General features: G+C 41.6%; 9 protein-coding genes across 23 annotated transcripts in view; 3 read left to right on the top strand and 6 right to left on the bottom strand.

Annotated features, from left to right (window-relative positions):
- Nucleotides 1-1,804: 1,804 nt before the first annotated feature.
- Nucleotides 1,805-7,693, bottom strand: rbm39b (RNA binding motif protein 39b). Of its 2 annotated transcripts, none has more exons than XM_030118034.1 (15): nucleotides 7,511-7,693; nucleotides 6,967-7,024; nucleotides 5,437-5,486; nucleotides 5,143-5,328; nucleotides 4,893-4,946; nucleotides 4,637-4,754; nucleotides 4,400-4,552; nucleotides 4,047-4,184; nucleotides 3,898-3,963; nucleotides 3,613-3,817; nucleotides 3,131-3,217; nucleotides 2,955-3,051; nucleotides 2,694-2,799; nucleotides 2,518-2,596; nucleotides 1,805-2,431 (listed from the first exon to the last, which is right to left on the bottom strand). In XM_030118034.1, the coding sequence occupies exons 2-15, from the start codon at nucleotides 7,015-7,017 to the stop codon at nucleotides 2,331-2,333; spliced, it is 1,491 nt and encodes a 496-aa protein (XP_029973894.1). In that variant the 5' UTR covers nucleotides 7,018-7,024; nucleotides 7,511-7,693; the 3' UTR covers nucleotides 1,805-2,330. The 2 variants fall into 2 exon arrangements, with proteins under 2 accessions (XP_029973894.1, XP_029973895.1); XM_030118035.1 differs by having other exon boundaries at nucleotides 7,506-7,693.
- A 1,578-nt stretch (nucleotides 7,694-9,271) lies between these two features.
- rh50 (Rh50-like protein) lies at nucleotides 9,272-11,721 on the bottom strand. 2 transcript variants are annotated; one of them, XM_030118037.1, is made up of 2 exons: nucleotides 10,551-11,721; nucleotides 9,272-10,472 (listed from the first exon to the last, which is right to left on the bottom strand). In XM_030118037.1, the coding sequence occupies exons 1-2, from the start codon at nucleotides 10,885-10,887 to the stop codon at nucleotides 9,463-9,465; spliced, it is 1,347 nt and encodes a 448-aa protein (XP_029973897.1). In that variant the 5' UTR covers nucleotides 10,888-11,721; the 3' UTR covers nucleotides 9,272-9,462. The 2 variants fall into 2 exon arrangements, with proteins under 2 accessions (XP_029973897.1, XP_029973896.1); XM_030118036.1 differs by having other exon boundaries at nucleotides 9,272-11,721.
- Nucleotides 11,722-14,666: 2,945 nt separating this feature from the next.
- On the bottom strand, nucleotides 14,667-44,421 carry LOC115407620 (solute carrier family 12 member 5-like). Of its 2 annotated transcripts, XM_030118032.1 has the most exons (26): nucleotides 44,316-44,421; nucleotides 24,699-24,802; nucleotides 24,452-24,592; nucleotides 22,958-23,104; nucleotides 22,582-22,636; nucleotides 22,366-22,496; nucleotides 22,031-22,278; nucleotides 21,724-21,935; nucleotides 21,479-21,646; nucleotides 21,066-21,164; nucleotides 20,758-20,815; nucleotides 20,434-20,608; nucleotides 20,186-20,304; nucleotides 19,993-20,091; nucleotides 18,877-18,996; nucleotides 18,606-18,710; nucleotides 18,334-18,502; nucleotides 17,957-18,152; nucleotides 17,633-17,802; nucleotides 17,306-17,437; nucleotides 17,091-17,198; nucleotides 16,773-16,877; nucleotides 16,362-16,522; nucleotides 15,780-15,794; nucleotides 15,544-15,677; nucleotides 14,667-14,784 (listed from the first exon to the last, which is right to left on the bottom strand). In XM_030118032.1, the coding sequence occupies exons 1-26, from the start codon at nucleotides 44,368-44,370 to the stop codon at nucleotides 14,693-14,695; spliced, it is 3,318 nt and encodes a 1,105-aa protein (XP_029973892.1). In that variant the 5' UTR covers nucleotides 44,371-44,421; the 3' UTR covers nucleotides 14,667-14,692. The 2 variants fall into 2 exon arrangements, with proteins under 2 accessions (XP_029973892.1, XP_029973893.1); XM_030118033.1 differs by lacking the exons at nucleotides 22,958-23,104; nucleotides 24,452-24,592; nucleotides 24,699-24,802; nucleotides 44,316-44,421 and adding exons at nucleotides 34,537-34,539; nucleotides 40,771-40,775.
- A 19,631-nt stretch (nucleotides 44,422-64,052) lies between these two features.
- eif2d (eukaryotic translation initiation factor 2D) lies at nucleotides 64,053-74,571 on the bottom strand. Its single transcript, XM_030119750.1, has 15 exons — nucleotides 74,346-74,571; nucleotides 74,056-74,246; nucleotides 73,894-73,977; nucleotides 73,693-73,783; nucleotides 73,500-73,607; nucleotides 68,097-68,371; nucleotides 67,066-67,183; nucleotides 66,939-66,984; nucleotides 66,747-66,853; nucleotides 66,510-66,665; nucleotides 65,629-65,718; nucleotides 65,009-65,104; nucleotides 64,624-64,744; nucleotides 64,359-64,533; nucleotides 64,053-64,249 (listed from the first exon to the last, which is right to left on the bottom strand). Exons 1-15 carry the CDS (start codon nucleotides 74,399-74,401, stop codon nucleotides 64,179-64,181), a joined length of 1,785 nt encoding a protein of 594 aa, XP_029975610.1. The 5' UTR covers nucleotides 74,402-74,571; the 3' UTR covers nucleotides 64,053-64,178.
- Nucleotides 74,572-79,991: 5,420 nt separating this feature from the next.
- Nucleotides 79,992-88,798, top strand: mapkapk2b (MAPK activated protein kinase 2b). The gene is made up of 10 exons (XM_030119680.1): nucleotides 79,992-80,177; nucleotides 83,692-83,831; nucleotides 84,675-84,739; nucleotides 85,138-85,217; nucleotides 86,729-86,855; nucleotides 87,324-87,399; nucleotides 87,514-87,638; nucleotides 88,077-88,162; nucleotides 88,233-88,313; nucleotides 88,574-88,798. The coding sequence occupies exons 1-10, from the start codon at nucleotides 79,992-79,994 to the stop codon at nucleotides 88,712-88,714; spliced, it is 1,107 nt and encodes a 368-aa protein (XP_029975540.1). The 3' UTR covers nucleotides 88,715-88,798.
- Nucleotides 88,799-92,829: 4,031 nt separating this feature from the next.
- fmodb (fibromodulin b) lies at nucleotides 92,830-95,005 on the top strand. The gene is made up of 2 exons (XM_030119080.1): nucleotides 92,830-93,718; nucleotides 94,854-95,005. The coding sequence occupies exons 1-2, from the start codon at nucleotides 92,830-92,832 to the stop codon at nucleotides 95,003-95,005; spliced, it is 1,041 nt and encodes a 346-aa protein (XP_029974940.1).
- A 2,022-nt stretch (nucleotides 95,006-97,027) lies between these two features.
- On the bottom strand, nucleotides 97,028-103,510 carry csf1b (colony stimulating factor 1b (macrophage)). 2 transcript variants are annotated; one of them, XM_030118698.1, is made up of 9 exons: nucleotides 103,279-103,510; nucleotides 101,634-101,753; nucleotides 101,496-101,558; nucleotides 101,210-101,380; nucleotides 100,868-101,069; nucleotides 100,641-100,777; nucleotides 97,705-97,739; nucleotides 97,573-97,613; nucleotides 97,028-97,452 (listed from the first exon to the last, which is right to left on the bottom strand). In XM_030118698.1, exons 1-8 carry the CDS (start codon nucleotides 103,318-103,320, stop codon nucleotides 97,574-97,576), a joined length of 810 nt encoding a protein of 269 aa, XP_029974558.1. In that variant the 5' UTR covers nucleotides 103,321-103,510; the 3' UTR covers nucleotides 97,028-97,452; nucleotide 97,573. The 2 variants fall into 2 exon arrangements, with proteins under 2 accessions (XP_029974558.1, XP_029974559.1); XM_030118699.1 differs by having other exon boundaries at nucleotides 101,634-101,747; nucleotides 103,279-103,499.
- A 7,172-nt stretch (nucleotides 103,511-110,682) lies between these two features.
- On the bottom strand, nucleotides 110,683-114,448 carry ren (renin). The gene is made up of 9 exons (XM_030118697.1): nucleotides 114,372-114,448; nucleotides 113,828-113,975; nucleotides 113,313-113,436; nucleotides 112,705-112,823; nucleotides 112,419-112,615; nucleotides 111,878-112,000; nucleotides 111,646-111,787; nucleotides 111,457-111,555; nucleotides 110,683-110,912 (listed from the first exon to the last, which is right to left on the bottom strand). Exons 1-9 carry the CDS (start codon nucleotides 114,446-114,448, stop codon nucleotides 110,751-110,753), a joined length of 1,191 nt encoding a protein of 396 aa, XP_029974557.1. The 3' UTR covers nucleotides 110,683-110,750.
- A 19,365-nt stretch (nucleotides 114,449-133,813) lies between these two features.
- The window catches only part of LOC115407641 (membrane-associated guanylate kinase, WW and PDZ domain-containing protein 1-like), a 78,594-nt gene continuing 70,659 nt past the window's right edge, over nucleotides 133,814-141,748 (top strand). For all 11 annotated transcript variants that reach the window (XM_030118059.1, XM_030118062.1, XM_030118061.1 and 8 more), the window contains exon 1: nucleotides 133,814-134,139. In XM_030118059.1, coding sequence (XP_029973919.1) covers nucleotides 133,842-134,139 — 298 coding nt within the window. In that variant the 5' untranslated portion in view covers nucleotides 133,814-133,841. The remainder of the gene's footprint in view (nucleotides 134,140-141,748) is intronic.

A 141,748-nucleotide genomic window follows, 5' to 3' on the forward strand; every position in this document is an offset into this window, starting at 1 on the left:
TCTTATGTCTTTTGAGGACCTGAGGAGGAAGTATGATCTGTTCAGCAGAAACTTCTTCTGTTACTTACAGTTAAGATCCTTTAGTAAAACTACTCTTGGACATCAAATGACTCTCCCCACACTCAGTGAGCTGGAGAGACGACTTCATGAGGGAAGCACCTCGTCTTATTTCAAAAGTGTACTCTCTCCTGATGGAGGATACTACAAAACCAGGTCTCCACAAGTCAAGGGAGAGATGGGAGTCGGACTTGAATATGTCAATTAATCCAGAGCTCTGGTCTGACTTATGTCAAAAAAGTTTAACAACCACAATTAATTCCAGGTACAGGCTGACCAAATTATAACTTTCTCCATCAAACCTACATCACGCCAGAGAAGCTATTGAAGAGGGCTCCTTCCTGCACTGCAAATGGTCTTCCGCTAAACTTAATACATTCTGGCATGATTCATCAGACATTATAACAAGACTCCTGGGAGTACATCTCTCATCATGTCCTCAAATGTGCTTGTTAGGGCATTTAACAAATATTGAAGCTCATTTGAGAAGAACTCAAGAGAAGTTTCTGGATTTGGCCTTATGTGTTGCCAGGAAGTGCGTAGCCACTACATGGAAGTCTGATTCCATGTTTCCATGATTGATTGAATAATAAAGAAACACAATTATCTCCATACCTGGGGCCCCAGCGGGTGGGGTTTCTGCTGGGTGCCTGGGTGGGGCTCCTGCTGGAGGCATGTAGGAAGCTCGAGGGTGAGCGTAGAGCTCATACCCCGGGCGCACGTGGGACTTTCGGTGGTCACGTGCGTGGGACCCCAGTTGGGGTCACGTCACTCTCGATGAAGCCCACTCGGTGCAAACTGGTTCATCTTGGATGACTGCTGTAAATACATCGGTTCAGAACATGTTGCTTTCACGAATGTCCAATATACACCTGCCTCACACACACACACACACACACATCTGCTAAATCTAACAATATCAGAAAAATGAAATAGTAAAAGCCAGTAAAGTTGTTGTGGAGTGTTGCCAATTCAGAAAACGTTGGTGTAAAACACTTTGTTGTTTATTTCCAGTAATAATGTGAAATATTGACTTGAAAACAAAGGTTCTTACATTTCTCAGTGAGCGGTTGGTTCTCCTGAGGGTTTGTCATCCGTAAAACGCTCTGGAACACTTGAATTCAGTAAGAATTGGACGCCAAAAGCTCGCTCAGCAATTACAAGGGCAGTTTTCTAATGGTTGGATCATAAAGATCGACAGCAAGGGGCTGTATGTCTGCACTGGAGGTCGCAAAAATTTAAAATGAAACCCAGTTCAACCTGGCCTGCAGATTTGAATGGATCAAAGAGTTGCTATAGAAACGGAGTCGGACTCTGGTCACATGACTTGGAATCGAGTCAGACTTGGTTCATGATTCATGAATCGAGTCATGAATTTGATGATTCTCGAGTTGACTTGCAACTTGGACTTGAGTCGAGACTGTTTTCCCCCAAACACAGATTGAAAAAGAAAAGTATGTGAACGCGTGTGTATGCGATGTGCGCATGCATGCACGATACGATTAATGTACTGAAAGTCTGCATTGAGTGAACATTAAACCCCACCGCCCGCGGTCCTAGCTGGTTTAGCGCCCCGGGCTGGAGCAGCCCAAGGTGCTTTGCAGGGTGGGGAGGGTGGGGTGGCCGTGTAATCCTGGGAACCAGCTTCTCACATTGTTCCAGGTCAGGGCAGATCTGCACCACCCTTCAGCACTAATTTGATCATGAGAGAATATCTTTAGAAGAGATGAGCAACACACATCTGGTGTCCAATGCTGTAATTAAGACTTTAATCACATCTTTTAGATTGGACCCGGCCAAAACAATCTCCCCAAAATGGGAACAAAAGCAAAACTGCCAAATTTTCCAAGTTTATTGGGAGCCTTCATACAAAAATGAAATTATGGCTGTATAAAGTTACAAAGGATTATTGTTGACATTGATATATTTTTGGCATGTCGGGCCATTGTACCCAACACGTTTTGTAACTCTAAAACTGCTGATTTTTAAACAAGCAGATAGGACAGGAATATTTAAAAACATACAGACCAATAGATACCTGCAGATTACTTCTCAGTGGTAGTTCACAACACAAATATCACAAAGAATTGAAAAGTAACTAAAAAAAAAAAAAAAAAAGAAAAGAACAAAGAAAAACTAAATTTCAATGGTGAACGTGAACTTGAGGCCACTTTTATTACACACAGCCAGCTAATTTCAATGCGTCTGTTTCAATTACATTTCAATAAATGCAAACAAATGTTATGTACAGCGACGTCCTGGGGCGTCTCAGACTATCGACGAGCCGGCATTAGAAGCTGCTTCGCTGTCACCGAGTCGGGGAAGAGGTTGTGATAGGTTGGTAGGGGAACATAGGCAGCCGTGATGATTTTGCCTGAGAATGAAAGAAATGAACAATGAGTCAAATGTGAAATGTGAGCCAAGTCTCTGACTGACTGCAGAAGCTGGGCTTTCACGTACCTGCAAACCAGCGTCCATGAAGTGCGTTTACAGTTGCCATTGCAGCTGGTATTGAGGGACACTTCACATACACGTTTCCCTGCATCAGCAAGAGAAGACAGGTTAGACAAGAACTTCAACGAGATCCACTCGTTTTGTGCTGCGTGAGCAGGAAGTGCACGCAACACTCGACTTACCTGTGCAGAATTCTTGTCCACATAGATGTGAACGATTCCCCCGTGTTTGTTGCACTCTTCAATAACATCGTCTTGAATTTCAGCAGCCCAGCTGGGATCATTTTCTCTGGAATACAAGAGTCTAGTTAGTAAACTTCAGTTTCTCTCGGTCTCGATGTTTCTATAAAATCAACCCTTCAGCTGCTTTCACACAACATAAACTGAAACGGGAAGCTCATTGTGTAGTGGGACTGTGAATGGCTAGGAACTCGGTGGACTCACGCTTGCGGGTTGAACAGGTTGGACAGCTGAAGGCAGTGTGTGGCCAGCGGCTGTGACGGGAGGTTCAAAGCTTGGCTTGGAGCTGGAGTTGGGACAGCTGAAATAAAAGATGATGTGTTATTGTGAATCCTCTCAAGACTCAAATCTCAAAACACTCTCATCACTGTGCTCCTCACCAGCTGGAGCGGCGATGTTTCCGAAGGGTATGGAGCCGGTCATCTGCAGGGCCTGCTGAGCGGCGGGAGGGATCTTCAGGCCGGTGCCTGACGAGGACGACAGTGAAACAACAAAGCAGCAGGAAACTGAGTATCTAAGAGATATCTACACTTCTTTTCTCTCTATACTCCTACTGCGAGTGCACGCAGGCTTAGAGAGAATGAAGTTGGATTAACAATATCAATTATTCAGGGTGTAGCTGTGAAGTCTACATTGGATTGGATGTGCAACAAGTGCTCAGAATATCAAAACTTTTTTACATGAAGGCCTATGTGGAAGTCAGTTTTATCTTCCAAAACAAACAAATTAAGCTCAATTGTGCTTTAAAGTTACAAACCTACAGGCAGCAGAGTGTCCTGACAGCAATGCAACCCAGATGATTCAAGAAGAAACAGAGCTGTTTGTTTTGAGCTTCACAAGTTTAAATCTCCCAAAAACAAACCTTCTGCTAGTCGAGCCATGAGCTGCAGCCGTCCTGTAGTACCAAGGTCGATGCCGGTCCTCTCCAGTTCATCATTGTCCAGGAAGGAGCTGGCTGTGGACGAGTCGGAGCGCTCCGTCACGTGACCCACCTTCATGGGCCGCCCGGCCAGCTCGAAGCCGTTCAGCTGCTCCAGTGCCTTTTTAGCACATTCTGCATCTGCAAACTGCAAAGAAAAAGTTCACAGAACCAATCGAGCAAGGAAAGTAACGGCGTGGTCCTTTAGACAAAGAAAGCTTTGGGTACCGATATAAAGCCGTATCCTTTGGAGCGTCCAGTCTCACTGTCCATCATGAGCTGGATTCCTTCGATCTACGAAAACAAGAACACACATATCAACTCAAGTGCATCAACACTAATTCGAGTGTTATTAGTATATGAAGCGTGTTCCTGACCTTTCCAAAAGGCTCAAAGATCCCTCGAAGCATTTCCTCAGTGATGTTGAAGTGCAGTGAGCCCACATACAGTCGCATCGGTCCTGAGCTGCCCTTCTGGAGGTTATTGGCAGCCGCTGCAGCTCGGTTTTTCTCTGCCTGCGATTCAGAGACATCACATCAAAATCAACATCAGCCATAATGAAAAACAGCAACAATCAGGCATTCTTCTTGCTAGCTGGTGTTTCACAGTCAACTGCAGTCTTCCCCTGATGAGGCACAGCTGTTGTCTATTAATACGTTTGGTGGCACCAGCAGAAATGATCCAGTTACACTATATTTAGACAAAGTTATCAAAAAGTCAAGTCACTAACCTGAGAAGCCTGGACGATGATGGGCACTCCCAGCAGCCTCTGGCCAGTCAGACCAATAGCCAGCGGTACCGACGAAGCCTCCACAAACTCAATGTATGCGATGCCTTTCGATCTGCGGGAGTTTCTGTCTGAGATCATTCTCACATCTCTGACCTACAAGAGCACAACAATCACAACATCAGAGACAATTCCGCCGCGCACGTTGGCAGGATCATTCAGAAGAACTTGCAAACAGACTTTTCCAACTGCTGAGAAGAAATCCTCCAGATCGCGGGCTCGGATTCTTGCAGCGAGTTGCATACAGAAGACGGTGCGGGCATCCCGCTCCTCTGGCGTGAGATTGTCAATTGGTTGTCTGGAAGAAGGGGAAAAAAAAATAAATAAATAAAAAAAATCAGATGACAAAAAGTAAAAGTTGTAATAATACCGTATGTTCAGAGAAAAAGATCTAAACCACACACTTCAAAATCTGTAACATTGCTGTTCTGCTCACCTGATGGGACTTTTCTCTTTCTTGAAGGGGCTCCGACTTTTGGACCGTTTGCGACTATATAGAGAGAGAAAAAAAAGAAAGAAATGAGACTTGCAATAATCAGCTTTCAAATGCATAACGAACATGAGACCAGTGTGTTAGATCCTGTAAGACATTAAATATTTCCAAGGCTAGAAAATGGCTCCTTGTATGACCGATAGACGAGGCAGCGGTGCTACACAGATCAAGGTCAGTGTTACATAATACGTACACGGGGCTCTTGCGTGCTCTGTATCGTCCGGATCGGTCCTTGCTTCTGGAGCGGCTACGATGACGCTCTCTGCTGCGGCTTCGCTTTCTTTCTCGGCTCCTGCTCCTTTTTTTACCCTTCTTTCTATCCTTGCTTTTGCTTCTACTTCTTCTCTTCTTTGAGCCAGGGCTCCGGCTTCGCCTTTTCCTGAAAACACGTGATAACACTGCTAACGCTGTGCAAAGTAAAGATATTTGAAAACACTTCTTTACTCTTGTTTGTTGCTATGCTGAAGAGACAACACTCTTGACTTACTTCTTGCTGTGGTCATCGTGTCCATTTGCATGAGAGGACTTGTTCTCATCCTAAGCAAGGTTGATAGAAGAACATCATGAGGACGTAGATGAGACATTTCAAGTCGTCAAGGTAAAGGGGATAGGGAGGGACAAGAGAAAATGCAGAATATATTTAATTAATAATACATAACTTTCTATGATCATGTCTGGATAGTGTCCTTTCACCACCCCAATAGCTTCCCAACCCCCTCCTGAGTCTTTATTTCTTTACAAGGCTGCTCAGTACTTAATGCAACAAAGCAAATTAAAGGGAAAGCTGTCCAACACATTAGCTGAGTTCAGGAAGCTTTGAGAACAGGTCATCCATCTCCACCATCCCCCTCCTAATAGGTCGTACCCATGCCACTATTTGTGCCTAATCATGTGACCACGTATGGCCCACAGCCACTAAAAGAGATCCTGTGAGGTTGGTGTCAGTCCAGTGATCTTCACCCATTTTCGTTCTTGGACTGTAAGAGCTCGATGCCACCTCTGTCACACATCTTGCCCTGAAGCAAACAGGGATTCACACTTCTTAGTAATATTGACGCCCAAAAAAAAAAATAAATTAAAAAAAGTTAAATTCATCCAGGTATTAAACTACCATAATGCTTAGACTTCATCATTAAGTATAACTTTAAAAAAAACCTTTTGACTTAAGCAGGAATGATTAGCTTCTGAAAGCAATTCATTTTAAAAATACAGTTACACTATGTATGTAAGAATCTGTTTTACAATTATATAATAACATTTGTGGTGTTGTGTAGCATGCAAATAAAATCAAAATGCTGATTCACATTACAGTAGACTCAAGCAAAGAGGCAGTATTCATATTTACGAGAAAGAAATTTTTCACCTGCGTATCAAAGTATACGTTAACATTAGCAATTAAAAACTGGGGACAGTTAATAAATATAAAATAAGTACATGGTGACATTTTTTTTTTGGGGGGGGTTATCTGCAGGAACAAATTTTTATATAAAAAAATTAACTGGTACCATAGCAATGTTTACTTATTGAAAACATGCACTGCATGAGCACATATTGACAATTTCATCTACAAAATGGTCAAAACAAGGACAACATGCAGACTGTAAATCTGAATACTGCCTCCTTTGCTAGACAGATAAAGATGGGCTTATCAACCTGTGTCATTCACCTTGTTGCAACCGAATAGGGACTGGATGTTTCTAGAGGTTGAATCTCTTTTAGTCCTAAAGTGAACCACAGTACATCAGTATATGCGCAATAACTACCTTCCTTTTTTTCACAGTTCACAGTGGAATCAAAGATGAATTCATGGGAGTAGAGGTGAGATATCATTAGGGAAGTCTATAAAGAGAGATAGATGTGGATTTATTTATAATTCCGCACTGCGTTTTAATACTCAATCACACCACACAACATTCAAGTAAACTTTTGTCACAGTAGCAAATATAAAAAAGATCTAAATAAAGAGCAAATTATAACAGTGAAAGCAAGGCCTCATTTCTAAAACTCAACAACCCACCTTTCTGTAAGGGGCTTCCAGCATTGCCTCAACGTCAAAATCATCAGCCATTGTGATCCTGCGAAAACACAAACACTTGTATGAAGTTATTTTCACAAAAACAGATTCAAATGGAGAACGTGAAGTCGAAATTAGAAGTTGAATCTAAAATTAATCACGTTTTAGTGGGCTATAAATCACCAGTAGCAGGGATACACCTGCTGAAATCAAACCAAACACAACAAATTAAGTAAAACAGTGATTTCTGAGTTTATTTAGAACTAACTACAAACCGCGTTAGTTGCGACGGGAAGCTAACATGCTACAATCTCCGTCATGTCCGTTAGCACGTTACAAAGCCTGCCATCGAAACCTCAGAATCAACAAGTACGATTAACCTAAACACGATTAAACGGTCAAAAGTGAAGATGCGAGTGGTTTTAAAGCGTATTACTTCGGATAGTTTAGACAAGTCGGCATAATGTTTTCCGTGAAGAGAGCAACATGGCAGCTAGCTGCGTTTCCGCGGCAGCGAGCTAGCCCCGTTAGCAAACACTCACGTTACCGTCTCAAATGTTCAGCCAAAGTCAAAATCTCATCGAAAATATGCTGCCAAAAGGATTCGCCTCGACGCCTCTCTTTTCGTTGATGAGAAAAAAACCTCCAAGTTATGAAAGATGTATATTTTTTTAATGAGCGGGTCTGTGGCCTGCTAACAGAACGCTCGCCTGCTTCTTCGCCTTCTTCTTCTTCTGGGATTCCCGCAGGTTCAGCTTGTTTTCAGCAGCAGCGGAAACGCTCAGCGTGACGTGACTGCCCCTTAGAGGAGACTAGTGGTACTGCAAGTACTTCCGCCCTACAAACCATCTACTGTACAAAGCAGCGCTAAGCTTCCACAAGTGCAACCTGCAAGAAAACTGAAAATATACTTTAGGATGATGTTCCACAGCGATGTATGACTTTCAACATGCAGGTTATGTAGTTCAGGCTTCGTGTTCCTTCATGTCCCTAAGATAAGAATTGAAAGAAAATAACACTTGCATTGTTGTAGCAGCAAGTGGACGATAATAAAAGAGTAGACGAACCACAATAAAAACTATTAAAAACAACAATAGCATCAATGATATGAAAAGAGATAATAACCATGACAATATATTTTCGCATGATAATGTTAGCAGTGATTGGAAATTACTGCACAGAATGAATAAATTAAATATAAGTGTAGATTGCACAAAATGGAGTAGCGATGGACATTAAAAAGTGTAGTGTGTCAAATTGTCCGAGTTTGAGAGTATTTGGTGAGTGGTTTTAACTAGAACACTATTGTTGCAGCCTACAGCAGTTGCATGGTTGGGGTCTCTAGAATAAAACAAGAAAAGTCCAATCTTTTCTAGTAATGCCAAATACTTTTATTATTCAGTTACTTCTAACTTTTGATTCGAGCTCCACCTAGGTGCTGACAATCAGGTGCAAGTGTCAATGCTGAGAAGTATCAGGATAAATAAATCGTCAGTCCCATTCCAAGAGGATGACGCTGCCCCAGAACCGGATTTATCAGACTAAAAACCACCACAATCTGGGAGTCAACAACAAACCCATATACCACGAATGCATTCCTTCCAAATATGGCACATTTAAGCTTTTTTTTTTTTTTTTTGTAATGCCATCAGAAGTACAAATCTTAGATATTAAATTAATTATCATTTAGTTTATTGTATAGGAACAAAACACATGCAGCTAAACTCTTAATAACAACAACAACAACAATGATAATAATAATAATAATAATAATAATAATAATAATAATAATAATAATAATAATAATAATAATAATAATAATAATAACAATAATAATAATAATAATAATAATAATAATACTGTCGACTCTACACTGTATTGGTTTCTATTTTTTTATTGTAACCTTTTAGCAATGGCTTTACTCTGTATCCTATAAGATATTTTTTGTCCAAATTACTTGCTGGCTTGATATCGAGACTGTTAATTGACAGATTTTATTTCATTTTGACAACAAACACCAACAGGAATCCAGCTCAGCGCTGAGAGAATCAGCAAGGTCAAAATGAATTCCTGCTGCGGTCAGGTTACTTCAAAGTCCTGTGTCGCCATCTAGTGGACATGAAGAAGAAACTACAACAGGGAAACCTGCTTTTTGTACAGATTAGTCACGTATTATGATAAAGTCAGGCAGTAATTTGGTTGTACTGCATGATTTTTCCCCCCTCTGTGTTATTGATTGATATAATCACCACACGATTTAACCAGACTTTATTGCATGTTACTTGATGCAGAAAATACTTGACACAGAGTTCTTTCAGAGGACTCTTAAACACAGTTTCTGTTCATGCTTACAGGAAATATTCTTGTACTGATTTCTTTAAATCACACGTGGATCATTTCATTTCCAACAGATGTAAATACTGTCAGCGAGTTTGTTTCTCACAAAGACATTTATAAGCTCATTTACAGAAAGACATTATCTTCATTTATTTTTTCTTGCTAAGCAACAGAATCCTCAGTTGTAACGGTGTGTCTGACTCTGTGGGGTGAATCATAGTCTGGGGGAACCTCGAAAAACGGCTCATCATCAAAACAGAAATCATCTGATGGTGACGCAAAGAACGGCAGCTTCAAAACAAACCCTGTGAGAATTCCTCCCAGTGCAGAGAGTCCGATAGTGGAAAACACAGCTGCTACCTGGAAGAGAGCCTGCTCTCTGGCAGTCCTCCCCAAACCAGGCTGGATTCCAGGTATCAACCTCTGGAGCTCCTGCAGCTTTGGATCGCCCTCCACTGGTGCTCTGTGGGTAAAGATCTCATACAAACTGGGCCCGTAAACCTCCTCCGTGGCCATCAGTATAGCGCATATCCCCGCAGCACAGGATATAAGTCCTGTGAGACCATGTAAGTTATGTATCCCGCACTGATCCTGGATCCTGAGCCGCCGCGCCAAGAAAGGAGTCAAGTACTTGTATCCCAGCATGCAGGCCGTGCCGCCCATCATGCCCAGAGCGTAAGCAGCTGCGGGCGATATCATCATATCCACTGACGCCCCGACTGTCACCCCTCCAGCCAGGGTCACGTTCTGAACGTCGGCCATGGTGAACTTCCCTTTTTTGTTCATGAGTGCAGAGAGGGCAAATGCCGTGAGCGTGGAGGCGCTGAGGCCGAGGAAGGTGTGGAGGACGGCCCTGTGCTGGTCGTCTCCCTTCAGGGTCAACGATGAGTTGAAAGAAGGCCAGAAGACCCAGAGAAACAGGGTCCCCATCACAGACAGGATGTCAGACTGGTAACTGGAATTCTCTTTTGCGTGGCCTTCATTCAGACGAGGCCTGTACAGCATGAACGTAACTCCCAAACCAAAATAACAGGCGAAGATGTGGATGAGAATAGATCCCCCAGCGTCGTTGATCTTCAGATACTTCAGCACGGCCCATTCTGTCACTGCAAACACTGGCACCTCCAGCAGTGCCATGACCAGCAGCTGCAGTGGGCTGGTCTTCCCCAGCACTGCCCCAAAAGATATGAGCACCACGGCGCACGCAAACTCTGCATTGATGAGGTTTATCACTCCCAGATGGATCTTACCGTCATAGCTGAACTGGAAGTAGCCTTGGACTAGAATGGCCCACTGGATGGCAAAAGTAGCCGTAAGAAAGTTGAGAACTATTCCTCCGAAGCCATAAAGTCGAAAAAACGCCAGCAGGCACCCAAATCCGAGGAATATCATGACCTGTATGTCTGCGAAGTACGGGTAGTCCTTGTACATTGCGTTGTGCATGGGGTTAGTCTGGTTGGTCTGGAACCGTGCGTCGCCGTGTTCATCGTAGGTCACAAAGGCAAAATAAAGGGCGACGAAAGCCACCTGTGTAACAAAGAGGAACACAGGTAACCTCACTCGAAGGCTCCTGGACTGCGTCTTCATCCTGACCGTACCGTGGAGCAAATGACAGTCCCGTCTTTTACGGCCTGGATTATCTGTCTTCAGATAAGACGCGTCGAAAACTCAGACATGTTCTCTCTCAAACATTATCAAGTTCCGCTCCCAGAGAAGTTCTGCTACTGGGAGGACTTTGTTCCTCATAACAGGGCTCACAATAGTTTAATGAGTAGATCAAATGACTGACCAGCTACCAGCTGAACACCAGTGGTTCAGTTTTCCAGATGTTAGGCTCACCAGATACCTGTTACGTAAATGTCTACTGAGACAGGATTAACAAACAAATGTGTTCACTTTCAGAACTGATATACACCAAGCCTTTAACCATCATTAATGAAGTTACAGCATTACACCTGTGTTGGGAACATTAACCCTTTGTCTAATGCTAGTATATGTAGGAGTTATGCGAGAGTTATTATTAAGGGCTAAAAGTAAACGTATAATGGTGCACACAGTATTAGTATTGGCTTCAATGGCCATAAACTACTGTCTTCTACAGCAGACAAAACAAAGCATGTTGTCTATATAACTGTCTAATAGTGGCTTGTTGTTCTTGTTGTTCTAACAGTAAGAGCATTAAATCTCGAAAAACTTTACGAAAGAAGGTTGCAACACTTTCAGACTAGTTGTGTATTATCTGGCATAAGTGAGGTTCAACATATCATAAAACGATAACAGTTTCTACAAGGTTTTCAATGGGTAACCGCTGCTCACTGTCACTGACACCACTGGAAGTCGACACGCTGATGCAGGAGGTGTATGGCTCTCTGATCCTGAACCTTTCCAGAGACGGCCTGTCAGTCTCAGAGCTCCGCCGGAGCTTTCAGTAAACAGCAGTGGAGCTTCTGAGGCCAGCTGTGTGTTTTTAACCAGGAGGCACTGCTTGTCCCCGCCCTTATCACCACCGCCATATGTGAGAAAGCTACACACACACCTGATTATTATCTGACCGCGATGCAACAGCTGCGCGCCGCTCTTTCAGGATTGGTGAGATGCATTTAAAGTCTTACTGCTGTACTGTGTAGGCATGAAAGACAGAGGGATTTCTCTGTATCAGTCATTTGTCCCATCATGATGCAGAGGTTTGGAAGACAAGTTGTCGTCCGACGGTCTGTATGACTGTGTTTGCTGAGGAAATGCTGCTGAGAAGAGTTTGTTACCTCTACACAGACCTGTTACTTAATCAGCTGGATCCCAACAATGCCTCCAAAATTATGGAGCTAGTGATAGTTAGCACCTCAGGTAAGATTTCATATTAAGACTTCTTCAGCTGGTTTCCTCCAGTTGGTTTTGAAAACTTTTCTTTTTTCGAAGCAGAGAAAGAGGGTTGCTGCCGAATGCTGAAAATATTTTCTTCAGCGCTGAAGTTTAAGAATAAGGGTCTGGTCTTTGGTTAGGGCAGTAAAAACATATTGTAAAGATGGAATAATAGAGATTTTAATCATTTGAGATATGTCAGAAATACACTCATGTTGATGATGACATAACAGTGAAGAAAGAAATAACTCCCCAACAAACTGTAAATTACACGTCCTGTTAGAGGCCCTGATTGCAGTTTTGGACACCAAACTATTTACTTTCCTAATGCCGACCACTGTAAGTCCAAAATATTTCGGAGCTATGATTGCATGACGGTTCACCTCAATGAACCTGCCGAGCCTGAGAACAGCCTCACTGAACTGCTGAGGCTTTATTTTCTATTTCAGAACAATGAGTGCAAAGGTTGCACCAATCTGCCCGCTCTTATGTAACCTTACATTAACGCAACTAATTCAAAGCAGAGTTCAACCATAAAACTGAAAAAAAAAAATGCAGTAGCAACCTCTGGCAACAGATGACAAACAAAGTGTTGTAATAAAATGATTTTAATCTATTACATTTTGTGCAGACATATAAAATGGTTTAATTAAACCATTTCTTTTACATAATTGCATTTTCAAAACATTTTTAAAGACAACAGAAATAATTTATTTTAACTCTATAAAACCAGCTTTGACTCGCATTACATGTTTTCTCAAAGTTTAATATCACAGATTTATTTACAAGTGTCCCCTCCAGCTCACAACTCAACAGAAACTACACACTCCTCACTCAGACGCACACTCACACACCTGTCTGTAACAACAAATAACACACTAACTTGCCAACAACCGATAGTTTTCCTCCATTATATCTTTTTTTTGATGAAGAAACAGCACAAAACCTGCAACAAAACACAACTTTCATTTCCCTTTTACTGCCAAGAAATGTGGTCTTGTTCTTATTTATGTATTATTACACCGCTGTTATTACATTTTGAAATAATTTTTTTAATTGCATTTTTTTTTCAAAATGCTCCTCCAGTCATTTAATGTAATATTGTTGTCAAAATCTATTTCAAATTGAAAATTCATTTCAAATATCTGGCACATTACAAGCTTTGCTTATTGAAAGAGTCTGAAAAGCATGTGGTGGCCACATGCACACAAGCCCGGGCAGCTCTGTGGCTTCTCATTGACATCATGCCGTTCTGTACCTCCTCATCATTAACCGTAATGGCTAAGTCTTTAAAACTCCCTCTGACTCTTAACTCAGTGCAGCCTTAAGTCCTAAAACCACATCTTGATCATCCTTCATCACGTACAAGTCTGTGCAATTATTCACTATAAAAAAAAGGAATAAATTATATGAGGTGCATATTTATGTTTCAACTCAAAACCACCTGTGCACAATAAGTCAGAGGAAGATTATAACACTTTCAAATCTTAAGGATTGTAGGAAAATAAATTAGGGGATCTAAATGATCTTCAGCAGGAAGTGATTGGGAATTTAATACACAGCACCAAAACAACCAAGAATACTGCTCTCTCTCTCCATATATATACACACACACACACACACACACACACATACACACACACCTCTGAACAAACACCTCTATCCTAAACTAACGAAATAAATGCTTTATTATAAAACGACACATGCTCTGGGGTCAGAACTGGTTTATCAAACTGCTCCCAGAGTCAGCCGAGTTTGGTACATTTCTATGACAGTGGCTCTATATATAATTTAATGTATTTACAAAAGCAATTAAACCAGACGCATAATAGGAATTAAACATTCATTGTATGCACACACTGATAACTGAAAGCCTGCAAAATCCGATTTAATGCAGGACTGACGTTAGGGTGATAATACACTCTGAACTATTCACATTTGCAGCTAAGAATCTGTTTTACTATTTACTTGTTTTCTGATCAGATTACTAAGCCTGGCTCACTCGCTCTATGATGAGTTCCACTTGGAAAAGTTACCATTTTGTGGTGGGAAATTATCTCACATCTGTTATATCATGTTAGTAAAATCATTTTCTTAACAGTAGTAAATCTGAGAGTGACGACAACAACGGAAATCCTTTTTATGTAACACGGATGAGCCAGTGTTGAAAACATTGTCACATGCCATTAATACTTTTTTAATACAGTGGTGTAATGTCACACTATTATGATCCAATTAAAGTCTTCGTAATCCTTCAAGTGATAAAATGTGTCTGACTTTACAAGAGGAAAGTCTTAATCCGACATCTTAACTCATACAAGATAGAAACAGACAAAAAAAGAGTAAGAACTGACATGATGGATAAATATAGAAATAACACAGATACTAAAGAGTAGAAAAAAGTAAAACATTAACATTTTGATTTTCACGTACGACAAGAGGAAGGAAAACAAAAGGTTTAAAACAGACATATTCAATGTTTTCCAGATGACACTTGATCATGTGAGCGCCGGTAAAGGGTCAGAAAAGTTCTTCAGGAGTAGATGGTGATGACCTCCCGTCCGCCTCCACGCACCAGGAGGACTCGGTTCAGACCTTCAGTTAAAACCTCGAGGAACTCCATGTCTGAAGGACTCAGTGAAGGATCAGACTTCTGCCTTAAAGCAGCAGATGAGCACAAAGTGATGAGTGAAACTGGTGTGTGCATGTGTGTGTTCCCCTTATAAATGACTAGAATTGTAAAAATCCCCCCTAAGGATGATGTGTTATGATAAATGAAATATTATAGTGTTTTTTTTCCCCAAATCTGTCAGGTCACATCACATCAGGGCACCCATTTGAATCTGGAAGTGATTTTACAATGAAAGAACAGAAGGACGATCTAATCACATTTGGTTTACAGCTGTTGCTGTAAAGATTTAAAATTTAGAACAAATATATAAATAAATAAGGAATCTGACGCTTAGTGTTTGACAAAAGGCTTCCTCCTCGTCTGGAATTACCAAAAGCTATTTCTTCTCAAACTTATACGACGACACACATTGAGGGACTCAGCGATGGAGGTCAAAGGTTTTGCTCAGGGGCCCACAGTCGTGAATCCACAGCGGGAATCAAACCTGTGAACCAAGTTTGTTTCTCCAGCCTCTTGGCCACCACTGCCTCTCCACTAAAATGTGATTAAAGGCGAGAAATGTTTGACAGCTCATCTTGTGGTGCAATATTTCACTGGATATTGTACGAAAAATAAATATATAAGCTACACTTTGGGTCTCTTGTACTGCGGGGACACTGAGTTACCCTGTTCCCAAAAAGAAACCTCACAACCTCAAATGAACTTTTTAACACACAAAAAACACAAAGAGCAGTCTGCTAGATTCAGGATACAGTTTTCTTCGCCCACGCGGTTTTTCGGTGGTCCCGGCATGTTGAGCAGGACGAGTTTGGCCTCTTTAGATTTCTTGGTGATGACTTCGTTCAGCCGCATGGCCGTGTGCATGCGCCGCACGTCCGTCTGGTTCCTGAAGCAGAACGGCAGGAGGTCAACACGGGCCCGGATCACCGATCCGCCTTTCAGTGGGTCAAAAGACGCTCAGATCTCTCTACAGAATGCTCATACTTACAAATGCTCCCATTCCCTGCAGCATTTGCAAAAGGAAATGATAAGAGATGAGTTGCATAGAGAGGGAGCATGAAGGCTAAATCGTTAATAGTTGTCTGTGCTGAGAGTGGAATTAGGACTGTGTATTGACAAGTATAAGTTCAATATGGATCATGTCTGAAGCAGAATGACAACGTCAGCATTACAATGAACTATTTCAGCATTAGGATATTTTCAAAGCTGAAGCTGAACTATAAGATCAAGCAAAACAAATCAAGTCTGAACCACATTTTAATTGCAATTTAGAGGGAAAAAAAGTGTTTGCATCTATTAAAGCAGTAGAAAAGATAACCTCCATAAAGTTTTTCATAAAAAAACTTAAAAGTAAAATGCTTCTGAGAGAAGTGTTGCAGTGCAATAAAAAGTTAAATCAGACAAGTCCAGCTTTATTTCCATGTTTTGAATCAGTGATTCAAACAATTGTCATGTTTCAGGTGAAATTGTGGTGGTATTTTGTTGTGCTAGTGTGTCTCCGTGTGTGTGTGTGTGTGTGTGTGTGTGTGTGTGTGTGTGTGTGTGTGTGTGTGTGTGTGAGATGACTCACGGCTTCATGTTGAACAGATCTTTGCCGGGCTCTGTGGCTGCTGATGGAGGGCTCTTCCCCTTGTCTGCTCCCTTGCTGTCCTTCCAGGCGGTGGCGCCCCCTGCTGGGGGAACAGGCGACGTGGGGCTGGTGGGGGTGGAGGTGTTCTTACCCTGGGTGGGCTGTGTTGGGTGGGACACGGCACCAGAATGAAAGAGGGACATCGTGGAGCGATGACGAGGCGGAATGAAAAAAGACACACGTCAGGGAAGAAGATCCTGTAAAAAGTTACTAATTGCTGATAAATGGGGCCGAGTCAGCTGATCTTATGGGGAAACAGCATGAGACCATGGCATGAGACACACAGAGACGCTGAACAACAGCAACACAGTACAGCAGGAGGAACTGTGCGAAAAGGCACAGCTCCACTACCTCCTCCTCCGGTTTCTCTCCCTCCTCGGTGCTGTGCTGCGCTCTCGGTGCAGGCGGGTTTTTACGCCGGATGGACCCACGGGACGAGTCAGTAATGCTCTGGATCTGCGATAATAAAAAGGAAACATGCCATTCAATTTCTAATTTCCCTCTGGAGTTAATTTTCTCTTCTGTCAAACCGGTGAGGACGAGTCCAGACAGACATCTTATTATTCTCGGAGTGGATATTTAAAGAGCCTGAAGTGATAATGAAAAGTGATGCAGTCAAAATAAAACTTTATTTTTCATCTGCAGATAATGCAGATTTGTTCTGCATACCTCTCTCTCCATCTCATTCTTGGTCAGATGCATCTGTTTCAGGATCTGTGAGCGCTGCTCCATGATCAGGGTCTTCTCATAGGTGTAGGCTGAGATGTCGCTGTCCAGCTGTGAAGAACATCAGGTTAAAACAGCAGCTTACACACAGCGGGCAGATGTCATGTCACAGTTTCTACTTCTAATTCTCAGAATGATGTGCCAGGCAACTTTCTCACCATCTCCACCACTTCCACCTCAGCATCGATGCGCAGATGATAGAGGAAGGTGATGAGGTCTTTCTTCATCTGAATGCTGTTGTCGTCCATCTGGGCTACGGTGAAAATGCGCATCTTGCACTTCCTCCACACCTACAGCGCGAGACATTCACAGGTAACAAAGTCGGCATTCAACTGAGAAGATGTCCTTTTTTCTCATTTATTTACACTAAGCTAATGATTAAAAAATAATGATGCAAGTAAGAAAATCAAATAACCACATTTACAACCTTTGACGGATGAAATTGTTCCTTAAGTGTGTGAAGAAAAGTTTTTCCGGCTCCAGACCTTATGTTGGCGCAGCAGGAAGGGCAGCAGCATGAGCATGCCTCCATCATGAACGATCCACCACACGTCGATGTGGCCTTCGGTGAAGCGTTCCCCGTTGGACGGATAGCTGGAGATGTTCTTAGGAACCAGCAGAGCCAAGCTTGCTATGGTGGTCTCTCTCACCACCTCTGAAATGCGAAACAGCAGCATGCTGTGTTGATTTATTTCTTTTAAAGTTGGCGCCCTCAACGCCTAAATAAAAGCGATATGACATAAACATAAAGAGTACCAAACTAGTGTGTACCAACAAATATTCGCAATGTGCTTCTCTGGTAAACTTACCGATAAAATTCCTGAACTGCTGGTGGTACTCGGGCTGTTTCCAGTAACGGGGCCAGCTGACCATGACAGTGTTGTGCTTCAGACCTCCGAGCCCCCCCACCTGGATCAAGTGAGAGGTTCCATCCCTCAGGTTGGAGGAGATGACCACCTGGGAGAAACCCTTCACTTTTTCTGTCTCCATCAATTTACGCAAGGACTGCAAGAGACACAGAGGGAAGAAACAGATGGCTAAAAACTTTGGAAAAACTGTTGATAGACTGTGGGAAATAAGAGTTGCACAAACAGGTCAGGGTTGAGCAATATGAATCGTCTGTGTGAGTGTGTGTATGTTCCTCAATTTTAACAGTGGGCTTGGGAGTTATAAACTCTGGAAAAACCTGATCTGCCCTTTGAGCTTCCGTATAATTGTTGAGAAAGGTTCCTTGAACAGATGTGCCAACGATGGTCAGACCCTTTCCTGCTTTCAGCTGATTGGTTAGAGACAGCAGACGAGGCTGCTCCACGTTCTGCTCGGCGTCCACGCTCACCAGAACTAGAATCTGAGGCCTAATGATCAGAAAAAGATCAGAGAAATGTCACAGCGGGTGAGAAAAAACTCACAGCCAGCTTAAAACAACATTTGAAAATGCTTGAGATTGACTGAAGTGACCTCCAGTTCTTGGTATGCGGCGGGCCCTCCTCCAGCCTCATCAGAGCGAAGCGTGCAGCGCTGAGCGAGATCCCACGTATCCCATCACCCCACTCTTTCTCAGCTCTGTCTCACAAAACACGAGGAGGTTTGCACATGTCGTGTGTGTTGTCCTCAACGTGTGATTCAACAATCAAACAGCATGATGTGAAATGAAAACAACCTCGCTCCTTCGCCGGCGTCAGCGGCTCTGCCCAGATGTGACGCTGAAGCTAAAGTCACGATTCCTTACCCGCAGAACTCAATGTATTTATAGATGCAGGTGGCGATGCCCATGGCCACGATGGCGTAATACCAGGAACAGATGAACATGAGCGACAGGCACAGGCTCATACCCAGGAAAGACAGAGCCCTGAGGACCAGAGGACAGAATGTCTGCTTTACTGAGAGCAGCTTCGCCAGCTTCGCCGAGGGCAAAATTGCGGAAGCAGTTAAAGTTCTTAAAGGTGAAGCATTAACCTAATCCGAGAAGACACACAACTTCCAGGTTCCCATGATAATTTATGTGCAGGCAGCACAAAGCCAATATTGAAAGCAGATTTTTACTGACAGGCCCGGACTGTGTCAATTGCTGGCAAGGCCGAGTATTTCAGTATGTGCCAGTATGTGTCTTTTATATTCATAATGGTATTATTTACACATGTATTGGGTTTTTTTATGAATGACTTGCATGCAGTTGAGAAAGCAACAATATGGCCTCACAACAAGAAGCAAGTGGAGGGCTTTCTGTGGGGAGTTTGCACGTTCTCCCTCTCGGCCGTTTCCCAATTTTTCAGTCACATTCCAAAGTGTTACATTTGTAAACATTTGACTATTTTGGGCTGCGGCAGCTTGCAGTCCTTGCTGACAAAAAAAATCGCAGCCGCGGGGTTGAAATCGACATTCGATCAAAGTTCCAATTGTGAAACGCTTTCAGGTTGATTAGCAGCTTGAAACTGTTCCGGGAGGTGAATGTGAGAGGATTACTTTCTGAAAGTGCTGGGCCCAGTAATGGAAGACAGCTGGACGGACAAACGATCGGCTCTGCTTTTTGTTCAACAGTCCTTTGGTTCAATCGAGACAATTTTATTAATCCCTTATGAGAATTTTTGGCTCCCGCTTCCAGTTTATGGACACCATTCTTGCAAACAACTGTTGACAAGTGTGTTGCAAATGTTGGAGTGAATGGAAAGTGAAAAAACTGGAATTTTAAAGTGTTACAGGCTGAGGATACTTATCCATTACATGAAAGGAAATAAGCAATCAGTCAGCACACATATAGACAGAGATTTGAAAAAAAAAACAAAACAAAACAAAACAAAAAAAACTATTGACTAAGTATCGTCAGCACTTTTCAATGCAAACCCACCAGTGGTAGAACTTAAAACGTGGCCTCCAGTTTGGAGTCCTCAGCAAAGTCTGCAGCGCGCAGGCTAGGTTGACGAACATGTAGCACATCAAGAAGAACCTAAAGACAAAACGACATGGAAGGAGAAGCAGGTTTGATGTTGAGAGAAAAGCCATGCGGAGAATCTCCGTGATGTGATGCGCGGTCTCCTTACATGGAGAGGATGGGAGCCACTGCATCCAGAGAAGCGATGATGATGCCAATCTCACAAATGCTGGTGGTGAGCAGGAGCGCCCAGGTGGGCTCGCCATTGGCTTTCCCGTGCCCGAAAACCTGCAACAGTATGTTGTGTGTGAGGTTTTAGTCATGTGATAAAGATGTTTTGTTTCAGAATCTACAGTTCTATACGCGCTCTGTGCTGTAGGAAAGTTGCATCGGACAGTCACCAAACAGTGTACGCACTCGGAGGAAAGGGATGATGCCGTCTCTGGAGATGGCCTGGAGGAGGCGTGGAGCTCCCGTCAGACTCTGGAGTCCGGCTCCACAGGTGGAGAAGAAGGAGCCAAAGACGATGACCCATGGAGACGGCCACGCCAGGGTGCCAATCACCAGGTTTCCATTCACACCTTCACCAAATCTGTCGAGAAAAAAGTGAGGAAAGAACCATAAACTGAAATAGCACGACTCAAAGGCCTTCAGGACTAATAAACATCAGATTTTAAAGTTTTTACACAAACAAAGATACTTCAAATCTACAGGGATAAACACAACTCATATTCGCCTTACTTGTCTCTTAAGACGACTCCTTCGATACAAGCACCAAACAAGACCACACAGGACATGTCTGAGAGGAAAACTGTTAAAGAAAACATGATAGAGGGAATATGGAGAAGATACAAGTTATATGCACAAAAGACAGTCATGAAGACAACGGTAAAACGGGCTACTTCCCCAAGTAAGAGTCAACATCCATTTCAAAAAATAGGCCGAGTTACTCTGTCATCTGGAGACTGAAATCACTTTTTCACTTTTTAAAAAGTGGCAACATCCCTTTGAGTTTCCTCGTCCATCGGTTTCAGCTCCGTGAAGGATACACACGGTGGAGGTGGTGGTGATGGCCGCAATGGTGCCGATGGGGATTGACTTCTGAGCATCGCGCAGGTCTCCAGACCGGTTGGAGCCGGCCATGATTCCTGTGAGAGGAGAACATTTTGAAAATCTCTGTAATTTTTTAACTGGACTTCAAAGACCGTATATAAACCTCTCTCTGAATCCACTGGTGATATGACTTATTTATCTAGAGCTATCTAGCACTACTCCCAGCCAGTTTCCAGCAAATCACCGCAACTGTAATAATTACTTGGATTTAACTGGTTTCAGGTTTATACACGTTTACAATTTCACAAGTTTACATGGAACCTAGATGAAACAGTTTAGAGAAGCTTTACAATTTAAAGAAAACCAGCGTCTCAGGCGGATTGAGACCTCGTCTTCTTCTCAGTGGTACCTGTGACAGACGGGAAGTATATCCCCACCAGCAGGGTGAAGAAGCTGGTGATGTCGGCCAAAACGTAGCGATTGGAGCTGGTGGTGGGACTGTCTGGATCCGCATCAGATGCAAGTCCACGCTTCTCTAAGATCATCCCTTTTTCAAGGTAATTACCGAAAAGGTTTTCTGACAAAAACAGAAGGGAAAGATCACAACCAAAGAAATGCTCGAGCAGGAGAAACTGTTTTGAGTCGATTATTAACCTGCCAGGATCCCACTGGTGACTCCAGGGATTCCCTGTATCTCTGTGACGTTGTTGTTGTTGAAGTACTCATCACATGTGGCGTTGAGGGAGTCGGAATCGCAGAAGGATCTCCACAGTTTGGTGGTGACAGTGTCGTTGTCGATCTCAATGACCTTTGCACAGATGTCATATCCTTTTGAACTGAGCGTTCGATTTCCCAGGATACAGACACTGTTCAAAAAAAAAAACAAAAACAACAACAAACATGGTAGGGATTCGAGAAATTTGTCAGAGGTTTTCAAAAAGTCATCAACAGAGTGACTTACGGAAAGACGGGGGGGTCGATCGCAGTCTTGATGACGCCGGCGTAAACCGCCAGAATCGAGAGGATGACACAGGCGAGGAAGACCAGCGCCAGCTTGTTGACGTATTTGACCCCCACAAACACCACCAGCGACATGAAACTCAGCACAATGGTGCCGTACACCCGCATGTTGTTGAGCAAGGCAGCCTCCGCCTCCGCCCCCTCCAGGCCCTCGATTTTAAAGATGGCCGCCTGAGGAACTATATAAATCTGCGGAAGAGGACAGAGAGGGTGCAGCATTCTCAGACTGAAATAAAATCCACCCACAAGGAATAAATCACGTGTGACTCGACTCACCAGCAGAATTTCAATGCATCCGAGGATGTACATGGCTCCTGCAAACGTGGTGCCCAGGTAGAAGCAGATCCCAACCGCTCCACCAAACTCAGGCCCCAGAGAGCGAGAGATCATGTAATATGACCCCCCAGCTGGAGTCACAAACAACACAAAAGACTCAGTGCCCACTCTGCCTCGCACAAACACACTAATAGAAGCCTTCAGGTGTCCGCTGACCTGGGACGACTCCGTTCGTGGCGATGGCACTCATGGAGATGGCTGTGAGCATGGTCTGACAAAAGGAAGGAAACAGCAGGACTGTGAAAAGCGGTCGAATTAAACATGGCTGACAGAGAAGAACAAAGAGGCAGGGCACAGAGAAAAGCAGCCGCTGTTTGAAATCACTTCAGGGATGAGATTGTTTGATAAAAAGAAATCTATTTTTTAAAGGGCAGAAATAAGGATTTTTAATGAAATTTTCAAAAATGATCATAACATGTTGACTCTAAGTAAAAGCTACTAAAGGGAGGGATATGAGATGATAGATAGATAGATAGATAGATAGATAGATAGATAGATAGATAGATAGCAGGAACATCTGCAGTTTGCTCACAGTTGAACAGCACATGAAGACGATTATGAAGGAGCCGAAGACGCCTCCGATTCCGACCATCCACGTCATCCGCAGGAAAAGGATCACCCCAAAAATATTCTGGATACAGGGCAAGTAAACTCCCATCAGGGTGCCCAGCTGAGGTGCCTGTAAAACCCAAAACAAAAAACCAATTCCCACTAATTAATGGTTGATAAATCTATTTTAAAGAGCTGTGGGAAATAGATTCAGAATTTCATACTGAAAAAAACGAAAGACTAAAGTTTGTGACGCACTTCTGAATAAGAAGAACAGCTTGATATTTTTTTCTCCGTATGCCAGTTTGCTGCTTTAATTATTTCAACGAAAAAGAAAGTCAAACCTCATGTTTGACTCGCGGCAAAACATTTGTGCCGTTTGTCAAGTACATTTTCACACAATATACCAATGACCGATAGAAACCCATGAGCTTAGTTTTTTCTTTATTGTTGGCAGTCCCACGAATATCCATTTCTGTCACACTGCATATTGTTGTGAACACACTGGTACACCATCAACCTCTGTGGTTACAGCCTTTGGCAGAAAACAAAAGAAAGCTGTAATCAAAATTCCACAAACACACTGAAAAACAAAGGCGTATGACAAAGACATTGCCCTAGTTCTCATGTGAGTCAGGAAGGAGCCTGTGGTGAGACTCGGTACAAGTAAAATCTTAATATCCACATGTTCCTCAGGTTTTCGCTGCAATATGCATTTCAAACAGGCGTGCAAAGGTCTGAGTGTGTGCAAAAATGTAGCTACTTGCATAGTTAAATATAATGTATAATGTGAAATATAATGTGAAGATGCATTTGTTACATACAGCCTCGAGGAAAGAAGACATGTAGAAAATAAGGTCATTTTAATCAAAAAATGTGAATTCTGGAAATGTCTTTGAATGTTATTGTGGTAACAAACACGTGTATTATAATATATTTGACTAAGAGCAGATTGCAGATGCAAAGTTAGTTTAGAAACTTAAAGTTTCCTTAAAAGGAAACTTTTATAAATGAGATATCTGGTCAGATATCCAGAGAAATGTCCATCAGTAACAAAATCTAACGTCTTCAAGGTTTTTGGACCACTTACAACAGCTTGAACAATGAGCTCAGGATGTGAGACGTTAGAGCCCAGAGGCCAGTTTTGCTATATCACATTAAAATCTTAAAAATCTGCTCACAATTTGGACTCTTCCTCGGCTGGGCCTGCATTTGGGAAGATGTGGCTGAGCAAAAATTCATTAAACAGGGAGAGAAAAACTGTTTAGGCTGAGCTGTGATTCTCTACTGGTTTGAGAACCTGACAAATAGAACGAACCTGTTCCATGATAGGAGCAGTTCAGGATGTTTCACATCCGTGGTTATTTTTTGTCAATGAATTAGGCTTTCATTCAACAAACTTTAATAAAAGAAGAAATGCCATGTTAAAAGACCTCTCTGATAAAAAAATGATAGAAGAAATCTATTTTGATTCTACCTTGATGGGCTTTTTAGAAGGCCGTGGCCCTTCCTCATTGTTCTCAGCCTCTTCGTGCTCTTTGCTTCCAGTGGGCAGGTTGGAGTAGTTTGCCAGAGTGCTGAGCAGGGAGGAGACCATCGGACTAGTATCCATCTCCTCCTGCGGCACACACACAGAAACACATGGGTAAAACTAGTTACAGCAAACGCACTCCCAAACCCGCCAGATGGCTCTGGGTGGAGGATCATGGAGGATCTGTCCACACCTCGAACAGAGCCATGTTCTTGCCATCATACTGCTGGCTCTTCTCCACATCAGCTGCCGCACTGCTGTTGATGAAAGGACTGCTCTCTTTGGGGTTCCCATCACCTGGAACAGAGAAAAGAACAATCATCCCTCCATCTGCCCCTCTGTCCCTCCATCCATCCATCCATCCACCCATGACCGCTGAAAAGAAACCTCCATGAGAAATAGAAAGCCTGTTTCTGATGTGGTGATGCTCAACTGTATTCACATCACAACACTTTCATCTCAAGGCCCTTTTGCAGAAAACAACCCAACAGTTCCACGCGAGCAAGAAGAGGAGGCAGTGGATTGAAAAGAGATGGAGACTTTCTGGAGAAGCAGGTGGAGAAGTGGAGGATTTCTGCTGTTCTGGTTGGAGGTTAGAAGATCCAAAGAGAGAAAAGGAGAGGACAGAGATAGAGAGCAACAAACAACAAACTGAGGTCATTAATTCTAATTTTTCTGGATGGATGAGTTCGTTAACGTCTCACGCTATCTTTCATTTCAGAATCCTTGACTCCTCCTCATGTCTGATTGCTGTTCCCGATCCTGATGTGTTTCACCAGTGCCTGAGTGTGTGATCGTCAGCAGTATTTAACGGGCATCTGCTGCGCTTTCTGCCAGCTTTTCCAGCATTCTGTTCCAAGTCCCACATTCCTGACGCACCTTCCGTCCAACTGTGATTCCTGCCCGTCTCTTGAGTGAATATCTGATTCTGACGCACACCTGTACAACTCCCAGACACTCCCGCTGCTCTGACGCACATCTGCACCATGACGGCCCTCCTGATAGTGTGATCCACCTCTTCTTTTCCCTGTTCTTTTAATAAAGAGAAGTCATGTTGTAACACCTGTTTTTTCTGGCATTTTGAGTTCACCCCTATCTTGTGACTCTCTGTACTTTTTCCTCGTTTGCAATCTGTTTGATTCCTTTGTTCTTTGCTGTGTTCCTTGCATATTTTCTTGCCATTTTCCAAGTTTGCGTCAACACTCAGCTTCTCACCTGCTACGCACACAGAAATCCATAAAAACTGGAATTTAAGGTAGAGTTTCATTTAAATAATCCAAAAAATCTTTCTCTTTCCTCATCAGAATCAGGAAAATAACTATCCTGCATCGCAGAGTATTGCACACTCCCTGATAAAGTTGGTCCTCTGCTGCCTTCCTCTCTATGCAGAGCTTGAACTGCCGCGCACATTTGATAAAAGTGTTCAGCTCTCTTTTCACAGGTACTTTACGATGCAGCCTGAAATGTAAGTTCACTAAGGATGGACTGTATTTGCAGTCTGTCCCAGCAGTCTTAAACAAGCTTCGCATTTTACTACTGATCTTTCCTCAAAAATCAATCAAACTTTATTGTGCTGTAAAAATCAACATCTGGATCCAATCAGCTTTGCTTCATATACTTAACAAAGCCTTTTCTTTTTTTATCTGATGCACCACCTCAACATTCAGATAATTGCTCCTTTTCCACCACAGCACAAGTGTCAGTACTCCGTGGGATCAAAACCACTTCATTGCCAAACTCTAAATTCAATAATTGTGATTCTTTTCTTTACTTAATCAGTCATCATTTGATTTGCGCCTGAAATGTAAAAGAGGTACAGCCCCTGCAGCCGAGTCTCTGTTTGCTCAAGGCAACACAATCAAGTCACCTCTTCCAACTCCCCGAGCTGCGGCAGTATTATACACTAATCTTCAGAGCAGAGAGGAGAGTTAAATGCCAGCCAAACTGCTCTCACACAGCACATAATCTCCTGAACGGTGCACCGCTCTCCCAAAGACGCATCGCCCGTCAAACTGGATCAAAAAGCTGTTTAGTTTTACGTTGCTGCCGAGATTTTCTCCATGTCTCATCAGTGAAAGAGCACAGCACACCCGAAATACCTGGAGCTGATATGTCACCTCTCTATGGAGTTCTTTATTTTTTGTTCGTAAAATGAAAAATATCTTTGAAGTGAAGGCCAGCGCGAGTAGAGAAAGATGCATCTGTAGTAAAGCCGTGTTCTGGATTATGAAACACTTGCTGGGTAAACATACTGGTGTTCGGATGCAGACCTCTTGTCTCTTCACTCCTTGTTGCTGTGTAGAAAACGCTGAAGCCAGCCACCTGAGTATTTTGTAATCCACCATGATTATTAAATCTGCATTTAAAGCTCATTTCTGCTTCTGGCTTAGAATGAAATCAGCTTTTGAAATTTTGCAGTTTAAACCACGTTTTTCGCTCATGCACACGTGTGAGTGTGTGCGTGTGTGTGACATCTTTTGAGAGCTGAGGCTCGTACTCCATGTTCTGTCTTTCCTCATCTGCCTGACTGGTGAATTTGAACCTCCAGATGTGATGCCTTAACACTTGCCCAAAGCTTCATTTTAGCAGTAAACACATCAAACGCTCCGCATTCTGCTCTGTGTTCTGCCTCCTGACCCTCACTCTGAAAATATTTCCATGGTCCTCCTCACGCAATAAAGCTCCACGAGCTCCATCAGCAGATCAGCGGAGAGGACCTCTGTCTGGACCTATTACCTATGGGATTTGAAGTGTTGTACAAAAAAATAACCGTCAAATGATTCCCTCAAATAAAAGCTGTACACCGTCTACTTTTTTGATCTGTGAAATTCATGTTTCAACCCTGCGAAAGTCAATAATCATCCATTTGTGAAGCCGCACATAACAAACCTGGCCTGTGTACTTTGTTCACTGAGGATTAGAAAGCCACGTCACACTTTTCATCCTTCTCATCAATCAGCTGGTGACCCTGAAGCGTAACCACCCGGCGGGGGTCAGAGGTCCCAGGGCTCTCTCAAACTCATTTCCTGATCCATCACTTTGGCCTCATCGCAGAACTTATGAGCTCAGGGTTGTTATCCTCGACAATATGTTGTTTTTATCTGCATGATTGCACATTTTTCTTAACATTTATCATGTCGTATTATGTAAACATTTTCATTTGAAGGTCAGATCAAATGTCTTCTGCCTCTACAAAGATTAAAGATCAGTTTGTTAATAGGCAACTGAGGACGCAGGAAGCATTCACAAAGACTACTGAGGGTTTAAGAGTACACGAAACGAATCTGACAGAATAACTGTTGATTCTGTTTAGAATATTTTCTGGCAGAAGCACTTCAGAGGAGAGAACTGGCTTAAGTTCTAGGCTGTTGATGTTGACTGTGTGCTACGAGGAACATGTGATTTCTACAAAGAGGAAAACAACAGAATTACAGGATTGAAGTGTGAAAATAGTGAGTCATGCAGAATTTACTAAATAATGTGATGACTTTTGAAAACATTATAAATTAGTGTTCAAGCAGACAAACGTTTCTCAGAGAGATCTCTGTTCAAACTTCGGTAACACTTTACTTGAAGCCCCCCTGCATAACACATTATAAGTAGTTATAAACACTAATACATGATCACAATGCTTTATAACTCACTATACAGCACTATACAGCATAGGATTAGGGTTAGGGTTAGGGTTAGGTCCTGGCATTGTAATCATCTATGAATGTTTATAACTATAGCTACACGTGTTATAATGGCATTATAATGCTTTATGAATGTACTTATAATGTGTTATGCAGGGGGGCTTCAAGTAAAGTGTTACCTAAACTTCTACTATAAATCACTACTGGGCTTTAGAGGAAAATCAACAAGTTTTGACAGTCTGTTGGGGGCGAGAATGGCTTAATCGCTACGAGGTCAGGGGTCATTCTGCTCCACAGTTTCAGAACTCATGCTGTAAGCAAAACTAGGGTATGCTGTGGATGGGATGCTGCCCGTCACAGGGAAAACAGAGACGATGGGTTCACAACCAGAGAAAGCCTCACAGGCAGATGGAGGACAGACTGTACACAAAAGGCTGATGTTTGATCAACGGATAAATGGACAATCAACCTGTTGATGTTTGATCAAAACTGTGGAAAATCACTTTTGCCTTGAGGTTAGAGTGCGAGGGACCAGAAAGTCAGGCTTTGAGTCCTTCTGATGGCTGCAACAGGAAAATCATCTGTCAGTGATTTTAGAGAGGAGCAGCAGAGAGACAGCCTCCGAGTGTGTGTCTTTTAACCTTATTATGCAGTGCTGACAGTCACACAAAATGTTCTTGATGCGCAAATGAATCATATCAAGTAAAATTTGATTCATATTTAGCTTTTCATTTCAAGTCTTGATTATAGGAGGTGTTTCTACATGCATGTTAACAAACATCATGCCATGAAATAGCATGAATCTGAGTGTGAGTGTGTGTGTACTCTCATCTAAAGATAAGAGTCTGAGGGTTTGTGTGAAGTTTTCCTGCTCTCTCTCTGCATCCGTGGACCCTCCATTTTCCTCTCTCATTCAAAAACATGCATATGGAATTAACTGGCGACCCCAACACCTTAAACGTGAGTGAGCCTGAATGTCTGTGTTTTCTTGGCGATGGGTCAGTGACCTTCCCAGAGTGAATCCCGCCTTCAGTCACAGTCAGCTGGGCTTGAGGAAAGTCAATTCAGTAAGATGACAGAGAAGATGGACAGATGAAGCATGAGCTGTGTGTCAGTGTTACAAAAAAAAATCCCTGCTGTGCAAAGAGTTTTGACTGACATCTTTTAAACAATAAATGCTCCACCCATTTATTTATGGAAAAATGACTTGAGATATTTTGAGAATTTTTGAAAAGAAGCGTTGTCAGACCATTGGGGTTTGAAACAATTCAAACATTTTGAAAAACTCTATCAATGAAGCATTGGGGAGCAACATGAACTTGCGGAGACGGTGATTTGCTCAGTAGCATGTCAGTGAAATGGCACACTGAGATCAAACTGAAATAATGAAGCCCTAACGCTGTCAGTTAGTGTTGCAAACATGTAAAGCTGTGAGGGCTGAACTGAACATGCTCTCACACACTGAACTCTTGTTTTTCTCTGAAAAAGAAGAAAAAAAAAGTGCTTAATGCTGCAGTACATAATTCCTCTTATGCCTGAAGACACTGTACAGAGAGATTCACATTTGTGCAGACATAATATATCAAGATTAGAGATTTTACGAGGTTTTGCTGTCTGTCTGCAAAATAATCCTGCTCAGGTATGATACTGCCCATGTCGATCTTTAACAGTCTCTTCATAAATCCTTTGACCCAGAGGGGATGGAGCTGTGCTCCCTGTGAGGCCTCAGCAGAGCAAATCCTTCTGCTTGAAACTTCGGTCATGAAATTCAACTCTAAGATCCGTTCCCGCAGGAGGACTTCTTTTCGGCCGGACCATAAAGATGTGGTTGTAGCTGAAGCCGCGCCACTGACACAATTACCTCCATATCCAGCGGTTTCCGTAATAAACCTTCCTTTCTTAGCCAAAGGAAGTGATCTCTTACCGTTTGGAAGGAACTGCTCGCTCTAAAAAAACAAAGAGAATCAGACTGTGATATAGTACACTGTCAACATACAGTCATGCTGATGGGGAACATCGCTCACGTTCCCCTCGACGGGCTGAGTTCAGCAGGAGGTCATTTACTGTTCAAAACAAATCTCACATCTGGTGATCATCGCGCTTCTCAATACAATACAAGACAACAATAAGAATAGTCTAACTCCTGTGAGTCTTATCATGTGGTGAATGTCATTACAACGCAACGCAGGGAAGATTACAGACTGCAGTCACCTCACCAAGAGATCATGAAAAGAAAATTTGTTATTAGAGCAGGGAAGCTGATGCAGCGGCTGAGGGCTGTGAAGGACCTGCTGCTTCATCTGAAGAATTCTCTGAGCCCAAAGAGGAAGCCAGACACTAACAGGAGGAATCATTTGAAGTCGATTGTAAAAGTGAAGCTGTAAAACTATACTGTTGTCTATCTGTGGCGCTTTAAAATACTAAACCACTTGTAATCTGAGTAGTCTTTATAGTAAGACAAAAAAAAAAAAAAAAAATCAAAGCGGAGACCGTTTCTGTTTGATTACACAACGCAGAAGAATCATCGACTGAGAGATTACAGTAAAAACTGTCCTACATAGAATAACTCCTACAGCTTTAGGGGACAGGAGGCCTTCGTGGATGTGAGCAGATTTCATTGTCCTACCTGACCACTGAACGATGGAGCGGCAGTAATATTCGGTGTAATTCTGTTTGTTTGTGAAGCCCTGTGTGTGATCCTGGTTTATAAAGTCTGTCCTGTGAGTAACATTTATGTTTCTTTTTACTTTATTTGACTTTACTTCAGGTCATGTCAACGCTTCTGTTTGACCATGAGCATTGGATTAGCTGCATTGGATTTTTGCGTTACTGCGGCACCGAAAGAGTGTTTTTTGGCGCCGTGGCTCTGCAGTGCTGCCTGACGTGGTCCGGGATGGAAAACGGTCACAGAAATCCTGAAGTTAAATAAGCATGCTAAAAAAGCAAACAGGGCCTCAAACAGAAGAAGCCAGCAGGCTACAAACTGCTTAAGTGAAAACGGGTGGAGTTCATTTAGGGGACTCACACGTTCTCCATTAACTTCTGCTGTGGTCTTTGATGCTTTGGGACAAGGGGCAAACTGAAACGGTGCGTAATGCCACTTAATGTCGAGAAAACGGACTCCAAAAAAACTGCCACACCAGTTCCTTGGATCCTCTCCGCTGCCATGGAGCTCAGGTCGTCTGCCTCCGTGAGAGAGCAGCTCATTTTCCACGTCTCTCCAGTCAAACCTGTTTCAGAGGGTCAGTAACGGCCTGTTTCCAGACCCCCTCCACCGTCCCGCCTGCCCCGCCGGGCGGCTCTGAGTGTGTGGAGACGTGGCGGAGGACTGCAGTAGCTGGTGGACTGGGAGGGAAATGACCCTGAGGAATGCTCCACGGGACCACGCACCACATTCTGTGACCCTCGGCAGGTCTGACAGCTCCGTGAGGCCCAGGCACCCAGACCGACCAGGCCGCCCACTACAAAACACTTCAGCTTCCAGCGTTCTTTAAATTTCTCACTGCGATAACAACAGAAAATTCTGTTTTCTCATGTTTTCTTGTTCTCTTTTGACTCAGGGGATAGAGTGGTAGTGTCTAATCCGGAAGTCGCAGGTTGGATTTTCCATCTCTCCCCTGTCCACAGCGTCCTTGAGCAAGACTCTGAAGCCCAAGCTTCTCCCAGTGGATGGATTCAGTTATTTGACTGCAAAGCTGAGCTGCTTCACAGCAGCACTGCTGGAAAACTGCTCTATACTCAATGAGACGGCAAATCTGTGACAATCGAATGCAACACAAGTAATTCTTACCAATGAAGTAACTCCGCTAGAAGTAACAAGCAACCAGAACTCATTAATAACTGTCAACCGACAAATTTCTGTGTCAATATTTGACATCTACAGCCCCAAAAAAAGGGAAACTGGAGTCACAAACTGTCAACTCCTGTCCTCAAACAAACTGATCAAGATCCTAAATAGTTACGATGCCTCAAGATCTGTAAAGTCTCAGAGAACATTTTTGTTTCTGGGATATTAAAATGGAAAGTGTGATCGTCTTCTCTTCTTTGAAAAATCAAAAGTTGCGTGAAAGAGTGAACCTTAACCTGAATGTCCTCAGCGTAGCAGAGGGATTTAATCCCTCATCTCTATGATCTGGTACTGCCCGTACTGTGAAGAACACAAGATAACATGATAACATTAATTGTTTAACCATTCAGTGATCGCCTCCAGATTTGAAGGTTGAGTTTCCTAAAGTGTTTTGTTAGCAGCTTGTTCAACTTGTTGAGTTCACAGAACATGTAAATGTCCCACAGCTTCAAACAATCTTTCTTCCAAAGGACATTCGAGATATATCGATAAGAGGTGATTAGCTCAGAGCGACGCTCCTCACATGTTTTTATTGAGCCAAGCTGAGAACCGACCGCGGCGTGCAGATGAGAGACGATGTGCGGTGCAGATTTGTACCCTTGATGTGACATGGCTATTAAAAAAATGAACAGTTTATACCGGCTTTTAAAAGCTTAATGGGACGCAGGCTCAGGGGGATTATCCAGCAGCTGCTGGAGGCCGCAGAGCAAGGCAGAAATTAACTTCTGCATGTGAGGCTGACAGTAACGTCACAATTACATCAAAAACACACACACACACACACACGCGCGCACGCATGCACGCACCTGCGGTAAATGAGGAATTACAGCTAATTCCATGAAGTCATTTGTTTAATTTAAACCCGTCTCTTCGCTCTTTTCACACATGTTGTCTGAAGGTTTGGAAAGCTTCACACTACTCGGGAGGTGAAAAGAGGATTTTACATTAACGTCAAATCTTAACGACTGAGGACAATGAATGTGCATTAAGTTCAGCTGCATTTTGTCATTCTGATCCTTTTTCTCCATGTGGCAAATTTGATTTCATGTAGCATAAAATACAACTGCACATGTAAATAACTGTCTTTACTGTAGGATGATTTGACACAAAAAATCTAAATACGTTTTGCTCTCAGTTTTATGACCTTGCAGAAATATTTAAGCTACGAATACACAGAAAAAGAGAAACAGAAGAATCTGGTTAAAACGAAGCAGACCTGAAAGTCAGCAACATCAGTAAAGTGTCATTCTGTGAAGTTACATATCAAGACAATGCTCAGTGGTTGATGCAGAAAGACATGAATAATTGGAATTAACAAGGTTCTGGATGTCTGCCAATGACTGAGGAAAACTATATCTGTCAGATTTCTGCAACAAATGTCTTTTATTTAGCATGAAAGTCTGACCTTAAGCCGTTTATGGAAGAATAGAAAAATAGAAATACAAGACCAATATGTGCTCATAGAGATGAATGCAAAATAATTTGACAAAACCCATGCATGCTGAGAGGAGAACATGCAAACTCCACACAGGATTCGCTCCAACAGAACTGAAACACTGACATATAGCAGAGAGGTGGGAACGCAAACAGCCAAACCGCCGTGTGGTATAAACGTGAAAATATGTCAAACATTCAGGCATTTTTCAGAATCTTCTTATATAAGTCTGTAAAATAAGAGGGGCTGTTAAATACAGCGTATTCCCTCAGCACACTAGTACATCCAACACTTTACACTTTGCCAAAACTGCAACAAAGTAGAAAAAACATTGTATCAACACTCGCTAGCATCTGAAAATCATCCAGCAGAATTTTGGTTAGAGAGTTTAAGTGGTGAAAGAGATGTAGAGGAAGGGGAGAGGAGGTAATGGCGAAGGCCTCAGCTGACCTGCAGTCAGACTGGTTGTGTAAGTATGGTGGTGAAAGACATGAAGCGCTGCAGGTTTGTTTTACGATAACAAAGGGTTAAAAAAAAATGCTTTAAAAATTAGTCGGTTACGTGAGAGCATGCAGATTCCTTCAGATTAGGCCTGCGCGCTGTATGACTGCTTTCCGGTCTCACCTCGCTGTCATCAGCCTGTCAGCAGATGTTCTGATGACACAAAGAGGGGGAGACATGTTCGAGCATTTCCATGTGTTGAAAAGTACTCAGGCTGCTCTGAAATCAATTTACACCTCTGCTGCTCCCACACTTGCGAACGTGCTTCGATTACCGGTGAAAATCAGAGCTCAGCGTTTACCTCAGCGGCTACCGACAAGACCACCCTGCTCGCCATCTCGTCCAGCCGCTTCCAGCCTCACCAGCCGCCCGCCTGCACCGGACTGATACCTGGACCTGACCCTGGACTGCCTACGAACCTGGCTTCAGACCGCCTCGATTCTGCTGCCTCTGGGCCCGCCGCCTGGATACTCCGACTGCTGGATCTTAAATAGAACCAGCTCTAATAACTTCATCTCCGTCTGCCCGTGCTGTCTGCTCCTGAGCCTCCGAACTGCACCATAACATGAGTACAAAAGCAAAAATTAATTTTCCCTTGTTTAATGGCACTGACTGTCTTGTGAAAACGCTTCGTAACTATTGTAATACACCAGCTTAGCTTAAAGATATCGTTTCAACTGGCATATTGAAAAATAAGAAAACACACTTCGGCAAAAATGCCAACGTCAAAGAGACGACGAGGCAGAGTGCGATTTTGGATTCTAATGAGCGACATTGCCAATCACTTTTTAAAATTATTTTCAAAATTCAGACATTTAGATTGTTGATGTTCTGAAACAGAATCAGGAAGTGTTTATTCAATGATTAGAAAGACAACGCCATCGCTCAACATCATCTGTGACGTTTTAAACAACCTACAAGCCAGTTTGAAGACCGTAATGAGGAGAAATTATAGATACTGTTCAAATGTTAAAAGTCGTCTGAAAAATGAACACTACACAACACGTGAAACATTTCCTTTACTTTATGTCACCTCCAGATGCTTCTCTGTGAAACAATCTCCAAAACTAATGTAATTTGAGACGTCCCTTCGTCCTATTTTTTTAACTGAATAAAGAAAAAAAATCAAAGGTTAAACCACGAAATGCTTGACGACTCGTATCAGTCGAGAGATCTCTCTTAGAATCTTTTCTTTTAAAGCAGCACATTATGCTTGATGAGGGGTAGCGATCCTAATCACACACTTTCCCATCACCTCATTATCTCCCATTCTTCTCCCTTTCTGGTGCGGCTGTGCTCCTGCTGTGCAGCTTGTGGAGAAGGGAGAGACGGGGCATGTAATGGATAGGTGCACACAGGAGCGCAGAGCCATTAGAGGAAGCATGACAGCCAAAGAAAGGATCTGATCATTATCATCAGATAGATTTTCCAGGTTTAAAGGCCTCTGCAAAGTGCCATTAAAAATGGGATTGTTGCTCCAGTTTTAAAAAGAATTTTCAATGATGGGCCTGTTCCTCATCATCAGCTTACAAAAGTATATCTGCAGGTAAAAACTTTACTGCTTGAACTTTGGCTTCAGCATAAATAGAAATGCTCGAGGGGTCATAAATTCTAAAGTTTATCGTAGTTTACCTAAATTCTATTTGATAAACGATGATAAAGTTGAGGATTGTTGGGAATCATAAACCTATCTTCATGTTCTCAGTTGTCTGGGAATGATGCAGTCAAATGTCTTGGGCGTTCTTTGATCTCTTATCCAAAGCGTCTTCAGCTCATGTTGTTCCACTTAACTTCTTCCAAAACCTACGATCAAGTCCAGTTGACCTGATTCAACAAATTTAAGATGCACTCTTTAATAGTGAAGTTCTTCACAAACAAAATCTGTTCTGCAAATAGTGCCACCTGTGGCCACAAGGGGGAACTGCATGATGATGAGTCAAGTTAAAACGCAATGAAAAATCAATTCATGGAGAAATTCAGATTCAGATTCAGATTCAGAAAACTTTATTGATCCCAAAGGGCAATTTGTTTGCAGCACATCTCGAGTCGTTTCACATGTAAATACAACATGAGACAGTTCAGTTTAACCACAAGTGGAACTCAGGTTGAACAATATTAAAACAAGCAATACAATAACAATTTAGGAGCTGGAATTCAATAATTTGATTGCAGAAGGCACAAAAGAGTTTGAAAAACGGTTAGTTTTCCTAGCTGGAGCAAAATACCGGCGTCCAGAAGGCATCAAGATAAACTCTGGAGTCAGAGGATGAAGAGGCTGAGCCAAGATGCTGTGTGCTTTACTCAGCACCTGCTGCTCCCACAGAGAATGCAAGTCCCTCAGTTTAACACCTGTGATTTTAGAGCAGGTCTTGACAATGTTCTGCAGTTTGTTTTTGTCCCTCACAGACAAGGATTGAAACCAACAGATAAAAGAAAATGTGAGTAAACTCTCAATAAACGAGCAGTAAAAATTATTTAAAAGAGTTTTGTTCACATTAAAAGAGTTCAACCTTCTTAACAAGTAGGTACGCTGCTGCCCACGTTTGACAATGTGCTCAGTGTTCATGTCAAATCTTAATTTGTCATCCATCACCGTGCCCAGATATTTATAACTATTGACAATTTCCACGTTTTCTCCATGGATGACACTGACACTGTGGGAGGAAGTCCGTCTAAAATCAATGACCATATCCTTAGTTTTTAAAACATTTAAGTCAAGGTAATTTTCCTCGCACCACTTTACAAAATGGCCTAAAGCAGGACCATGATTTCCCTCCTTTCGTGACAGTAGAGAAACCAGAACTGTGTCGTCTGAAAATTTAATATTTTAATATTTAATATATTTAATAAAAAATTTAAAAATGACTTATGATATTCAAAGTATGATTCAACAGAGCAGAAACAATGGTGAGAGGCAGGAGCAGGAAAATGAATTAAATCAACCATAATGGTATTTTGCAAGTGATTTTTACATGTTCTTTTTTTGTACATTTCACATAGGTTTGAGCTAAATAATAATTTAATACCCAAATACCTAAAGTGATGGAGGAGCTCACAGTTTCTATAGAGTAACTTTACGGAGAATGAGGGGACTGGGAGCTGGGACTGGACCGCTGTGAGCTGAGCTGGGGAGGGCAAAAGTCGGATTAAACTGCGCTGTATTTCATAATCACCAATCTAAGATGACTTGGTGGGAGAGATGTTCAGATCAGTAGGAGGATTAGAGAAGAGCTCTATCACTGTTTCCTTCTCTCTGTTTTCTCCAGTTATTCTCCATACGAGTCGAGGTCAAAAATCAGCAGAGCACAGGAATTTATTTTGTGTGAATGGACTTGTAAATACGCTTAACTTCTGTTTTGAAGATGGTCAATAAAAAAACTTTTTTAAGCTGTGTGAATATTTCTTTGTAAAGTTGATATTTCTTAATTTCTAAAATCCGAAAATCAGGCATCTGATTTCACTGTTGACTTTTTTTAAAGGGATCTCAGTGTGAGACACGACACAAAAGTTGAATATTTTGCATCAGTCCAGAATACATAACAGTAGTTAGTATATTGATCACATTTGAAAATCCTTTTTTCGTCATCTTTCATCAAGTATGCAGGCAGTGTCTGAGCGAAAATACTGCAGTAGCTGTAAGTTACCCAAAATGGTTTAGGAGACAGCAGTAATGATGTGAAGGTGAACGTAAACATAAAGCATTTCATCTCTATTTCAGGTGTGGTGACACTGACAATAGGGAAACAAACTAAAAGTGTGTCAAATAGAGACTTCAGTCGGATCAGATTAATCGGCCACATCAGAATGAAACAGGAAGATGGAGTGTGGCTCTGAATAGGAACCGATCAGAGTCCATGTCAACAGCACTGGGATTGCTTTGAGTGTTGTCTGTTATGCAATGTCTGAAAAAAAAAAGGAGAGTAAATCGTAAAGCACAACTGGTCGACATAAACTCCTTATCGTCTCTTCCTGATCATGCATAAATTCAGAGTTGATAGCAATAAAATCATCCGATTTTTGTCTCCTGAGATCTGCACCTTATGCTGATCGATATATGTAAAAGTAACAGCCTTTTTACAAAGGGAAGGCAGCCTTACATGCAGCAGCATGTGTACAACGATGCTGCCATGTTATGACATCTATAGAAGGTCAGTGAGATTAATCCAGTAAAACGACAGAAGAGTCGAGGCGCTGCTTGTGTTCTTATTCTCAGATAAAACTGATCACAAATGTACATTAAAAGGATCAATCCAAATATTGGTGCAGACAAGATGTGAAGATTTATAATCCAGCTTCATCACTCTTAGCTTGTCACTTTTTCCAAATTATAGTTCAGCATCAGAAGATCAAGACTAAACAGCTGAACTGACTGTTCAGCGTTCAGACACCCGTCTCAGTCAGCGTTAATAAACTCTGTAGACAAATGCCCAGTGTGTGTTTTGTGTTTGGAAGCAGCTCATTTAAAGCTACATGCCAGTGGAAAACACATCAGTGAAATTACAAGGACGCAACACAAACACTAAAATCCCTTCTATGGCATTAAGAGAGACGAGCTTTACATAATGCAGCCTGCCCCTCAGCAGTGAGATAATGCCACATGTACATTTACGTGCATTATCTGTGATCCTTGTTACAAGAGAGGAAAGAAACATAAACTGGAAAGTTAACCAGTGAGATTAAAACAGGCTTCAGTCATATGGGCAACACTGTGAAATAAAACAAACAAACAAGCAAACAAAAATCATCCAACACGGTGGAAAATATGAGTGAGATACCTTGTGAGACGACATTCTTTAAGAAAAAGGTTGATGACTGTAAACATGCTAAACACTCAAGAACTTATCCCCTCTGATAAATTCCTCCTTATTACCATCATTATCACTGAATATTACGGTGTGTGGCCATTAGCCTTCATGTCACAGCATTCAGGAAACATCTGCATTCAGTGGAGTGACGATCGATCTGAAAACACCTGAGTGTGAAACTCTCCTGTCGTGGGCAGAGTGTGAATCTTGGCCACTCTCCTGCGGAGGAATTATAGCAACACTTCGCATTAACGTATGGGCAATCAGACAAATTGATTCGGAGTCAAACACCAGTGGATGAGCTAACAACATCTGGCAAGCAGATTAAGTCCTCCCATCGAGCCGCGGTTACGTTACCGAGGACAGAAGGTAGATGTGCAGCAGACAACATAGCATCGCAGTGAAACATCAGCACCGGACAGCTCACTAAATCCCCAAATGACAAAAATTAAAGCAGGACTAACGTGTCCGCACACTCGCAGGGCGCAACAGACGACAGCGGACATTTGTCATGAACAGAAAAAACAAGTAAAAAATGTATTCTTTGAATGGTTGCACTTTGATTTATTAATAACCACAAGTACTGAACCATGACTTGTTAAATATATAAATATCAATACAATTAATATAAAGATTTTTCTTTAATGAAGACACTTGCCTTGAATTTTGAACTTTCATCATTCATGAACAAATCTCTAGTCTTAAGAATCAACTTTAGTTGAAATTATCACACAAAAAAACAAACAAACCAAGTAAACAAAAAAGTTTGTCCCTTCACCAACGCCAACAGCCTTCAGACGGATGAACTGGTCTCTGTTTCTAATAACTGCTGATTTTAAAATACAGTTTTTCGATATATTAAACAGTCAAATGTGTCAAATCACATAAAAGGCAGCTTTGGAAAAGGCTCAATTAACAGACAGGTTCACGTGCCACTTATTAGTTAACTTACACCAGGCTTCAATTATACTTTTCATCGAACATTAATTAAAAGAAATAAATAATTATCTGAGACTTAAAGAACAAAAACATTTGCATACATGCTTGTTTGCCTTTATGGCTGTTCTCACACATGTGAAAAAAAAAAAAAGAAAAGTGGACCAGATGCCGCTGCCCGTCAATGTAAATGAACACCGCTGAGCCCAAAGGCCTCAACAGCACACGGTCCTCACTGGGAGCTTAATAAAACGATCAACTTCATACAAATATCTTTACAAGCCGTGGATGACGAGAGGCATGTGTGTCTGTGTAGAACTGTCACTTGGCTTTTGAACTTTTTCAGCATGTGCTGGGTCTCAGAAGGTTAATGAGCGAAGGAGACGGGCCGTGTAGTGTAAAGTGAATGGAAGCCTGACGGGCTCCAAGCTTCAGCCAGAAACAATCCGAGATACACTGCCTTCATGTCTGTCCAAAAAAAGAAAGCGGTTATTTGGAGTCAGTGATGCACCGAACAGCCACAGCAGGAGCAGGTTGGCCGAACAAACAGCAATTTCGATAAAACAGCACTGTGGGACGTGGTTTCTTCCACTAACTGTGACTGATCTAAGGAGGCTGTCTCTGCATCACACTGTCATCCAATAAGCAGGAGCTCTCTAAAATTTGTTGGACATTTGCTTGTGTGAATTGCATCTGGACATGTTTCCCTCTTGAATCATACCGGGTTTGATAAATAGCTGAAGATTTTCATGACACTAATTGTCACAAATTTTATTTGAGGTAGCGTACATTTGGTTGAATAAAGTAGATAAAACGACATTATTTTAGTAGTGAAAAATTGTCTCCATATATTTCTCAGCAAAATTAAATAAAAGCAGGAAGTCTGCCCATAAAATAACAGGACATTTCTCATGCCTGCTCTGGGCTTTTTGCAAAAGAGGAATGCAGCCAAAAGCACCATTCTTTCATGCAGAGTGCTTTTGCTTTAACTGCACATTGTCTGTGTGTGCATGCATGTGCACACACCTCTAACCAAGGTTTAATCTCAGTCTAAATACCCCTGAGAGGGCAATTCCTGACCATCTGCCCCCAGCGCTTATATGGACTGAGCAGAGATAGAAGGACACAAATGAAAAACTGCATGTGGAGCACATGCAAATGTTCAAACTGGAAACACAAATGAACATGATGCCACTATGAATGCAGTGAATTCTTTGTCGTTACTTCAACCCTTAGTTTTTTTTAGCTTTAGCTTTAGATTTTTTTTAAACAATCACAAACAGAAAAATTCCAGCATGTCTGCTTTTCTTTCTCAGTCCTTTAAATTAGTCCATTTACTTCTTGGAGCCATGTTCCCTGTTTGTGTTCTGTTTCCTCCAGTTCTGGTCAAATATGAGTTTTATATAAAGACCAGTCAGACTAATGATTTTTTTAAAATTCATTGTTTTTATTTATTCTTTATAAAATATTTTTCTCTGACTCAAATCAAGTTACTTTCTGTTCATATTCATGCATGAATGCACACACGTGCTTACATATATATGCGCATTCACCATGATCCCCATCTCCAGATGTCCTAACCCAACAACAACGCCTGACCTGCTCCACAGATTGACTGAGCACCAAGTTCTCAGAGACACACTGTAATATCCGGAGAAACCTGCCGAGAATAAAGGGAGGTGTTAAAATTGCAACGGGGGGCGTCGAGTGTCTGGATACTTCGGCCCCACATGTTGTCTACAAAATGCAAAGCAATAAATACATTGGAAAATTCAATGTCTGCTTCATTAGGCCTGCGTGTTCATCAAGTTTTCTTCATTCCAGATGGCGCCATTAAAGCAATTCTACGGTCGTCTCCTGCTTCACCTTTCGTGGAAGCCTTTCTTGTAACTTGTAATGAGAAAATATCAAAAGGCGGCTTTATTTTACACCGAGCTGATTTTGGCAGCGACTTTAAGGCAAAATGAAAGAAGTGAATTCCCTAAAGAATCGACAGTTTTCCCACAGATGTTGAGCGCAGTTAAAATGTGTTGGTGGTTCCTGTGCTGAGTGGCAGCTCTCAGCAGGGGGAAGACCAACACTCACAATATTTTCTTACTTCAGTGATCCCAGGTGAAGAACAAGAATGGTGAAAGAATATCTTTTTTTTTTTTTTATTGCTTGATTTACTGTAGGCCCCAATTGAACACACACAGTAAAGCAGTTGTTTAACCACAGTTCACACGTTCGCTGCAGACCACAGTCTTTTTTTTTTTTTGTGTCAGCACATTTCCAATAGCTGTAAATATTGGTGGTGGGAAAGATTTTGTGTTTGTGGGTTGTTTTGACGACATCTTGACTGATCTAACCCTGAAGTCTGCATCACAAGTGTGTAACATAGAGCAGGCTGAGACTATTCAAGTGGTAAATAAATCAAATCCACAAACTATTTACAAAGTGTAACTAGGAGGCTTTAACTTTGATAATAGAGATAAGTCTTTATATCGGACCAGCGACTGTCTCCTGTGGCGCAATCACACTTTACAGTTTAATTCTTCACATTACATTCAATACATTATGAAAATGTGTATTTTAATTGGTTTTTAACATACAATTTTTTTTAAATGAAAGTTTGTTTTCCCCAGGATTGCATAATAAATAATCTGATCAGGATTAAACTCAAACAGCCCATTTCTATTTGTTGGACTCACTTTTTCTACATGCCTAAGAAACCCTGCAACAGGCCAACCCAGCGCCACATCAACAGTCGATGACAATATGCGTCAGCATGATAGATGCTGATGTGATTTCATTCAGAAGCGGAGGGACTAAACCTTCACAGCACCACATGTGTAACAACACTCTGCTGTTTGAGCCCAGTGTGAGAAGATGTGAATTTGTCTAATCAAGTGCCTGAGTTGATCAACAGCGCTTTGAGAACGAAACAGGATCACTGCCAAGAGACTTTACACTCAATATAAAGTAACTGCCCTTGTAATCCAATTTACCGCAGTAATCCTTTCTAACAGCCAGCCTTGAGTGGAGGACCAGGTCAGCCATGTGGTTCTCACAATAAAACAGGGCGATCAAAGAGTTTCTCCTCTAAACCCACACTAGACTTCATTGCATAAGCCGACAGCAGATCCCATTCTGGCAGGTATGACAGCGCACGTTCACTCATGAAAAACAACTCAAACAGAGCAGATTCAGTCAAATTATTCTGCCGCTTGAAGTGACTGTGTTCAGTGAGGGCTGTTTGACTGTTGACTTTAATAAAACTCATGCACAACATTTCATTTTACTAGGAAAAATCTACTTGATTACAGCTGGAATTTGTCTTCTGTCATGCGCTGGTGAATTCACCTCAGGTACGTTGTGCACATAAACACCAAAAGAAAAAAATCACGCCGCACAAAGGCTGCAAACGACTGATGAGAAAAACAAATGGTGATGAATTTGATAGTACATAAACATGTTTGTTTGAAATTAAAAGAAATAATAATTCAACAAAATCAGTGGATCCAACCATCTGAAATCATCATTGAAAGAAGCAACGAAAACTGCCAGGCAAGGCCAGGCTGTCTGCATGTTGGGGTTTAATTTCAGGTTAATTGATGACCATGGAAGCATGAATGTGAGTTTATGCTCTCTGTCTGTCTGTTTTTGCCCTGTGACGTGCCGGAAACCTGTCCAGGCTGGACAGTCTTCACTCAGAGATTGACCTGACCTGGACAAGACAAGACTGGAGGAATGGATATATCAGAAACGACGTGTTTGTATACATATTGAGCCTGAATATCTCCGCAAAGACACAATTTCACCATTATTTAAGACTACAAATCCTCCTGTGACAGGCACAGCAGAGGCAGGAATGAAGACTCAAAGCCTGCAGGAAACCACTCCGTCAAACCTCTCGTTTAATTCGACAGCCTTCTTAAGTGCTAAATGATCCAACCAGTGAATCTTTCACCACAACAGCTATTTTTTTTAATGAGCGGTTGTAAATCAGTCGAGTGAGAACGTCTGAACTTGTTCAGCAGATGGAGATTCGCATCCGAGAAAGTGGAAGTTTGTGAAACTCAAGCGTGGCTGCGGCGGAGCAGATGGTTTCTCGACTGGAGCACATGCTCCGTGTTTCACTGTGGAAACACGCTGAACATCTTTTTTTCGTGTGTGTGTGTGTGTGTGTGTGTGTGTGTGTGTGTGTGTGTGTGTGTGTGTTGCTGTTACATGCAGTGTTGTGTTTGCTAGTTTTCTAATGACCGGTTCGGTAACAGGAGGAGCTAACACCTGCGAGAGGGGCTCGGTGTCTGCAGAAGGCCCATCGTGATTCCACAGCAGATACCGTTGTTCTTGCTCCCTTTTCTTTCTGAGAATGGTTCGTTTAAGAATCAATATATTAGATAAAACCCTGTCCTGTGTCCCTCTTTGCAGCTCATGAGGAAGCTGTAACGTTGACAAAAATAAATCAAATTAAAGTTTGTGTGTTGTTCCTGCTTTTTCTCAAAAGATTAAAAAAAAAGAAAAAAGAAAGAGAAGCAGGACTTTCCTCCCATCTCCACCTCCCTGAGCTGATATGATCTGTTCTCCGGATGTTCCTCATGTGCGAGCCCACTTTCAGACGCCATGCTCACGCTGCCTCAGCGATGCACCGAGGAGTTCTGTCACTCACCCTGACTGTTGGGTCCCCCCTCTCCCTCCTCGCAGTCCGTCATGTTGTTGAGCATCCCCGCTCCTCCTCGGGCTGAGTTCCACTCTTGATCCTGATGCTGAGGAGAAAAAAAAAAGAAAAAAGAAAAAAAAAGCTCCTGCTGGTCTGGAGTCAGATAGAAGATGTGCTCTTGTTTTCCCTCCTAACACTGGTTGCTTAGATTATATATATATAAAAAAAAAAAACAAGAGAAAGATAAATTTCGAAGTCTGGTTTACTTGTCTGCTGCCTCGGTCTCTCTTCAGCAGGAGGATGGAGAGACTGAAAGCGGCTGCAGGGGAGAGTTGATGCTGGCGCTCGGTGTCACTCACATGCACGCTCGCAGTCTCAGCGCGCCACTCGCCCCCCAGTCAGTTTAAGCCTGATGGCTATATTCATCATGTATTCAGAAGGTATTATCTCTCTCCTCCTCCCTCCCTCCTGCTCTCCCCTCACGCACGGTCATCATCATCCATCTCATCATGAGAGAGGGATGGATGGATGGATGGATGGATGGATGGAGAGGGATTGAGAGACACAGGGGATGCACGTCAGATGACAGAGTACAGCCTCCTGAGATTAAGCATCTCCTTTGATGTTCTTTTCAGATGGAAGACGAGATTCCATTTCATTACTGTGCATTCATCCTTCTTTTGTTATATTTCCCCCCATCCTGAATCTCGCTTTTATATTTTCCCGTGTGGCCGCGGCCCATTATCTGTGGGAGAGCTGCAGGCTGCTCTTGAATAACTCTCTGAACTTAAGATGCAAGCCTCTCACTGTCACCACACACACACACACACACGCAACAGACTTTTGGTCTGATGGAGTGTGTGGGACAGAATGGAGCCCCTGAGCTGTTTTTTTTGTTTTGTTTTGTTTTTTAACCATCCAAATTTTAAAAAGAAAAATAAGCTCTCAGCTGATACAACATTCTAAAAGACATTTAGTTTCCTCTTTACTTCATAGTTGGACAAAGAAATAAGTGCATGTGCACTGGGAGTTTGGGTTTAACTCTCAGGTTTATTCATTTCCTAACTTACATATCTTTACTGACTACAAATGCACTTTAAATGGTTTTCGAATACCGGACCCTGGAGGCCACTAAAAATACTTTGAGCTCCAGTAAAACACGTGGAAATGAAAGCAGCATCCAGGAGCAATGGAAAACAACTCTGACAAAAAAAAGAAGTGAGACATAAGAGACTGGATTGAGTTTGTTGATTAGACTGAAGGAGAAGAGGAAATGGCCAAAAATGAGGCAATTCAGAGAAAAAGATGAAGAAAACAGGAATCGGGAGCGAACTGCTGGTGACGTATGGATAAAACATTCTCATACGAGCAGTGAATCACATCCGATACCAAAGTTTAAAGAGCATCGCTAATCCGCACCAACTGCCGAGTGATAAAGATAAAATGGGCAAAAACACAACTGGCATTTAATAGATGAAAAGAGAGGGGAGGGTGCAAGCTTTTCCACCCCCCCTGCAGACCATTAACATTTGTTTGCTTGACATTATGTCACAGTGAACTGTCCCCGTCTCTGGTTAGATGGTCTTTGCGGTCCAGCAGATGTGCAGAGAGACGCAATCCTCACTGACAAAAATACCACCGCTGTTCGCTCAGGCCCCTCCCGTATATTAATACGTGCATTCGTTCACCTCCGTTGTGATTTTTACATCAAATGATCACAGAAAATGCACAGCAAACATTTTTTTTCCACACAAAAAGGCAGAACAGAAGCTTCTTTGACAATCCAAGTCAGTTCACTCACATCTCTTGAGAAGAATCCACTGATGTTTAAACGCCCAACGATGTGACATGACAGTGAAAGACGTTAATGTACATTAACCCTTTGAAGGACACTCTTTTAAATACTGAGAATTTTACCGTTCGATCCCAACGGTGTCTCAATAAGCATTTTTCAAGACATTCTCAGGACTCACACATTCCGGAACTCAAACACATTCACACACACTACGCTCCAGAACTCTTGCACATCCTGGGACAGACACACACTCTCCTCTCACAAACTCTAGAACAGAGACACTCACAGCGCAGCATTCTGGATCTCGCAGGCATTCTAATACTCATGCACATTCTTCAAATCCCATGTTTTGTAGAACTTTCACACATTCTTGAACTCGGTCTCTCATACATGCCAGAATTCTACAAGCAATGATCTGAGTTTTTATTGCTCCTATTTACTCCTACAACTCTCGTTAACTGATCAGTGTGAGTTCTGAAAAAAGCTAAAATAAATGCGGGAGTAATGATCACTTCCCCACTTTAAAGGTTAACTATGCCACACAACAGGTGCTGCTGTATTTAGGGAATTTGTGCAAAAGAATGTTGGGTTTTGAAGAAAGTGATTGAGTTTTTATTTATCTTGAAAACATTTTTTTTAGATTAACATTTTACACCTCATTGACTCATTCACAAAGACATTCACACACCAGTGGTGATGGAGGTGCTTCGCCTTGTCCTGTCTCGTCCAAGGACACTTTGACCTTTGACACAGAGAGAGACAAAGAGAGAGAGAGAGAGAGAGAGAGAGAGAGAGAGAGAGAGAGAGAGAGAGAGAGAGAGAGAGAGAGAGAGAGAGAGAGAGAATTAAACCACCTACAGTATGATCTCAGTTTTTGTTTTGTTCTTTTTCCTTCGTAGTTTTCACGTTTTCTTAGGTGTCATATTTTATATGGATTTCTTTATAGATACACTTCAAAGCATCACTGTAACGGTCTGATTTGGTCTGCGCTCCACTCTACATGTGCTGTCTTATAATGTACACATACGTGTGTGTGCATCATTTTCTTCTTTGCTTCATTAGGACAAGATGAGCTGTTATGTTCCACACTTGCACCCACCCAAAAGGAATTTGCCTGAGGCTACAATCTAGTGTATTGTACTGTATTGTGTTGTATGTTGTCACAAGTAACTTAACCGAGCAACACCTCTGAGAGTGTTTCTTGTAAATGCTCAATAAACTTGGCTTCTATTCCTCATGAACACCTTTATGGTCTCAGTGTTTTACAACTTCATTTACACTGGCTCACTCACTCACTCACACCAAATAAACCCGGTCTTCCATCTGATCTGCAGCACTGGTTTGTAGGTGAGCCCATGCTGGGCCATATGTCCCTCAGTGCAGGGTGCAGTCATTGATCATACTCAAAAGGAAATTAGTTTTTTTTCTTTAAGCTGTTTAAAGCTCCTCCACACACACTATGGAGTCTCGGTCTATGTCTTGGTTGTAATTGATGATTAGTATACAGAGTGTTTTAGGGGAATTTTTTTGAAAACCATCTGCTGTTACAGAGGTGATAGTTTTTTTTCATGGCCGCCTGTAAAATCCAGCTGAGGAGACGTGAGCGTGGGTTTGCCATCGGTACACTTTGTGACTGAATTCATTATGAAGTCCACTCTTATACCCCTTTCCCACTGAAACTAGCAGGTAGAAACATGGATCGACCCGCCAACAGTCGGCATTTGACTCCTTTGCCACTGCCTGCAGACCCGGGTCTAATCGCCTGCAGGCGAGCTGCATGGCTGCGTTTTCCTGCGCCGATGGTGTCCCAGGTTGATGACATCATCAGCGAGACGGAGCACAGCGAGGTAAACAGTGCAGCGGAGCTCAGTTCTCGTTACCTGTAGACGAATCTCCTCTTCCCCACGGATCAAGAGCAGCTCTCTGGTCTCGCCGTCTTGCCAATGCTGGGTCATCCCGACAAAGGAAATCTCACGCTGTGTCCAAAAACAACAACAATAAGCGCGCTAACGTAGGCACGCTACGTCGACATCCTCACGTAAATTACCGGGTCTGCCTTCAGATCTCTGAGGGTCCTGAGGGTACTGGTCCTGGTTCTCCTGCAGTAAATGTCCCTCAGCTGCTATGACCATCCCCTGCAGAGATTTGATGTAGTGCTGTTCCCGAACCAGGAAGTGATGTTCTGTGTCAGAACACTTTCCACAGCAGCAGAGCAGAAAGTCCTCAGGATGCGTGGAGACACCTGGAATTTCGTCAGCCGTCTCAGATGGTAGAGACGTTGCCGTAACGTGGGTATTCCAGGAAAAGTCCTCTGAGATGTGAACAACCAGGTACTAGCTGCTCACTATCTCCACCGCAGTACTGCTGATGTTGACAGAGATGACAGGGCCTCGCTCCCTGTTGACGCTCACAGCAAACTTCTTGGTCTTGCTGATGTTCAGCTGGAGGTGGTTTTCTAGGCTCCAGGACGCCAGGTTGTCCACCTCTTCTCTGTATGATGTCTCGTGGTTGTTGGGCATGAGACCAAGCACAACGGTATGATGGAGTGGAACCAAATTCTTCTTCTAATATTTTGACATGCTGACTGAAAAAGAAGCTATACACACACTTCAGTTAAGATCAAAAAAACGTGTCTACATTGGCTTACTATAAACATTTATTTGTTTTATTTACATCTGGTGAACTAATGTTTTTCATGGTTTTGTTAACTTTACATCATTGTTAAAGTTAACAACAAGAAAAATTATAATAAAATCATAAACACTGCATAGCTTTGCATTCCCAGACATATTAAACATGCATCGTAGACAACGTGTATCTCTTAGGTTTCTCCCATCCCCAAAGAAATCTTCATTTTTATGTTGATGTTTTTTTTTTGTTATTTTGTTTATTGTCAAATATTTTGTGTTATTTTAAGCATGTAAGCTGGGTGACATGTTATCTTATAAATGAATGGCAATGGTAAAAAGTGGATGCATATTGCCAGTATCCCACAATGAGCACTTCTGCCTGCAGTGCTGTGTTTTACCTCCACGGTCGATGACCTGCTGTACAAACTGACAGCCACACATATCATGGACGTGTGTGTCCCAACGCACCGCTGCCTGGCCCTGTCAGTGAGAGTGGGCTGTTGGCCGGGTTTTGATTGGCAGAAGGCCTGAGAGCCATCTTCATCTGGGCCAAGCGGCTTTAGCTATTAACCCGTGGGCACGTCCCTCCCTCCTCCTCTCCCTCCTCCTCCTCCTCCCTCTCTCGTTTCCCCCTCCCCTTTCTGTCCGTCTGCTGCTGCTTCACATGTGGGTTTGCGCTCTGATCACAGACCCATTCAAACTTTTTTTTTTTTTTGTATATGCAAAAACATAGGAGCACTTCCAATCTTTTACAAAAAAAACCCCCAAACAAACAGACGTGCACTTATAAATATCCACATGCACGTATTGAAGTGACTTTTCTGAGACCCTAATCTTGGAGATTAAGGCCACAGAGGGCTCGTCTGAAATCTACTTTTTCTTTTTCTTGATCAAACACAGTGCCTGCTCTGCTGCTCTTATTCTTTTGTCCTGCCTCCTCGATGTTTAAATCTTTTTGGAATTAGATTTTATCATTGCATCACAGATAGAAAACCTAACAAATGAAAATCACACCAATATTCACCCCTGCATGTTGCAAAGCTAACTGAATTAAAACTTTATTTTATCTCTTGAAACATTTTGTTTTCTTATCTTTGGTAAATAAATGTATTGAAGTTAATCAGTTTTTTTGGGGGGGAATGGTAGGGGTTTATGTCATAAAAGGTCAAAAAAATGTGAGCTGGAATTTCATCTAATACCAGCAGAAGAGATCAGGTTTGTCATTTGCTGCCGAAATGTTGTGAATTTGTCAGTGAGGATGTCAGCAGGATGAACTCCATAAGGTCAACCAAATGATCTGTGAAACTGCTCTCAAAACCATCTGTCATATTTTCATTTTCAAGAGACAGACAACCGTAAAAAAAAAGCAAAACAAAAACAAGCCATCCTCAAAAAACCAGTCCCTGTTGTGGATCATGACAACAGAATGAAAGTGTTTGGGGACTTTTGTGTTTTATTAAGCTATTCCAAAAGGTTTTATTTCTACCCTTAGCTTAACAAGAATGCAAACATGCAATTGGTGTTTTTTTTTCCTTTTGTGACTCAAATCAAGATCATATAATCCAAGCATGCAATGAATGAACAGACATCCTGACGCCCATTCAAAAGCAAAACGACCATCAGCAAATCACCTTTTCTCAGGTTGAGGTTTGTTTTTGTGTGTATTTTAAGTAATGTTTGTATTTTAAGTAATGTTATGAAATGTACTCATCGCTCCTTTAAATAAAGGAAGTTTTACTGATAACTTGCCACTTTTTAAAGCAATTTCTGTCTTCCTTGCAATATCATCCCTCTTGCGGGAGGTTTTGTCTTCACACTTCGCACATTGTTGTGTTTGTAGGATTACTGTGAAGCATGAGCTGAGCTGTCAGCACTGTGTGGGTATAAGCCTGATGATTCACTCCTATAATTCCGATGGAATGGTATCAGTATATTTAAATTTAATTTGTGGCACACACATGTTATCCTGGGCTGTTTGAATTGATCAGGAATGACAAAAAAAAATACATGCTGTCGACGCACAAACCCTCCCCACACAGGAGTGGGACATCCAAGGACATCTCACATCTGCTGAAAATAACTGAATCCTCGGGATCCTAAACAGGCTGCGCTGAGCAGACTTTTGTCTCGTTATTAATAGCAGACAGTGAAAAACAATGGTGAGCTGTCTGGCGTTACAGAAAGAGTGTGTGTGCATGTTCTCCCTGTGCAGCAGATGTGGGATTTCTCATGGTATCTTAGTCTCCTTCCAGAGTCCAGAAGCATGCAGACAGCATCATTTAAAACAAAGTCATTTCAAAGGAAAGAAATCACAAACAAAATTACATTCATAATTTGATTATCAGGAAAGTGGCATTTAAGAGACGCCATCACTTAAACACAAGTCTGTAAAAGTGACTTTTTACTAACCTTGTTTCCAGAGATGGGTTGTTCCAGGGTGGACCGTCACCTTTGGCTTTCTCACTTTTGAACATGTAGTAAGGATCGAAGGCATCAGATCAGCATCTCAAGAATGTTGCCGGCTCTCGGTCCAGATGCGTTTGAAAAGTTAGGAGGAAAAAATTGAAACCAATTCTACAATGGCCATTGGAAAGAACTTTTGGGGAAGTTTTTGTTTTCCCCCTTTCTTCATTTGATCCACAGAGAAACGGAAAAACGACTGTTGATGCATAAGGTGCAGTACTGGAGTGCACCAGAGAGGCTGCCAACGGGAAATCAGCCTGTTTATCTGAGCCTGAAGAAGAGTCACATGACTGTCCTCCTGCACACACTTGATCACAGAGCGTCACTGTGGCTTATGAGTCAGAGTTGTTTAAAACGCAGGAGCAGATTAATGATATTCAAAGTGTTTAGCTGTGACACTGCCCTGAATGATGGAGGTGACAGGTGAGTGGTACACACATTAAGGTGGAGGTAACTGTGCATGAGAACAAAAAAGACAGAATAACAATTAAGAAAAACTACAATCATTAACAGCTTGTAAACATTTCAGGCACAGATATTAAACATTTTTGAGCCAAGTGACGTAAAAAATTGTAAATTGGATAAAAAGTATAAATCATATCAATGTTTGTTACATTAAAGCTATAGTGCGTAACTTCGGTCGCCCTCTAGCGGAATTCTGCGTTATTACAACAATAAAGCCGGCGCTTCCATATGACGTACGCTCGGGTGTCCCCAGTGCCCCCCCTCCCCCCAATCTGCCACGGTGATTCGCATTTCCACAGCGCAAATCACAGTTGGAAACGGTTTTTATTCTGCGTGAATAAGGACAGCTGGTGAAAAAAAAGATGGATTCTTTCGAAGAGGTAATTATTGTTTTCTTTTTTTTGCCACAGAAATGTAAATAGTTTATTAAAACAGGAGACAAGGTGCCTGCTAATTTGTAACTGACAGGTTAGTGGATGAAAAGACCCAGTGGTAGTCAGCAGAAATCATTTGTTGTCCGTTGGTCTCCAGTAGCTGCTTCTTGATGAAAAACGAAGTGTTACACACAAAGTACAGTGTTTCCTACAGGAAAAGAGTTTGGCGGCGGGGTGGGGTGGGGGGTAGCGTGTGGTGTTGCTGCTAACGCTGCTGGCTGCTAACGCCGCTAATGCTGCTAATGCTGCCTGTGTTCGCCGTCTGAGAGGTTTTTTTTTTTTCCCCTCTCCGTTGTCCGGGTGCTGCACAACTTAGCGCGGGCGGGGCGCCCGGACTGAACCCTGAAGTCGCATGTGGCTTCCTCGGTCTGCCTGACACTGTGAGCTGAGCCTGTTGCTATGAGACCCTCCACGCGTCCTCCCCCTCCCTTCTTGTTGTGACGTAAAATGCGTAATTTCCTGCACGTCAGCGCGGGAATGTCGCCGGTCGACACGCAAAGCAATAATTATATATACTGAAAAATCCCGCGACATGTTAGAGGAGCCAATCGGCTTAATCTGCATTTTGTCATCTCCTCTCCTAGTGGCTTGGCTAAAACGGACGTTCATAGACATTTAAAAGTTACGCACTATAGCTTTAACAGTGTGTGCATTTTACTGCTGACCTTAAATGAGTTCAAACTGTGCTCAGTCCTGTATCTATTGGGGAATTTGGTCAACATTAATGCATCCTTTTATACGATTGTGTTTCCAGCATCACTGTCCCGTCACAACCATTTACCTCCTCACGTGAACTTTAAGTGAGCATTAAAGCTCCCATATTATGCTATTTTTTTCAGTCACGTCATATAGGTCTCAGAAGCCCAAAAACATAGTATTTAAGCTTGTTCGCACCAAATTCATCCTTTGTTTGGAGTTTCAGCGGTCTAAAAATAGTCGCTCTGACGAGTCCTCCTCAAAACAGGCTGTTTGAGGCTGCTTCCGGGTTTGCAAATGAACGCGTCTGTCCACGCCCACTCCCCCTCCCCCCTCCAGCAGAGGACGCCGGTTTTGCTAGCGGTACTACACGCTAATGTTGACTGTAATGCTGTATTTCCACCGGACGTGGTGAACGCGAATTCATTCGCGCGACAAACGAAATCGCGCTGTGCTAGACGCTCGAGTTTTATCCCTGCAAAAAAAAAACCTCGCCGCATGCTTGATAGGCTGTCTTGGTGCGAAATCGCTTGAAAAGTTCAGTTATTTCAAGGACAAGCGATTTTTTGCTGGAAATGCTCACCCCTCAAGATTGTCAACAATATCGTGTTGTCTTGGATGTGTGTGTAGTTTGTTCCTGTGTGTTACTGTTACAGTTACTACGCTGTTGCTAACGCTAGTTGACGCTAACGGCAGGGTGGGGGCGCAGTCAGGGGGAGGAGCTGAATCCGCTTATTTCAGGATAAGCGGCCCGAGCTTAAACTCGACCGTTTGAGAAGGCATTTTCACAAAATGTGGTGTAGCGAGACAAGGAGGAAACAGACAACGTTCAAATTTAAACGTCATAATGAGGCTACTGCAACACACACTACTATGGAACTCTTCACAAAGTGAAAAATGCATAATGTGGGACCTTTAAAGTGATCACACATCTTATGTACATGAGGGTGTCAGAATGTTTTATTAGAAGGCTTTAGGTTATTTTTTCAGATAATAATAGAAAACCAACATTTGTCAAGACAAGAATCGAAAGAGTTATGTAAACAATTGAAGGATTCCTACCTGAAAACAGCCATTGAGTGAATGCTTGTGTGTGTGTGTGTGTGTGTGTGTGTGTGTGTGTGTGTGTGTGTGTGTGTGTTTTCTCTAAGATTTGTGTAAAATGGATCAGCTTCCATCCCCTAAGGCAGAAACAGCTCCAGCTCCAGCAGTCACTTGACCTTCAGGATCTTTTACTCTTGAGGGTTTGAAGCTTCTGCAGAAGCTTGGATCTCGTTCCACTCTATATGAAAACTTTAATTTGATCTATATTAGATTTACCTGAACAAATAACAAATACTGATGTGATTATGAAGTCAGGTTTGCCTTATTTGATGTGATCTCTCCGGGATGTTGTTGGCTTGTAACCAGATGTTCGCCCCCTCAGACAACTCGCCACTGTGGGCTTCAGAGAAAGGCTCTGGCTGACTTGTGCCAAATCAGGCATGTCGACCCCAGAGGGGCGAAGCATAGATGTATTCTTTCCCGTGTCTGTAATGTTGAGACTTGGTTTTTGTCTTTTGAGTCATCTGATAACAGAGACAACCCGGAATTTACATTTCCTACATTTGTTTTAAGAAATGGCTCAACGGCGGTCTTTCTTTGCTGAGACGACCTCAGCCAGGTTAGTCCCATGTAGAACGTGTCCAACCAGAGCCGTTTTTAACAATTCAAATGGTTCGAGTGGCTAAACAAACAAACGAAAATGCAAAACGAAGCTTTTTTAATTGAAATGTCACGTCAATGAGGCACGAGAAGATAAAGTTTTTGCCCACATTTCACTGGCAGTTACAAACTTTGATCCAACACATTGTCCAAAAAACGCACATAAATCCAACTGAACTCAGCAGCTGCAGCACAGCGCAAGCGTTTCATATGCCTGTACAACAAAAAAATTATATTCCATAAGCTTACCTTCATCTTTCTTCCTCTGCAGGCCTAAGGCTGCATGTTTTCATGTTTTTGTGACTTTGTCTACAACAACTTAGATTAAGTTAGTTAATGACCTTCATTATTTTTTTTTTATTGTTATTGTTAGTATTATTTTTTACAAGAATTGCCTCAGTGAACTCAATAAAACCAGGTGTGGTAATGTAAAGATGTCACATTGAGGTTAAAAGTGCATTGTAAAAAAAAAAATATGTTGCACAGTTAATTTACAGGAAACGGAAAAGCCGCACTTAGTAAATGACAGCAGGGAGCCTTGGTATGAATGAGTAGGTGCAAAAAAATTCAAGCTGAACAAAAAAAGAAAGCTCTCCACTTTAAGGCAGGGCATTTAGACTCCGCTGTCTGGAAAAGAAGGAGAAAACGATGTACAGGTTTACAATTTAAGCCGAAGCTTATAACTGAATGTATCAGAAATAAATATTGTTTGCATGCGTCACTTTCAAAGCATGAATAGCCGCTATAATAGACGGCGGACGACAGATTTATTCTGCATTAAACTGGGCTAAGCAGCAGTCTGACGGCAAGGAGCAGCTGGTGGAAGACGCTTAACATTCAACATCTGGAACACATCAAGAAACCCAGAGTTCCAGATGGATGTAGTTATATTATACAGATGGTCGATAGAGGTACGGTATGATAACAGTGAATAATCTCAGATTTATCTACAAAGGTTTCTCTGGTCATCACCAAATGTTTTCACAAGAGCTTTAGTACTCAAATGCAAGAAATTGAAGATGACTTTGATGAGCACTTTTTATGTTGACTGGACATTTCATTATTTGAAAAGGATTGAGATGAAAAATTCAAATATTTTATGAGCCAACTTTTTTGATTATATACTTTCGATAAGTAAAGTCACTGAAAATACACGTTTTTAATGGGAACAAACCCCAAATAAACAGTTTTCAATATTCAAGTGAAATAATTTTTCCATCAAGAGAAAGTTAGGCTGACCGATCCCTGGTTATTACATACTTTTATAGATTCATATTTTCAGGAAGTCCTTCATCCTGCTGGAGTCCAGTTCTCGACATGAACGGTTTTTAAAAATAACTGATATTTTCTGATGTGTCATATTAATCCGTGTACAGCCCCTCAAAACATCCATTCAGATGCACAGTAGCGATTTATTTCTATTTAGCTTTTGATTATATTCTTATGTTAAATATATAAATTTTAAAAAAAGAAAGAAATGCTCTTCTATTATTTTCAAGCATTTACAGACTAACTTATCCCTTATTTGTCGCATATATATCTCAAACAGTCTTTCACCTGCCATGTCTCATCAACCTCAGTCCCAAAATATTCTGAATAGATCTGTCTGCATCAGGAATTTATTTTTCCTCTCACAAAAGTGGTTTAGCAGTTTTGGCCATGAAAAATGTCAAATGGTGTAATCCTTTTTTAGCAATGCAATCCTCTCAGAATGATGACGTGCCGCAGCTTGTCTGTGGGATCAGGAACATTTCAGAAGTTGCTGCTGCAAATATGGGACAGCTAAACAAGAAAGGAGGTATACAAATAGACGGTGGAGTTTTATATACTGAATGGAATGTAAATCAGTAAACCAGCTGAAGGCGGAACGAAACCACAGTATCCGTATCGACAGAGAGAGAGAGAGAGAACATGCAAACTGCACTCAGAAAGGCCTGAGCTTGGAAGTGAACCTCAGCCACTTTCTCTACGTCACTTCATCCAGCCTACAGGCCGAACCCTGGAGAGATCACAGAGGAGCACACACACACACACACACACACACACACACACACACACACACACACACACACACACACACACACACACACACACACACACACACACACACACACTCACACCCAGAGGCAATTCACACACCACTAAACTTAATCCTGAACCTGAGTCCAGCGTCTTGCTTTGAGGCCAGAGCTGCGACTATTAACCGAAAGCAAGCAGCAATTACCCTGACCGCCCCTCCTCCCCCCTCATGGTCATCGTTAGAGCGAGGCTTCATCCAAATGGCCTCCAGTGTTTCCCACACTAATGTTTTGGGCTCTAATCCAACACAGTATGTTCTCAAGAGGCAATTTAATTTAGACCTCCTGGGCCGGATTCCACCGCGCCGTTCAGGCTAAAATGGAAACCGGTAAAGTCCAGCAAAGCTCCGCTTTTCCAGCTCTGAGCTGTGGACGCACGACTCCTGCTGTGTTGGATGGAAACCAACAGATGGCGACACAGACTGTTCCAGTGTGTGTTCCAGCTCTCTGTTTAATTGTTGATCATTTAGACCTTTTTCTTTCACTTGAGTGGTTCATCATTACTCTTTCTGCTGGTCAACACTTGTTTTTGCCACTGTTGATACTGCACGTTCACTCGCTGCTTTTCTGTTGCCTGTGGTTTTTCTCTGGGGCATCTGCTTCCGATTGTTTCGTCTCATTTCAGGGCACTGGAATCTGCATTTGCATACTCATTTGGGAGAGCAATGAAAAAAAAATTCTGAGAAATCGGTTAGTGTTCTCTTTCATGTCAGGAGAGACAGAAGAAGAAGAGATGCCAGGAGAGCATACTTTTGGAGGGGGGCTCAAGAGTTTAATGAGAACATAGTTTCTGAATAACGTGCATTTTTTCATGAATTCAAAACTTTCAGTGGATTATTAGACTCCACTCCCCCAAATAAAACAACAAAAAACACCCACGCACATTAAACCAGACTAGTGCTTTTTCCAGCTACGTCCAGTTCATTTTTTGTTTTCTCCTTCCCCCCCCATGTAAATCATATCAGCAGTGATGTCTGACGTCAAATAGAAAATACACCCATTATGCAATGCGCAGCTCAGTTATCTAAACTGGAAGTGCTGCAAACTGTTGAAATGAATACTGACAACAGAAAACACAGTGTGGCTCATTTGTGTTTCCTTGTGTTAGTTCGGGCCACTGTGGTAACATATCAGGCCTAATCTACCCCGACAACACGAGAACACAACCATCGACATGTTTTCACAGGTCAACAAGCGCCAGACGCAGACATCAGAGATCTTTAAAACCTAATGACCGGCTTACATTCTTACGTAACCTCTGCACCTCGGAGTGATCGCAGCCGTGTGTTTGCTGTGCCGTGGTGTTGACTTCAGTAAACGCAGATATCGCCGCAGTGGGTGGCTGCCGGGAGTTGTCGGCACCCCTGCGGAAAAGAGTGATTTAAGTAGAGCCAGATCACTGTGGGCAACCAGGGGAGACAACAGTACCTGTGAATTATTAGATGACCCTCTACACAGCCAAAGACGTGAAACGCTCTCCAGATGAGCCTCTGCTCGCCCTGCAGACTGGAGGCTCATGGGACGGCGCTCTCCACCCACTCCGAAGCAGCAGCCAGTCGTCTCAAGGTGTTTTTCTCGCTTTCTGCTTTTAATTCGATTAGATGAACGTGCGGGTCCGATGCGTAATGCTCTCATGTTTTGCTTTTCTTTTTTTTTTTTTTTTCTATAAAGTTTTGCAATAAATAAATCAGAAAAGGGAAACGGGAAGAAAAGTTCAAACAGTCCTGTTGGATTCAGACCCAGGCTGGACATAAACAGTGAGCGTGTGAATGTGATAGATCATGTAAAATGCAGTCAGACTATAAAAATCTGCTGTTTAAAGGAAACTGCATCCAAAATTTACTCTGCTGGTGAGTGAAATGGTTAAGCAGAGTGTTGAGAAAAGTTGAACAGCAGCGGGAAGAGCAGCTCTTCAGAGACGATTTCTGTCAGAATGCGGTTGACCTACTTGCCACCCAGAGCGAACGTCTCTGTCTGCTTCCAGTCCGGGCCTTTCTGTGCATTTCCAGTGTCTTCTGATATGTTCATCACTTCCACTGAAACAATTTCACAGACTCAAACAGAAAGTAATTGCTGGTCCACCCCAGAGGTTGCAACTTTTATTACCTATTGAGCTTTTTATGAAATAACATTAGTTTCAGACCACAAAGGCTCCTGAACCTTCAAAATGAGGAGCTGCGTAGTTTTATTAGAAATAGGAAAACGGCACTCAATGTGCAACCGCACAATTTAAAAAGGCTGCTTTGGGTTACTTTTTGCTTTAGTTTTGATTTTAGTTGATTTTTTCTTTTTTTTTTTTATTCTTGAAGCCATTGTTGTTATTTTAACAGTCTTAGACATCGTAGATTCCCCCGCCTTCGCAATTCTGACTTGGCTGCATCTTGTTGGAGAAATTAATTTTAGTTTAGTTTTTTCTTCTGCTGCCAGAAGCTCAAGTGACTCAGTTATTTTGGTTGAACTGGACTTATTCTGCAGTTTATTGTTTTGAATCTCGACTTGGGTATAAATCCCCGTGCAGTCCGCCGCTTGACGCACCCTTCAGTGATGAGACCAGCTTCTTTACATCTAACGCGCTTTTAAGGAAAAAGAAAACAGTCTGACGTTTCACATTATTTAGTGATGATGAAGAAATGAATAATTACTGAACACTGGTTGGGAAAGAAAAGTATTTTTACTTTCATTGCCTCTGTAGATTTGTGTCAGTCCAGATCTGATAAGTGATAAAATAAAATTAAAGAAACAAAAACAAAACCTATTCAACCTCATCTTGAGAGATGAATATATCGTTATTACCGCAGTGTTTCCCCAGATTGTTTGAGAGCCGCGTAATGAAAAGCATTTGCTCCGAGGCCTTCATATTTGCTCCCAGAAGGATTTTGGAAAGATAAATATTGTTTGTACTGAGACAATCTAATCTGCATTGTTGATACGGAGTACAGTGAACTTTGTGAAATACCCCAGGTATCGATTGAAAACAGGCAAATGGAATTTATCTGAGTGGCAACAAAAATAATGAACTGTTGTCGATTTTTTTTTTTTTTTTTTTTTTTTGTCGATTGCCGAGTGAACTCTGTGGCTTCGGCTCAAAAACCCAACAACTTTTAGGAGATCCTAAATATTTCAACTTTACGTCCAAATGCAATGATTTTCAGATAATCACACGGAATTCTGAATTTCATTCCAACACTTTTATTGTTTGTACTTCAATTGAAAAGGGGTGAGTATATCTTCCTCATTGAGCAGAGACGAAGCTCCAGCTAATCCAGTGGAGACTGAGCCAGACTTCGTCACTTTGTTGGCTCTAATGGTTTAACGTGTTGAGAAGGAGAGACGGAGACTCTGTGGTCTGCTCGGCAGCCTGGGAGAGTTATGCAGGCGAGTGTCGAAGTTTTCAAACTTCACAAACTGAGTGCAGATTCCATCTGGAAGGAGCCACAGCAGGTTTTCACGTGGCGAAGTCTTCCGCTGGTAACTCAGTCGGCATGTCCGTCCTGTTTTCTTGTCGTGGATGATATGCCTGTTTAATCACAGTTAAATCAGAAAAGTACCAGATCACCATTTGATCATCTTACTGCTCTTCTGTTGTCAAGAAAACTGGTTTATAGATCCTGGACTGGACTCTGGAGGGACACTGGATGATTTTACTCTTTGGGATTTACTGCTTTTGCAACACCAGCAAGTTTTAAGTAGGTTTTTTTTTTTTATCTAAATTTGATGACTGGCGAGGCTGCGCTGCCTTTTATGTAATTAGGACTTCCTAAAGTGACTTAGAAAAGCTTTCTCAAGAAATCCGTAAATGGATTTGATAACTAACTTCATTGAAGAGATTAAGCGGATGTATGCAGACTTGTGATAAACGACTTAAAGGCTTCTTTCATGTTTGGATTCAGGTCAAAGCATTGTGCTCATGGACGTGGATGAACACTGCAGGGACTTGTAGCGATGGAGACTTATATTTCAACTAACTTGGTGACATTTTTGATTAACTCCAAAAAAAAAAAAAAAACTGTTTGAGATGGATGTTGGCTGATTTTTGAAAAAGAAACCTGAGAGTTTAATAAAAATCTGCTGCACTAGAAGTCTAGTTGTTTCCACTTGGCTCACGTCTGTACGAATTAAGTTGTATGAAAATTCATTCAATGCCTCTAAAGCTGGTGGTTTTTAAGAGGAAAAGTGAGGGGAACACCAAAGACGGGAGGATTCAGTCAGACTCACACTCAGCGTCTCCTTCAACACCCATGAGGCTGAAAAACATCTTAATGGAATTTATCCCACATGCGCTCTGCTTTTACATCACAGTTAATAAGTTTACTGAACAAGCTCATCTTTCTTTGGATGAATTATTTCAGTTTCCTGCTGTAACCATGTTTCATTTCAGTCCTTGGATGACACAGACGCTTCCGTCGTAAATGAAGATGTTGAGAAGAAATAAGCTGGATGTTTCCCGCTTCCTCCTGTGATCGCACCATAGTGAACCTTTCTGAAGAAACACAGGACGTAGCGCCACAGGAGGTCTTCTCCCCGCACCATCGCCGTTCTGACCACCTGAAGGAGGAGCTGCTCGGCCTCCGAAGGCCATGTCTGTCACCAGCAGCCCGGTCTTGGTATTGTTTGTGGTTCTTTATGGAGCCACGGGGCCGTAACGTGCGGTCGTGTTGCTGATGGAAAGTTAGAATACCATACACATGTAGAAAATTGAAACAAGGCTCCACATAGCAAGATGTACAGTATGGACTCTAACAAGATAATTTGATTTTCTTTGTCAGTGGGATTTGTCCACATTAAAAAAAAAAAAAAGAATAAATAAATAAAAGATGATTGAGTTTTCTCATGGCAGCTATCCTGACACACATTTCCACCATTTGATATAAGCCAGTAAAAGTCAGAAACAATTTCCTGCGTTCATTTTCTGGACTCAGAGGAGATAAAGAAGAAGGCGTGACAGGACACCCAGCGTGAGAGCCGTGAGTCAACCCCAGAAAGAAGCGTTCAATACAAGCCGACAGCATTCAAGTGTGCTTCAGCGCTAACAAGTGAAGCCACAACTATAAGTTTATTTGTATCTTTTGACTTTCATTTAAAATCAGCCATGCATTAATTATTTTGGCAATCCAACAACAAAAGGAGCCGATCATTTTCTCAGAAGCTTCCACATGAGATTCCATTTTCAACATTTTTCAAAAACCCAAAACTGTTTAAATTGCTTCTACTGCAACTATAATCGGCATATTAAAAACCACAAACATTCATAGTAGATGCTGCACTATTGTTTGTACAAAATGTGAACATTATTCTTCAAACCAAAACATTTTCATGGGTTTTATTCAAAGGTCACCAGATCTTTGTTCGTCTCGTCACAAGAACAGGAAAACTGGGAATTTCTTTGGTTTGTGCCGACAGCCTGTCCTCTGCCATGCGAGCTCTTTTTTTGTCCTTTTTTTTTAATGATCTGCTAAATTACCAAGAAGTCACAGATGTCTTTGTAACTAACATTAGTTCCATATGTACAAAAATGTCACAATTTTAATTCAGATACATCAATTTGCTGCGTGCAGCTGTACAGTCGTTACTGCGGTGAAGAGAGCCTCTTTGTTGAGCATTACGAGAAAAAAAATATCGGGCGTAAATTTAACTTCCACCAAAATAGCACAGACAGAACAAACACTCAGAGATGGATCGCTGGATCTGTGACCGAAACATAACCGAGGCTTCATAACCGTATGCAGCCTCAGTCAAAAACAAGAACTCAAAAACAAACTGTGAATTCTGTGAAGGGCTTTTACGTCTATTTTCCACAGAAGCAACGTTCGATTGTCGCTGATGTGGTTTGGTCGCATCATCAAACACCAGTGTTTTAAGAATCCATTCACCAAAAAAAAATGCTCACATCAGCTGCTGTTTTTGACACTATTATTAGATTTTTGTCTCTTTGCCTGCAGCGGTTTACACAAATAAAGAAAAAAAAAAAACTATTAACACATGCTGGATTTTCAATACTGCTACATCTCAGTGACCAACTTCCGTTTAACTGACTCACGAAGCCATAACTTTGAAAATGCCAGACCAAAACACTCTAGAATGCAGGCAGCATAACAAACTGGAAGCTGTAATTATCAACCGCAAAACCAACAGCGGCCTTAATTTAGAAATACGCGTTGACGTTTGGATAACAACATGTTCTCCTCGCCTCTTATTTACTGTCTCTCCGCCGTTTTTAAAGTCTACTAATGGCAGGACTGCACAGCTTACCGATTAATGTCGTGTCAACAAGTATTCATGCTGTCTGCATATAAAGACACACACGCTCACATCGGTGTTTGATCTGCGTGTGCAAAAAACTCAGAGGGGTTTGTTCACCATGCTCTCTTTGCCATCAGAAACCAATTACGTGTCAGTGAAAACCTACTGGCCTGGTCCACTGGGAGGGGTTTAGAGACGCAAACCACTCTCTGGTCTACATGTTGGTTTTACTGTGAGGGGGGGGGGGGGCAGATCTGGCCTCCGATCATTTTACCAACCGACCGCACCGGAAAACATCAGATAAATGTCCTTTAAAACTCACTTGGAGAATTCAAAATGTTTTGGAGTCCAGTCCAGCTCAGAAAATATTATAACTGGCTTTATGTTGAGACTGTAGTAATTTTCAGTTGTTTGGTTTTTGTGAAAACGTCAACATGTTCATCGTGTGTGCTCTGCATTGAATGTTTAAATTTCAGAGTTATTTCTGGCTCTGTTTTACCGGCTCGGCTCACTCTGAGCCGTCGGTGGCCCCGGTACTAAAATGTGTTCGACACGTCTGAACGAGTCAGTTTTTATTATCCGATGAGCCTTTAGCAAAAAGTGTCACTCGGAGACGAGCGTCAGAGGCTTAGACTTTAAATGAAAACTTCAAGGAACCGATAATCTTTTAATTGTCAAAAACACAATACCTGCAAATAAGATCTTTAGTACATCTGAAATTTAATAAAATTAATACTGCAATTATTTACTAATTGTGTAACAAAATATTTGAACCAATATCATAATGCAATTCTGCTAAGTTATATTATTGATATATTAAAACTACTTAATTGAATACCTGGAACCAGTAAATCAATTCAACGAGTAAGACTGATTTTATTGGAAATACAAGGTTTCCATGCAGGTTGTTCATTAAAAGTGACATAGAGGATATCAAAGTCATAATAATTTACTGATGATATGAGCAATATGAGCATTATTTTATTACATTTTGGCTTTATGACATGTGAAACTGCGATCATGATCACATTATTGGCCTTAGTCACATCACTGATACAATGTGAAATGTATTAGGATTTCATCTAATTATGTTTTGACTAAAATGTGCAGTTGTAAAGTTTTTTTCTTTAAAAACAGGCATTAGTTTTCCTTCATATCTACTTCTGCTTTCATATGCCACAAATCGCACCCTGCTGAAGTATTTTTCCCAGAAGTATCTTTGGAGAAATCAAAGCACAACAAAACACTTATAGTTTCATTCATCAACCTCCAGAAGAGGACTTTATTTTTATGAATGAGCTGTTGTTTGCACACAGCAAAATAGCTTTATTGACAGAAAACAGCTGGAACAGCAGGATGACGATCGACTACTTCTTCTTGCCGCTTTTCGGAGCTTTGTCCAGTCCTTGGATGTACTTGCGAGGAATTTGATAATGATCTGAAATTCCAAAAAAAGAGAGGAAAAAAAAAACCAAACCCTACTGAGTTAATAAGTCCAGATACCACAATGATGATATTGATCTTTTGAAAAGGAATGAGTTCCATACCCAGCAGCAGGCTGCCGACTTGATGAATCTGGTTTCCTTGGATCTGGACGGAGACTCGGTCTCTGGATCCAGGAACAGGCTGCAAGACGGAGCTGGCCTGAACTCGGTGCTGCAGAGTTGCAGCCACGGCTGCTGGATCCACACCGTACGCCTCCAGGTTCTTCACAAGAGTCACCTGTTCGGACAAACAATGGATCTTATCAGCACTGAAAGCGCACGCCGATTTACAGCTGGCCATTTGTGGAACGTAAGCAGAAGTCGTCACCTTCTTGTTGGATCCTCTGGAGGCTACGGAGATGTCAATCGGCTCGATGTGTCCTTTCTTGATCACAGGGGCTTGTCCAGGGTACACAACCTGATAGCACTCCTGCATTCTTCCCAAAGTCCTGTTCACAAAAAGCAACAGCCCAGTTTACTGTTTATTCCTCAATAATGGCTACAGAAGAGAGGACTTGAGGTGTTTCTAGGACTGTATTGAAAACAAAACCTAAAAGTGGGTGTGTTCACATGAGAAACTAGAACTTTGATGATGTCCAGGGATTTTTGTTTTCCCCCATTAGCAGCACAATGAATTCATGTAGGATATAAAGTAGACTCTTCTGAACCGGCCTCTTATTTCTTGACCCAGAAAATAAATTAAAAAACTTTACCTGGTAAAAAGATCGTCCCACTTGAGAGACTCGACCTCCTGGTACTCGGATTTCTCCAGCAGACAGTCACATAGAGTGGGATTTATTGTCACATAACTGTTGAGGGGGGAAGGAGGACTGGAGTCAGATGGAGGAACTAAACAGGAAACATGCTGCCTTGTTAAGCTCTGCCAACTCCGCCACAGATCTCATTGAATTTCTCTCTTGCTGCACATCAAAAGATGCACAAATCATGCCATGCGCTAATAAGACATGAGATGTCTATTCAGCTTCAGAGTCACATTTAAACATTTTAGCTGATTTTAATCGCATTACATGGACTAAGGTCAGTTCTCTGAGGCTCCCTTTCACCACGGAGTCCGGTTTAAAAATAAAAGAAGGTAGCTCTCCACTTGTTCTTGGTCTGTCAGATCAGCTGACAAGAAAACATAATTTGATTGAGAAATTCCAACGCGATAATACATTTTTCAGCTATTCTCAAAAACACGCAAAGGAACAAAATCCAACCCTTATCAGATTCTGTTGACACAAACGGCACAGATGATTCGTTGTCTGCCTGCTGCTTCCAGGAAACATGTAGCTTTGCATTAGCACCCTCAACAGTTTGAGGGGATCCTTACTTCTTGTTATTTTCGGCCACCAGCTCATTTTTCTTCACGTATTCCGTGATGATGCTCCTCACTTCGGCCGGGTGCATCGTTGCTCCTTTCCTGCGCGGGCGCCAAAGCACACATCAGCAGCGCACAGCAGGCAGACGTGCAAATACGAGAGATTTATGAAGACAAACAGCCTTCAGCTCGGGATATTTTCACTATAGGAGGGAACGATTTTGATTCATGACTTTGCACCGTTTGAACATCACATGTGTCATGAATTGTGGATTTCTAAAATCACATCCCCCCTCCCCGCCTTCAAAGACGTCTGTTTGAGGAAGGACTGGAAGCATTATCCTGACCTGAATGATTCCCACCGCAAAGTGTTTTTTTTTTTAAACGTGTCACAACAGTGAAAGAAGAGTTTCCGTTTCAAAATTAAAAGCGCCGGCGCGCCGCGGCGCCTGACTGAAATCCTACCGTGACGTTTTCAGACTCCTGTTATTAATAACATTACCATGGTGTCAGGAACACCTGCGCTCGTCTTATGAAAACAAGTCAAAATACCAGCGGGGGGGAGAAAGGTTTGGAACAATAAAGATGTCTGTATTATTTAAGTGTCAGAGAAGAGACTTTAAGATCACTGGAGGAAGAAACAGATCAGTTGGTGGAAGTGATTGCTCGGTCGGAGGAATATTTTTTTCCCCATCCCTGCGCTAAAAGGTCAGAGGTGAAGGTCAGCCCTGCTGGAACGACTGAGGGATCAGAGTCAGAGTCTCTTCTGAGTCAACAGGAGATTCAGCTCTCATTCATGAGCTCCTGCAGGCTGGAGTATGCAAATGTGAGGCTGCATGGCGGGGCAGGGTTTAAGAAAACACACACACACACACACACACACACACACACACCTCTTGTTTGCATCAAGGAAGAGAGGCTCCAGCCGAGCAGACACCGAGTACAGGGTTGTGATCTCTGGAGGATGGTAGGGAACGTCCCCCCTCCCTCCATCCTGCACAGGAGAGGCTTCAACATCCTTCTCCTCGGGAGGGCTGAAGGAACGCAGCCTGCAACAGCAGAGTTCAAAAAGCCTGTTTGTTTCAATCCCATCCAACAATGTCATCATGTCGACGCAGGGCTTGACTTACTCTGGGTTTTTCCAGTCCACCTCCACAATGCTCTCCACCCCTTTGGAGAGTTCCTTAACTCGCACGAGGCTGTACTGCTGCTGCATGGTCTGCAGGAACTTGGAGAGCTGTTGGATGGGAAACATGCATGCCCGTGGTTTTACGTTTCTATTTACATGGGCAAAACATTTACATTCTGCACAACCGCTGTACCTTCTTATAACTGGACTTCTTAAGATCAATTTGTTTCCCACTTGGGCTGAAACATAAAGAACTTTTCCGTTTAGTACAAACAGTTTGTTCTCATGACGCTCCAAGAAGAAGAAGAACTGCACATTACCAGCAGGAGAACATGTGGTTGCGGAGAAATGTGCTAGTCAGCAGAGGGAGCTCCGACTTCTTCACCTTGCTCTTCAGAGCATGCAGGAAGCATTGCAGTAGCAGGGCGTCCATTGTCTCTGTAAAATTAAGAGTATGACCCCAACCAAGTCATTTATCGTCTCTGAACGCGAGCCGATTTCCAAAATAACTCTCCATGACGCAACCGTACCGTCAGGAAAATTATCTAACAAGTTTACGAGCCTGTGCTGCAATCATCTCAGAGATTGGCTCAGTGGACTGTGAGTCAGAGAGAATTTGGCTTTTGAAAATGAATCTTATTTAAAGCAGATACAGTACAAGTCTGCTGGAAGTATACTGTAACACCAAGTTTAAAATGTTTCAAGTGTTTTCTGAACAACTGAAAATACAGAGCATCTGGAAAGTATTCACAGATGATCACTCCGACTACATTTCGTTATGTTACAGTCATTCTCCTAAATGGATTAAATTCTCAATTCCACTACAGAATGCTGCATGACAGCATGAAAAAGATTTTTTTTCTCAATAAAAACCACACACAAGTATTCCCAGCCTTTGCTCAAAACTTTGACGTACCTTTGGCATCAATTACAGCCTCATGTCTTTCTGCATACAATGCGACCAATCTTTGGGAAATTTTCCAAATTCCTCTTTACAGAAATCTGTCAAGCTCCTTCAGGTTGGATGAAAAGCGGCCATTTTCAGCCATTTGATGGTGCCACCACCATGCTTCACTGCAGGGGGGCAGTGCGTCGTTTCCTGGCATTCATACCTGCTCCAGGAAGAGTCCTGCTGGCTCAGAATTTCTCTCTGCAGCTGGACTACTGACGGGTCGGCCCACAACATCCCACATTACCCCAGCTCTTAGTTTCTTTTTAAAATTGGCAAACGTTTCAAAATATTGTCATTTTGAGGTATTGTGTGTTGAAACATGAGGCTGTAACATAAAGTGTGGGAAAAGTGAAGCTGCAGAGGAACACGGATGAAGGGGGATGGGAAAGTGTTTCCTACCCTGTGGTGTTCTCTGGTCCTCCTGGTTCTCCTCTTTCTCGCTGCCCTCTTCACCTTTCTCCTCGTCTTGCTCTGCGATACTGAGCTCCTCAACAGCACCACAGGCTGGATCTGAGGCCGGATCACTGGGACACCACTGATCCTCCGAGGACTTCTCAACCATCTCTTCTTCCTTCTCCTCGGTTTCCTCGGGGAACTCACATTCCTCCTCATTCATCTCTTCTTCACAGTCTTCATCCGGCACAGACGGAGGACTCGACTTGTCTCCAAATGCCCTAAAATGGGAGTAAAATAGGATATTCTGGGACTTTTGATTGAATTTCCATAAAAACTTCAATATAGAATGACAACATTTTCAGAATATGGCAAAAAAAAAAACTTCGTTACATCTTTATCGATCTGGAAAACATAAAACAATCACCGAAATCTCACTTTTTCTCATTTCATCATTCATTCACTTCTTTCACATTTAGTCAACATGAAGTGAGAACTATCAAGTTTTTTCATTTTATATCTGGATAATTTTCAGCTCCTTGTCATGAATTGCAACATTTCATCAGATCAGTTAAAAGCGGTATATGAAAATATTTCTGACAATTTTTTCAACAGTTGTGAAGGTTCTGTTCCGCTCCAGTGTGATGTGATGTGTCACATGGAGACGCTCATCCTGCGGTGAAAAGCTCAGGTTGCTGAGTGGCCCTCAGCGTACGAGGGTCTGGGCTCCTTCGTCTTCCCCTTGATTATCTGTGGCATGCAGGTTCGGTGTGTGGAGCAGTCACTCCAAACGCACCAATATATTCACCGAAGCGAGGTTCTTCCGGTGTAAAGTCATACTGGAACATACAATCTGCATCTGCATAAAACTTGTTAACAGGCAGAAAGAGGAAGTGGCTTGAATTCCAAAAGTTCCTCCAACAGGCCAATAACATGCCTTTTCGCCTATGTGGTGACGGAGCGATGAGGTATCTGTGTGTAACCAGCTCTCACTCGCTGAAGAGGGATTTTCCCCTGTGCTGCATCTTTCACAGTCAGACCTTCAGTAAGGTTTTAAAACTGAGCCTCATTTTGTCCAACATGGCTCAACATATGCTACCAGTCAAGAGTTTAGATTCACGTTCTCATTCCATGTTTTTTTATTCTTCTTCTTTATTTTCTTGACTGTTTACATTGTAGATTCACACTGAAGGCATTAAAACTATGAACGAACACATGGAAATTTAAAGAGTAAACAAAAAGGCATAACCCAAAACATGTTTCATATGTCAGATTCCTGATCCAAGCCCTTTGCCTTCTCTCACTGAGCTCCATTGGGTTCATGTGTGGAATCTCCTGTCCTCTTCATGGGTTTGGAACTGTCAGTTAGGTTGGTACACAGCTGACAGGCCTGTTTTACAACTGTTTGAATTCATTTTGTGGCAAGAACCAAGCAGTTAAGTTAAGAAAAACAATAGTCCATCATTATTTCTTAGAACTGAAGGTCAGTCAGTCCAGAAAATGGCAAAAACTTCGACTGTGACCCCAAGAGCAGTCGCAAAAAACCATCCAGTGTTAGGATTTAACTGGCTCACACGAGGACAGTAACAGTAAAAGCCACCTCTGGTGCTGAGGACAATTTTTTTTTGAGCCAAGAAACACATGGAATTGATATTAGCCTAATGGAGATCTGTGTTTTGGTCCGACGAGTCCAAATTTTAGATTCTTGGTTTCACCCACTTTGTGTGATGCAGAAAAGTTGAATGGGTGATTTCTCCATGCATGGTTCCCGCTGTGAAGCATGATGGCGTGGAGGTACTTTGCTGGTGATAATATCGGGTACTTATTCAATACTGGACGCACACTGAACCGGCATGTCGACCACAGCATCCTGCAGTGACATGCCATCCCATCCGGCTGCCAGATGGCCCGGCCTCCGCAGTCACCTGACCTAAGCCAAGGCACGATGGATTGCAGGGTGAAGGCAAAAAGGCCAACAGGTGCTCAACACCTCTGGGAACTCCCACAAGAATGCTGGAAAACCATTTGAGGCGACTCCCTCATCAGAAAATGACAAAAAATGCACCAAGCAGCAATCAGAGCAAAGAGCAGCTATTTTCAAGAATCTAAAATACAAAACACGTTTAGAATTATTTTATACTTTTTTTGCTTACTAAAAATTCCATGTGTGTTCATTTGTAGTTTTGATGCCTTCAGTGACAATCTGCAATATTAACAGTCATGATAATAAAAAAAATATTGAATGAAAAGGTGAGTTAAAACTTTTGACTAGTGGTGCATGAGATGCCTAAAGGTGGCCTGAAGGTTGGAGAAGTGAACTCGGCATCGGAAGTTCCCAGGTGCTGACAGGTCACCTTCGCTGGTTCCTGAGGACGACCCTTGACCTCTCAGCTTGTGGGTGGAAGGCCACTGCTCCTAGTATGTGTAGCTCGGGTCATATACGGGTTGAATAAGATGTTTTAAATACAGAGAAATAAATTCCTCATGAGGAGAGATAATATTTCTTCTAATTTTCTGGACTGTCCACCTCCTCCCTCCTCTCAGCAGAGCTCTGATTCTTCTCATGCTGCCTGTGGTCCCAGAGTGACACTGGAAACCACGCAGACACCTCTCTGAGTGGTGATGGTGAAGCTTTAACCTTAGTCTCCTCTGTGAGAAGACTCCAAAGTTTTAAAAATGAGCTTTACTTGGCAACCTTCTCCAGGCTGCAACCATCATTCCTGTTGACTTAGTCCTTTTCCTTCACACACACTGTCCTTCCATTCAACTTTTTGAACATTCTATTATATTTATATAGCATGAATACAGATTTACTCAGAGTTGACATGGCGTTTTCCAAATAGTTTATTTAATTTGAATAGCTGTAGGCTATTATTAAAATTATAATTCTAATGGGACAGTTAGAAACATTGTGATTCACTTTCCATTGACACAAACTGATTTTTGGTGTTTTGCAAGGATCAGTTGAAAGCACTGAACCAAAGTAAAGAATACAAGCTAGATCAATAATATAATTAAGCACATCACTAAAATGGGTATTAAAATGAACACAAACAGGGGCTCAAACAAAGAAAATAATAAACAGAGTTAAAACAATAAAATGAGAAAGTAAAAGGTGAGAAAAATGAAGATTGAAAACTAAAAAAGTACTCTGAGTGAGTTGGATAAATAGATTAATATTTCAGAGTAGAGAGTCATTAATAAATTAAATCCACTGGTTAAAAATGTGGGTGTTGAATGAGCGTTTAAAGTAGGGGACATTCTGCACGGCCCTCCACAGATGTGGGTTCATAGTCTCACTGTGGGATTTGTTCTAATTCCAGGGATGGTTAGCTAGAAAACCTATATGATAAAAACAAGCTTTATTAAGAAAGATCATTAAGAAATTAATAAAATAATCCATCCATCCATTCATTTTCTACCGCTTATCCGGGGCCGGGTCGCGGGGGCAGCAGTCTCAGCAGAGATGCCCAGACTTCCCCGTCCCCAGACACTTCCTCCAGCTCTTCTGGGGGGATCCCAAGGCGTTCCCAGGCCAGCCGCGAGACATAGTCTCTCCAGCGTGTCCTGGGTCTTCCCCAGGGTCTCCTCCCGGTGGGACATGTCCGGAACACTTCCCCAAGGAGGCGTCCAGGAGGCATCCTAATCAGATGCCCGAGCCACCTCAGCTGGCTCCTCTCGATGTGGAGGAGAAGCAGCTCTACTCTGAGCTCCTCCCTGGTGACTGAGCTCCTCCCCCTGTCTCTAAGGGAGCGCCCAGCCACCCTACAAAGGAAGCTCATTTCAGCCGCTTGTATCTGGGATCTTGTCCTTTCGGTCATGACCCAAAGCTCATGACCATAGATGAGGGTGGGAACGTAGATTGACCGGTAAATCGAGAGCTTCGTCTTTCGTCTCAGCTCCTTCTTCACCACGACGGACCGATACAACGACTGCATCACTGCAGCCGCTGCACCGATCCGCCTGTCAATCTCACGCTCCGTCCGTCCCCCACTCGTGAACAAGACCCCAAGATACTTACACTCCTCCACTTGAGCCAGAGTCTCTCTACCGACCTGGAGGGGGCAAGCCGCCTAGCAAAATAATAATAATAATAAAAAAATATATATATATTTTGAAAATTTCTGAAGCCAAATAGGTGGAGTGCAAGTTTTTGTTTTTTTCATTTATTTTTAGAAAATAAACTATAGCCATGGAAGCACCAATTCAAATGCAGGTGGCCTTGAGTTGTCTGTACACATACTTAAAGGTATAATACAACATTTTCTCGAAAAGACGAAGCCCCACGTCTGTTACTCACTTTTTGAACAACGCGCATGCGCCAGACCATCCGCCCGGCTCTCCTGCTTCTCCCAGAAAACGCGGAAGTGTACGAGCGTGATCTCCTCTTCTCCGGCGTGCACGGCTCTGTACAGTTTCTGCGATCCGCCTCGCTCATAAATAAAGCTTTTTTTTTCCGAAACAGCTACAGTTTCATTATGTCAGACTCGCCATCGGTAAGTACGAGCTCAGAAGCTCACCGGCTACATAAACACTCTGAATGCGCATGCGCAAAAGGGAGAAGCTGATTGGGCGCAAGCACGGAGAACCGCCTTACGAAAGCAGCTCGTCAGAATGATTGACAAACAGACCCACCAATTATTTAGGTGATCCACCCGGAAATCAAAATGTTGTATTACACATTTAAGCTTGTAAATGTGTATGGTCTGACTGCAATGTTGCCGTGGAGTTACAGACCCAAACACATTGACTTTTCAGAGTGACAAAGCACCGTGAATGCCATGAAACAAGTCTTTAAGTGACTTCTTCTCCCAAGACATCATCAGTAACACATACCAAGAACCTTCTTCCCACAGCAGCAACAAATAAACTACATCTGAATGCAGGAGTGTTACTTTCTTGAGACTTCTGTTTAAGGACGGCGGTGGTTCAGTGGGGAGAGCAGTCATCTCACAATCGGGAGATTATTAGTTCGATTCCTGTCTCCCCCTGTCTGAATGTCGAAATGTCCTTGGGCAAGAACTGAACACTGAACCCCAAATTGCATGGCAGCTGCCTCCACTGGTGTGTGAATGGGTGATATGAATGAATGTGATAATGCAGTGTAAAGTGCTTTGGGCTCTGTCAATGCAGTGTAAAAAGCGCTATGTAAGTGTAGTCCACTTACCATGTAGTCCATTCTGTTTACACTGTCGTGTACGTCAGAGACTGGGGGTTTATGAAATATCAGCACTATTCTTCTTTCAGACTGACTTTCATTTTAACTTCAAAACCATTTCAAGGTTTTATTAATTCTGTGCAGAATCAACTCAAGCCCCGTGTGCTATAACAAAAATATGTGTGTATATTTGAATAAACATTTTCAATAAACAAAAAACCAACTAATTAAGCAAAAGGTGATCTGCTCACCAAAGATGATCCATGTATGTGTGGAGAACAGAGACTCCCCTCCCTTTCATTCCCAGACTGTACATCTCCTCACTGGATACTGCTGCTGTTCCAACAGCAACAGGTGCCCTGCCAATTCAAGAAAAATCTATTACATTTTTTAAATATAAAGATAGAAAAAAATATATCTTAAAGACATTTTAAAACAACACACCTGTTGTTCACTACCGTGACCGCACAGCAAGCCCCCTTTTTCACATCTGGTAGACCACCTGGAGGAACCACCACACCTGGCAGCATGAGATCTTTGAAAAAAACAAAACATTTTTTTTCCATCATTCGCAGAACTTATATCTTTAATCTTTATGCAGCACTTTTCAGACTGTAACTCAGTATTTTATCAATATCCACATACCTGCTCCGCCAATTAACTTCTGGAGTACAGGTGACCACGTCCTGAAGGTTGGCAGCAGATCTGGGTACCGCCAAAGCAAATAGACTGGAAAAGACAGGATCTGATAAATTGTCAGATTTATTTCTCAGTCGTTTCACTGCAGATTGAAATCTGGATTATTACCAGTGGGATAAAGGCGTTTCTCCACCTCAAAGAAGAGTGGATTTTTGTGGAGCACATACAAGGTGACAGCATCTCCTTTGTGTGCATATATCTTCACAACATTTAATTCCTCTTTGTTGGGAATCAGCTCAGACAGCTCATCAGCAGACAGAGTAGGAAAGGCTGCCGTTATATCCGCTTTGAGCTTTCTCCTGGAGGAAAGGACAAAATCACAGCTGGCGTGACTTTCTAATCTGATTTTCAACACGACTGAATAGAATAAACCGAAGACGTATAAAAGTCTGACTCACCTGTCTGATCCCTTAATAACGGTGTTGGATTTGACACGAAAGGATTTGGCAAACATTTCTTCAATAAATCAACGAAAAACAGTTTAAATATGAGAGCAGCTCCAGTCTGGAGGTCGGTGTTATAAACTACAACTCGTCTGCATGTCTAAATCCACCCGCTTGGACATAAAAAAGCTCCTTTAGTTGAACACTGTTTATACACAGAAACCAGCTGATCTACCTTAGACGATGTGGTCCGGCTAATATTGCCGTCCGATGTGAAACTGACGCGAAGCACTGCACGTCACAATAGTTCCGCAGTTTAAAGAGTTCGCTGCTTAGAGTTCGAACAGTGTTCACTTTTTGTGTCGAAAAAAATTGCTATGAAAACGTGTCATGTTTTAATAATTATTTTGTTAGATTACTTTTATTGTGATTTTATTTGCATTGTGATGACATCAGTCAAATGCCATTATATAGAGCACGCGAGAAAAACAATCTTTTAGCATTTTATTGTTTTACCTACGAGTTGTTTATTATTTTTATTTTATTTTTTTTTTGCTGAATTGTACTGTGGATTGGACTAAAAACAAGACAAGGCAAATGTATTCAGATACAAGGCAATTTGCAGTGCTTTACAAAGAAATAAAGGAAATTCATTAAACCGATGTGATTAAGAATGTTAGTCTGAACTCAGTGATTAAGTTTACAAAGTAAATTAAAAAAAAGTTGATTGGGAAAAGCATAAAAAAGGAGAAAAGATAAAGGTAAACATCTATTTTTTAATGACAGCCTGAGCAAAACTTTGTATTTTAAGGCCTTATTTAAAAAAAAGTGAGTGTGTCAGCAGGAAGTTTGTTCCACAGAAAGGAGCACAGCAACTTAAGATTGCTTTGCGTTGCTTGCTTCTGACTGGGAAACACAGTCAACTTCCTCTTGAGGACTTCAGGAGTCTGGATGTTTCATATTGCACAGGTAAATCTGAGATGTATTTCAGCATGAGACCATTTAAAGCTTTATAGAAAAGTAAGATTTTTAAGTTAAACCTTTGACACACAGGCAGCCAGTGCAGACATTTTACTGAGAGTTGTAAACACACTGTTATGACAATCCATCCTAATGAAAACAAATGTCAAGAACTAGGTTCTCTGAGTTAAAAAGGTCAGTTACTCTACTGTTTACAGTTTTTCTGCAGATATCAGAAGCAGAACTGTGTGTTATGGGAGTAATTTGGCTCCTGTGCTGCATTTGCATGACTGTGCAAGAGAGGACAAATGACTTGCTGCACCAGGACAGCACAGATTACTGCAAACTTAACTACAAGAGACTGAGTGTTGTTCAGGCCACTTTCCCCATTTACTTTATATTTCCAGTAACTCCTAAAATACTACTATTGCTAATACTACTACTACTGATTGGGCTTTTTTTACAAGGTTGAAGTTGACATCAACATGAGCTTCAGGTGTGCCGAAGCAGAAATGGAGAGTTCCAGCACTTTTGGGATTCAGTTTGACACCCCTACAATGAAAGATCTGACTTTAAGTTCAAAATAAACAAATGAAAATATAAAAAACAAACAAACAAACACACACACACAAAAACTGGCATATATGATAAGTCTTTGGACAAAAGAAACACATTTCCACAAGACTTGCTTGAGTGTGGTTTGTGTATTTGTATGTAAAAATACCACACATTGCTTTTATGTCTAATGTTCTATATTTGTACCATCATCAAGTAGTTTTAGATGACCTTGAGGAACTTGATATTGTTTATAGATTAAAGGCGTCTGCTGGTGAGATTGGGTGTATCGTCATTGATTGGATGTATTCAGATATATATTCAATAAAAGTGAACATAAGCGTATTATTCCCTGGACAGAGATACAGACGATCACACACACCTATTCGCAATTCGGAGTGATCGCATTCCCTCAAGCACAGGTTTAGTTTTTTAAATTAGTCCCAGCTGGATTCGAACCAGGGATTTTTTTTCACTGTAAATAGTAGATGGATTTCATATGTATAGCATGTTTTACTGCTTCATCAGTCTCAACACACATTTATGTGATTACTACAGTTGCTTTCACCCATGAGACCACACACCTTTCACACTCACAAACTGGCGGTTGTGTTTTTCATAAATTACCTGTATGCCAAAGGTCATCTAACCCTTAAACATTTTTCCATTGCGGCACTTTTTCCTGTGTCTTCAAAGATATTGTAGAGTTTGCACATGCTTTTAATAGTGGAACATACAACAGGAGGATTTGGATAAAATAAATAAGCAAGGAACATGATGGAAAATTGTCTTTTGGGCCAATAGATGGTACTCACATGAGGTTTTGGCTTTATCTTGAGAGTGGCGTAGGAGCTGTGTCTCAGATATGGGAAGGATATAAATCTCAGGACACATTATGGTGTACCTTTGAATTGGGGGTGTTTTGACCTTTTGTCTCTAAACACCCTCATCAAAGGTGGTCAGGAACAAGGTGATCAAGCCTGAACTTGTGTCCCATGATCATTCATGAGAATTGCCTGGTTGTTTAAAGGGATACTTCAACATTTTGGCAAATTGACCCATTTAGCGCAATTCCTTAGTCATTTCGAACAGCATACTTACTTTTTTTGTGAGGGCGAGCTGTTGTTTATTCAGAGGTGAGTCGGGAAAGGTTTTCGGGACGGACACAATGGAAGTGAATGGTATTTTTGCTTCCCCTTGTCAAACTCATCAAATACACAATCCAACAACCCCCAAACACTTTGGTGGACACGTTATAATCCGCACATTCACTACGCTGTGGAACACCAACAAAAAATATTTTAGCGTTACGACACTGAAGCAGAAACTGAGAACTACTTTTTCTTTTGAAATCACTACGCCCAGACGCCATGTTTAGTAAGTAGTTCCGTCTTAGCAATCTTCGCATAAACAACTCAATCTCGTAATTTTGCATTAATATTTCACAGCATGTCATGTGACAAGTGAGCATGTCATGTTGTTGATCTTTAAGCCCAGCCAGGATCCTTTTATTTGGTCCATATCCATTGGCTGCTTCTTTCGGTCGCTTCAGAGACTGACCTGATTGACTAATTGACAATATCGGTGGAGGACTTCTGGAGACGGAAGCACATCATAGCTCTGATGATGAAGCTGATGTTGTGTACCTCTATCTCCCAGAGGTCCCTCCAGCCAAGCCTTCTACTCTCCAGGCTTTCCTACCTTGCCCATTGTCCCTGCTTGGCAAGAGAGACAGCCTCTGCACTTTTTTCAGCCTCCTCCTGATGGCACACCTACACCTCCTTATGCTAGATTGGTTTACATACTGCAAGGCCACCTCCTCGTCCCAGCTGGACATGCCCCGCAATGTTATTGTGCCTCAGGGTTGTTGTTGGTGTGAGGCTCGCAGTTGAGAGTAGCGTGGTGCTCAGTTGAGCACATCTGAGGTGTAACCAGGCCAGGAAGTGAAGGAAGTGTAGTACGCTCAATTTGAGCAAATATCAAGAGAAACAAAGCTGTATGATACTACAGTATACCAAATATAATGGACATATGCTAGATATATGGAAAATATATGAAATATCAATGTGAAATAATTGTACATTGTACAAGTTTTTTTTTTGTTTGTTTGTTTGTTTGTTTGTTTTTTAATTCAAATCTCATCCATGGGTTGTTGTCCAGGGTTGCAGTTTTGTGGATGAGTTGTCCCACAATCAACAATATGTCAGCCATGGTACTCAGTGGCATTGGAGATGAAACAGAACCCTTCAAGGTTGACACAGGAGTCAAACAGGGCAGTGTTAATGGTGATGAAATCCTCCACTGCGTCAGCTGCGCTCGTGGGGTTTTCTCCACGAAAAAGAGTCTTGGAAAACCACGACCTCAGAACAAAGACCAAAATCCTGCTCTATAAGACAGTGGTGGTCCCCACTCTCCTCTGTGGAGCAGAAGCCTGGACTACATACAGTAGGCACCTAAGAGAACTGAAGCCGTACCATCAGAAATGCCTCTGGAAAATTCTCAGGATTGACTTGGAGGATCGACGCACCAGCATCCTGGAGGAGGCTGACATTTCCACCATCACTGTCACCATTGCCCAAAACCAGCTCAGATGGAATGGCCATGTGGTTCAAATATCTGACTCTCACCTCCCAAAACAAGTCCTTTATTCCCAGCTTGTTAAAGGGAAATGGGCCCCTGAGGTCAAAAGAAGAGGTTTAGGGATAACATCAAGACAAACAAAGGAAGTGCCGCATGGACCTAAAATCCTGGGGAGACATACCAACAGAGAGGGTAGCCTGGAAAAACCTTGTCCGTGAGGGTGCTGCACTGTACAATGACGACCTCCGCCATGCTGTGGGTGTGTATGTGTGTGTGTGTGTGTGTGTGTGTGTGTGTGTGTGTGTGTGTGTGTGTGTGTGTGTAATGTCCAGTCAGTTTAGGCCTACAGTGAGAGGGATCTGAGTTCCTTAAGGTGTCAAAACAGATTACACACTGTTCCTATTGTTGATTTCCCTGCTGCATGCAGCACAGCAAAAGGTGAGATCCAGACTACTTTCTACATTATTAAATGGAAACGACTGGGGAAAAATATGTATCAATGCAGAAACATCTAACAAAGCATATGCAATTGTTGAAATCTGTTTTTGCTTACCTGAAAACGTGTGGGGTTTTTTTTTAATTGGTTAATGTTTGTGGAACTAATGGCAACACTGCACCAACTACTGCAGTCTGGATGTCAAAACCTACTGGATTTCCATTGCTGACCACAAAGCATGATGGAAAGCACCAGGATGCAAAGGCATACCAAAGTCCGAGTGCCTGAAATGTGGTGTCCATCTTTTGTTTCACATCAAAGCAACAGCAAAATCAGTCAAACAGACTTTATCACACCCCCGAAAAAAGTCAAACGAAAAGCAGATGTAAGTGCACTTTGTTGCTTTGTGATTGTGTGTGTTGTGTATATTCAGCCCTGGAAGGGTGTTTTATTGCCCAAACCACTTCACCACCCAACAACCCCCAAGAGAATGACAACCCCATAATGGCATGCCCCAAGACCTCCACCAATCTGCCCCAGTTGAGGGACGAGAAGGGGAATTCAGCTCTGCCATGTGAACAGGGGTCCTGTAGCACATTCAGCGCTCCTATTTCCCACCGTCGTTGCAGTATGCTTCTCCTGCGAGCTCCAAGAAATCGCATTACAAACACTTACAGATCAAGATACTGTACACACGACTCCACGTCTATGCATCAGTCATTTCAATGAGTTTCTTCACTGCTTTCCTTGACTATCTGCCGTCTTCTTCCACACTGAAAATCACCTGATAAGATTGAAGTGTTGGGGATGTGTGGTTAGTGGCCTCAATGTCTCCCACCCCCACCCCTGGGAAAGATGCCACTCAGAAGTTCTAACAGATAATCCCAGTTAAGTGATTATATCTAATCTAAGGCGATATTGACTGCCCGGTGTGGACAAGCAAAGCAATTAGATTTCCTGGCGGCCGGACTGGTACAGCTGCAAGTCATTTAGACCTGAGCTGCTGCTGCTGCTGCTGCTGCTGCATGTGCCGGGCTGTTGCTGTTTACTGCCGAGCGGTGGCCCAACATCCCACCAGCACAACATGAGACAGAATCTGCTAGAGCGGACACTTGCTGCAGACGGTCAGCATGTCTCTGAACTCTGCTCGTTTCCAGCAGCTGTTCGACAAACCTGTGACCAACAGGGCGCTTCAGACCAAACTGAATGCCATTACTGACGATTACACTCTAACTAATAAGGCGCTTGGCATGGGAATCAATGGCGAAGTGTTGGAAATTTGCCACAGAGAGAGTGGAGAAAAATGTGCACTGAAGGTAAACCGGTTGATTCGGATTCATCTGAAACCTATTTGTGTTGTTTTAATAATAGCTTTTAAAAAGAGTTACGGTCACAGCACACTATTTATATACTTGCATTTTAAAGCTACTAATACTACTACCGATGTTATATTTAGTCTTACTATATTAGGTTCCTTTTTTTAATAATCGATTGCGTCGTCTTTGTGTTTTAGTGGAGTCACTCATTACATAAAGTTTTTGTTCAGTCATCCATTCAAAAATCATGTGCTTACAACCTGCTCTTTACACCAATACGAAGTATATCTGTGTTTATATGATCTAATTGTGTTTTTGTTTTTATCAAGAAGCAGCATGCTGGCTGAACATGTAAAATATTATGCATAAATCAATATACAGTATGATAACCAGCACACAAATCTTGATTTACATTTCATTTCCACCTCTCCCACCGCAGTGACTTATCTGAATTTACGTGATTATAAGAAGATATTCTTAGCACCAGCATGAGTGTGCTGTAAACAGAATGAGAGCTTGACTAACAACTTTCACGCTTTGACTCTTATCTGTTTATTTGTTTTTTTTTTCTCACACGTTGAGCAGAAATCCCAGACAGTGTGATCAATTGAAAACAGTATCAGAAAGTCTGGTTCTCATGCACTGTGTCCCCTCTTTGTCCCCCGCGACAGCATGCGTATCCTTCGATGTCTGAGTTTTGCCTGCAGGGGAGGGATAAGTGACCGTGTTGCATTCCTCACAGATCAGTTAGTCACTCGTACGACATGGTCGGGCCGGTGCGTTGGGATGACAGGCTGTCTTTAGAGTTGGAGTTGAGAGCGGACAAAGTTCAGGAAGTGGGGGTCACTGTTGTTATCACAAGTGAGTTATAGAATTTCTGTTACAATCCTGTAATTATGTGGCTTTAGGGCTTGACAGACATCTTTGTCAGGGTCTCATTTCTGCTCCAGAGGTTTTTCATTATCTGTTGGTCAGTGGCCTTTAGTTTAGCATGTTCAGGTTGTTGTTGTGAAAGACGAACACTGATTTTTTTTTTTTTTCCGGAGCAAATCCTGCTAGCCAAGTGAGAGGGGAACATGCCTAAGTCTAAAAGTAGCCCCATGCGAGAAGCCAGAGATGTCTGACTGATTAGCAAGTCTAGAAGGGTGCAGCTGACACGTCAAGCCCTGAAAGGTGATTCAAGCAAGTGGAAAAAAACTGAATTTTTCCAGGCAAGAAGGAATTCTGGCCTGGATTAACATTCAGCAAATATATCTTGTTGAAAGGGACATTTTAAAATTATTGTTGACGTAGAATATATAGAATATAGAAGCTTTGATTAGCAAATTTCCAACAGTCTCAAAGTCTGTTGCCTCACTTGTAGAGTTTTCGCAACGTGATGAAAAGCATAATATGGAAGTTTTTATTTTTCTCATAACATGACCTGCACCAGAAAAATCAAGTGTGGAAGCACTGTTTGAAGTATACGTTCTCTGGATTGACAAACCCAGACATTTGCAGTCCGTGATATGCAATAACCTATGAAGCTGCCTATCAACATGGTAATTGAACCCAAGGTTTTCGGGTCTTGATCAGTGTCCATTCACGTAGAAGGAGTGGTCGCTGCATAACTGTACAGCATCTTGTCAGTAAAGTGTTTTCTGTCATCACAAAGGACTGCGTTCTTGGAATACTCTTTAGTATGAAGTCAACAGTGTGTGACTATGATGCTAAAATCCAAGCTCTCTAAACATTGCTTGTCTGCTCCACTTTTATAATTTTCCATACTGTCTGTCACACAATCGTGCTTCTTTAGTACTAACCTTAGGACAATTCAGTCTAACCTTTTCAATTGATACTAACCTTCACAGTCTTCTCAGTGAGTCACAGTCTTTTTCTTATTGCACCTTGTATAACTTTCTATGCCCTGTTCCTTAAAATATGAAGCTGTCGGGGAAGAAAGTAAGACAAATTAGCATAATATACAGCCAAGTGTCTGAGACAGACTGATCTGGAGGTTGACCTTAACATAAAAGTCAACACTTCTGATCGTACTGTATTAAATCTGCTGTCTGAAAGAGTCTCACAAAGAAAGTTGTCCAGTTGAATTGCTGATCTTTGTACAAATATGTGTGATAAAAGACATCATATTGCGGGAATGCAGCTGCAGTTCAGAGTGTCTTTGAATATGAAATAGGGTCGATTGATTTGTGTAGCTGTAAATTTGTGCTATGAGGAAAAGTACTTCATGTCTACAGCCACTGACAGAAATCACTGGCAGACTCTGACTGCAGATGTGAACACAGAGTGAAGTTTTACTTTATAAAGTCAGTTATCCAGAGAAAAGTTATCTAAAAGCAAGTAAAACCAGGGAAGGAAAAATCCAAAAAAACAAGGAAAAAACCAAAACCAACAACAACAACAACAACAACAACAACAACAAAAGAGGAGGATTTTAGAATGTCTTGGCACAGAGGAGCAAAGAGCATGGCAGCAGGAAGCGGGTTTATATACCCTGAGGAGGCGTGACAGGTGAATAATGTTAGGGAGACAGATAATCACATACAAGGAATGAAGAAAGGAGGAGTTAAGTGAAACAGAGACAGACTGAAAATGAAACAGGAAGAGATGAAAACAGATATGACACACAATCTTGACTATGACAAAAAGTCATCTTCAGCAAAACATGCTTCCTACAGAGGTTGCAGATGTTCCTAAATAATAGATGTGTGGTTAAAAAAAAAAAAAAAAAAAAACTGGCACAGACCAACTAGAGTTCCATACATGCAGTATTTACAAAGTAAAAACATGCAAACTCCAAACAGAAAAGCCCCAAAGCACAAACCAGACTTGAACCAGGATGTTGTCGCGATGGGTTGAGAAAACTAATTTAATTTAGAAAAAAACAAAAACGTACATCAATGTAAAGACCCAGTATGATTGTGGATCATTTTTCAGTCATTTTATCAGATTGATTCACTAATTTAAGTTTCCTCTCTAGGTCTGACTCACGACTGCTCCTCATGATTGTTCTTAAAAATGCTTTTGGTGGCTTTATTAGAAGACTATATTCAAGCTGCCACATTTTTTTCCTACTAATTAAAGTGATTCTGGGCCATTCCTTCTGGGTTTTGTCTCCCGGTGGCATCCTCGTGCATGAGTGGGTGAGATGTGTGCGGCTGCTGCCTGTGTCGTTCTCCTGTGTTTGCAGTGCTGGACTGACGATACCGACTTTCCACAACAGTAAGCTGGGATCCGCTCCAGCCCTCCTGACCCTAACTGTACATAAAGCAGGAGAGACGATGGATGAACAACATCTGTCGCTGCACTTCTTAAAAAGCAGGATGTCACAACATGAAGTTCCAACGATGATCTGTCAGCGAGATGCTCAGGGAAAGGGGTCAAAGTTCACCGGGGAGGGGAAGACACAGGTGACGCACATTAACGGAGTCAGACGAACGGAGGCAGGGCAGACAGGGACGAGGTGTGCTGTAAACTCCAAAACATTTCTCAGAAGTGAATTTCTGTGTCTCAGGTGCTTCAGGATTGCTCAGAGGCCCGACAGGAGGTGGAACTCCACTGGAGGGTTTCATCCTGCCCCCGCATTGTACCTGTAATAGATGTTTATGAGAACCTGCACCACAACAAGAAGTGCCTCCTCATCGTCATGGAGTGGTGCGTTCCTGTGCATCTAATCCCAGACGCACAGTAATGAGCCAGCAATAAATGTGTGGTCTCTTTAAAAGTAATAACATCTGTTGGCAGAGGTTGATTTCCTTTGCTGGATGCTGTTGAGATCTGGTTGGCTATAGTGAGAGTCGTGACTCATATTAGTGAGCTGGTGGAGCCGGTTCCTTCTGATGGACTCTAACTGAAGCGAATAGTGTTTCCAGAGCTCGTGAGGGCATTAGGTAATAAAAAGCAGGGAGATATGATCTTTATCTTTGGTAAAACAAGGAGGCTCCCGCTTTGCTTTACAAAAACACAGATGAAACATAGTTTAAAGTGACCGGCAAACACCAAGAGCAAATGAAACACGGGAGTGTGCGACGTCTGTGCAGCCGGAGCTGATTTAGATTATAGTGGAGTCAGTGCTGGATCAGCTCCATCAAGACTTTGTGGAAGTGAAAGTCAGTCATCATTGATACACCTGTGCTTTTCATCCTTTTTTCCAGTTTTACTTGATTAAACGATCATCTGTTTTTCTCTCGTGAGGAAAGTTATTTCATCTCCTAGCCAGGTCAAGCATATCTATCAAATGCCTTTAAATAAATCTAATCACATGTGTAAAACATTAGCTGTGACTGGTGATAAATCATGAAAGGTTTTATGAAAGCAGAATTCTGAATCAACTCAAGCCATGAATATTTTTTATTCATTAGGACGCTGAAAAATAAGTGTATTTGGCAACATCAAGCTGCTGCCACCACATTTCTTTTTAACGTAGAGGAAATCAGAAAAGCAGAGTTGTTTTTCATGAAAACCTTTACAAGCTCATAATCACGCATTTATTTTCAGTATGGACGGCGGTGAATTATTCAGTCAGATTCAAGACCGAGGGAACCGTGTGTTTACAGAAAGAGGTAAGAGAAACTTCAACAGGAAGTCCTTGAGATTTTATCGCTGCTGGACTTGGTGACATTTGTGGTCGCTGGCGGAGATCTCACTGCCGGTTTATTCTTGGCAGACAATTCTGTTTTGAGTAGCTGCATGGTTAGAACAGCATTAGATCCAGTGGTATTTCACTTTGCAGTGCTGCCAGTGAAGAGAGTCGGTCAAAAATCACACCTCCTCTTTTCAGCAGAGCATTTGGGCGCAGTGAAATGCTACCTGACTGATTTTTATCGAAGCTGGTAGCCTACAGCTCTTTCAACCTTTGACTCACCACATTTAGACAAGGCATATAATCAAAACTAAGCTGTGAATGTTGATAGGTCAGCCTCGTTAATGCTTCACGTCTCTGCTCTTGCTTGTCACTCAGAGGCCTCAGACATCATGAGGAGCGTCGGAGAAGCCGTACGTTTCCTGCATTCCATCAACATCGCTCACAGAGATATCAAGGTAAATATGTATCGATGTGTAAACAAATAACAGATCGTAACTGGCAGAACATCCATAAAACACATTAAAAAACAGCTGCAGTTGAAGGTGTTGCACAATTGAATAAAAACAGCAGAGTAACATTGAAGATACTCTTGTCAATATAAATTTAAAAGACAGAAAATGTGTCTTAAAAGTGGATTCAAACCCAGACAGTCTGAGCCAGTCCAACCAGCAGGGAGAATTTAGTCTGAGGTCTACAACTGCAAAGCACGATTTCCACTGTTATTGAACCTTGATTTTGGAGCAGCCAGAAGGAATTGATCAGTGCACTTGAGTGACCTTGAAGAGATATGCACCAGGTCAGTGTGAGATAGCTGGCTGTAGCCCATTTGATGATTTGTTGGCAAACAGCAATGTCTGTAAACATTCCCAAACCACAAAGGGTGCCAGAGAAGAGGGGCCAGCACAGGGGAGAGGAAGTTTTACTTGCTTATCCCTGCGAAAAGAAAAGTGAATTTCAGTATTTTGGAAAAACTGCAAGCATGGGAGAAAAGTCTGGCTGAAGTCAAAATAGAGACAGATGCAGATGCTTGGATCACACCACAGGGGTTCTTACTCTAAATACGCTTTATAAACAGAATATGTTGTTTGAAATTCCATGTGAGAATGTCTTTTTACTCTCTTTGATTTTGCTGTCAAATTCTAATTCTTCACACGTCTGTGAATCCGGTCTTCAAGTATCAGAGTCACAGAAGGTTCAGTAGATTTTCCAGACATCTAAGAATATGTGGTTTGCATCTATAGAGTAAAGCTGACAAACACTGCTTTCCATTTGGTCCATCCATCATCTGTCCCCACTTTATCTGTCAGACACACACATACACACACACACACACACACACACACACACTGGAGGGTAAGACTCGTCCATAGACTCTCGGGGTGTAGGAGGATGAGTTCCACCACATTACACACCCCAAACTTTTGTCTTATGCCAAGTAGAAAATCTTTTTCACGTTATAATATATCATGGTTAAAGACATTTGAGCTCCGTAAGCTATAAATTAATTTTTATTGCAAGCATGGTATGGCTTTACATATGGACTTTACACTGAAACTCTTCTTTTGGAATTGGATTTTATTTTCTCACTAGTGAAATAATAATAGTAATAAAACATGTGGTTTGATAAATAGCAACAGTTCTGCTATCTGTTTATTCTTTTGCATGTTGTTCCTGTGTTTTACATGTTTTTTTTTTCCAATTTACATGTAGCTTTTAAAACAACAGCTTGTTTTCTAAATTAGATTTTACATAAACCACAGGTTTTGCTGTCCAAAGCATGAGATGTTTAAACCTGACCAGTCGTGTTTGGTTCATTCTCAGTAGCAAGTTATGATTGGTAAAAGTACCCAAGTCACATTAGTCCTACCAAAGTAGAAGTGGCGTAACATGTGATTTAGATAATACATTTCTAATGAGCTACATATTAATTTTCTAGATGCCTGATGATTGTTTCTTTTTCATTCAGCCAGAGAACCTGCTGTACACGTCCAAAGGACCAGATGCGCTAATAAAGCTGACCGACTTCGGCTTTGCCAAAGAAAGCACCGCTTTAAATTCTTTGGCAACGCCGTGTTTCTCTCCTTATTATGCTGGTAAGGCCACCAGATGATCTGCTCATGAACCGTAGCAATGGGGGATTTAATTTACAATTGCAGACTTTTGGAAGATGCTGTGAGGAGCTTTCCCACTTTTAATCTGCCTGACTGAATTTTTCACGGAACAGCATGCACCGTCTCCTTTATTTATCACTCCTGTGTATTGTGGGTACAGCCTCGGACATGCTTGATTCTCATGAATGTTTAAAGTTCACCAGGTTCCTCTGAGATTGAAGCTCCTCAAGCAAATGTCACCATAAATCTCTTCATAAAACTGTGTCAACAAGACAGTCTTACTTATCAACATTTGCGTTGATCAGTAAATCCAGTTTGACATATCAAGGCAATAATTAAACAACTGACATCCTTCTGTTGACAACTTGAACTCCTCATTCGTTGTTATTTCATGGCGTCTGTCCATTTGACCACTGATCCGTTTTAAACGATGACTTCATGCCGTGGCAGCTCCGGAGCTTCTGGGTCCAGAGAAGTACGATAAATCCTGTGACATGTGGTCTCTTGGTGTCATCATGTACATACTGTGAGTCCATCCTTCTTTTCTCCTTGTTTTTTAGTGGTCGTACTCTGACTTTTCAGCACCAGTTTTCCCTTCTAATGAGATCCGTCTTGTCATCTCCCCTCTTTTCTTACACAGACTTTGTGGGTATCCTCCTTTTTTCTCCTATCACGGCCTGGCGATATCCCCAGGAATGAAAAGACGGATTTGTCGAGGACAGTACGACTTTCCCGACCCAGAGTGGTGTGGCGTGTCTGAGGAAGGTGAGGAAGATTCACTCCGGGAATTGAAGCTGTTTTATGCAAACATGTAAAAGCTTTAGCTTCTGTTTTGCATGCACAAACACACACCTCCTTAACATTTTGATTTAGAAGCGCGAAGCCGTCTCTGCCTGTGTGACTTTAAATACATCTTTGACTTGGAGATATTTCATCTGTCTGCTCTCTGGCCGCATTTTGTTTCTTTCTTGTTTAGAAAAGCAGATGATTGAGTAAAATTGAGAGATCTGTGATTTTATGGCTTATCTTTTCCCTGAGCAGCTCATCATTCATCGTGAAACTATAGCTCACAAAGTGGAATTTTTCTGAACATCATAAAGTGTATAAATGATGGTTTTTACAAATAAACACAGCAGTAAAGCCACAGGAGGCTGTGCTCCCATGTGGACGTTGACTGATGACTGTGATGATTTCTTGTTGCAGCAAAGCAGCTCATCAGTCATTTACTGCAAACCGAACCCACCCAGAGACTCACCATCAGTGAATTCATGAGCCATCCATGGATCATTGTAAGGATCAGACACATTACCTTTGCACTGCTCGCGTGAACAGACCCGACATGACCCGTGTTTCCCGCAGCCGTCCGCGGAGCTTCCTCAGACGCCTGGAAACACCAGCCATGTGCTGCACGAAGATCCAGATGAGGGGGAGAAGGTAAAGGTAGGAGACGACGCCGTGGCTTCTTCACTGCTTCTTTCAAACAGAATAGCAGGCTTTGAGGCTGGTGAAGCAGTTTTGCTGTTCATAGTTTTAAGACTTGAATTAATGTAGAGAGCTCAACTCTACTGAACATTGAATATTTAAATTTTAATTAAAAAAGAATTATAAAACTGAATGAATTCATGAAATGTGAACACTGGTTTCATCTTGCGTGTTTCATGCTTAAAGTATTTTTTTTTCTCTTTTTTGGTTATTATTAGAAAGAAATGACAAGTGCTCTGCAAAGGATGAGAGTGGACTATGATCAAATCAAAATCAAAACTATTGAAGAATCAACTAATCCTCTCCTTTTGAAGAGACGACAGAAAAGCAAAACTACAGCTGTACAGCATCCAGACTAGTCAAATTTTAATTAAACATTTTATTTAGTGTTCCATGAAGGTCACTTTTACACAGACAGGAATATAGATACAGTTTTATAGATTCTCAAGAACAGTGTGTAGATTTGTAAGGTCTGTTTTTGTGGAGAACAGACTAGGAGAAAAATTAAAAGTACTCATTAAACTTCTGAACTGAAGTCAAAGTTAAAAGAGTAAAAGTTTTTTTTTATATATATATATTTACTTTGTCATACAGGAGTATATATGTGTGTGTGTAAGCATGACAATATATGTATGTGAAAGGAGAATATATGTGTATGAGAGGGCCAGAATGAATTATGTCCTCTACGGCCCCTCATAACGCCGTGAAGCGGCTGCTGTAACAAGAAAATTCACCTGCGTTGGGCTGTTAGATATCTTCTATACTTTAATTTTTTCCCAAGTGCTGTAAAACACTGTATGTAATGTAAAATTAAAACCATATCATTCAGCATCCGGTGCATTTATAAAGCACTTAAAACAATCACAGGGATACAAAGTGCTGTACACTTAAATAAATAAATAATACAATAAAAATCTTAGAAGGAAAATAAAATATTTATAATAAAAATTCAGAATAAGAACACACACATCAGCATCTTAGATGGTGGTAAAAGCCAAAGAGAAGAGGTGGGATGTAAGACTGGATTTAAGAAGAGATAAAGAAGGTGCCTCTGTGATGTGCAGTGGCCGATGTTACAAAATGAACTGAAAGAGAAGAGAACAGAAATATTATCTAGACACTCAAGTAGTATAGTCGCTTTGTACTTTAAGAGTTTCACTTTTTGAGAGACATATATGAGGTTGTTAGCAGCATGGTAGTGAGGAGAAAAAAAAAACTGCGCATTTGAAGTATGGATCCATGGGGCAATAAATACAGGAAGAACTGGAAATGACCTAAGTTTCAACCTTGTGGAATGCCGCAAGTCAGCCAAGCAGTGGTAGACACACACAGTCGCCAAGTCTGACAGTGAGTCAAGTAAGATGTGAACAGTAAGATCTGAACAAAGTCACTGAAATGACACCCCTGGTGTCACCCACTGCTATAAACGAGAGACCAGAGTTTCAGAGTCCAGTACGACAGTCCAGAGTGTCAGGGTCCAGTACGACAGTCCAGAGTGTCAGGGTCCAGTACGACAGTCCAGAGTGTCAGGGTCCACTGTTTCAAACACAGAGGTTAAATCCAATAACACAAAGGCAGCACAGGTACAAAACTCGATATCTAATAGAAGATCATTCAAAATCCTAAAAATGCTAATTATGTGCTCTGCAAAGCTTCAAAACATGATTGGAAAACCTCAAGAATGTTATTCTTCTTTTTAAAAATCCCTAAGTTTCAGTGAAATATTTTCTTCTGTCTTTGGAGCACATTCACTTTCCTCAAGGGCGCAGGCTTGGATGTTGAAGTCAGTCTGGGTGGCGAGCTCGATAACCACGTCCAGTGTGGAGAGAACCTTCTGACTGAACCTTCTCAGTTCATCACTGATGTGCTCTGACAGGCATCAACCCGGGTCCAGGCAGAGTTCCAGCTGCCTTGGCCAGCTCCAGTGTGGAAATTGATGGAGCAGCTCTTCCACTGTCCTGGCCCCTGCCTCAGGGCCGAAGGTCATAGTGAAGTTCTTGAGTTGGAAACGGCCAGTCCTAAAAGTTTGAGTAGTGGGAAATTGGGAAATTACTGGAAAGAGGTGTGAGCTAGAAATGGCTCTCCAGTTCAGCAGTGCCCTGCAGTCGTAGTCAGGTGATTAATGGTAAAGGCTACTTCAGTCTGCAGCTGAAGGGAAAACAGAGAGGACCGGTCTGTGTCAACAGGGCCACTTGTCTCTGGATTCCCATCTTAGCACTATGGGTTAAGTTGGTTTCAGTCACTTGTCTTGCTTCCCAAGCTGTTGCTCACTGCATCTAGCTCTTGTTGCTGGAGGACGCCTTCCAACCTCTCTCGTTGCAAATCAGGAGAGAGAGTTTGTGTGCTGCCTCCATAACTGGCCGGATTGTTCTTCCATGGAGTGGGGCACGGGCTGTAAACGCAACACAGCCACAGGCAAAGGCCAATAACTCATGATCAGGAACAGAAGAGGTGATACCTGGAAGTGTGTGCTGTATTACAGATAGAAAACTGCAACTTCACTGTCTTTCCCGTTCTAATCATTGAATTGGCATTTGACTGCAGTTTCAACAAAAAGATGAGATCACAAGATATCTGTTTATATTTTCCTGGTAAAAGTGAAACATGACATTCAGTCAGTGTGAATAGAGATCAACACTTTCACTCAAGAGGTGAACTTATTGTTCTTATATTTTCACAGGCACATGATCTCAACTGGAAATAACTAATGACACAACAGAAATGTTCCTCAGATGTCGTGGCAGTGTCTTCAGAAATATATGAGTAAGTTGTTTGGTACGGCTTAAAAGCTCTGCTCCGTCCAAATGATCAGACTCAAGATTGAAGTGTACTTTAGATCAAATACATAAAATGTACAACAGTTCTTTCTGCTCGTGTCATTCTTTGAAGAATCTTCGGACATAAAAAGTACAAATCTGTTTTGAATTTGCTTATTTTATTCATTACAACATCAGACATCTGTAGACAGTCGGGAGTTTTGGCTTTAGCCTATAGCGTGCCTTGTCAGAGTTGAGAATCGCTCCAGGCGCAACATTTATCGTCAGCTGTCTTATAATTAAACCTCTATGGATTCGCCTGGCTGAGCTGTAGGTGCTTGAACAAATAGATGGCACCAAAACAGAGACCGAGATCAAACACAATCTTTAAATTGCAAATCAGAACTTTGCGCATCCGTTTGCGTTTAGTTTTCTTTTTCCATTAGTGATGGAGGCAAAACAGAGCCGCTTCTAAAATGTAACATTAACAATATTTAGTGCGTACAGCGACTTACAGTGACATTTGTGTACTTCATGAACATGCTTCAATGATAAAGAAGGAAAACAAAACAGTGTTTTCAGATGGAGGTTTCTTTCAAGGAAAATACGTAATTGCTCTGTCCAGATGGTCCTGATTTCCAATTGACCCCATTTCCATTTTTCTGTTGACAACTGATGAAGCAAAATCTAGCACATCCAGAAAAATAGTTTTTATTGTTAAATATTTGGTCGGAACATTAAGAAAAAGTTATTCTGAACCAAAAAATGATGTGGTCTGTCTGAATAGCTGCCAAATCATCTGCACAAAGAGTCCCATTTGTGTATCCTCGGGTTCCTCGTTTAAATCATTTTTAAATGTTCGTATGGACAAATGTTATCTTTAAGGCCTTGCATACATCTAAATGTGCTTGGACCAGAAGAGGAAAGAAATGTTAAGGCCTCCTCTGAAGACGTTTGGCAGGATAAGTTTTTCTGTCAGGCGCCAGAACATACATACGTGTTGACTTTCTCCTCTGCTTCAACACTGTAATTGACAAAAGTACCACTTAAAGATGAGAGAAAACTAGAAAAAAATGTTAATTGTGGACAAATTACAGGCTTTGGAACATGCGTACTGTACAGAAACATGTTGCTTTATGAAGAGTGTGATTTCAAATTCCACATAAGCTGCACTGTTTTGTTTCAGACATAACTGTACAAGTCTGGATCTTCAAACTTTCTATACTGTAAAACCTCCACAGCCTATACAACACGACTGTAAAGAGCAAACCAGACTGCCGGTGGCCATGCTAATGATAAGGCATGACACAATAAAGAACACAAGGTTGTTAAAAAGCAGATGTACATGCCGCTACACAGATGGGATTGATATTGACATGGCCGGAGGTGAAGGGGACGTTCACATGCAAGCGGAAAAATGTATGTGCACTAATGAGACTGGGTGGCTGAGCCTACAGCTGCAGAGGGTGAGGGGGGGTATTTACTATGCACCAACAACACGCCGCTCTCAGACTGCGAGAGACACGGGAGCACAAGGAGGAGGCATCTTCTTGGATCATCCAGCCGGTGGGTACAACGCTCCTACTGTGCACTGTGGAGGATGAGATCATGATTCAGCTGTAAATAATTTCTTTAGCCACGATCATTGCTTATATTTCCAGCAATTACACTAAATGTTGATGTAATTCCACCTTTTCTGGTGTCTTCCATCAGGGATCATGCAGACAGTGGTGTTCCTCTTCATGATGGGATTAGTGGATGTGAGCATCGGCCAGCATGACAGCCAGTTCCACTGGCTCTCCCAGTTACGAGGCCGGCGGCAGCACGCCCACCTGCAGGCTGAGGATCCGGACTGCCCCTTAGAGTGCGACTGTCCCTCACGGTATCCCACGGCAATGTACTGTCACAACCGCAACCTCCAGCACGTGCCCTACGTGCCCTCGCACATCAAGTACGTCTACCTGCAGCGCAACCAGATCAGGGGCATCCCGGAGGGGGTGTTCGACAACGCCACCAACTTGGTATGGCTTGTTCTGTTCCACAACCGGCTCGACTCAGACAAGATCGGCAAGAACGTTTTCAGTGAACTCAAGCACCTCGAGCGGCTCCTCTTGGATTACAACGACCTCACCCACGTGCCTCCCAACCTGCCCAAGTCCATCACAGACCTGCGACTTAGCCACAACAAAATCTCAAAGATCCCCTCCAGCTCCTTAGAGGGAATGCTCAACCTCACCACCCTGCACCTCCAGGTCAACAGCATAGAGGACGTTGGAGGTGTGTTCAAAGGATTGAAGTCCCTGACCCTGCTGGACATGAGGAAAAACAAGTTGAGGAAAATCCCCGACAACCTCCCCGAGAAGCTGCAGCAGCTCTACCTGGAGTTTAACGGCATTGAGAGTGTGCCAGCAGGATTTCTCACCACGTATCCCAAACTGCGATTTGTCCGGTTGGCTCACAACAAGCTGACTGATAAAGGACTTCCACCCAATGTCTTCAACATCAGCACACTGCTGGAGCTCGACCTGTCCTTCAATAAACTGGAGAAGATTCCCGCGGTCAGTCGGAATCTGGAAAACCTTTACCTACATGCCAATAAGATCAAAGGTATGAAGCATTTTCTGTTACACGCAATGTGTCAGTTTTTGGCTCCATGTGTTCTTGGTTAATTTCATGTGTATTAAATCACAAAGAAGGAATTTAGAAAAGTGGTTTGTAGGTCTGTGGTGATAGAATCTTGCTGCTGCTGATTTCTCTGCAGACAGCTGCAGGTTTTTCCTCAATCACACACACAGTGGTTTAACTGAGCTGGACCCTTACACAAACACAAGGGTGTAAATTCTGTGTTGGGACAACAAAGAAAAGCATTTCGCATTAGAAAACATTTGTTAGGTCCACTGATGATATATTGAAGAGGGACTATTTTCAGTTTTTCTAAGGGAAGTGTGTCTCCAGTGATTTCTGCTTCTACACTGACAACACAGCTATATGAGTTCAGCAATAACACAGATTCTAAAGATCTTAGTGCATCATATGATTAAAATCACTATATTATGCATCTTTCTTGTTATCAGTGTTTAACTTGTGCAAATTTAACTAACTTGTCAGATGACAGATTTAATGTGTAAATACTGATACCATCTTTTGATGTCTTTGTTCACAATATCTCATCACTAAATTCAAATTTAATTCGGCTTTTTTCCTTTATTAGTTTTTGCCATATCCAAAAGTGATGTTAACATTCTGCACCATGTTTGAGGTGAAAGATTCAACCACTAGATGACAGCAAAAAGCAGGATTTACTAAATGTCAGCCAGTTTTTTGAGTTATGAGCTAAACTTGGAAGCCAGGTCGACAGAGATACGCCGAGATTTCCAAAAAGCATCAGTAAAATAAATGAAAAATATAATATTAGATGAGGAAATTATCATGTCTTATGATCTAATCTAATAAAATCTAATGTAATCTAATGAAATCTAAAAATTATTATAAAACCTTAAGAGGGACGAAGCAATCTTAATTGAGGGTAATTAAAATATTTAGATCATTATCTCATAAACGAACACTGATGTCAGTTAAACATGGATAAATACTTGCAGCTGCCATTATTTTTATTTTATTTTCCTAATTTTTTGACGGGGGGGGGGGGGGGGGGGGGGGGGGGGGGGGTGTTTACAGTGATTGTTATGAACGCCTTTGTGAGAAAATGACTCCTCTTTTCTTCGCCCCTCTCCTCCTGCAGAGTTCTCCCTGAGCAGTTTCTGCAGCACTATTGACATGGAAAACTTCTCCAGGCTGAAAATGCTGCGTCTGGATGCCAATGGAATCAGCGCCAAAGACATTCCAGCCGAGGCTGCCTACTGTTTGCGGCGCGTTGCCTTCATTGATGTGTAGAGCTTTCCTCCAGTCTCATGCCAACGCGTCTCCATTTCTAACATACGTTTGGTCATCTGTCATTACATAGACTTTTTTTTAGGTTATGGTCCTCTCTGTCAAAACGCCATGGAAATAGTGTTTTATTTTCTCTCTCTTTCTGAACCCTCTTGAGGGCTGCTATTAATACTCCAGTGATTAAACAGTTCCAGTGTCAGTCAATGAGAAAAACTCCAGTTGTTTAATCACATAACCAGATGAAAGGCACATGGACGACGGAGAGTGTTGACAACAGCCGGAAGACTGATATCCTTTCAAAGAGCTATTAACAATCTCAGTCAAAGCACTCTGGCAAAATAATACCTTAGCCCATGAATTTCTCATAGCCAAGAATAACAACCTTTGGCATGGTATAATAAAACTGTAATCACTGATTGAGATTCAGTTTGGATCTTTGCCTCCACCATGTGGCACAAGGTGAGAAAACAACAGGTGCAGCAGGACTGATTGTATTTTCCTTCAGCAGTTATTCAGAGCTTGAAGTTGTGCGTATTCAAAGTTTTGTCTGTTTTTTTGGCATTTTAAGCTGCACATCGATAAGCGGTGAAACTTTTCCAAATGAGCCATTGCATGATTGAAAGTTCTGACTCTTTTCTAAATGACTTATCTACACTCACTTCCAAAGAATTTCCTTCCTGTGTAATATTTCTGAGCCATTGTGTTTTGGGCTTTACATCAAAGGGAAAGTGTTCTTCACACATTCAGTCACACATCAAGTCAGCGAGCTAAAGTAGGAACAGATATGACTCCGTTTGTGTCACTGGAGCCAGAATTTTATGAATTGTACTCTTGTGGGTCGTTTGTAATCCATTTATTTGACTCATACTGTTTTATTGTTGTTTGTTTTTTGTTTGTTTTAAATAATTACCACATCGTATTAAAAAAAAAAGAATTACTTCCAGAATTGTTTCCTGCTGTCACTGTTGACTGATATATTTTCAAAAAATTCTTCTTTTCCTCCGGTGTCGATGCGGAGAAGTGGGGAGAGGGACGAAGGGTGGCGGCTGTTTTAATAGTTCTAACTGCTCTTTGGCAGTTCCCACATATTTATTGTTGAGGACAACTTGTCTTTTCATCTTCCAACAGCTGTCTTTAATCCTTTGCAGAAAAGAAGTAAATTGAATTAGAAACATAGTTTCCTTGTTTTGTAATGGAGCAGTGTCTCAGGATGAAGAATGGATGTTTGCCAGAGCTACAATGGGATTGTTCACTGATAAGCAGTAGCCTTGTGTAATGAAGTGTGTTATACTCTGCAGCAATCAAGTTATATTCCAGGCTGTGTATGGTCCTGCTGTGGCTGTGAGGCCGTGCTGTTTTCCTCTTACCCCGCTTCATAGAAAAACGGAAACTTTTAAGCGAGCACACATGCACAAAGTTCCAAGTGGGGCTGTTTTTCTTGTTACCGGGATGTTGTCCTCTTCGAGGCACAAACCAATTTCTGTAATTTACCCTCATAAAACATACAGTTGGACCGAACATCAGCAAAAGTCATGCCAAATTAAAGAAGACACATAAAAATCACAGCAAAGTGCAGCATACCAAACCCTGTAATGGGAATACACGTCTTATAAGGCTGCAAGCAGGGACTGGGGTGCATCTATGGCAGTGATTTCTGTCCCTCCCTTTTCCTGCCAGTAAAAACAGTTCAGGGTGTTTAAGGTGTAATACAATATTGTTCAGACTTTAACGTGATAACTTGCAACGGGGGCAGATATGCAGAGCTTCTAGGACATAATGTTTAGAAGTTTGCCCAGTATTGATAGGTGGCATATAGGTTGGTCATAAAAAGAACTTAGTGGGTTTCCATAACAGTCAGGGGGCCTATTTTGGCAGGGATTAAAGCATTTTTAACAAGTCGTAAAGTGTCCAACAGGATGTTGGCTGTAAAAGGCTGTAAATCTTTTGACGAGATCATTACCTGCTCTTTAACTGTGGGTTCCTTTTGTTTGCATTTCAATGCAGAGCTCACTGGACGGCATCATGCATTTCAACTTGTATTGATGGTTAACTTTTATTATCAATACAGTGAATGAATAGAGTCAAAATAATAAATAATAACGTGTGGAAATGTTTGGTGAACAACATTACAAACAGCCGGTTAAGTGGTAGCAAATCGAGACACATTATTCAATGTACATGACTAGTGTAAAAATAAAACTTTTTTTTTAGTGAACTTAAAAAGATATCTGCAATGATGCATAAACATAATATACACAGAATATTATTTAAAAAAAAAAAAAAAAAACAGGGTCCATCTTTGTTCTCAGTCAAAGCAAAGCTTCTGATTAAATAGTTGTGCCTGATACGTTTACACATACAATACTGACATGGAGACTACTTCATGATGGGTGAAATGTGCAGCTTCACAAGTGCTCTGTCTGCTGCTGCAGTGACGGCTTCTTCTCTGCCTGAGGAGGAGGAAGACATTTAAAAACAAAGGATGTGAAACGTGTCAGCTGGTGACTGGTGCTACATTTGACCATTAAACAATCCATACTGCTTTGAATGTAGGTTAGACGAATACTTACGTTACTCTGGTTCCATCTCTAAGTCCTGAGGGCCGTTATCACTTCAATCAAAACGATAGACAGACATATTTAGTCGCATCACTTCACTTGACATGAACAAGCCCATAACTATGAGCTTAAATACCGTCTCACCTTGAATTTGTATACGATCTCGATCCATGAGTTCTCTGTTTTGGAAAAAAAAAGAGATGATTTATTTTACCATTGAGTCAAACAGTTTCAAGACAAAGTAACACACACTTTAAAATTATTCAGTACATAAAAGTTCTATTGAGGGAATTGTCAGCACACAAATAACAACCCTTTGCGGTATTTTGGAAAACTACCACCACATTGAAGCACTCTGTGGACACACAAATGATCGCTCAATGAAGTTTCTTCACTGTGTGATATATTACTTTTCCGATAGTTAAACTTGTCTTATTAGCATCGTTGAGATCCACTCTCGCAGGACCAACCGGTAAACCCACAACGCCTGTGGTCCTTAAATGAAGAAGTTAGAAACTTTTTGCAGTCATCAATCAAGTTTAGAGTCTGGGGGAATTTGGTGTTTTCTTGACTTTGTTGCATTGGCGCCAAACATAATTCACAAATCAGTTTGCAAAGTATCAAATCCAAAAAGTCTGGATTGTCCACAGTGGGCTTCAGTCAACTGCAAGGAAGCGTTGCCAAACAGTCATCTGTTGATAGAAAGTTTGGTATTGGTTGCTGAAATTACTGTATGTCTTGGATCCCCCTTCAAAACATTGCATTGTGTAAAGCTTTGTGTTAGCGAGCTCAAATCGTGAGCAGAGTTTGCAGGTGTCACTGGTTATGTCAAAGTTATGGCCCTGAACTTTCTCACAGGACTCAACTTGTTGTAATCTCAAACACACGGAAACATTTTAGTCACTTTTTGTTGTTGTTGTTGTTGTTGTTGTTTTTTCAAAAAAAGCAAACAATCAACTTCATACCCTAATGACAAAGTTCATACAGGCATTGAAAATACAGACATAATTCAGTCGCGTTCAGCAATCACTCAACAAGGCAGCAACTGTGCCTGTATGAACTGTCATGCTCCAAAAATATCTCCACATAAATGTGCTTTAATAATGTTTGCAACTTCCTCACACGGCATTTTATGCACTTTTATCCTATTATAGTTACACACTCTCTGCACACAGATGATGTTAATCAGAGTCTGAGGGGAATAACAGCTCCGAACGAAGGCCGTTCAGGGATAGCGGCGCTTACTTCCACACTGTTGCAGGACGTGAAGAAAGTCTCTGCACGGTTCACGCAGATTAACTACTGCAGCACACAACGCCTCGTGGTTTGCTTTACATCGGTGTGTGTGCATTCATTTCCAGACGTGCAGCACACATGTCCCTGTGCAATGAGCCAGAGCAGTGTGTGGTTCATGACTTTAGAAATTCAAGTCCAACAGACTTTCACAAGCAAGTCTGGCTTTTGTAACTTGACAGTTTAGGAGTTCATCAGACAGCAGGATGCACAAGACAACTAAATCGAGACAGGAAACAAATGTCTCCCTCTTTCTCAATTAAACCAATCAGCAACAACAAACGACTGCCATCTCTGCTTTTCAAAAATGCAGCTCTCTAATGTAAATAGTCTTTGTCAAACTGTTTTCTTTTTTTTTCTTTTCAGATTCTGGTTAGCATTTAATGGTGGGTGATGCTGTTTTTACAAGTAGGATGGTTTTTTTGCTCACAATATGCCTGATTAAAGCCACACTAACAGCAGCCTGAGAGAAAAAAACAGCTCAGCAATGTGAGGATTTATCTAATTAGAACAATGAGAAGATAAAAGAAACTCTAAACCATCATTAAATCAAGAGGAATCCTGTGAATTTCTAAGAACAGCCCAAGTAGAACCATTTGTTTCCCATTGCTCCTTCACTTGTGTGGATTTGTAATGTGACTGTGTGCTGATGCAGACTTCCCTCAGTTCTAGGGGTGTGTGATACGTGCACTTTCATCTCTTGCCTGCGATGTAACAGGAATAAATCTATCATTGAACAGAACACATTTATGAATGGACAAAATGCAGAGACTTTTTGATTCAGTGAATTATCACCACCACGTCCCGGCTGTGGCTTTTCAGTGTCTGACATACATCACAGAGAAAACAGGCAGACACATGCACGTGTGCACGTGCACACGCACGCGCACACACGCCTGAGCAATCCTCTGCGATAAATCACTCGTGGATTTATTGACCAATTACTCTGCAGTGAGAGTCCATACACCTGGGTCAGATGCAGAACAAGAATAGCTCCACAAGGACAATAAAGCGCGGCTTATTCCACTCGCCACTAAAAACACAAGCAAAGAGCAGATTTACACAACAACCATCCCAGAAGATCAACACTGTTTAAGAGCAATGGCATGCACAGCTTTCCCATCCATAAAACGGTAACAAACAGAACACACCACAGATTGCACAGGGACCAAAATATAGCAACTTTAAACCTGCACTGGATTTAAACACTGTAACTTTAATCCTTTCTTTATGCTGCTCATCAAAGGTGATCTTGCAAACAAAGCCGTTAGCTTATGGATGTTTTTCCTGCAAGGTTAACAGCAGTAAACTGCAGCTGGCGCTGCTTTAATACCTTACTTTATTTGGGTGTTGAAGGTGTTGTTAAGCCTTGTTGTCTGCTATTTTATTTATTTATTTGTTTCATTTTATTTAGTTTTGTTGCCACGTGACACCGATCTTCATTTGGTAAAATTATTAAGATCGCATTAATGGCCTAATTATTGCAGCTGATTCTCAGCAAGTTCAAAAGAGCTGCTTTGGGATTTCAGACAACGCATCATGCCAGGTAAAAGGTCGTAGCATCAAATAAATCAGCAGTGGGTGAATGCACTCATGAGCATGCACTGCATCAAAACAACGCTTGTGCTGTAAGAACAGCCTTCACTCTGTTTTGTTTTGCTCAGCATTTACCATGAGGGCGGCCTACAAGAGGGGCTGCCAAGGCCTATTTCACTGCTATAACTGCATGACAAGAATTTACAAGGGGATGTGTGATTTTAAAAAGGACGAAACAGAGGCACCGGTACCTTGTGTGTGATGAGACAATAGAGGGTAAGTATTAACAGCAGTCCTCCACAGATGGATGCGATGATAAAGCCAAGTTTGTACAGATCTTTGACCGGTCTTCTTTGAGAGGCTTTCGCTGAGTTCCTACCATAACTTTCTGCAGAAGAGAACACATGATCTTTGATCTGAGTTGCTCCAGACATCTGCATAACTCATCAGAGAATATTCCAAAGACTGAAATTCCCACCTGTAAAATACTCTGTGGGTGTCTCTGAGGTTTGCTCTGTAGTTGAGTCAAATATTTCTGTGTATTCGTGCTGACATCTCCAATCAACTGGTGCATCGCTGGTCGTCACCAGCTCCCAGTAAACAAACAACACGTCCAAAGCCCTCCTGAGTGCGTCTGAAGGAGAACCTCTGTAGGTCATCTCAAAACTCTCTGGTTTGTCCTGGAGCAGAATCCACAGAAGCATATCTTGAAGAGCTCTTTCAGATTGATCTCTTTTCACAGAGCAGCTCCTTATACGACAGATTTCAGTAGATATTTTTGAGAATTTGATCCTGTTGCTCACTACTTAGAAAGACTCACCTCGACCTCTTCGTTTATCTGAGGCACACATTTTTGAGAATAGATGTTGAGAATGAGCGCTCTCAGAGACTGAACATAGCCATCATTGACTGAACCCCGGTTATATTTGAAGTGGGTTGTGAGGAGCTCCAGGATCCAGGGTAAAGCAGCTTTCACAAAGCAACATTTACTCTGTGGGAAATCAGAGCACAGAGCAGTCAACATCACGCCCGCCGGATGATTAATGGACAGTTTGAATCCAAGATTTTCAGATGAAAACAGCATCACAGAACAAACATTGCTTTACCAAACTTCTCCGCTCAATGAATGTGTAGGTTATCGTGCACCCACTTCTTAACTGGTTGTCCATCTGCAGAAATAACAAGGAGAAGACTTCAGGCTGGGCTGCCTTGCATCATCCTGGAGGCATTGTCGTAACACGTACCAGTTGCCTGACTGTCAGCAGGTGCTCTCTAGTGATGGAGTGTCTGCACGGCCCAGGGATCTCAGCCATAGTCAGAGGGAAGCTCAGGAACATAAGCACACACAGACACTTTACCTGCAACTGACACAACTGCAGGTTATCTTCACGCCACCGGTCGCACAAATCAGGAAAACTGCTGTGGCTCCACATTATTTACTCAGACAAATAATGCAGGCAAAGTATAACAAATGTAATATCAGTTTAGTCTGGATTTAACCAAATCTTGAATCCATCACACGTCATGATATTATTTTCTTAAAAAAAAAAAAAAAAAGTATTCTTACAAGCAATTTAACAATAAAAAAGTACTGTGAAAGCCAATGCAAGATTTCTGCAAAACTGTTCCAGAACATTTGAACAGCAGGAATGTGAGCGAAGCTTGTTTTCCCACGAACCTTCCAGCTCTACGTGCAGAGAACTGTCACTTAAAGCATCAACAATGATTTTTTTTTTTTTTCCCCTACCACTGCATACTACCCATGTGTCTGCTGCATAACCAGGTATCAGCTTTCAATCTGCGTAGTGTGAGAAGCGCCTCTCTGCACTGTCCGGCGCTCCGCTGAGTGTGACCTCAGAGGAACCTGGTCTGGGTTAGATAAGCTCCAGTCGTGGTCGAACACTGCCCTCTACCATGAGGCGCTGGCCAGTGAGAGCACTGTGCAGAGATTTCTCCTGGAGCGATGATGCCTGCTGCTGCTGCTGCTGCTGCACCATTTGGCAAGCATGATGGTAAAATGGGCTCCATATGGATTTAATCTTTTGTCTCAGGATTAAAGCATGGTGACAAACACATGAGCTTCACACCTTGGGCAAAATGTGTCCACTGGAGGTAGTTTGATTGATAATGCATTCACTCGAATCAGTTGACTTGAGAAACTGATGCAGCTTTTGCAATAAACATTCAAGTTTCATGGAGGAAAACACCGAGCCAAAACAATGAAACATGAATTATGTGTTCCTTGGTCGACTTCTGAGTTGTATTAGCACACAAAAGACATTTCTGTGAAAAACCGCCGGGAAGGGAAATGTTTTTCTTTTCTTTTCTTTTTTTTTTCCAAATATTTTGTTGCCTGTTTCTCATATAATACTAACCTATAAGGTTTATTTCAGTCTGTGAATTCTTAAGCAAAAACTTCATCCAGTCCCATTAAAATGTTTGCCAAAGGGAACAAATCAAGTTTTTAAAGAAAGAGTCATTAAAGTTGAAACCTTTAAAGAAAATGTGAAACAATCCTCAGCGTCTTCTGAAACTGGGAGATTAAAAGAGCTGCTGAACAAACAAGCTGCTTCATGAGAACCAAAAGATTTTCATGCAAGACAACTTTTGAGATCCCACTTAATGATTGATAATGATACACAATCAGATTAATGTAATCTAATAAAACTATTGATTCGGCTGGTATGTGGCAAATGCAGGAGCACATGATGCAAATGTCACCTATCACATGATTTGTTTTCTCCATGCTGCCCATATCTGTATGTGGGTCAGCAATCAGAACAATCAAGCATCAAAACTTGACTAACTCATGCTCACATCTTTTCATGCACCAAGTCTGCTAGGTGGACTTAGTTTTTACTGCAACTGATTACAGAAATTCTCACCTACCTTTGCTTTGCTCTGAGTCAGGTTTGACACAAGGATGGTCATCTGGTACGTGTTTGACAGTGGAAAACGCCAAACTCCTCTGTCACACACATTGAAGCAAAGAAATCCTTTTCATATATTCAGTTCCACTCCACCGAAAGGAATTCGCAGTTAAGTAAATCTGACACTTCGTCATGTGGCGTTGTTCTTCAAAGCACTGCCTGACGTGCTCCTCCTCCACAGGGTAAGTTCAAAATGAGACTAACTGTTTCAGCTGACAAACGGCCCTTTTAAAGACCTCCCACCTCTGTGTGTTTGACAGGACGCACCAACCATGCTGATGTGAAATGACATTTTATATGGGAACTATAGGCTTTTCAGTACAGAAATACACGAAAAAGCCCTCCTATATATTTAACTTTAGAAAGAAAGGAAAAAAGAAGCAGCTTCCGAGAGCCTTGGGCAAATAGTAACATCTGTTCTTAGTCTGAAACTCAATTCCTTTAAAGTAACTCTCGGATAAACATCTTTCACCAGGGTGCCTTGCACCTTAAATTTTCTGAGGAGAATACGAGAGGTGATTGAAAGGATCCAACTGAGTCAAAGTGAGCAAGACAAATTGGAGGTTGTCACCCACCATAAAGGAGCTCTTCAGATAATCTGGCACATGTGGTTGATTATCCTGGCACATGTTGCCAGAGACAGGTGACGGACCATGCTGCCTTAGGAATCCACACCTTTTGCGCTTCCTTGGAGAAGAAAACAAAATGCAATGTCACATTCTGCTCCCACCCAACCACGCCCTGGAGCAAGACACACACTGGGATGAGAGAGAGAGAGAGAGAGAGAGAGAGAGAGAGAGAGAGAGAGAGAGAGAGAGAGAGGAATGATGCCTGTATATACTTCTGTATTGGAGCCTCTGATTTCCTATTTTCTTGTTTACAATTCAACTAATGCGAGAAAAACACTCATCACGGCAGGACAGGTGATTTTCTTTGTATGCAGAAGCTGCGGTACAAAAATAAAAGCATATTCACAAACCATATTATCCACTCATAAATGATGTTGCATTGCATCAAAATTTCTACTAACAGGCCACAGAACCAATACTGATTATAGATATTAGAACTCCTCTGCTTAGACATGATCCAAACCAACAGCAATATGTTTAGAAAGCCCCGTCTTGTCAGTGGTGAAGTTCAGAGCATGCTCCATCATCATTTAAAATCCCTTTAGACTTGATTTAATCTCACTGGAAGGAACCCTCTGCTTGCCACTTTGTCAGTTTGTTAAAATACTGAAGAAAGAAATGTGCGTGTGACTCACGACCTGTCCATGGCTGTGCTGTCATTTCCTGTCTGTGTTAAGATTTCTTGAAAATGTGTTGAGCAGGAGCAGCAAGGAGCATCAACATGAACAAACTAGCAGATAAGAACTGAAAGATTGCATGTTCTAACTTAACAAAGTTAAGCTTTTTGCCTCTAATCTACAGTACTAAATGCCAAAGTACAAAAGTACAGTGCTGATTTTCCAGGGAACTGCTGAAAAAAAGAAACCCAGACCATACATCTGTCTGGTTTATCTATAGTTTTTTTGTTTCCTGGTTTTCAACACAGAAGAGAGTCTTTTACAGATATTTTTGAACTACTGATTGTGGAGTTCAGATTATTTTTTTACTTAACAAAACATATTGAGAGACCTCTGAGAAGCATTTCCATGTTTAGTTTTATATATATATATATATATATATATATATATATATATATATATATATATATATATATATATATATATATATATATATGTATATATAATTCTGTTATCATTTTTAAAAAATGTAAATTATGCTTCATCCAGCCATTTTCTAAGCTTCTTCATCCTTTTCATTGGCGTGAGGGGCTGGAGCCAATCCCAGCTATTTTTGGGGAAGGCGGGGTACGCGCTGCACAGTTGGAATGTTTCGTAATCATTTTATTATGTTAATTGACATTTAACTTTTGTGTCATTTGCAGTTTTCCCCATCTACTTCTGTTTTCCTTTTTATGCTTTCTAGTGGCTTAAAGTGTTTTTCTCCATTTCAGTCTTGTTTGTCACTGTGCACAGTCTAGTCTGTTTCCTGCTTCATTATGAATCCTCACGCTGTCTCTCAATTCAGGTTCCTTGACCTCTTGCTCCTGTGCCTTGTAGCTGCTTCCAGCCCTGATGTGTGGGCTGTCTTCACCTGGTAAGTGCAATATTCATACAGTTTGTCTGTGTTTCAGTTGTTCCTCTGATCTTACTGTAGGTTTTGGGTTTCATGTTTGGAATGTGGATTGTGGTTGAAGACCTTCACCTGCTTGAGTATGCCTTTATACAGTGACCTGTTCTGACCTCAACTGTGTTTCTGCTGGCTGCTTTGCCCCATTTCCCCTTTCCTTGCTTTAATAAAGCTATTCTGGAAGTCTGAGTTTTCCTGCATTTTAGTAGTGAGACATTTTAGCTGTTTTACACATTTTATCAAACATTTTAGTGTTTTCATAATTTTAGCTACCCTCTCAATTTTGACTCTTTTAGACATGTTTGTTATTTTTCAGTTACAGTGGTTTCTATCAACTTTTTCTACTTGTGTTGTTCTACTTTAGCGTTTCTACTGTTTTAGCGATTTTAGCTGTTTAGCCATTTTAGCTAGCTGGTGTAAAAATAAAATTAAAATCTGAGAAAAATGTTAACTTACATTTACTAATGTTAAAGGTGCCATAGGCAGGATTACCTAAGCAAGATGGCGATTTGACCCATCTACGATGGCGATTTGAAACCCGGAGTTGTGCCCACATCGGGGTGCCGGGCGGGGCCGGCAGTGTCATGGCTGCCTGGGCCAGCGGGCTGATTCACCTGTGACCTTTTCACGGCGGGCCTGGGGTCAAAGCCTTTTTTTTAAGAATTACAGTAGATACAGACGGTGTCCTCCGTGGTGTTTTGATGATGTTATGTCCGACGAGGCAGGTAAATATGCGGGCCTGGACTTCCTCATGCGCGTTCATAAGAAGCAGAGCTTTGAAGCACCGCCCCTCGACCAATCAGGATAGAGCCTCAGGGGCTCTTCTGATTGGTCGAAAATACCTGGAGTGGTCTCAGAACAGAGACAGATGGAAACACTGCGCCCTCGCAGTAGTGCAATTATACTACACTCCTAAAGGATTATCAATGGATACTCTAACATTTAATCCAAATAAAACACAGAAAAATTAGCATTGACTAGCAAAATCCTGCCTACGACACCTTTAACTTACATGTAGATTACATTTTCAAAATTGACATGAGTACTTTTTGTGAACCTTATTAGAAAAAAATAGCTGCATGCATTAAAATGCTTTTTTTTTCTGCGTTTCTCCTGTCCTCACCTAAACCTTCCCATTCTTTTGCTGCTCACTTTCTGGTTTCTGATACATTTTGCTTCATTCATCGTTAGGCTTTAAAGAAATAAAACAGCACTGGAGGTTTTCATGTTGTGCTGTAGCAGTTTTCTGTGGTCACACAGTGACATCTAGTGGTCACACATGGTATGCACCAGTATATTTTCTTATGGAAGGGCTTCGTAGCTTGCTTCGTTACTTGAACAGCCCCAAAACTTAAAAAAGTGCAGCTTACAGTTTGGAAAGTGTAGCAAATAGTTTAAGCTTGTTGATGTATTTTTTAATATTTGCGCTATATTCAAAATTTAATGTTTAAATCACTGTCACCGGAAGAAATAAGTACAAGTTAATACAAGACGTTGGAATTCTTAATTAACATGCCCTTTCTTATTTCATATTGAACAGAACTGAGAAGTTAAATTGGTACTTTTAAACTGAGCCCCACAGGAAAATGAGTTGCCCACGGCTGCTGTAGCACTGTGGATGTGGGAAAATACGGATGTTCCTGCAGAGAGCTGACTTTGAATTGAATGAGCTCCTCCTAAAAGGAACTTAATTACAAAATAGCCTTTGAGACAACTAGTCTTTTTTAATATGCTTAACAGTGGGATCCTGAGCAGGGCAGAGACAGAGACAGCAGCTCTGCACCCCTTTTATCTCAAATTAAGCAGCAGCAAGCTCACTGAAACTTCACCAATTGTAAATAGCTTGCTAATTTAATAACTACTCACTTGTTATTGATAAAGGAAGTGACATAACAGTTTTCTTATCTGCTGTTTTCAACAATACTCATGAAAGAATTGTGTGAAGGAGAAGTACCCCAACATTTGGAGGAAATATCAAAATGAACAGCTTACATTTTGGCAGTGTGAGATGAAACTGTAGAATGTTCGTTCCGCAACAGGAACACTTTTATTTAACAGCCAGCATCTGTTTCACATAAGCTGATTGCAACTTCTGCCCTTGTTTTTTTGTGTTTACACTTGGACAGAGAGCCAAAGACATCACATCCAATCTGGACAAACTTCTCATCCAGCCGTCTTACTCAACTCAACTCCACTCACCTCAGTGCAATCTCTCAATCACGCGCTTCAGAAAAAAAAATAATAATAAAAAAAATCTCCTTGTTTTCCCACACAGCTCACACATCAAGAACAGAATCATATCAGGGAAAATAAATCTTAATTTTTATACAGAATCGCAGATTTCCTTGTCCTCTTGTCCAGTTGTCTCCCTCTCCATCACTCTATTCAATGTCTCCTTAAACACTTGAACTGTGGATCCCAGATGGAATTTCTGTGACCCGAAGCCTTGAACTCCGCAGCCTGTACATTTCTTTCGTCAATAAATGCTAATTATACATTCCTATCTAAAGATAAGAAATAACTGAATTATTATTTCCAAGACTGAAGAAATCCTCCTGAAGAAATGCCTGGCTGAATTTTTAGTTTGGGCTTCAAGGGGAGGTTTAATTTTCTGGTTTTACTCAATGCATATGGCTCAGTATGTCCAGAATGTAACCTCACTGTTCTGGAACGAAGTCTCACCCAGCTGCAACGAGGAAAACCTGCTCATGATGTAATGTTAGTCCCCAGTTTCAATTCAAGCTGGAAATTTCTGACACTTTGAGAAATGTCCTGTTCCTTTCCTGCTCATTTTGTTGACTGAGGACAGACGCAGATAACCTTTCCTTTTAGTTAAACCCCACAAAAGCAGTTCAGCAAAGTCTGATTTGATAATCATTTGAAAGATGCTTGGAGGCAAAGGGTGTTTTTCTCTAGACAGAAATAATGTGACTACTGAACTCGTCCTTTTCTTTTCTTTCTGTGTAATTTGTAAAGCATGACTTTGTTGCTTCTGGAACTTTGTACTATAATCACCAACATTTGTGTTTAATTTATTGTAAAATGTTATAACAGGCCACATTTAATGGATGATTGTCATGAGATTAGGAAATATTTGTTGGTTTGAAAGTGTTTAATGTTTAAAATGGTTTGCTGTTGTCAGAGTTCCAAAAATGTGTAATGTATGATGATAGAACAATCATAGATTATATAATTCCAGTACTGATTTTTTTCAAATCATATAGTTTGGAAATATTTTCCAGGACTTGTAGATTATATCTTATGAAATGTCTGCGTGCATGTGTGTGTATGTGTGTGTGTTTTCTTTGCTCCATCTTCTGAGTGGTTACTTAGGCCTGTTTCCAGCTCAAATACTTTTGTTCACTCGCACTGTGAGACATGTTTTGCTGTGGTCTGACTGTTGATCAAATAGCAGTGTGGAGATTTCCACCCTCACCTCATTGCACATTGTTAACAGATAAAGTTTAAAGCAAACAATTCATGGATGTGGGAGCAAAGGAAGCGTGACTCCCCAGATGTCCTAAGATGGCATGTGAGAAATTCCCCAAGCAGATCAGAACTCTTGAGACAAAAAGATCTGACATGAGAATCTGATATATATGTGTGTGTGTTTATTGTTTTATTGTCTTGCTTTGCCCTCTGCCTCCTCTGTAAGCAGAAATTAGTGAATTTGTTGAGTCAGTATGTAAATCTCCATGAAGAAGCATGTTTGCTCCTGATACCTCTGCAGTTTCAACTTTCGGGTAACAAGATTTGCTCTGATAAACAAAGTACAGTTTGTTTCTCTTTCAAAGCCATGAACTTCAGGAGGGATGTTTTGATTCTGGAAAAATAATGTTGCCATGAGAGGTGCCACTGCTGAACCATCAGAAACCAGAGCAGGACACAGTAAACTGCGTAAATAATGGTGGTAAGACGTGACATTGTCCTGCATCCTACTAGGAAAGGCATTAAAATTTCTTACCAGCTATCAGGACGGATGCAAATGCAACCTCAGATCTGAGTGATTGAAGCCACACTGCACAGTGGCAGCTCTGCACAAAGGAAGACTGCAGTGCATATGGCTCGCACAAATTCGATCAATCTGTGTCCAATTGCATTACGCTGGCACCGAAAAACTGTAATGTCTATATAACTTGATTCAAACATGATAAAATGAGCAAAGACAAATATTTGTGAGTCTGCAGTGCTGTGGCTGAAGCCACAGTGACTTCAGAGAAACCTCACCCAGCTCTGGTCTGCTACACATCATGGCTGCACTTCCTTTGAAATCATTTATTAGACGACTTTTGTACTGATTGCTAATTTCATGGGGACATTTTGGTAGACAGGAAACAAAATGTCCAAAACCGAACAGTTGGAGGGAAAAATAAAGGAAGACATATGGTTTTCACATATGTAACAAATATGTGTCCATTAACCTCATGTTGTTTCCCAAAGGAGGACGATGTTTATATTATTCTTCTCAACTCTGCTGAAGTGAAGAGTGGTAAATATTTCCAGAAATGCTCTGGCGTGGCTAATAAATGACCCCAAGCCATGTGCTCAAAACATAGCTGGGAGTTTTACATAGTCATGAAGTACATTTGACTGATTTGGAAGAAAACAAAGAAGTCATAAATGAAACCACAATCAAATCCAACTGAAACCTCAGCAAACAAATATATTTTTGCTACACACACAAAGAAAGGCAAATATGACTTTGTTTATATGGTAATGATAATAAGTGAAGCCACATCCAAATAAAAATGTTGCATATCTTTTGATAAACATAAATTAAACAGAAACACGAAATGAAACAATGAGACAAAGTCATAATGATTTCAAATGAAAAGCAGAAATTCAAGAAATAGGAGCATTCCTGTAAATCTGTTGTCATCTTTATCACTCCTCTATTTGACAAAAAAACAACAACTTTTGAATAATAGAAGAGAAACTTCACCTGCAATTAGAATGAGTTTTCTCACAGCACTTTTGAAAAAAAAAACAAAAACTTAAAGTGTGACTGGTCGTCAGTTGTCTGTGTGTTGTCATTCGGAAAGAAATACTCCTAAGGATAAATAAGACTACGCCTGAAGCTCTTAGCAATTACTAACTAAAAACTGATGAAATTTCACCACCCTGTGGACAACAACGGAATTCCATCTCACAAGCCACATCGTGAAAACATCAGGCAGTAGCAGCGAAAGTAGTGAAGGGCAAAAAGAGAGCAGCAGAGCTGACGCTTCACTCTCTGTCAGACTGCTGTAGCGAACCCTATCCGGTTATTGCGACGGTCAAACTCTGTGTAGTAACGGGCGATGAAGTTAGCGCCCAGAATCCAGATGGGACCAGCAGGGGGCGGCACGTCCAAGCCCCGGAAGGTGACGATGCAGACGTCGCCTTCAATCTGCGATTGCTGAAGCCACAAAAAAATAAGTTCAGTTATTACTATCAGCCACTGTGGCTTTACATATATAGAATAGAATACATATTATATCTAATCACTATGTTATTGTACCATGTGCTCTCATGGAATACTGGAAAAGTACATTTAGACCTCATATAAACCTGCTCAGGTTTTCTCCTGGGTTCATTGGCTAAGTGTTTCATCATTCGTCTCTCAGTCTGAGCCTTTTTATTTTCCAGAAATAAGTGCTGTATTAGTATTGGAGAAATGTCAGAATCAAATTCCCAATCTGATTACTTCATGCTATCAATACTTCATCCAATAAAACAGTAAATTCAGCTGTCTTTGTGTCTGACAGGAGTGTGGAGTTCACATTCAGAGCGATTGGCTTCTAAATATGTCACTGAAAACAACACCCTGCTTTAGTCGTTTTTACTGGAAGTATGTGAATGTACAGGGATTCGAAATGACTGACTCATTGTTTCCTGAGCTCTTTACGCTGCACAGCTGTATGTTTATTGTGACGAGACTGGATATTGTTCATGTGTCTTACCCATAGGATATAATCCTCCTGTGTGAGTGTGTACTCCTGACCACCCAGGTGGAAAATGATGCTGGGCAACATCTTCACAGCATCGCAGTCAACTTTGTACTGGAGCAAAAGGAAAGGTCGACGGAGGTCATGAGACTCAACAACGCGGTGTTTTGTTGCGTAGAGCATGTCCGACATGTAAAAACTTACTCCGCTTTCATCCAGCTGTGCTCCGATGGTTTTCATCAGCATGGACACCGAGGAGGCGGGACCTGTGATGTAGGAGGAACCCGTGTCAATAACAGCTGTGCAGCCCTCAGCGCAGAACATCATCTCCGTCCCCACGGACACTCTGGGAAAACACGAGAGATGGAAAACAAACAGTTAGACTTTCTCAAATGCTACGAAACACTGCGAAAGTGGAAGAAGTCAAAGATCTCACCCTTTCATGGTCACTTCCCATTTGCCCATTTCACTGGTGTCCACATAATTAAAGGCTCCGGTGTAGTAGCTGGGGTCTGTGCCGCCCAGGACCAGCTCTCCGCCTGGGGAGTGTTTTGGATCGCTGAAAAAAATCGAGAGGAACTGGCTTCAAACTGACATTTGCTTTGAATAATACCACAGTGGCGTTTAGTGATGGAGATTCAATGGAAAATCATATGACTCTTCAGCTGATGTTAGAACGTTTTCTCCACGATGACTCTACTGAGACGTGAAAACATCTTCATGTGTCTTTTAGCCGCACAAAATAAATGAGACTGAGGTTTGAAGAAACACACCTGATCTTTTGTATATTTTTCCTCGTCCGTCACGGAATTAAATTAAGCTCAGGAGGTGTTCCTAATGTCTGTTTTTGTCCTCAGTTAAGGTGTTTTTACTGAACAGATCCACCGGTAACAAGAAAACAGGTCCATGTTTTTAATAGTGCCACACTTCTGACTGCAGCTTTGCTGGAGCAGGAAAGAAGATTCTCTTCAACTCACCGACTGTAGTAGATCGAAAACACCTCCTCCTTGAGCACATGTTGGGACATGATGCGGTCAAACACTGGCGTGATGCCGTCGATGGCCACGTTGGGGTAACCCATCCCCAGGACGCCGTCGAACTTGGCAAAGATGAAGGGCATGGCGGAAAGAGAGGTGGCCTCAGCGAACACTTGGACCACAGGAATGCCTCCGACCTGCAGGTGAAAACAAAGAGGTTCAGTGGGGCAGGAAGAGCAAGGTCTGATCTTTAATGCATAGTAAAGCCCGCTGATTAGAAACTCACCACGACCACATCCTCACTCAGGAACCCCCGGACATTTCCTGAAGCGTACTGAATAGAAAATCCGGTTCCATTCTCAACGTAAGTCCGGGATTTCGAAGCGTCATACCTGTTGTGAGTATCTAAAAGTTCAAAATGCTTTTGAGTCATTAAATACTTTGCATTTGAGGAAAATTCATTGGCAAAAGTTTCCTACAAATCCCAACATGAGTTACTTTAATTCTTAATTTTAGACACACTTTAAGGTTTGAGGTTGTGGGAAACTGAGTGTTCACTGTCATGTGTTTCTGTAGGCGAGCTAGATGAGGTATCTCACTCTTATTCCCCCCCGTCCAGCAGCAGTGTATGTGACTGCTGCTGTTTGGTGAGAAGCTTTCAGTGAACTGCAGATATTTAGAGAATGAGGGCTGGCCCAAGCAGTAAAACAGCAGGCCAACGAGCAAAACAAGACGCCGAGAATCAGAAAAATAAGCCAAGTTAAAAAAAAAATTAAAAAAAAACAATTACCATGAGAAAGCATTCTTCATCCTATCAGTTCACACATTGTACGTTGTTAAGAAGTAAATCATAATCCTTGTAAATGTCCAGTTAGTTTGCATGTGTGGACTTACAGCAGGCGGTGGAAAATGGAGAGCAGCTTTGTGAGGGTACCCACAAGTTGGCCGAGCCTGTATCAAATACCACATTGAACATCTGGGCCGGAGAGCCAATACTGATTTCTCCAAAGTACTGTGTCTGGTGCAGGGGAAAAAAAAGAAGAAAACATTTGTGTACTGTTAAAGCATTTTCCAGTGTGCTTTAGTCCACAGAGAATATTAGAAGTGTGGAAAACGACACGAGAAATTGACTCATTTTCAAGTAACATGATTTGCTTTTCGCCTTTTTTTAAACAACAGTTTGAAATATGTTGAAGACTACTTTTTTTTCCACTTCTCTTGGCCTCATATATTTTGATAATAAAATCTGGTCTTTCCTTAATATATCAAAAAAAATCCACATGCCTGAGTCTCACACATCAGACTGTTAACTCCAATATCTTGCAATGCAATGTCATGACTTCTTGACACTTTGATGACTAAGCTTCTGAAGTATTCCTCTAAGCGTGGAGAGCATTAAAGTGTCTCACGTCTAAGTAGTTGGTAAGAGGTGTGGGAACAGTGCCATTGTTCGAGTTGTCTTTGCTGTTCTGGGCCAGCTCCGTCAACACCTGCTCTGCAGACACTCCCATCTCTTGCAGTGTCTCCCTGATAGATGGCATCTTCTTCAGAGCAATTCTGGAAATAGCACAGACAAAAAAAAAAGAAAAAAAAGATTTCAGAAAGTTAAATGAATACGCACATGATTTAAGAAACGAGACTGCTCTCCGCCGTATATTTTCCATGCTATATATCTGATGCATATGTTTGGTATTCATCCCAGTATAACAATGACCATTTAATAAAACACAGACTGCTGTTCTCCTAGCGCACAGCCAGAATAATGAACAAAAGCACATGCACAACCACAGCCCAAATCATTAGCCTTTGTAATGAGAAGGTACAACACATTCGCTTTCCTGTCCTAGTTTGTTGTTTGTTTTATTCACCATGTTCCCTTTGAAGAAAGCACATTCTTACAGGAAATAATTAATGCTGAACTCTTCTCTGGAGGAAAACGTGAATAGTTTTTACCTTCTCAAGGCATGGCTCATGGACATGGTGAGCAACAAAACAACCAAACATATCCAGTGGTTGAGCAGCAGGGCCATGGCGGGCAGCGGGAGGTAAAGGCCAGTGAAGGAGGCTCTATCTGGATCTTCTTTGGTTTGTGATTATCCAGGTTTACTGAGGCTGAATCTGAGAAAGCTGCTTCCCTCTGCGGGTCTCTGCGTCCCTCCACTCTTTTTATATCAGGTCCTCGCCACAGTTCACTCGCCCATGGGCTGCCGGTTCTGGCCGCAGGCTTTCTTGGAGGTGACCATAAGAAAACAACCCCCCACCCCTCTCTCATCCTCCACCCTAACCCTTGTGCCTTGGTCACACAACCCCTGCCGTGATAAAAAGGTCCCTGTGAGAGATCTGAACTTTGACCCCCGAGAAACGGTGAAGACAGAAAGCAGGGATGCAGAGCTCTGCGGACTGCTGATTCTGCTTAACTGGACACTTTTGTTTGCGGAGCAATGAAGAGCTTTTAAGGAACTGAAACTTGCCGTTAGCTGTCAAAGTAGATTAGTTGGTTATTTTCACCGAAACCAAATTCAGTAAATATTACATCTGTTCCTTTGCCTGGCTGTTCTGAGGAAATCATGCAATATTTCTTTGAAGCGCTGCCCTTCACTTTGCATTAGAAGTTTTCCCCAACCCAATTTGAAGTTAAAGATCAAAAGTATTTCAACAAAAGCGAATGCATGATAAGTCGGCAACATTCATCTTGTCGGTTCTTCCCATGATATCTTATCTGTGAAGCAGACGCGCTTTACACCTCTTCCCCTGATGCACAATCGACTGCAGCTTGCACATCACTTTGGTTCTGATTTCTACATAAACATGGAAAGTGTGAAGAACTGTCCACATCTGTGTACACATCTGTAAGTTCAATTCAAGGTCTGAATTAGAGACTTTTGGCTCGAGCCCGAGCCCATGTTGAGTGCATTACACACTTCAGGAGACTGACAGAGTGTGTTGTTTTTGAACAGGACCCTTTACCGGTTTGATCATCCAGAATGGGATTTACCACCTAATCATTTGATGCTTGTTCACAATTGATTTAACCACGGGGAGGATTCCCGGAGTATCGGACGTGTCGGGATGTGCTGGTGTGTGCCGGTATCTCCGACGAACCCGGAGACGTGAGGATTTATGTGAGCCACAGACCGCCGTAAGAGACGTCAGAGGTCAGCCGCTGAGATACTCCCTGAGGGCACAGCTTGAAAATGATTGGCCAATTACACACAGTTTATGAAGGCACTGGTGACTTAAAGCAGAGCTCTACTACAGCGGGATTGACCTGCAAAACTGATGGATTTAATTGGACTTGTTGAAAATAAATGTACAGGTGGCCAGATCACACGAGTCTTTTTTCAGCTCCTCTTGACTTTATTGGTTTTAACACTGAGTTTGTTTTTTATTGTTAGGATGAGCAGTTCCAAATGTACGTGTTTTCGTGGTTCGCCTTTACTACCTGGTATGGTTACTTATTTTCAGTCACACCAAACAGCTGCTTTCAGGCACAGAGTCAAAAAACCCCTTCAAGCACGACCTGCTGGGCTCCAAAAAGCACACAGGTGCAGACAGAACCCAACTCGTGGACACATCAAAGCTGTTGGCAGATAAACAAAGATGTAAAATTTTATCTAATAAGAAGCAACTTCATCATATTGATATCTGACAATTTGAATATTTAATTCAAAAACAGTTCAGTTTTGTTCAGAATTCTGATATCTTTTCCTATTTGCCTTATTTTTCAAGCAATTAAGCCCTGAAAGCAGGTTGCAGATTTTTGGGACAATCTGAAGGCAGAAATCTGACTCTTGACCTGTGTGGTTAAATGGAAGCCCTCCAGCCTCTTTCCCACACTGCCAGGAGAGACCATGCGTCACTCCTGCATGGCCTCCCACCTCTCCAGCGGAGTCCTCCGCACTGGTGGGCATGGGAAATGGACCACAGTGTCCCGTACGAAGATTTATCTATTTATTTCATATGTTTTTAATGTCATAAATGTTGCCTCTGAGGCTTAAACATCAAGTCAATACCAAATCCTTGCTCGACTCTGTTCATAAAACATACACACTGTGAACAGAAACTGGAGGGGGAAAAAAGAGAAAAAAGGAGCAATTGTTGAAATAAATCCCAAACAAGTTTCTGCTGACTAACAGCCACTGAGGGTGAACTGGCAAGAGAGGATCATAACGGATTAAGTTGTCTCTTCTGATAGGAGAGATGTGGTGCAGACCAGTGGCTGAGAGCAGGAAATGAGTCTCGCAGGGAACTTATCATGCAAACAAATCCGACTCCCAAAGACACAAAAACTCAAAATCAAGTCTTGGCCACCTGGTGTGAGTAGTCAATCCTAATTGTCTATATGTTTATAACGCAATGCTAAGCATTTCTTTAATGCAGTAAAAAAAAAAAAAAAACCTCAAAGCAGCATAAGACAGTCTGACTGAATTTACATTATGTTATTTTTACTAGATAAAAGCCAATGAAATAGTTCAATTAGAAATGATGAGACTGATTCCATCTGGATACAATATGCATGAAGAACACGAGGCAGTCTTCACAGCAGGGGGTGAAAAATGTAGTAACAACGGCAAAAGAGGCCGTGAAAACAAGTTTTATGTGTAGCAGCATGATTTTCTATCAAAGGAGGACGTTGACCATTTTGTTATTTTGTCATAAATTAGGGTCTTTGTTCCTCCCTACACGTGTTTTTGACTCCTCAGCGTTTGAGGGGTCAATCAGCTGCTTCACCACTCTTGACCAGCAGAGGGCAGCATTGGATTTAAAAGCAATCATGAGCGAAGGAGCGCAAACTGCATTTCGCCACAGGAGTCATTTTGCTCTCTGAACACATGCAACTGATGTAACACATGACTTATTAATCACGGTGAGAGTCTGCAACACGCAGTCGTATTTTCAAGTTAACAACCCGAAGAGAATGAGAGAACATTTAACGTTATGATCTGATTTATTTATGAATCTAAAAACAAGTCTTATTTAACAAGAAGTTAAAAGACAGACTAAAACGTGACATTTGCACAAAAAGGATTATTCTGTGTATTATCAGCCCTTCCATGAAGTATTTATCCATAAGCTAAATGGATTTCTGAGCGACTGGACTCAGCAGCTCAACAGCACTACAGGATTATCAAGACTCTGAAAGACCAGAATACAGCACAGTTCTGTCAAGCAGGAGAACAATATGTAGACATTTGCTGTCTTCTTGTCTGTCAACCGCTTTCAAAAAAGTTAAATAGTGTCAAATGTGCATATCATTAGTTTAGAAATATTCCGGGATATAAGGTATATAAGGATATAAGTACACTCAGTCACTTGTTTTCTGCCTTTCACTTATCCAACATACAAAAGTTGTCGCAAAGCAATCTGTAATAAATTAAAGAGATTTACAAAATGGGCCATCACATTATCCTGCCCGTTAAATCTCATTTCCCACTCAGTCCACATGGTGTCACTGCAGCAAAATGGTGAACAAAGCAACCTGAGCCGGACCTCATTCTGCACCTTCAGCTCATCATGGGGGAAACCCAAAGCCATGATAATGCCAAACACCAAATATGAACTCTCCAGCCAGTTTTAGACTTGGGGCCTCGCTCATCAGGGTGCTACTGGTCTTATTAAGGGCCAGTGGTTAAGCTGAAATGGGATCTGGAACCTGCTGGTTTGAAACCCACAGCTGACAGGTCACTGCCGTGGGTCCCTGAGTAAGATCCTTGACCCCCATCAAGGCCCCGATGTGCATTTCCACATCCTGGAAATCTGATTGATCAATCTCTGTGGGAAAAAAAGGGAGTTTCCAGAGTTTGACAAGTTACTTTAAAAAGTAATTAGTTGTGGTCGATAGTTACTTCCTCAAAAAAGTAACTGAGTTGTAGCATTTCAAAAGTAACTAATCACTTGGCAAAGTAACTATTGTGTTACTTTAGAAAAAACAAGCTTAAATTGGCACCAATGGGATTTTTTTCTTTCTGCATGATGATGTCATTCAGAACGTCCTGACTGAGGAGTTTGCTACAATGTATTGTTTTTAAATGACGTCATCATCGAATTTGACCTACATATGCAAATGAGCAGCTATGCAAATTCGAATGTGACATCACTGTATTTAATGATGGGGACTACAGGAGAGAGAGAGCAGACGAGAAGAGAGACACAGAACTGAACAAGAGGTTTAATAAAGTATGATTAGTTAACTAGTTTTTTTCAAGCATTATGTACTCAGTCAAATATGTTCACAGCAGTGTTCACCACCAAGACGCTTTTCACCTGCTTCATTTACCTCCATCAGGGGACTGAACATGCACCGTTTCCTTTAAGAGGCCTAAAGCCTGGGTGAATGATACTCGGATATTCTACAAAGCCTTAAAAAAATCAATCTCCCTGTTTTCTCCAGTGCTACACATTAAGTCAATTTAACTGTGGCCACGGACGTCTGTCTAGTCTAAAGATACATTTCTGCTGAGTCAGGGGTTCCCTGAGCTCCTGCGGCCCTGAAGGCCTCCTTCTTAAGTCTGACAGCTTCCTGAACTGCTGCTGTCCACAAACTGGTTTTCTGGTTCACCAAAAGGCCTCCAGCTGCAGGAGCACCTGGCTCCTGTTTAAATGTGTCCTCTACTTCATCCCCCTTTGGTCCTCTTCACTCACAGAGGTGGGAATTCAAATTACTATAAGCAAGACCCTCTGCTGGCTCTCCTCAGACACAGACCAACCTCCATGTCAACAGTATAAAGACATGATGTCTTATTTGACCGCTCCCTTTCTAACAGGGGTCGCCCCAGTTTGCACAGTAGATTTTTGCCTTATTTTACTTCCACAGCTGAGATGTCATCCCTGATCCTCCAAACTCAGCTTATGCAACATCAAGATGTAAAACAGATTTACAGATGAAAACATTTATTTTGTGAAATTCCTATTGACTTACATTTTGAAAAACCTAATTAATAATGTGTTAGTACAAATCAGTTGTCTTTAGTTATAAGCTCAAACACATGTTTTTGGACGAGGAAACTGAAGTGGCAATATTAAAAACTATTTAAAAAAAACTGTTCCCCTTTTTATGTTAGATTTTTTTTTTAATTTCAAAATGCCCATTTGTAAATTTCTGCTTTACAGTAAGATCAGGACTGATAGCTATACGGTTACCACTGTGTGTGTGTGTGTCTCATGGCTGTGTGTAAACACGTCTGGTTTGCACTCTGTCAAGATGCATAATCCCAGTGAGCTCTATTAAGAAACAGGTGCAAAGACAGAAAACACACGGCGAACGCACTGTTACCGTGGCAACTGCACTTGTTTTGCTGCTCAGCGTTTTCAACCCAACACAAGATGCCCATCCATCACCTGGAATGATGAATATTTCATAGCAGCAGGACTGTAAGTAACATATGTGTGGACTCCCTTATTAGTATTAAGTAGCTCTGAATGGTGCATGTTTTCCTCATGCATCCTGCTGAGAAGCTTTTTCATGTTCTATTCATTTATATGGTTCAAGTACGTCTGAGGCTGAATGCATTGCAGCTGATTTCAAGATGATGCATGAAACTGATAATAATTGAAAAATAAAAACCTTAATTCATATGCTTCAGTGTGTCATCGCCAGGGAGTCAGTGTGTGTGTGTGTGTGTGTGTGTGTGTGTGTGTGTGTGTGTGTGTGTGTGTGTTCTCGTATTTCTATCCTTGTTGGGGCCAAATGTCCCCAAAGGATAGCAAAACGTGGAACGACGTGCCTTGTGGGGACCTTTTTCTGGTCCTAAGTAGGAGAAACAGTGTTTTCTTGACCATGTTGTTGTTACTGAAAAAAGTAAAAGTGCAAAAACATTTCTTTAGGGTTAGGCTTTGTTGTGGTGTGGGTTAGGGTTAGGGTAAGGGTCAGGGTTAGGGGCTAGACATGAATGGGAGTCAATGGAAGGTCCCCACAAGGATAGAAATACGAGACTGAGCGTGTGTGTGTGTGTGTGTGTGTGTGTGTGTGTGTGTGTGTGTGTGTGTGTGTAGCATCAGAAGATGAAGAAGATACAAACTGCAGCCTGGTGATATAAAAAGACACCCAGCAGTGGCAGCAAAAAAAAAAAAAAAGAAAAAAGAAAAAAGAAAAAAGCCAGAACGTTTCAATAAATGAGAGCACAACGCTTTGCGGAGCCAAATGTTTCATCCTTCAAAGTGTGGCTAATACAAAAAACCAGGCCATTTGCGCTGCTGGCAGTCAGATCACAGAGCTCAGCTTATGGAAGGATCCAGTCATTTAGAAACGTGTACGCTGCCAGCAGTGGCAGCATATTGGCTATTAATGCACATGTTGTCTAGAAAGTTGAAAGCTCTATCAAATGTGTGTTAATCCATTTTTATTACATGATGACTTTAAAAATTTAGCTTTTCACTTTTTTATCTAAAAGAAATATTTTGTACATCAGATTTTGGGATGGGGGTCACATAAGAAATACTACATTTCATGAATAGCCACAGACTTCTGGCTCATTGTTAATTCATGCAGCACCTTAAAATAACACTTGCATTTGGAGCAATTGGAAGGTTTATTGATTGATATTATGTTGGTTTTGCGGTGGGCGCTTGGCCTCACTCTGATTATGTAATTAAAAAATTTGACAAAAACTGAACACAAAATTTGTGCAAGTGAGCATATGATCATTTTTAAGACTACATGCACAATAGTAGTTCATATTCAAGTGATTTTTGACAATAATGGTGTACATTAAATGATACAGCAACCGCAATCAATATGCTGCACACAATCAACATTTTTTTTCTCATATGTACACATTCATATTACGGTCACACTCTCAGATTATCTCAGATAAATGTTCAGTTCCCTTTGATGGATTAAGAAGCAATGAGTAAAAAATTATCCCTCGAAATGATTAAGGAAAGTACTTATATTTGACTGCCATTAGTTGATAATGGTGTATATCTTTTTATATATAGGGTATTGATACAGAACCTCTACTATGAATTTGTTGCTTCTTTCAGTCAGTAGTCAACAGTGTGCAGCATTCCTTAGATTTTTTTTCTCCATTTTTTTCTCTCGGTGAAGTGAATGCATCTCTGTCTCTTCATTAATTTAATACCATCTCTGTTGTAATGACTGACAGAAGCTGTATCCATCAGCTCCAGACGATCTGTCAGAGTAACTCTTTCAAACTGTGCTTTACCTCAATCACATGACCAGACTGTGCATGCAGGATATCCTCATTGAAATAAAAAAAAAAAAGAGAAAGAAAAAAGAAAGAAAGAAAAGAGACATCCTCCCCATAATTGCTTTGCTTTGTCACTTCCTGGACAACAAGTGTTCATATCCTCGCGGCCACCAAACATCCTGTGTGTGTTGGTCGCAGCAAGAGGCTGACTCATCTCCTGATTTCAGGACGTCCTCAGTGGAAATCTCCCATTGTACCAGTGAGGTGTTGTCCTGTCAAACAAAGAGTGTGCTGCTGCTGTCACGATAATGACTCAGAATCAACTTGACAGAGCGGAATTATGATTTACTGTTATTGGTCAAATAGCAAAGAGATGATCCACACCACATTTTTGAAAAATGAAAAATGTGACTGAAGTAAACGATTAATAACGGAACAACAAAATTTAGCATCACAGTGAAAATAGCAAAACACCAAAGATGAGTCAGGAACCACTGAAAAGGAAGATTTGTTCTGCAACCAGACAAAGTTTCATATCATCCCACTATCGTTTGGTTGTTCACAATGTCTAAGCACTTCATGAAAGCTTAGAATTAGGTTAGACTTTGTTATTGTCCTCCCCTGGAGGGCATTATGGGTTGGAGCCGGATTTAAAAACCCCGGTTTCATGCCTGCAATCGATCTCAGATGTATCCATCCTTGTCCTGATGAAAGCATAGAGACCAAAAAAAAAAAACCCATAAAGTTGATTTTTTTTGTTTTTATTTTAGAGATGCAAGTTCCCCATTAATGAAGCTATTTTAACATTCCTGTGTTTTCCAAATATAAACTTCGTCATATAGATTTCCTGCTCCACTTACAATTATAACTCTAACATCAATTATTAAACTGTCAGCCCCCATCAGGTGGACCGGCGATGCCTCAAAGGCAGAAATGTCCTTTATAGATCACTTACACCCCATGAGATTTCATGCAAAAGCGATTAAAATAATATGTGGCTTGTTGGAACTTCTGCCTGCTACACCCACTTTTATACTGCAGAATCAAGACTTTATGACGGACGCAAAACATCAGCACAGAATATGAACTTTATCCTTGAGTTACAAGTTTTTTTTAAAAAAATGTATTTCAAATGTTGATGTAATTCTTAATCATATTTCAGTTGTGTTGTTGATAATCCTGTCCAGACTCTTTCAGATCAGCTTCTCAGTCATGGTGGGTGAGCCACGTGCTGCTCAGTAACTACATACCGAACACTCACTGAAGCAACACCGCTTGCTTTCAAGTAGCAGTGTTTTGTCCGAGGATACAACCAGCAGAGTCTATTACAGTGAAATCTAACAGTTGTGACCGCCTGATCTCTTGTTTGATGCACTGATGATTATCCATCCTGTCAATCTGCAGGACAAAAGAACTGCTATTAATGTGTAAGTAAGTGTTTGTCTCCAAAAAAGAAATGTTAACAGCTGTTCATCAAGTATATATGCAGCCCAGAAACTAATGAGATGTTTGTACGTCCAGTGGCTAAAAATAGGCAAAAAATAGACAAAACCACCACATTAATTAAAAACAAGAGAGTATTGCCCTGTGGGTGATGCACATATCCACTGAAAATGAAACAAAGATTACATGTGACTGACTTGACAAACTGTGGGAGGGGCTCAGTTTAGGACTGGCTTCAGGTGTTCCGGTTTGTCCATTCAGTAATGAAAGCAGCAAACAGTAGTGGGCACACATTTTAATTTACGGCCATTCACCAAATTAACAGGCACGCCTTAGAATCAAACTGCCAAACTGAGACAGTAATTGTAAGAAAATGTTGAGGTCTCCTTGAAAAAACACACATCAGTAACAACAATATTCACCCCACAACACACATTCTGAAAATTAGTGTTAGATTACAGTTGCTCCTTCATTATAAGTGCTGAGTGGAGTTTGCATGTTCTTCCCACAGTTTTCTCTGGTTTCCTCTCACAGTGATAGCTCCTTGGTGACTCTGAACTGTCTTGAATGTGGTTTGCTCGGATCGACTCTAACCTCCGACCCCTGAGGGTGAAACCCAGAGTGGATCTTTAAAGACGCCTCAGCTGAATCAGTGGTACAGAAGAGGTCTGGATGTGCTGCTCAGCAAATTAAATTAACTCCAGGAATGTCTTGAAGACAGCAAACACTAATGTTTATATAACCATGTTAAATATCATCTTGTGATGAAAAAGATGCTTGATAAAAAAACATTGTCCTCAATTAGAAAAGCTCATGATTTATGGTGAAACTTCACCGTCCGAGCTGGCGTCTCCGTCTCCTTGTGTGACCTGGGAGCGGAGGTGGAAAAGAGTCGTATTGTCTTGCTGGGTGAAATATTTTTAACCCGAGCATGAGGTCTGCGGCTGATGTGAATCTCGTGGCTCGTAATAAAGTGCATCAGACTGGGATCTGCTCATGTGTGGTAGTGGCACCACGAAATGTGCCTGTGTGCACGTCAGACCTTCAGGAGGATTCAAATAACCTGAATTTAAGGGCTTTGATCAGAATGTTTCAGATCATTTACTTGGGGTCACCTGTCGGACCATCATCTTGTTTGTCTCCTCTCAATCTGTGACTCAGTCGATTGTTCCCTTTCTGATCACTGAGTAAATATCAGAGAATGTTGAGAAAGCTCATTTCTTTTATTCCTGTTTGTGTTCTCGGCAGATTTTACCGTCAGAGGTATTTTCATCATCAAACAGATGCCTGCTTTTTTTCCCCAGAAGGATAAATTGTTTATCGGGGAGAAACCATTGTTTAAATCTAATATCTCCTCTGGCTGCTGACTCTGTGCTGTGCGCCGAACATGCTGTCTACAGAGGAAGATGAACGGCACGGGGAGATATTGGATTTGGATGTTTGTTTTGCCCCGGGGGGGGGGGGGGGGGGGGGGGGGGGGCTTCTATTTTTTTCTATTTTATAATTCCAGACACATATAGGAGACTTTATAGAGACACAAAATACCACTGAAGAGACTTTGTCATGATCCACTAAGACTGGTGAAGGATTCAACAGAGTCATCACGGTGTTAAAAACTTCGGCATAGCGTCACTTTGTTCAGGTAAATTAGTGAGTCAAACTTGACATAAATTTGCTCACAGATGAGTTTGAACACAGTTAATCTCAATATTGGTAATCATAATGACTCAAAAGACCTTCGAGCTGCAGAGGCGGTTTTCAAAATGTGTAGGATCTCCCTGGAAGACACCAGAGAGCAATATGGAGGATGAGGAAGCAGCAGCAGGAAGAATCTGCACTCTAAGAAATAAAGTAACAGCTCAGCTTAATTCAATTAAGGTAACAATTTGCATCAACCTTTTTAAGAAATTCCAACTAAAACCTTTCAATAAATCCAACAGGACTTTTAATGGTCGAAACTCAGTTGTTTAAGGACAACCAACATAATTTACTTCAACCTGCAAACAGTTAAACAGTTAATTAGGGTGAAGTAACATAATTTTAATAAACTGGTCCATGTCAAATTAAGGTGAAGCAACTTAATTTCAGTGAAGTAGTTTATGTAAAATTAAGGTGAAGCAACATATGAAAGAGGTGAGGCTACCTCACCTTAAACCATGGTTTGAAAAACTTACTCTTTCATTCATTAGCTACCACTTCTCCCTTTCGGGATCACGGGTGGCTGGAGCCGATCCCAGCTGCTGTGGGCGAAGGCAGGGTCACCCTGGACAGGTCGCCAGTCTGTCACAGGGCTGACATACAACCATTCACACACACGTTCATACCTTGGGGGCAATTTAGGGTGACCAATTAACCTGACATGCATGTTTTTGCACCATGGGAGGAAGTCGGAGTACCCAGAGAGAACCCATGGGGAGAACATGCAAACTCCACACAGAAAGGCCTGAGCCCCAGCCGGTATTTGAACCCAGGACATTCTTGCTGTGAGGCATGAGCACTAACCACTGCACAACCATGTGGCCATCTTACTTAAACTCAGCCCTAAAATATTTTTATGAAAACTTTTGTTTTTTTTTGTCTTACTCATTTAATTTAACAAAACAGATTTGGGCAAACTGATGGGAAAACTCAATATACAGCAAAATTGCAGTCCCTGATTCAGCTCAGACAATGAATGAGGGGCGGTTGGTTTCAGGTCTGGCCTTTGAATTGCCCTTGGGGACAAATGAAGTTTTTTTCAATTTGAATTTGACAGGCTTTGTTGAAAATATACATACATATTTAATTTGACACAGTTTCCGATTTCAAGCTGGACCAACTTCTTAAAGTAAGTCACCATCTTGTTATAAAAAGTCCCCATGTATCAAATTTAGAATGTTATTTTGACAAAGCTCTTGATTTTAAGCTCAACTAGCTAACCCAATATTTTCAGCCGGACTAACCTCTTAAAACAAATTACTACCTTGTTATAATAAGTCCATGTAACAACCTTATTCTTTTATGCTGAAAAAGCTCATGATGTTAAGCTCAACTAACTAACCCAAGGAATCATTTTTTAGAGTGTGGGGCTCCTTTTCATTGATTTCCTTGTCCTCATCCATCCATTTTTTTTTAATAATGCTTCATCATAGGAGAGGAGAGAGGACACACACATACACACACCGAGTAACAGGAGATTTATAGTCACAAATTAGCCCTAAATGCATGTTTTGAGACTGTGGGAGGAGAACAGTACCCTGAGAAAATGCAGACTACAGGCCTCTAAGCAAGAGCTGCACTCAAACATGGGGCCGTCGTGATGTGAGACATTACGCTGCACCACTGTGCAGCCAGAATAAATGATCCATCTCAACAGTCAGCAGCTTCATTTGGTTCAGAGTTGTCTGAGAAATGGAGTCAGTTCCATCGATGGCAAGCTGCAGCACTCTGGGGAAAGCAGACATGCAGAGGGAGACCATGCAAACTCTGCACAGGGAGGCCGGGGTGAAACCCTCCAGGTGAGCTCCGAGGTAGCTAAACATGCAAGCTACGAGAAAATGACGGTACAGAAGAAAACATGATAAGCAGAAATATCCAAACAGAAACTTTTATAACAGAAGACATTGAATGAAACTACTTCAGTGCAAAACCATTAATGTAGCAAGAAGATTGGTTATAAAGATTTACTGTCCATTAAAATTAGAAGCATCACAAATTAGTTTGATTTTTAACCAAGCAGTTTACAAGAGACTGATTCATTTCTCATGAACTGAAAAAGCCTTAAACATTGAAAGATGTGAAATTTTTTTTTAGGAAATTCAATACTTTGGGAGGGCTGGTGGACAACAGGGTTCAAGCTCTCTGAAGAACATTTCCAAAACTCTCCTGTTACGTCCTGTTAAGCAATGACATGTGGAAGATATTTGTTTCAACTGATTCCATTTTCTGACATACATCAAAAAACTATAAACTATAGGTTCTTCTTAAGTCATTTTTTTTCCCTCAGTACTGACAGGTCCACATTGAGCCGTACCTGAATCCGCTGTCAATTGTTATGCAAATGTCAACATTTGCATAACAATCACTGTCAAAGTAAAAGCAGATGGATTCTGCTGATGGGAATTTGCGTGAACAACCATCTTTGCCTTTTAAAAAAAAAATGTCTTTGCCCAGTTTTCCAGAGACGACACAGGCCTGTTCTGTAGCAATGTTCTCTGTGCCTGAATAATTCAATATTGCTCACTGTCTGCTCCTGTTGTGTGCTGCATGGTTAAGAACCAGTGAAGAGGAAGGCTCAATGCATGGGGACAGACCTTGTTTTCTATGCCCGCAGCCAAGCGTGTGGCTTATGTAAGGGAGGGGGTTGGACAACAGTCGTTGCATGAAAACTCTTGTAGCTCTGTCATCTTGTGTCTCTGCCGTCCTCCGCTCCCTTTTCGTATGTGTGGTTCAGCCTCGCCGCTGCGCTAATTTTTAATGAGTGGTCAACACGGACATCGCTAAGAGCTTGTCCACTTTGACGTTTCGTTTTCTTGTCACCGTGTTGGCGTTCTGCATCTGTTTTCCATATTTCCAGTCGTCAGCCCCTTACCCTCACTCTTCTTTACATGCAAACATGAAGGACACTCAGAATTAGATCTTGGAATTCTTAAAAAGGATTTTGTTTTCATAATTATGTGCTCCCATCATGTTATTCTTACTTCACTTACACTATCTTCCAGAAGAAAAATACAAGCTGTGTTCAATGAACCGTAGCTGCAGCTGAGTGCATCTATTACAGGTTTCTTATGAGGAAAAAAAGAAGTGTGTATCTTGAAGGCATCTGGAAGATGGATTGAGGATTCAGCTTGTAACTGCATTATTTAGCAGCCCTGCGGCCATCTGATTGTTCACAGGTGTACAGGAGTCTGTTTCTCATGATTTCACACAAACACTGAAATATAAATATTTGTCTCAGTGCATGTTAGGTGTCTTTTGTTTGATCATTATTTTTGACAAGCTATCAAGCACAAATGTAAAACATAGAGTGTTCAATGCAATGTGAGGGGCCGGGACTTTTTTTTTTTTCATGAGGAAGATAAATAAATCTTTCTAAAGTCCACTGACCAGCTGTTCAACTGTGTTGCACTAATCTCTCTCACATGCAAAAGAAGGCATCGGCTTTCCCACCACTCACACTGCTGGACTTACAATATTTATTTACAAGAGAATATAATTGGCTATAGGAAGGGGAAAAAAGCTATGTGATGAATTGAGCATCATCTGCATAACAACGGGATTTAATGGAATGTTTCTTATTAATAGTTTGCACAGGGAGCATGTATAATGTGAAAAGTACCGTATAGTTATTAACACAGAACCCTGTGGTACTCCATGTTTCACTTTAGTCTGAATTGAAAAGTCATCATTAACACGAGCGAAGTGGAATCTATCTGATGAATATGATTGAAACCAGTGAAGTGCTGTCCCTTTAATCCTGATAATACTGTGCTAGCAGGATGTTCCGACCAATCAAGTGTAGAACTGAGATCTGAGTCAAGTCCTTCATCTGACGGCATGAGAACTTTGACCTGAGCTGCCTCTGGGCCATGATGAGCTCTAAATCTGACTCAAAAGACTCAAATAGATCATTGGTGTATAAATGAATTGTAGAGATGAAGGTGAGGCTGGGAAATGGCCTCATCTCTCCAGCCTTGATGGGCTTCATGTCATGTTCCACAATTTCTATTTCCTCTTTTATTTTGAAGTTTAACACTCTTTCATTCCAGGTACCTTGACTTGCTCCCCTGGTGTCTATTTTCTGTCACCTGCCCTGGTGTGTTTTACCTGTGCCTGAGTGTGTGATTGTTGTCACCCGATGGCCGTATAGCACACTGGACTTTGGTTGTGCATCTTCTTGGATGTTCTTCTTGAATTGCCACGGTTTCTTATGTATCCATTAAAAGATGTGCTCTGTCCAGCTTTTTGACTCATCTTCACTCATGACAGAATTACTTTCACAAAGAACTTTCCCAGTGTTAAAATTCCATTGAAGTTCCTCACTTTGTTGTAGCTGTTCGTTGTGAGTTTTCTCTATCTGCAAAATTTATGTTTTCCTATTAATGTTGTATTCAAAGTTTTCACAGGTTTCTAAAGAAATCAATACAATGAAACTGGCTAAGAAAATCATCATTAAATGAGGGAATAGAGGAAAAAAACACAAATTACTTTTTATATATGTTTCTTATGTCTGATTCATTAGAACATTTTGAGACGGACAAACATTCTTCCCTGTAAAAGTATTTTAAAGATCTTCAACACCTTGTTGGTCTGAATAAACCTGGAAATAAATTCCATTCATCCATCTATCCTCCATCCATCCATCCATCCATCCATCTGTCCATCATGTTTTCTGCTCGAGGACAGTTTGTCACTCATGAATGTTTTTTTCTGAGAACAGTGTTATTAAAGTAATTGATTTTTTTCAGTGAAAATCATTTTAATCATATCAAATGTACCTGGTAAACACATTGTCTTGTGACTGATCTGAAGATCACTTTATTACAAGTGAACTTTTCTTGTGATCTATGCATTTCTTTCTGTTTCTCCCACCCTAGCTATTGAAAGCTAATGGTTTATAAATAAATAAAAAATGTTACAATTTTTATTTTCTTTAAATAGATTTCAATAACCTTATTGGTTTTAAAAATTTCATTTCAAAATATTTCTGTGAGCAATTCATTCAGTATGTTTTTCACCTTACACTTCAAGCTCTTTGAAATAACTGAACTTTATATTGGCACAGTTTAAAAGTGAAAAAACCTTTAATATACTCAAGTCCATCATATTATACCAACAGTATTGAAATATATTTTGTTAATGTGCTCCATTGAAAATGTATAAATGGAACCTGAAGGAGAGTATTTTGCAAATTGGATGATGAAGTTGAAAGAAACACCTGAAGTTAAGTTACAGTTTGTTCTCACAGTGAAACCTTGTGCAGTGTGTTTTATTAGCATGATGGATCGATCCAGTGTTTGACTGACTGGTTAATATTTAATTATTCCGTATTGATCGTGGACTTGTGGCATTCCTGAGGTTTGGACGCCCAATAACTGTCACTGAGAACAACAAACACAGACTGTTGCACAACACTGGAGGAGTCGCATTCTTTACTTCACCAGACGTCGCTGCAGGCTCGCTTTTATGTGACACTGAAAGTCAAGCGTTTCTTGTATTGTGAACAAAGTGGTTCAGTAAACAGTGTGTTTCTGTTTATTTTGGTCTCAAGAAACTGTTTCTTTACACTGTTACATTTCTGTTCAGAGTCATTGAACTCAGTGTGTGCAAATTTTTATATATATTTTTTTTATTTTGAACATTAAACAGCAAAAAATGCAAACGTACTGTGCTGCATCTTCTCTAGTTTCATCAAGAGTCTCCAGAGGTGGCTGTGCTGTGAGATTTATGTTGCCCATTTGTTTCATTTTGTGTTGAATTCAACTTGTTGGAGTCTCAGTGTATGTGCAAGTTTTCCCAGATGAAATATCTCTATATAAGTGGGGTGTCTTCGTTGCACCACCTCCTAGTGACTGTCTTTTAGGGGTACTTTTTTTTTTGTACATTCACTGTGTTTATTGTATAGTTCTGTACAGTCAAAAACTGCATCTACGTTTTAATATCAAAGGTTTACACTTCCTTTTCATGAAAATGCCACTGCTTAAGACATGAAATATGGACAATAAACTTATAAACCAATATTGAAAACAGCTAAAGCTGAAATATGGGACAAATCAATAATTCAATTAATAAAAATACATTCTAAGTAGAATCATAAATTGAAATAAATAAATAATAATAATAAATAAATAATAACTGAAATAAATAAACACATCTTTCATTAAAGCAAAGTTAATATTACTTTAAGGCTTTCAGATTGTCTTCAGTGGAAAAATATTTATGCTGCATTAGGATGACTAACAGCATCATGACAGAGGGTCTGAGGGGTCAGGCTTCAGGAGAGGAAGCACTCCAAACTGACAATTAATAGAAATGATCCTAAAACAGCCTGATTAACAGTGTCAGGACTTCAGGTTCATCTTCCTCTCTCTTGTCCTCATCAGAGTTTATTTCTTTTTTGAGAAGAGCAAGGAAGACAGCATTAAAGTACTCCAATTTGTTTTGAATAAAACTTGGATTATCCCCTAATTCATGCGACAAGACAGCTGTTTTTATTGCCATCACAACGCTCTATTTAGATCCACATCGACCATCTAATGTCAGTTTCACAGCAGCAGATTGTGTAAACACAAAGAAAAAAGTAGTTGCACTGAAATGTCAATTCAAGCTGAGGTGTGTAGATATGAAATATACTTCTGACTCCCCTCATTCAAGTTTTTAAACGTTGTGATAACGTCCTGCATCTTTGCCTCAGCAGATGTCATGGCCATTTGTTCAGCGCATAACATAATCCTACAATAGAAATCTGACAATAATCCTCTCATAATGTTCTACTCTGCATTCAAAACTGCCATAACAATGTGTAGACATTTATTTATTGATTAATTGCACATGGAAATATTATGTCTGAAAATGTGCACTGCATAGGAAGCAATGTAAAGGCAAATTAAACACAGTGAATGCGCGGCCTCTGAATCCCTGGAGGTCTCATCCATTATTCACGTACATTATAGCATTATGGATAAAGCCTGCGCCGTGCTGCACACGCGGGTTTAGCAGTCAGATGGCGAACTGATGAAAGGTCTGCATGTTGGGAACAGTGTTCACCTCAGCACTGAGAGCACATCAACCCTCTGGATGTGTGTCACGTTCGGCTGCCTGCAGCTACATTTCCCCCGCTGAGAATGTCATGTGACATGTGACTGGCAGAAGAAAGCCACACGGAGTGGGTGATACATGCACAGCTACGTATATCAGTCTAAAAATGGACACGAATGCAGTGAATGTTTCCTGTAAAAGCTAAGAAAAATATTTTTATATTTGAGATGAAAAGCATGAGACTTGAGAGTGCCACAGCTGAGTCACTATGAAAAAAAAAAAAAAACAACCTCTGAGATGTAATGGGATGGAAAGCTGCCTTTCATGCCCTGCTATCCAGGCCACTGCTCTCATAGAGTTGTAGAGTGCCGGTTGCAGTGGTTCATGTGAACTGGCAGGAAACAGAGGCTGTTTTTCTCTTGCAGCGGCATGTGTTCCTCACCTGATCCCCCCTCACTCTTCCCAAATTACAGAAGCCCAGCAGATTCTCACACCACTGCAGTTGGTGTGAATGTGGACATTGTCGTCCACCAACACTGACTTTATTTTACTGATCTTTTCAATCAATTTGCCAAAAGGACAGAGGAAATGGAATTGACCTACAGAGTGTCTCTTTTTGCAGAAACTAAAAATAAAGATTTTAAGGTTGTTTCAACTCACAAACAAACAAACAAAACCAATCTTTAACCAGTATCCAAGAAGAAATGATGTTTGAACTGGTCAAAAGTCTGAGCTATTATGGTTTTTGTGGCTCACCCTCTGTGAGGATGTGTCACTGCCTCTGACTTCCTCACTTTGATCATTTGTGGCCTTCATTACATTTACAGGAACACAATGAAAGTCACTTTTAATACTCTTCTGGGAATTTCATCCAATGTGAAACCTATTGTCTGCTTTAAAATGTATTTATTTCTTTTTCAAGATAGGAAAAAGGGCCAAGTAGCTTCTTCCTCAAATACAGACATTTCCATTTCCCAGACTTGCCCATCAAATGACCTAAAAGAAACAGCAGCATTCATCACGTTTCAACAAACCAGCAGTTTACTGTTTTGATGTTGAAACATAGTTAAACATTATGCTGTGTGTTTCTTACAATAATGTATTAATAAAATGATATAAACGTTGATGGTGCACCTTCACACATTAGGTTTATGTTTGATAAACATTTCAGGAAGTACTATCTTGAATTTTAGAAATAGACAGTATTAACGAGAACAACAAATTGTGATTTTGACCTATTTTGAATCATTTTTTTTTTTTTTATAAATGTTGTATGCAATATCCATCATCAATACATCACCCATATTAACCGATTCAATTAAAGTTGTGTTATATTATAGAATAAATTTCAACTTGAAGAGATTTTGAAATGTATTTTTGTTTCTTCTTGATTTTGATTGGAATGTTGAAATAAGTACACTCAGTGATAATCAATAATGGCTTTGCTGTCCTGCTTGGGATCATGTTGAAAAGCGTCCCAGCCTCTGTAATCCGTCTGTAAAGGCGATCCGTGGCCCGGTGGTCTGGGAGGAGCCTCGGACCGGGTCTGCGGTGTGTGGTGAGGGGGATCAGGTCTGTGAGGGGTCGGCCAGCCAGCGGCGGGACTCACGCATGCGCCCCGGAACGCGCTCCTCCAACTGAGCGCACCGGCGAAATTGGAAGAAGTTGTCGTGATACCTGCTGAAAGGCGCCGCCAGTGGCGAAAACTGCTCAGGTCTGCTCGTGTCATAGATAAACGTGTTCATTTAGTTTCAAAGTGTAAAAAAAAAAAACAAAAACGCACGAAGTTTGAGGATTGAAGCAGACCTGAGTGTCTGGATGTGACTCGGGCAGCGGGACAGAGGATTAGACCCCAGCAGAAGGAACCGGAGCGCGTGCGGACGGTAAAGATGCGGAAACAAACACAGAAAGTCTCTGGGTTTTAATTGATGTGTGTGTGGACCTGCTCTCAGACCAGCATGCCTCGGCTCAGGACGGGAGCGACAACTGAGCAACTTTCCCGTCCGGTGCGTCTCCAGCCTGAGCGGCGCGAACTGACCCGACTCGACACCGTCCCACGCGACTAACGGGTTCGGTCTGGGACTTACGGTCAACCATGTCAAAAGTCATCCAGAAGAAGAACCACTGGGTCACCAAAGTGAACGAATGCGCCGTCGTGCGGGACTCTTGCGGGGAGATAAACGTGGAGCTGCGCGGAGGAGCGGAGAACGGAGAGTTTCCCTACATCGGCCAAGTTCGAGAGGATGCTGTGCTTTTCCAGGACGGGAAACTGTGCGAGGGGGAGCTGCTCCTGGAGGTGGAGGGGCTGTCTGTGCCTGGATTACCCCTCTATGACATTTTCACTGTGATCCACTGCTGCAAAGGTCCCGTCAGGTTAAAAACTGTGCGTCAAGGTAAGGCAGACTGGCACGTCTCACAAGCACAAAGTGACAAAATGAGGATGTGATGAGTGAAGTTGAGAGCAGAGGTGCTGCTGCTGCTGCTCCTCTGGAGTTCCAGGGCTTTGACATGAAGCTGTCCTGGCAGTCACTCTGCCCTCATTTGTCTAACACTGGCAGAGCCGGGGGTCAGAGATTAGACCACTTACACCAACTACTCTCCAATACTCAAGGCATGCACTGCAAAGATCCACTCCACATCTGTTCAAGGCTGCATGAGAAAAAAAAAGCAATCAAAGAGTGACTTTAAAAAAAAAACTGCAATTCAACACTTATGTATGTGCCTTTTTTATTTTTAAGAGATCTTGGTAAAAAAAATAATAATGCAAAGATCCACCTCAACCCTATTTATTATTAAGTGGCCAAGTTCAGTCCACCAGAAGGTCCAGCTCAGCCATGGGAAGACCTTGAAAAGTGTAAAAATGTAACTTTTGTACCTCTAAAATTAGAGAGTGGAGTCATATGTTGGAGTAGTTGCAACAATAATGACAGATATGTGGTATTTGGAATTTTCTCTGTATTTTGCACAAGGAGGCGTCCTTAAAGGTGGCTTCATGTGGAAATTTAACCTGTTCTTCTTTGTAAATCTAAACTTTTTTCAAGTTTTCTCATCCAGAATTGTACTGAATTTTCAGCAAAGGTCAAAGTTGGAAGTTGTGATTATTTACAGATTACTCTGTTGCCCTTTAAATTGCTCCACACACTCCAGATTTGGAGTCTGTGTGGCCTCTCAGTTGAAATGACTTTGATACACCTGCTATTGCATTTCTATGAAGCTCGAATATTAACTTAATTTCAATACATAACAGAAAAGTACCATGTCCCACATAACCACTACTTTTGCTTGAGTGGCCAATCACGTCCCTGCAGCTGTTCCCCCTCTGCGGTTGAAAATGATGTCTTGTTTGTGTAAACCGAGGGGATCATTGTTTGTGTGGTTGAGACACCACTTCATGTGCAGCAGGGGTTATTTCTGGAAGTGCTCCCTCTGTTTGTAGACGAGCTTGACCCATTGCCCATGGTCTGCTGCACCCGCATCTGTCTGGGAGCCTCACAGTCAAACTTCAGCTGCCTTTCTACCGTTCATTGTGCGTTATTTCATGGATGTTCTGAAATAAATGGTAAACATGTTTTCTACCTCTAGTCATTTTCACCCATTCTCACACATCGGCGGTTATGACTGCTATTACAAAGACACGTCAATGCACGTGCAGACAGACAACATGACTGGACAACAAATCAGTTTTTATGTGGAAAAATGTTTTTAGGTGTGTTTTTTCTCTCCAGTTCACTTCAGGTGCCTCGTTCCATACGAGTTGACATTGGGCCTCTGGCTCACATGTACACTCAGTGTTTGATAAAGCTTGCAGTGCCTTTCCTCTGAGGAAATCATTAACTCCGTTACATAATGCTGGTTTAGTGTCAGTGTAGCATCTTTGCCTTTGTACTGTATGCACGTCCATTAGTGGCTGCAGTGAATGTTTGACCTCTGAAACCGAAGTCCCAACCCCAGGGACAAGAGCTCAGCACTAATGCTACTGAGTATTTGCAGGACGGGTATTTGTTTGACATATAATCAGAGCAGGCGTGCACCACGGGAGATTTTCTTTATCCATATTCTAGTAATTATTCCTAACTCACATGGAAACACTTTGCAGAGATCTGCGGCCCTCTGAACGGAGACATGGAGGATATCCCAGTCCATCTGTCGTTAGTGTCTTGCATGAGTCGGCAGATTCTTTTGGTCCCTAATTAAAAGAGAGTTATAGCCTTCGATGATCTGGGAAATTGCACAGAACTCCTTTTGTGCCTGGCAGTGTGTTGGGCCGCCGTGCAGAACCGGTCAGAGATAGTGATCCACGCTGTCCCGTTCCAGACGACAAGCTGTGGGGACGGATCGCATCCCCCTAATTTCTTTCTCTCCAGCGAGCTGCAGGTCAGATTACGTGAGGCCACCTCGCCACAGCACTGTACATGGAAACACTATCACACACACACACACACACACACACACACACACACACACACACACACACACACACACAGAGGCCGGTGTTGTGTTGTACTACAGTGCCCACAGGTGTGTCGCTCCCACAGAGGAATGCAATAAGAAAAGCACCTGAGTGGAGTCTGAGCATTCCTGTGAGAAACAAGGAATATTACACTCCTGTGGTTTTGACTCCGAGCTTTCATCAAAGGTTGACACTTTATTCAGACAAACTCCTCATCGCTCTCAGTTTACACACTCTGTAAGATTAAAACTGGTGAATTAGTTTGACTGTGGCTGAATTGTCCAAGTCTGGACATTTTTCACAGCTCAACCAGCTGTCGAAGAAGTTGTTTCCACCTGTATGGTCCTCAGGTGTGACGAGGATTGGGATGTTTTTCACCTTTACAGCCAGTTTGTTTGTGCGTGTGTACCTTTGTGTCTGTGTTTGTCTTAACACACCTGTCTCTTTCACCTTTTCCAGTGTCACTGCCTCAGGCCCTCCCTCTATGGCTCTTTCAATATAAAATAAATACAATCAGCTACATGCGGATCCTTTCAGTGGGCCGTGGCCCTTTCAGACGGGATAACAGGAGATGCACTCACACAGGTGTCTGACAGTTTTATGGGCGGGGCCGATTGTCAGGTTAAAGTACAAAGAGTGAAGACTCTCAGACGTGTTGTCCTCTGTTATCAGCAGGAGAATCAGTACACTAAACAGTTTTGGTGTCATTGCCTGATGCCGAGGCCACGCTTTAGTCATCTCCTAATATTGAAATGTTTAAAAAGGCAAAAAAGTTTAACAGTTGCATCAATTAGAATTGCTAAATTGACTGCAGAGCTGCTGAGCAGTGTAGCTCCTTAACTCTGAAACGGGTCTGAGTTTCAGCACAGGAGATGTTGACAGCTGAGTTGTTCACCTTTTTAAGTGAACCATAAACCCCCTCAGTGCCTGGAGGGCCTGGGGCTTTGCGGTGGTCTGATCATCAGTGGGGTTTCGGCCCAGGTGTCTGTCTGTGATCTCTGTGACAAATAGTTCTTGGTCCCCTCAGACTTTGCCTTGAGCTGAGTCCAGGCGGAGAAAATCAGGACAGCCCGCTGAATGCCAGGCATTCCTGAGAGGTGGAGCCTGGAGTTCATGCAAACACCCAGATGAAACTAACCACACTTTCACACATCATTCTCCCTCTTTGGTTCCCATTTCATCCCCTGTCTCACATTTTTTGGTTCTTGTTGTTAGTTTGTTTCCTCCTGTGAGCCGCAAGAGATTTAATCATTGATGGAAACTTTTTTTTTCCTTTTCAAATTAAAATCTTCAGGATAGAAAAGATCTGTACTCCTGCAGAGTCCTTGGTTATTGGTCTGAAGTGGTGACTAGTAGCCGACCCTTCACTGTGACTGTATCAACCAGCATCTTTACCCTCAATCCACTCTGAAGAGAGTCAGCATGTCCAAAACGCCAACGCCGGAGTCTCTAATCCAGCCTGATGCACTCAAAATATACAAACTGTTTAGTGAGATTAGCTAACAGAACCAAAACTGATTGGGGCAAGATGTTGTAGTAAAACTTCGTAAGTTTGCATTAAATCTAATTCGTGTTATAAGACAGTTCAGGAAAATGTACATGCTCAAAGTTGCAGAAATTTTACATTCTGAGAATTACCTGTTTTTTTGTTTTTTTTTATAACATCAAGAAACAAAAAGAATTTTAGATTATAATTTCTTAGAAATAAATTTAGGTTGCTCACAATAACGTTTTCAGTTGTGCAATAAAAGTAGCATTTTACCTCTCAGGACTAAAACAAAGCATCATGTAGGGATCTTTATATTTTTCACGTAGTTGTATAGGATATTATGCTGTTATTTTACTGGCCCAGCTCATTTTTGAACAACCTGGGTTTGTTTCTGGCCGTTGAACTTATTTACATCCTTTTTTTAAACTTTCACACACCCTCCCCAGATTTTCTTAGCCCAACTAAAACCACATTTCAAATGTCAAAAGCGATTCTCAACAACAACAAAAAACCACACACAATGTAAAAACACAAATATTGTTATATTTTGTATCCCTTGATAGCTTAAACGTTTCTGCTGATAAGCCTGGATGCGATAACGGCACAAAGCCAGACTTGTTAGCAGTGAATTCAGTGACGCACAGAGTAACCATATGGAGGCTTGAATAAGTCACAGATGGCACCGAGCGAGGCCTAACCACGTTTGTCCAGCCTCTGAGGCTGCTGAAATGAACCAACAGGGATATTGAATCATCTTGTCATTTACACCAGTGGCTCCCAGTCTTTTTTTTTTTCCCGGGAGCCCCCCACCCCCACCCCCACCCCCCAGCAGACCAGCTCCACAGTGTGCATTACAGCGCAGACAAACTCTGCTGCTTCTGATTTCATGATCTTCTTTGAGCAGGTTTGCCGCCACCGATGATTGACACCGTCTGGGTCGCTTAATGTATGTGGCTCTAAGACTGCAGGGAAAATTGAGTCACGCACAATAAAAGAGCATTTCTTATACAGTTTCGTGGGTGTTTTTTGTTGATTTTGAACAGGCTGACTCAGGTTAGATTCACATTGCATGTCACATATTTCTTAAATATGAGGAGTTTGTCGGTCCTGATTAAATACAAAAGATTCCATCCAGCCCCGAACGGCTTGTCAGAGGCTTGTGATGAACCCTACAGCTCTCGTTCTTCCTCCCTCTCGCTGCTTTTTCTTTCTTCCTTCCCTCACCACTGTCCCATTTTCATCTCAGTGTTTAAGACAGCCTCTCAGATGTTTTTGTGTGTTCTGTTCATGCTTTTGTAGCAATGAACAAGTTAGATTTCATGAGAAACTGCATGTTTCCTCCTCCTTTTTGAGGCTTGTACGCTGGAATTTTACCGTGACGTTGATGAAGAGACTCTGTTACATTAGTAACCGTGGCAGTACACAAGCAAACCAACTATAAAGCCTCACAAGCAGTCTGTGTCATTTAAGCTTGAACAAATACTTGTGTAATTCATAGACTTTGCCTCAGGTGTTGTGAAAATGAGGTTAGGATGGATGGAGCGCAGGCCAGCGGGGCGACCAGAGACAGTTCTGTGGATGTGACGCTCCAGCAGGCAGAGGCATTCATCCTCTGCTTTCTCTAGAAGGGTCACTTTAATATGTGTATTTTCATTTTTCTTCAATCAAAATGTTTGACAGTTTTGTCTTTAGGGAGATTTTTTTTTTATTTTTTTTGTTTTGTCTGATCTGAATTAAACCTGACAAATCCAATGTCGAAGTTAATATTAAGCCAGAGTTCAGAGTTCATGCGTTGGCCTGAAGTCTGGGTGGAGCTGTAGACACAACTGTGTTTTTCTCATCAAAACCAAGAGGGTTTCATCACATTGCGTGTTTCTCGTTTGTACAGATAGTATGGGGAAAAAAAGCGACTTAACGCTTAGTGATGACTTCAGTTTGAAAGGAATGCTTCAGGCGATAAAGGAGCGCAAATCCACGTCTGTAGGTCGACGAGGAGAGAGACTCCTCCACAGTGACGACCACAGAAAGCCCTCTGCCTGACTCCTCATGTTCACCATGAAGCTCAACACAGCAGCAAAAACTAGTACAAACTGATTTTGATACTGGAAGAAGGAAGGCATGTTGCACCACTTTATGTTTCGGTTGCAACCCCGGCCTGTAGCGTAAATTATATGTTGTTGCAGAAATAACTACACAGAGGTTATAGCTATTTACGGTGCCGGTGAAACCCGGGCAAATTATAACGTCACTGCAGAGTGTAAACGGACGGATCCAAAGAACAAACTCATTCTTCTGAATGACTGTGGCGCTTTCCAGCCTGGAGACTGTTATTATCCTGCTGAAACGCATTGCAATTGAATAATGGGAATTAAATATGAATAATAGCCATTACGACAAAATTATAGGATGCACTTTCAGGTGCAATCATATTTATGATAATATGATATTTTTGGGCTGAGAATGTGGATTATAGTTGATTGTGTTCTGCATTGAGCTGCTTCCTCAGACAAAACCCAGAATTCGGTTAATATCCGTCAGACTTCAGGTAACTGATATAAAGGCTGATAGTTTGTTTTTCTATTAGTCACATATTGACACATAAACACCCGACAATTCACCCGCCAGAGGCAGCCTGTTCGTCATTTCTTTACATTTCTCCTCGTCTGCTTAAAAAGCTTTTACTGCTATTCAGCAAAAGGAAGAAGTTCTGCTGTATTCATGCAGAACAAAGCCTGGCTATATTAAGAACAAACTCATTGCACTTGTGTTGCTCGTCTCGTCTTCCCACACTCGGAAAACATCATAACGTACAACGCTTTTCTCTTTCATCCAATCTTTTTCCATGTACTTGAACTAATCACACACGACGAAAGGAACCTTTTTTTGTGGTTTATAAGAGCAACAATTCTTTAAAAAAAAGGCATTTATATTAAAATATTGAATGACTTAGGATCAGTTTTAGCAGGATGTATCAACCAGGTTGATAATGTGACTCTTGATGGATGATCACTACCCACAATACCGTCCATCTTCTGTAGCGCCTATTTGAGCGCTCCAGTTAGTAAGACTGCTTCTTTTTTTCCACGATAGTTTAAATGAAGTCATCCATACAGTACTGAGAGCACGACTCTCCTCCCTGGTTCTTACTGCTGCACTAACATGCAGATGAAATGACGCTCATGCATGATCTGGTAAATTGTATCGAACACACAACGTGCACACTCTCTTGCAACGGGAGTCTCACATATTGACATTTAAGCTGCGCTCCTTCTCCCGTCACACATCTGGAGGGGATTATGTACCATTACAGGCTCTCCATCCTACACATAAATCATAGTCCTACTTTTAGTCTGTTTCTTTGCTTTTGTTGTGGTTTTCAAGCACAGTAATTACATCTCCCTTAAGATACAAATTGCATATAGTGTGTGAATGTTCTAATTTTCCCAAAGCTCCTCTGTCATCAGCCTGGTCTTCTGCTGCAGGACTCAGTGCAAAGTTGAACATGTTGGAATAAATAGAGCAGTGATCTGTGCTCATGTGAATCATCTGCGACACCGGTGTAGATACTTTTATCATAGAAACCTCGGTTTGTTGTTCGGAAGGCTTGTAAATGATCCTCAGAGGATTTCTCGTGCCGCTGATCTCAGTGTCCCCCCCCCCCCCTCCCTCCTCGTATGTCAATCTGCAGAGATTCAGGTTGCTCATAAGCTCTTGAGAGGCTGACCTGACCCTGCAGGGTTTACCCGTATATAAAACGCTTTATACACTATCATCTCAAATCACGACACTAATGTTCACACTGCCGTTTAATCCCTAAGCAGGCTTCTCCCTATATATACACACACAAGTAAAACTCTAAGATGTTTTATTCCTCCCTATATCTTAACTTCTTGATTAAAGACGCGGTTATGAGACTTGTTTATGAGCTTTCCTCTTGTCCTCATGACAACACGTCTCATAGTCAACTTGTAGGAGGTCTGAAGGCTCTATTTTGACAGGATACTTGCACGTTAATATTTAACAACTTGCAGTGTTTGTAAACCAAATACTGAGAGAGGTTAAC

The sequence above is a fragment of the Salarias fasciatus genome, chromosome 20 (assembly GCF_902148845.1).
Source record: "Salarias fasciatus chromosome 20, fSalaFa1.1, whole genome shotgun sequence".
NCBI classification, from domain to species: Eukaryota; Metazoa; Chordata; class Actinopteri; order Blenniiformes; family Blenniidae; genus Salarias; species Salarias fasciatus.

What these genes read in the sequence shown, in the direction of transcription:
- ren (XM_030118697.1), bottom strand. Translation starts at nt 114,448, where the DNA reads ATGGCCCTGCTGCTCAACCACTGGATATGTTTGGTTGTTTTGTTGCTC. An exon ending in TGAGTGAGGATGTGGTCGTG is followed by an intron (nt 112,616 to 112,704) that starts GTGAGTTTCTAA and finishes TTTCACCTGCAG; the next exon opens with GTCGGAGGCATTCCTGTGGT. An exon ending in TTTTCGATCTACTACAGTCG is followed by an intron (nt 112,001 to 112,418) that starts GTGAGTTGAAGA and finishes GATTTTTTTCAG; the next exon opens with CGATCCAAAACACTCCCCAG.
- rbm39b (XM_030118034.1), bottom strand. Translation starts at nt 7,017, where the DNA reads ATGGCTGATGATTTTGACGTTGAGGCAATGCTGGAAGCCCCTTACAGA. An exon ending in AAGGATACGGCTTTATATCG is followed by an intron (nt 3,818 to 3,897) that starts GTACCCAAAGCT and finishes TTTTCTTTGCAG; the next exon opens with TTTGCAGATGCAGAATGTGC. An exon ending in CATGGCTCGACTAGCAGAAG is followed by an intron (nt 3,218 to 3,612) that starts GTTTGTTTTTGG and finishes CGTCCTCGTCAG; the next exon opens with GCACCGGCCTGAAGATCCCT.
- fmodb (XM_030119080.1), top strand. Translation starts at nt 92,830, where the DNA reads ATGCAGACAGTGGTGTTCCTCTTCATGATGGGATTAGTGGATGTGAGC. An exon ending in ACATGCCAATAAGATCAAAG is followed by an intron (nt 93,719 to 94,853) that starts GTATGAAGCATT and finishes CTCCTCCTGCAG; the next exon opens with AGTTCTCCCTGAGCAGTTTC.
- LOC115407620 (XM_030118032.1), bottom strand. Translation starts at nt 44,370, where the DNA reads ATGCTCAACAACATGACGGACTGCGAGGAGGGAGAGGGGGGACCCAAC. An exon ending in CGTTTTAAGTTCTACCACTG is followed by an intron (nt 18,997 to 19,992) that starts GTGGGTTTGCAT and finishes TCTGGTCCTCAG; the next exon opens with GGCTCTGTCTTTCCTGGGTA. An exon ending in CCGCATACCAAGAACTGGAG is followed by an intron (nt 18,503 to 18,605) that starts GTCACTTCAGTC and finishes TCTGATCATTAG; the next exon opens with GCCTCAGATTCTAGTTCTGG.
- mapkapk2b (XM_030119680.1), top strand. Translation starts at nt 79,992, where the DNA reads ATGTCTCTGAACTCTGCTCGTTTCCAGCAGCTGTTCGACAAACCTGTG. An exon ending in CCGTGTGTTTACAGAAAGAG is followed by an intron (nt 84,740 to 85,137) that starts GTAAGAGAAACT and finishes CTTGTCACTCAG; the next exon opens with AGGCCTCAGACATCATGAGG. An exon ending in TCGCTCACAGAGATATCAAG is followed by an intron (nt 85,218 to 86,728) that starts GTAAATATGTAT and finishes TTTTTCATTCAG; the next exon opens with CCAGAGAACCTGCTGTACAC.
- csf1b (XM_030118698.1), bottom strand. Translation starts at nt 103,320, where the DNA reads ATGACCATCCTTGTGTCAAACCTGACTCAGAGCAAAGCAAAG. An exon ending in TCATTGAGCGGAGAAGTTTG is followed by an intron (nt 101,381 to 101,495) that starts GTAAAGCAATGT and finishes GATTTCCCACAG; the next exon opens with AGTAAATGTTGCTTTGTGAA. An exon ending in AGATAAACGAAGAGGTCGAG is followed by an intron (nt 101,070 to 101,209) that starts GTGAGTCTTTCT and finishes ATTCTGCTCCAG; the next exon opens with GACAAACCAGAGAGTTTTGA.
- eif2d (XM_030119750.1), bottom strand. Translation starts at nt 74,401, where the DNA reads ATGTTTGCCAAATCCTTTCGTGTCAAATCCAACACCGTTATTAAGGGA. An exon ending in AGAAGTCCAGTTATAAGAAG is followed by an intron (nt 66,854 to 66,938) that starts GTACAGCGGTTG and finishes CCCATCCAACAG; the next exon opens with CTCTCCAAGTTCCTGCAGAC. An exon ending in GTGGCCGAAAATAACAAGAA is followed by an intron (nt 65,105 to 65,628) that starts GTAAGGATCCCC and finishes CCCCCTCAACAG; the next exon opens with TTATGTGACAATAAATCCCA.
- rh50 (XM_030118036.1), bottom strand. Translation starts at nt 10,887, where the DNA reads ATGAAGACGCAGTCCAGGAGCCTTCGAGTGAGGTTACCTGTGTTCCTC.